The sequence below is a fragment of the Vombatus ursinus genome, unplaced genomic scaffold, assembly GCF_900497805.2.
Source record: "Vombatus ursinus unplaced genomic scaffold, bare-nosed wombat genome assembly UNPS02014813.1, whole genome shotgun sequence".
NCBI lineage: Eukaryota > Metazoa > Chordata > Mammalia > Diprotodontia > Vombatidae > Vombatus > Vombatus ursinus.
In genome coordinates, this window is record NW_020954591.1 from 16,798,656 (window position 1) to 16,920,992 (window position 122,337).

The 122,337-nt window shown below is 37.5% G+C and overlaps 1 protein-coding gene across 3 annotated transcripts; it reads right to left on the bottom strand.

Annotated features, from left to right (window-relative positions):
* Window positions 1-18,436: 18,436 nt before the first annotated feature.
* Window positions 18,437-104,542, bottom strand: TNFRSF19 (TNF receptor superfamily member 19). Of its 3 annotated transcripts, none has more exons than XM_027877555.1 (10): window positions 104,277-104,542; window positions 82,666-82,761; window positions 79,966-80,076; window positions 64,564-64,742; window positions 60,505-60,590; window positions 28,642-28,806; window positions 27,991-28,116; window positions 25,190-25,292; window positions 24,057-24,459; window positions 18,437-18,579 (listed from the first exon to the last, which is right to left on the bottom strand). In XM_027877555.1, the coding sequence occupies exons 2-10, from the start codon at window positions 82,726-82,728 to the stop codon at window positions 18,571-18,573; spliced, it is 1,245 nt and encodes a 414-aa protein (XP_027733356.1). In that variant the 5' UTR covers window positions 82,729-82,761; window positions 104,277-104,542; the 3' UTR covers window positions 18,437-18,570. The 3 variants fall into 3 exon arrangements, with proteins under 3 accessions (XP_027733356.1, XP_027733354.1, XP_027733355.1); XM_027877553.1 differs by having other exon boundaries at window positions 103,969-104,542; XM_027877554.1 differs by lacking the exon at window positions 104,277-104,542 and adding an exon at window positions 92,644-92,745.
* Window positions 104,543-122,337: the final 17,795 nt, after the last annotated feature.

The following is a 122,337-nucleotide window of genomic DNA, read 5'->3' on the forward strand; positions in this document are numbered from 1 at the left end:
ACTACTACTACTACTACTACTACTACTACTACTACTACTACTACTACTACTACTACTACTGCTACTGCTACCTGAAGCCCATGGAGGTAAAATGATTTGTCTCCACTTGCACAGATAGTAGGCATCAGAATGAGATTGAAAGTCATACACGTGGACTTTTCAGTGTTCCCTGAAGGGAATCGCCTAATATCACAATCCCCTTATTCTTGTTATGACCAGATTCTTCTTCTGCTGGCCACTGTGAATGATCATCATCATTGGTGGAGGTTAGTACACAATGGGAAGAATCTCCAGCCTTTTATATAACTCTTGTATTTCAGTGAGCCTTCTCTCTTCTTTTTTTTTGTCATATTCTTCTACCCTCCCATCCCATGATTAGGTTGAGATTAGAATTAATCCTAATTAGGTTAGGATTCTCTTCAGCCTCTTCAGATTTTTTTTCCTCTTAAAGCATTTATTTCATTTTAAAAAACAAAACAAAACTTCAGAATTGTTTGAATGAACTGACCCAAAAACTAGTCCCTAGATTAATGCGATCCCGGAAGGGGTGTCTCTGGTAGAGTGTCCCACAAATGTTACCTTTTTCCTGTGATGTTCAACAACTTTATCAATTCAAAGGAATATCATGGTTGTCATAAAGCTAGAAAGGTGAAGCAATTTGCCGTATGACAAGATGGTTATATGACAAGACCTCAACAGATGAGACTAGTGGTCCAAATCTAATAAAAGGAAACTTAATAGGGATAAATGCAGAGTCCTATGTTGGGTTCAAAAAATCAACCACACAAGTACATGATACAGGACATTGTTCAGTGATCAGCAGAGGACTTTATATTTTATATTATATTCTATATTTAGGCAACAGGCAACCAATGGAATTTATTGAATAGGAAAGTGATATTATCAGATCTACTCTCTAGGAAGATCACTCTGGCAGCTGAGGGAAAACTAGATAGGAATGGGCAGAGATCTGAGTCAGGAAGACCAATTATGAGACTAAGCACTGTAAAACTTACTCCAGGTAAGAGGGGATGAGACTCTGAACTAAGGCGGTGACTCTGTGAGTATTGAGAAATGGTTAGATTCAAGAAATGTTGAGGAGGTAAACAGCAAGACCTGGCAACTGATTGGATATGTGGGGTGAAGAAGAATGAGAGTTGAGGATAAAGCAAAGTTGGGAACATGGGAGATGAAGGATGGTGATAACTTTAACAGAAATGAGGAGGGTTAGAAAGGGGTAAATTTTTTGGGGAAAGATGATGAGTTCTTTTTTGGTCATGTTGTATTTGAGATGTCTATGGGTCAGAAATGTGTCTTATATAAATTTTCTATCTCACTGCATGGCTAGTACATTGATCTATTGTAGCAGGCAATTAATAAATGTTGGTTGAATAAATGATTTCTTAACAAGATGGGGATGCCCAACCCTAGAGATCACACAATCCCAGACTTTGAGAGTTGGAAGTAACCTCCATCCAGCCTATACTAAGGTAATCCTTACTTTAACATATCTGAGTGGTTAACATTGCTTTAACATACAAAGAGATAGTATGGCCTCTGCTGGACTTGATTTTAAAGAGTAAGAACAAAAACTAATTTCATCAGACATGTCAACACTAGTTCCTCACATTGGAGAGGAGTGTGTGTTTTCTGACCTCTTCTTCTCAATCATGCTTGGTCATTATAATTACATGGCATTTAATTCCTTTCATTTTCTTTCTGGTCACATTGTTGTAGTTATTGTATGGATTGTTTTCCTTCTGCTTTCTTCACTCTGCCTCCATTCATATAAATCTTCCCATATTTCTCTGAATTCATCATAATCATCTTTTTTATGCTAAAGTAATATTCAATTACATTCCAAATCATAACTTGTTTATCCATTCCAAAATTGATGGGCATGCAAAGTGACTACTTTTTTTTTTTAGAGGCAATCAAGGTTATGTGACTTGCCCAGGGTCATATAGCTAGTGTGTCTGAGGTTGGATTTGAACTCAGATCCTCTTGGCTACATGGCCGCTGCTCTATTCACTGCACCTCCTAGCTGTCCTCAGAAGTAACTACTTTTCAGAAGACCAACACTTATTGCAAATCCCATGAGGACAAGGGTTATGTTTTATCTGCACTCTCTATTTGCCTCAGTGCCTACATACCATACAGAGGATACTTGTTAAGTCTTTGTTAAATGAATGAATGAATGAATGGCTTTGTGTATGTATATTGTAATAATTTTGTTTGTAAAAAGTCTCATTATTTTACACACATCCCTGGGAGAGTGTTTTTGAGAGATATTTTTTATCATCTCAGCAGACTGAAAATAGCCTAGGACCTGGGCATTTTCTGAATCACTTTCCTTGCTATTCATGACATCACACTTGACTGGCAGTAGAAATTAAGCATGCCCAGGCCCTGCCTTTTCATGCTAATAATAAGGAGGACTGAGGTACTAAGAGCTTCCATTAATTAAACAAATATATGAAGTACTGATTCATCAAATAACAGATATTTATTAAGTGCAGGACACTGGGCTCAGTGCTGAGGATATAGTTAGAACTATGCCTCTGCAATTTAGGGTGGTACAGTTTGGAAGCAGGAGTACTAGACCTAGAGTCAGGAGACTTGGGCTCAAATTCTGCCTCAGATGCCTAATGTTTTGTGTGTGTGTCATTTAAATATGTCAGCCACTGTGCTAATCACTGAGGATTCAAAAGAGGCAAAAAAAATAGTCACTGCCCTGAAGTAGCTTTCCTACAATAGAATATAACATATTTGTATATAGCACTATTCATTAATATAATATTATAAACTATAATGTTGTTATAGAATATTTACTGTATAATAAAATTTATAATATTTTATAATATAAAATCTTATCAATAAATCAATATATAACATAACATAAAATGGTTTCCACTCCTTCCCTAGTAGGCAATGAATCACCATGTTGCCATCAATCAGTAAGCATTTATTAAAAATCTGCTAAGTGCCAAGCAGTGTACCTGTTGCCTTTGTGATATGTATAAGCCAACAGAGTGAGTTCATTTAGTTGGATGGGGACCAGTGAGAAGGGCTGGGAGTTATATACTAACATGGAATTTCAGGATGTGTTTGCTTGAAAGATATAGAGGAAGGAATGTTTTGACTTTCTCACACTGACTTCTTGGAGTCATTGTCTGAGAAGGAGGCCTGCGGAGTCTTAGAATGAGTGAGATGCTCTCTGTGAGGAAAGCGTGGGAACAAGTGAGGCTAAGGAATATTGCAGGGCCCTAGGTTATTGAAAAAAGATGAGAAGGAAGGCAGAAAAAAAAAGAAAGAAAGCAGAAAATTTGGAGAAAATTTTTTATAGAGGACTTTGTCAAATTTATAAGCATATGAGTCATTCCCCAATTAATAAATGTTCAAAGAATATAGATATTCAATTTTTTGATGAAAAAATCAAAGCTATATATAGGCATATGAAAAAATGCTCTAAATCTTTATTGATTAGGGAAATACAAATTAAAACAACTTTAAGATACCATCTCACACCTCTCAGATTAGCTAAAATGATAGAAGGGGAAAATGACAAATGTTGGAGGGGGATGTGGAAAAATTGGAACACTGTTGGTGGAACTGTGAACTGATCCAACTATTTTGGAATGTGATCTGGTATTATGCTCAGAGAGTTATAAAACTGTGTATACCCTTTGACCCAAAAATACGACTATTAGATCTTTTCCCCAAGGTGATCACGCAAAAAGGAAAAAACTCTGTATGTTCCAAAATATTTATAGTAGCTCTCTTTGTAGTGGCAAAGAACTGAAAATTGTGGGAATGCCCATCAATTGGGGAATGGCTGAACAAATTGTGGTATATGATTGTGAAGGAATACGATTGCACTGTAAGAAATAATGAGCTGGTTAATTTTAGAAAAACATGGAGAGACACATGAAATAATGAAGAGTGAAAAGATCAGGACAAAGAGAACATTAGATACAGTAATAGCAATATTGTTTGAAGAATAACTGTGAATAACTAAGCTTTTCTGAGCATTATAAAAATTTTTAAATCAACTACAAAGGACCTAGGAAGGAAGATACTATCCCCCTCCAGAGAAAGAACTGATAAACAGAAGTATGCATAGCATGGTTTTACAGATATATGAGTGTATACACACACACACACACACACACACATACACTTATACACACACACATATATCTGTGTCAAATGGTAGCCTTCTCTAGTACAGAGTGGAGAGGGAGGGAGAGAGTTCAGAACTTAAAGTATAACAAAAAATAAAGTTAATTTAAAAAAAGTATATGGAGGAAGAAGCTTAGGGACTGAAAGACTAAGTAGTGAAATCTGCCTGGAAGCAGCAATATTTTTGGTTAGGTTGTAAAGGAGAAGCTTTGGAGGTATGGCTTGGGCCAGATAGTATCTGAGGCCCTTCCGACTGACACGCTGTGATTCAAATGTCTACAGAGATGTTTGAGATGTTGGAGAGATATGGTAAAAACTTCCAGTAAAAACATCTATCAGTCTGGCTGTGTGTTCTTATATTCACCTTTGACTTTCTCACACTGACTTCTTGGAGTCATTTTCTGGGAAGGAGGCCTGTGGAGGCCTAGAATGAGTGAGATGCTCTCTGTGAGGAAAGCATGGGAACAAGTGAGGCTAAAGGAATATTGCAGGGCCCTAGGTTATTGAAAAAAGGCCGAGTGGTCACCCAGTGACTTTAATCAGTGTAAACAGCTAGTCCACAAAATCTCTTACCTCCTTTGTGCTTCAACACATTGTTTTTCTTCTGAAGGATCCAGATTAGGAGCTCAGCTCTGCAGTCGCTTGGCTCTACTGATTGCAGCCGCTGACAGGACATAAGCCCTGCTTTCCTGAAGGGTGAGACCTGACCTATGTCTTGCTTTGAAGGGGTGGTGCTTCTGTGAGCCTAGGCTGCCTCAGCCAGGGTTGGAGAACCTGTGGCCTCAAGGCCACATGCGGCCCTCTAGGTCCTCAAGTGCAGCTCTTTGACTAAATCCAAACTGAAGCAAGACCCTGGTTCTAATCTATTGGGTTAAAGGCAAGAGGAGAGAGTGCCATAACATCTGTGGTTCTGACTTAGAAGAACGGCTGGGAGGCTGCATGTTGAAGTGGGTTGGGGTAAGTGGCTTGTATCGCTTGACAGGGGGAGGACAAGCATTTGTTTCATGCCTACCACGCTCTATGCTAGGTGCTTTACAAATATTATCTCATTTGATCCTCAAGTGCTTCGTACGGTACCAGGAACATAGTTATTCAGTTTCAGTGGTGTCCAATTCTTTATGACCCCATTTGGGGTTTTCTTGGCAAAGATACTGGAATGGTTTGCCATTTCTTTCTCTAACTCATTTTACAGATGAGAAAGCTGAGACAAAATGGGGTTAAGTGACTAGCGTGGGGTCACACAGCTAGTAATTATCTGAGGCTAAATTTGTACTGAGGTCTTCCTACTTCCAGGCCCAGCACTCTATCCACTGCTATACCCAGCTGCCCCTGGCACATAGTAAGCACTTAATAAATAGTGATTGAAGCTGGTGCTATTATTATCTCCATTTTAGAGTTGAGGAAACTGAGACAGACAGAAGTTAAATGACTTGTTTAGGGTGACATAGCCAGCAAATGTCTGAGGCTGGATTGGACTTAGGTCTTCCTTTCTCTAGGTCCTCTGTTCTATCCACTGTGCCACGTGAGCTATTACTTCGTATACTCCTAGAGTTGGAATGGACCCCAGAGGTCATCTAATCCAAGCCTTCTCTGAGGTGTCAATCCATTCTACAACTCCACTCGTCTTTTTTTTTGGAAACTGTACCTATGATTTCATCAGTAGAGGGAACTCCCAGTGAGGAGATTCCCTTTACCACAGCACTGAGGGCTTAAATGACTTGTCCATGGTCACGCAGCCAGCATGTGTCAGAGGCAGGGCTTAAACTCAGCTCTTCCTGATCTTGAGGCCAGTTAGTTATGCAAGGCTACCTCTCAGCTGGTTTTCATTGCACATTCAAAACAATTTGGAAATATGATAATTTTGTATATTTATCTTTACCTGATGTGTATATATCTTTTTTTCTTTAAAAGAAATCTTATTTTAGAGGAGCAGTTCTATTTAATGGTTACCTGGCTTTGTACCCACAGAGGCGCAATGGATAGAGTGCTGGACCTAGACTCAGGAAGACCCAAGTTCAAATCCAGTCTCAGACATTCACTAGTTGTGTGACCCTGGGCAGATCACTTAAATTCTGTTTGCTTTAGGCTCCTCATCTCTGAAATGGGGATAATAATAATACCTACCCCCCAGGGTTGTTGTAAGGATGGAATGAGATAGTCATTTTAAAGTGCTTAACACAGTGACTGGCCCATAAGTGCCATATAAATGTCATCTATTAGATGTCATTATTATTATCTTTAAAGCTCTTACTAGCTTAACCACTTATATTCTCATTCTCTTCTAACCTATCTTCCCACAAGATGTACAGTGATGGTCCCCCCAGGTTTCATACAAATCAGTGCCTTTTCACTGGCTGCCCCTTCCCCAGGCCTACAATGCTCTCACTCCTTAACTCTGATTCTTAAAATCCTCAGTTTCCTTTAAAGCTTAGTTTAAGTGATGCCTTTTACATGATGTCTTCCCTGATTCATGCCCTGATGCAGGGAAATCCTGGAAACAGATTCTGTCTTGTTTTGGTCTCCCTAAAGCATTGCAAGCACTCAGGCTTGCAATATATGAAAAAAAGGTTTTATTTAAACAGCAAAAATACAGAAAAGGCACATGTGTGAGCACATACAGTCAAGAAAACTCCCACATTCTCTATCAGAAAAGCTCTCTGGGACACTAAAAATTCCACTTCCCTTTCTGTATCTGTATAGTGTAAATGACTCACAGTACCAGCAAAGTGTGTGTATGTGTGTGTGGGGGGTGTTAAAGTTGCTCTGTGGTACACTTGATTACTGTTGTGTTGGTCACCCTTTCTCTACCCTAGTTGCTTGCTGAAGAGGTCTCATTTGAGGCCTTGTCTCCCTGCTTCTTTTTCTAGTGAAGGCTTGGTGTATGCAAGGTGGGAATGAGAGGAGGAGAGGCAGAGCCCATCTTCTTGATCTGGCTGTATCCTACTTCCAAATCCAACCAGTGTGATTGCTCTCCACATTCATCTCTGTTAAGTTTTCAGTACCTCCATTGGACACTTGGTCTTCCAGTGGATGTCATTCCTTGAAGGGACGAAATGGATACACAGGCCTCACTCCATATTTCCCCAAAGCTTGGAACTATGGCATGTAGTCTGAGGGTTCACTTGTGGTTTGTGTTCCCTCTTATATCCAGAAGCATGTGCCCCAGGGTGTACCCTACATCTAAAAGAGAAGGGGCTTACTTGCATCCATGATCCCTACAAAGGAAACCACAGGTTGTTTTATTGTTGTCCTTCATTCTCAAAGAGGACCCAAATGACATCACTATGTTGGGGTCAAGGTACAATGTGTCTGATTGTGGCTAATCAGCCCCATATGAGCTTGGAAGGCTTTACCACAGATCGAATACAAATAGTCCATATGAAGACTGGGAGTGGAGATGTCTCTAACTTTGCACATTTCAAATTTCTTTTGGGCTACTGCAATTCTGTTTCACTCATAAAACATAGCGCCTTCTTTGTTACAAGCATGCCATGCTGGATGTTCCTGTGCCATTGTCTCCCATATCTCACAATCTATTCCAAAGTTCTTCAGAGAGACCTTGAGAATGTCCTTGTATCATTTCTTCTGACCTCCATGTGAGCATTTGTTTTGTGTGAGTTCTCCATAAAATACTGTTTTAGGCAAATGTACATTTGGCATTCAAACAACATGGCAGCCCATTGGAGTTGTGCTCTCTGCTATAGAGTTTGAATGCTTGGCAGTTCACTTTGAGAAAGACCTCAATATCTGCTACCTTAACCTGCAAGGTGATCTTCAGAATCTTCCCAAGACAATTCAAATGGAAGGGATTCAGTTTCCTGGCATGGCACTGATATACTGTCCACATTTCACAGGCATCCAACAATGAAGTCAGTACAATGGCTCTGCAGACCTTCAGTTTGGTAGGCAGTCTAATACTTTTTCTCTTCCACACTTTCCTTCAGAGCCTCCCAAACACTGAGCCAGCTCTGGCAATGCTATCATCAACCTCATCTTTTATGTGTACACCCCTGGAAAGTATACTGCCAAGGTAATTGAACTTATCCATAGCATTCAAAATTTCTCCATTTGCTGTAACCAATTTTCCACATATGGATAGTGTGGTTCTGGCTGGTGGAGAACCTGTATCTTCTTGGTGTTAATTGTTAGGCCAAAATTAGCACAAGCAGCAGAGAATCAATCTATATTTTTTTACATTAAAGGAAAACCATAACTATCTTTCTGAATATTCTAGTCCCAAATTTGCGTAGCACAAAAGAAACAGCTTTCCCTAATCATCAGGTTGTAGATTTAGACCCAGAAGGACCCTTGCAGATCATTGAATTCCAACCTCCTTATTTGACAGATGAGAAAATCAGGGCAAATAAAGGATAAGTAACTTGCTAACAATCATATAGCTAGTATCTCAGGTGGGATTTCTAATTCCAAGTCCAGTGCCCTAACCATTATGCTAAAGCAACAACTCACTTTTCTGAGTAGCTTCAGGCACACAAACTCCTGAACAGTGTGGTAAACCATTTTCCATAATTATCTTCAAACATAACCTTTAATCTAGTCTTTGGACTTGGTCGTTATTGTTTTAACAGTGATAGGATTCCAGTGAAGGATGTAGTTATTTATATCTATCGCTTTCACTTCATGAAAAGTCATGGTGGAAAAAGAGCCCACCTTCCTCATCACCACCAGCAACAACTACTGACCAATAACCACCAACAGGCAGATAAGCACAACAGCCCATGGGAGTAGCAACACACCCCAGGCCACTTGTTTTGGTAGCCCATCCCTTGTAGCCATCATCATTCTCCTGTGGAGAAGGGGCCAGCCATCACTAGCAACTGTCAACCAGCTACCACCCACAGGGCAGGCAAACCAGTCTAACTGAAGCAGCAAAGTAACCTGAGGGAGAGACAGAAGGCAGCATGTGTCAGGCAGATCAAACCATGACCACCACCACCACCTTGACCACCATCTCCCCTTGGACTCTGATGGAGACATCCCCAGAGCCTTGGAAATAGTGATATTTCCAGATGTTTTAACATCAGAAACTGATATGATTTTATCAGTGGAAATGACATTAAAGAAAAGGCAATTCTATCTACTTTGCTGCTGTACCCTAAGGACCATGGGACCTTTCTCTTTGACTTACAGTCGAAACCTTCCAACAATTAGAATTGAGGACCTGGAGAGCAAGGAGTGTCTGACTCTTCTATTTGTACCTCAGCATTTAGTAGTGCTTTGCACATAGTAAGCATTTAATAAATGCTTTATTCCTACCTCCTTTTCAGAGACCTAGAGAAAGTCTTCCAGCACCGTTGGGATCCCTTGAAGGACTGATGGGACAAGAGTCAGAGATGATAAGGAGGTGCAAATGAACGCAGAGGGAGTAGTCACTTCCTTGACATCCCAGATCCGTTGAAGTATCAAAGTATAGTGAGAGGTTTGTACCCAGGACCTCGGATCGCCAGGCATCAGAAAGTGCAGACTTTCTCCTGTCCACCCACACCCACGGTTGGGCTCCTGTCCCGTCTTGTACCATCTCACCATCCAATGAGTTATGTAGCATAGTCCAGCAGAAAGAACATCAGACTTGGAGTCAGATGACCTGGGTTTCAGGCCTGGCTCTGCCACTTACTGTGTGACCTCATGCAAGTCACTTGCTCTCTCTGGACCTCAGTTTCCTCACATGTAAAATGAGGGAGTTGCTTCTGTGGCCATCATGGCCTGAGCCTTCAAGCAATCCAGCAATTTTGAAACTTTAATAAAATAGTCTTGTCAGAGAGCAGCAATATGATGTGTTGGAAGTAGAGAACCAAATGGAGTCTGGAAGTCAAGTCAAGTCAATGAGTATTTATTAAGCACCACCTGTGTGCCAGGCACTGTGCTAATTACTGGGAATACAAAGAAAAGAAAAAAAACAAAAACAGTCAGGAAGTGGGCATGAAGAGGGAGAGAAATCAAGGCATTCGGGGACAACCAGTGAAAATACAGAGAGTTGGGAGATAGTGTCACGTTCAAGGAATAGCAAGGAGGCCAATGTCATTGGATTGTAGAGGACATGGAGGGGAATAAGGCGTAAGAAGACTAGAAAGGCGCCAGGTTATGGAAGACTTTAAAAGCCAAACAGAGGATGTCATATTTGATCCTGGGGGGAATAGGGACCTACTGGGGTTTAGTGAATAGGGGAGTGACATGACAAGGTCAGACCTGTGCTTTAGGAAGATGCCTTTTGATAATTGAGTGGAGAATGGACTGGAGTAGAGAGAGACTTGAGGCAGGGCGGCGAACCAGATGACAACAGTCTAGGAAGGAAGGGATGAGGGCCTGCATCAGGATAGTGGCAGTGTCAGAGGGGAGAAGGGGGAGAGATCAGTCAGTCAATTCAACAAGTATTTATTAAGTTTTTACTATGTGGCAGGAACTATGCTAAGCACTGAGAATACAAATATAAGGAGAAAGGCAGACCCTATCCTTAAGGAGCTTACATTCTAATGGGGGATGTCAAGGAAGCTGACAACAGGAATGGGACAGACAGAGGAGGTGCTCAGCTCGGAGGCCTGGTAGGGAAAGTCCTGTGCGCAGTGTGGAGAGGAATGGGTACAATAGTTTGGTTATTGCAGGATGAGAGGCTGAGATAGAAGAGTTGGGGAGCAGGGGCAGCTAGGTGGATAGAGCACTGGCCCTGAAGTCAGGAGGACCTGAGTTCAAATCCAACCTCAGACCAAACACTTGACATTTACTAGCTGTGTGATCCTGGGCAAGTCAATGAACCCCAATTGCCTTAAAAATAAAGAAGAGTTGGGGAGTACAAGCCTTGCCTTGACCCATAATGGCTGTGGGCCTCTTCACTTGACCTCGTACAATTTTCTTACACTATGAATTGCAGAACAGTGGCTGAGCTACATTGATAGAGGGAGATTCTCCTTTGGAGAGGCCCCTCCCCCAATTAAATCATCATGATTTTCTTTCCTTCACTTCTTCCTTTTCCTTCCATCTCCTCCCCACCTGCCCCCAAATCCTTCTAGATTGAATGGTCTAGGGAGAACTGGAATCAATTTACAATCTTCAGATTCATGAAGTGGTCTCAAATACATGGTAGCATTGACTGAGAGAACCAAAGCTCCTAAATCTGAAGCAGAGAGAGTGCCAAGGCAGCATTTCAGAGCTTTTATTTCATTTACACTATCAACAAAGAACAGAGGCCTAAGAGGAAAATCCCTCTGCTGAGCTCTGCCCAGAGTTAACTTCAATCCCAACCCACCCAACAGAACACAGCCATTCCAGTCCTAAGTAGGGATGACTGGTTAATGCCATGAGAAAGTTTCTTAAGTTCAGAGCTCAGTGCATACACTGACTAATAATTTGATTTCTAAACAGTGTAAGCTGCTTGTGGAGACCACCTGTGTTTCCACAGAAAAACCGTCTACTTGCCTGATTGGTTCTGAAGTGAAGGTTCTCTTAGCTGAGTTTCACCCCTTGGCTTGTTTCCCCTGCCTCAGAAAGCAGGCCAAAATGAAATAAATGTGGATGTCAGGGGCAGTTTAAGAAATGGTTATAGTATAGCCCCTTCAAGATCTTGAATGGAAACTGAGTTCACTGATTGTGGTCCAATTGTGGCTAAATGGGCACCATCAGTGACTTTCCAGCTAATGATGCTATAAACCAAAGACCCTGTTCAGGGCATTTACAGAGCTGTATAATGGGAACCTGTCACCGTATGCTAAATTCCACCAAGACCAGTTAAGAATTAAAGACAATTTGCCTTTTTAAAAGCTCGTAGGCCACCATTTGGTTTCAAGATGTCAGAATGAACCACCATTTGACCTTCGAAGTGTATCTGGGTGTCATTAATATAGAAATCAATCGATCAACAAGTATCTCTTGAGCACCTACTTTAAGAACAATAATAATTGACATGTATTTACTATTTTAAAGTTTGCAGAACGCACTTATGTATTTTATCCAGACTCTGTCGCTTGCAACCTCTATACTTAATCTCTCTAGGCCTCAGTTTCTTCATTTGTAAGAATGATGGTCCTATGATCTCATTTGAGCCTCACATGAACTCTATAATTAGATACTGCAAGTGTTGTTTAACTCTTGCTGTTCAGATGAGGAAAACAAGGCTTGGATGGATTATTAAATGATTTGCCCATGATTATAACTAGGCAGAGGCAGGATTGACCTAAATCTTCCTAACTCCAAGTCCATCACTTTATTTCACCACATGCCTAAGTGCCCAGCACTGTGCCAAGGACATCCAGGGAAAGCCAGTAAGTACTACACATGATTTCTACTCTCAAAGTAATTATCATTTGGTTGGAGAAGATTAAAACATGTGAAATAGTTGGAGAATAATAGAATTTTAAATTCTGTGGTATTGGCCCTCAGTAGAAGGGAGACAGGTCGGAGTATGTTGGGAAAGGTGGAGAGAAGACAAAAACTGGCCTTGAAGGATGGGTAGATTTTAGATACATGGAAGCAAAGCACTAGACACTACTGGTAGGGGAAGGACATTTGGGAGAAGAGAGGCAGACGGTGGGAGCAAAGGGCACAGAGACAAGGAATGAGTGTGTGTGTGTGTGTGTGTGTGTGTGTGTGTGTATGTTGTATGTGTGCATGTTGGGGTTGGAAAACCACCTGACTCTGCCATCCCAGAGTGGTGCTGTAGAAAGAGCAGTCACTATGGAGTTAGAGAACTCAAGGTTCAAATCCCGAACTTGAGAAAATCATTTGAGGCCTTTCACCATCCAATCTGGTTCTGAGCAATCTTCCAGTTTTATTTCCCTTTGCTCACCGTCACATGTGTTACACTTCAGCTGCTTCTTGATCTTGTCCTTCATGTTTCCCTCCTCTTTGCATTTGAATGGGCTCCATCGTCCCCACAATACACTCTGTCTTCCTTTGTTGAAATCCTCTTTCTTTAAGGCCCAGCCCAGGTCCATCTCTCCACTGTGAAGTCTTTCCTCATCCCTCCAACTTAAAGCAATTTCTCCTTTCCTATATTTTTATAGCTCTTCCTTTAGAACTCTCCTTTTCCCTTATCACATTTTATCTTGTTATCATACTTTTTTTGTGTGTATCATATAACCTTTATTCTGCAGGGTGCCACAAATGTGCAGTTGTAAGTTGCTAAAGCTTAAGATTGCACTAAGACTTTTAGGTTACTCTGTATTGTAAGCATCTTGAAGGGAGGGATGATGTTGTTTTACACATTTGTATCCCCAGTGCTTACGTTACTAGCTATGTGACCCTGTTTGCCTCAGTATCCTCATCTGCAAAATGAGCTGGAGAAGGAAATGGCAAACCACTACAGTATCTTTGCCAAAAAATCTCAAAAGGGTCACATAGAGTCAGACACAACTGACATTCCTAGGGTCTAACAATGTAATAGATACTTAATAAATATTTCTTAAATTGATTAGAGAGCGCCCTTATGTAATTGTAATATGTAATGAATGTAATTGTAATGTAATATGTAAATGTAATATAAAATATAATATGTAAATGAATACATAATTGAACCGCAGAGAGAATACAGAATCACAGTTTACATGATTTGTTGACCATAAAAAAAGCATTTGATATGGTAGATAAAAACGCCACCTTAAAGACTCTCCTACAAGGAGTCCCCAGTGCATATATCAAAATCTTAAAGGAATTTTTTAAAGATATAACAACACAGATAACTTTGATGATCTATGATTACTGGTGTTCAATGAGGCATACAGCAAGTAGACATATATACTTGCCAGAGGTATTGGCTGCTGCCATGGAGCAGGTTTAGGGGGTTTCCCCATAGATAGTGAGGTCCTCTAGATATTTCTGTTTTCACATGACACTGTACTGGTTGTATAAAGTCCCAAGAAATTACAAAGCCTCCTAAAGAGGAGAGCAATAAACGCTCAAAAGTATTTGGCTTAACTATCCCTAGTTAGAACCAAATGGATGAATAGTGTCTGTTGTTAAGATTATGATATGAAGTTGTATGGATAACCCATAAAGCTTATCTCTATGAAGAATGAGCTGTGCCCAAAACTGAATAGAAACAGGAGTGTGAATTGGATTTCGGCCAAGAATTTGCAGAGATGTTTTAATGTCCTCAAGCTTCTCTCCAAAAAAGGGCCCATATTTTTAACACTAATATTCTTCTCATGATGATATATGACTGCAAGTCATAATATGCTCCAATTTCTGGAGAGCTAAAGTTGAGGCTCACCCGAAGGGCAGTGGCAACAGACCATGATGAAAGGCAGGAGCCACTGCATGTTGAAAATGAAGAGTCATTAAGAAGTATGGGGTAAAGGATGCCATTGATGGAAGTGGATGATGAGAAGAAAAGATGAAAAGGTCAAATCACAAGAGGGCATGGAAAGCTCACGTGCCCTATTGATAATCACCTGCCATCAAGAGAGCTTGAGGAAGAGCTCCATCACTTTGAGTGGACCCCTTGTGGCATATTTATAGGCAAACATTCCAGGATGGCAAGAACAGAATAGGGAGTACCCAAATTGATGAGATTACAGGTCTGAATAACATCCTTATTCTCCTTAGAGTATGTAGAGGAAGGAAAAAATATTGCATCCAGCTAAAAATGCATGCAAGGTGAAATGTAGAGTAATAGATTTGGAGTCAATGAATTTGGGTTTCAGCGTTGACTCTTACCTCTGTAAGCCTCAGTTTCTTTACCTGCAATATAAAGGGTTTGGACTAGATGACCCCCAGGGTCCCTTTCAGTTCTAAATCTATGACCCTAAGAACCACAAATCTCCCCCTTTTCCAGCTTTAAATCTTATCATTCCATGAAATGACTTCTTCATTGGATACACATATAAGAACAATTTAAGTAACAATTTTATTCACAAATAAAAAAAGCATCACACAACTATTTATACAAGAAAACTATAACTTATGGAATTTAAAAAAATGTCTCATATGCAAAAAAAAGCAATGATGCAAACTAAATTCATTCAAGATGACACCCTCAAAGTGGCAATGGATGTTTTCTACTGGCACAGACCACAGTGCTTGACCTAAACAACATAAACAATAGCAATTCAAAGTAGAAAAATCTATTTTTAAAAAATATGTACAATTTACATTAAGGGAGGAGGGGAAAATCCTGTGCTTTAATTCAGTAATCTCAATAGACACTTCATTCTTTGAATGAATTTCATACATAAGAATGTTCAAGGGTATACTAGTAAATGTTTAACAGCCAGGTCTCCAAAACAAAAAAATAAGTATGCATGACACACTTTAAAATTTAATCTGCATTATCAACATTTTCCCCATCACTTTATTAAGTCTAGACAATCAACAAAACAATAAATCAAGCCCTGAATTGTAGCATTTACTTATTTCCAAGGTGTAAATGCTCACACTGAAAATTGAATAATCGGCTCTTGAGAATTGGTTCAAATTGGCTCCAGCACACCCCCAATGCCATTGAACCAAAATGAGCACACTGACTAAACTCCACCAGGCTACGTGCTTTAAATCATGAATTATCTGAATTTATGGCACACATACCCTGAAAGGTCAATCTGTTGACTGCTATGCAACATTCCAATAATATCTTTAGGAATCTGAAGTGTGCACTGCATTTCTCTAAAATATTAACTAAGCTCAAAGAGTCAGCAGAACATTATCGTTTGCTTCTCCAGCAGGTGGTAATGAAATGGCCTTGCAACCCTCTACTGATCAGAAGTGATGTTTTGAGAGTCAAGGCCAAAATCTCATTCACAATCATTGAGTGTTCTCTTGCAGGTGTCTGTCTTTGACGTTAGTAAGAGTTCTTTACATGATTAAAAAAAATACTGAGATCACACAAGGGTGATTTAAAAAAGCAAACTGTTCCATTGCTCTTTTGTCATAACAAAAGTAGCAGGGTGGAGGGAGAAAAATACTGGATTGGGAGCCAGAAGACCTAGGCTCTTCTCTTGCCTATGTCACTAGCTAGTCATGTGACCTTGGGCAAGTTATTTAAAGTCACTAGGCCACAGTTTCCTCAACTGTAAAATGAGGAGGTTGGATCAAGATGATTTCTAAGGTTATTTCAATCTCTAAATCTCTGAGTAGATGGAAAACAATTGGAATCAATTACATGTATGTATGAGTTACAGTAAATCATGCAAATTGACACTCCTTACTATACTTTCTTGGAGAAATATTCTCTGTTGACCTAAATGCAGTATGACTGGCTTGTGGTGAGATTCTGCCTACATTTTCAAAAGTATTTTTAAAGAATCTGTGGAAATCATCCATGAAAGAGGTTTTCCTGAAAATGATTTTCATAAAGGAAAAAGGTGTTTACATGAGTAAAATGAGCTTAGACTTTTGACCCAATGATGAATTTCATAATACCCCCCACCTGTAGTTCCTTTAACACAAAAAACCAAGTTTCTTCTTATGGCTGTGCTAATAGCATTCCTATTGGTTAGCAAAGTGTCCTGCACGATAATGCATACTGAAGTTTCTTTTTAGTGGGTATGATGTTTTTCTTAATACTGCAACATGCAAGACTGCTCTGATGCAAATATTTGACTTAACTGATAGTAATGTTTATACTTTAAAAAAAATCAATTCTGTTTGTCCATGTGGTAGACATGGAAGATTATAGACTATGAGAAACCATGTAATTTCCTTTTTCAGCTGGAAGGAAGTGAGGTAATAAGATGGGAGAAAAAAACAAGACAAGCTAACAAAGATATACCTCAACCCCACACTGATCGGAGAGAGGCAAGGCTACGTGGAAGAGGACAAATTACATTTTCCACTGTTATCAAACCACAATGTACAAAAATGAGAGGGCAAAATCTGCTTGAAAAGATGGACTTAAACAAGACTGGGGAAAAAAAATGAACATTAGCTTTAAACCTTAAGTACGTAAAAGAACTGGGGGAAAAAAAGGACAATGTTGATGAGATAAAAATCAATGTTTAAAAAGTGCAAATGTGGCTAAGAGTTAACAATTGCAATTGGTTAAAAGACACAGGGCAAACCTGATTATGTTGGCTCTAGTAGCGAGAAAGGGAGCCCTTTTGAAACTTTTCCTAAGCTACAGGAAAAGGAAATGGACTGCCCAAACATACCAGGCACATTTCTTTTTCACCGTGACAGGGCTATTTTTTTTTTTTCTTTCTAGGAAATCACTTCAGAGTATCCAGTGCACAAATCCAGAGGTGATAGGGGATAGAGTGAGTGCCTTTATGACTCTCCTATGCTCCTACAGGCAGTTAGTAATTCTGATGCAGGCAGGGAGAGGCTTCGGTACCATAACATACTGGCACTAGTTAAGGACCCCCTTCTAATGTAACTACATACTACCAGCCTCAAATACTCTTCTGGTTTTAATGTACTGTGGAGTTTTGTCAAAGGCTACTAACAAATTCTACACTCTAATGGTGGATGAATCTGCTATGTTACAGCTTATTAAGCCTTCGATACAAAAGGCACTACTTTAATAAAAGCTTTTTATCCTAGAAATACTGTTTAACTATGACATAGACATTTCTGAGCATTGGAAGCTCAGCCTCAGAAACAGATGTAACAATAAAAAGCTTCCTCATCAATATATACGTTTGTGCATTGTCCATTGTATACAGAGATGATCCACTGCTGGTAAAGTGTGTGCATTGTTACATTTTTTTGGCAGTAATGGTGCTAGATGACACTGAGTCATCCACTCTCTTGTGCACTCTCCATTGTGACCAAGAACATACATTTGTCAGATTCCTGGTTACCACTGGGGATGCAGTCTGTGTATGAGTTCTTTGTGAGAAGCTAACCAGCCTAGGTAGAGATCACCCCAAGCCTTTGGCCTCATTAATAGTCTAACCACCTGGGCTTGGGAGTGTAAACTATCAAAAAAGGACCTTTGCACAAACAGAAGAACTTATTTTTGAGTTCCTTCTACATCAAAACCAAACAATCTAAGCTGATGTCTAGTATGATGCCATTTACTGCGTTTGTTTTTGAAAACAAAATGTGAACGCCACAAATTCCCCTTCTCTTCAGTCTCATGCAGCTGTTTGGTGGAGGAATACAGGTCCTAATTCAATTCTGCTTCCAGTTACATGGATATAATCTCTTTATCTTCAAGCTCAATCCTTTAGTCCTTTCAGTCACACATGTAGCATGGAAACTGCTTATTTGGAAGAGATGCAAAGTATCATGAATCTGCCTTTAGTCTTTTCTCGAGTTATGCCCTGGGGTTTCAGCTCCCAGCTGGTCTGGCTCAGACACAATTGGCTGAAAGACTTGAAACGCAGCCAGTTCAATTCAGCTTTGTCAGAAACCATACAAGGTCCAGACCGGGTTCGGTTCCCCAGTGTTAGCAGAGTGGCATTAGGGTTATGTACACTTCCATTCCTGGTAGAAAAGAGTCCTTTAGGCTTCCTAAAACCATGACAGAAGGAAAAAACAATGTTTGTTAAATGCAAACTAAAGAAAATACAAGGTAGATCACAGACTTAGGAAGAGCAATTTCATTTTCAAATGTCCCTTTTGCTAAAGTTCTGTGCTGGTGTCATGCAGTATGAACAAAAGGACCATTGCTAGTTCTCCGATGTTGTATGATAGAGCTTCAAACAGTAAACAGTAGAGAAGTCTGGGAACGAAGTGAACATTTTCAGAGCTCCTGAAGCACATCTAATACTTGCAAACTCTAACTATTACTTCATACACAGTGAGAGATGGGTGTGGATTTTCTCTCTCCCTCCAAACAAACGACATGAGCCATATTCCATAAACTCATAGACTCTTTAGTCTAATTGTCTGGTTGAGGGGAGGGAAACAATAATAATAATGACATTTATACAGAGCTTTAAGATTTGCAAAGTGCTTTACAAATATCTCATTTTATCTTCACAACAACATTGAGATGGAGGGGCTATTATTATCCCATTTTACAGCTGAGGATACTGAAGTAGGCAGAGATGAAGTGACTTGTCTACGGTCATCTGAGGCAGGATTTGCCCTCGGGGCTCCCAGACTCCAGGGCTAGTGCTCTAACCTAGACTCCTTAACCCACTTCTACTATGGTATCATTCCTGTATGGTAGGCCCTTAAAGTATAAATAGGCTGTATTGGAAGGAGGGAGGGTTATACATTGCTTATTCTACATAGAAATAGAAAGGAGTCCATATACAATGCCTTTGATTGAATTGCTGGAAGATACTGTCATCAATTAAGCAACAGGAGAAAGTTTGCAGATAGCTGGGAAGATGAGACTTTTTTTTTTCCCCAATTGTCTCATGGGAATATGCACAATCAGCCTGTGACAGATTTTCCTAGCCGGAAGGAACCTCTGACCCCCTGAGGGCAGTTTGAGGAATTGGACTTGAGGCAGAAAGAAAGCATTATGTTTGGCACTCTCAAAATAGGACCTTGACTCCCGGAAATCACAAAGCAAGGGTACTTTAGGCCAAAAGGAAGAACATACAAAAAAAATATAATAAGCCGCATTAAATATAGTAAAACCACATTAGTTCAGATACTGCTAATGTAGAATCTAGGGTGATTCAGACAAGACAAAGGCTGAAAAAAATCACCTTTTCTACAATCTATAAAGAGATCTGCTGAGCAAAATTACTGTGAACAAGAATGAAAGGGAAATAGAAATTGGAGTTTTCAAAGTACTGGTGGTTATCCTGAAATAGTTTGTTTTCTTAAGTAATTAAAGTTATTGACAAGGTAGTTATAAGCTGGCTTTATCTGCTTATTAAAGTAAATCCTTAGAGGTATATACTAGCAACACTGGTAGATTAAGTTACCATGTGGATGTGAATTAATAAAAATAATAGTGAGCATTTATATAAGGCTATAAGGTTTGCAACTGTCTGTACAAGTATCATTTCACTGTGTCCCCACAAGAACCCTAGGGAGTAGGTGCTATGGTTATGCCCATTTTACAGATGAGGAAACCGAGAGTGAGAAGGGGAAGTAACTTGCCCAGAGTTACACAACTAGTAAGTGTCTGAGGCAGGATTTGAATTTAGGCCTTCCTGACTCTAGGTCCCGGGCTCCATCTACTCCACTACCTGTGAAAATACTGGGAGGAAAAAGGAAAAGGTGAAATACTGCCTATAATTCTGATTTTTAATTCATACAAATTAATACATCTGATAAGCAAGTCAACAACCCTGATTTTCTCTGAAATTAGCCCAAATCAGTGAGGTTTTACATCGTTAATATTTTCAAAAGATCTACTTTCATTGGTGGGGGGGGGGCACTCCATGCACTGACACAGACTGACCCCCTCCACACTTTATCACATGATTTGCTAGGGCCAAAAGACGAATCTCCTGAAGGTGTTGAGCCTGTAGGCGCTCAGCTGGCCTGCTCCTGAGGGGGCCAATCTGTTAGCAGATGTCTTCCACCCAAGGCCTTTTCTGTTTGGTAAGACTTGCCAAGGCTTGTGCTCCCTCTGCCAATGGCCTTACAGATCTCAGGGTCACCTTTCACTCCTGGTCGAGGCCCCTGGAGGAAGAGCTTAAAGAAGAAAGTTTGCTCTGCAATCAAATTCAGCCTCCAGTAATTTGGATTTTAAAGAACTTCACCTGGGCTTGACTTAAGTATACTAATAAAAAGAAAAAATAATTTGCTAAATATATTAACCACAGTAAGCAAGATTCCAAGGGGTATGCCTAGCTCATTTAAGGGAAGGATGTTTAAGAACTTTACTATATTAATTGACTGCTAAAGGGTACTATTTTTTTTAAATTAATTAATTCGTAGTTTTCAACACTCTCTTCCATATGATTTTGAGTTTTTAATTTTCTCCCCCTCTCCAAGACCGTGTGCAATCTGATACAGGCTCTACATATATATTCATATTAAACATATTTTTAATGGCTACTATTAAATTCAAATGAAGTGTGGGTTTTTCTGGTCATTAAGGCAAACTCATTATGTTTGCCATAATCCCATCTCCATAGATTAGTGAGGTTTGACCTGACCATAATCTTTATTGGTTTCTTCAAAAGCAAATGTATGATTTTCTAAGGCCTCTGAATCAAATCGGAAAAAAAAAATGCAAAAAATGCAGCTCTTCCTTACCGTGCCCTCTGTTGGTACCTTCCTTCCTATTAGCCATCCATGCATCTCCTCAATCATTCAACAAGCATTTACTAGTCGATCAACAAATATTAAGAAGAGGTTTCTATTTGTAAGGCACTACATAAGCAAACCTTAAGGGAACAGATGGGCCTGGAACAATATCCAGAAGACGGACAGACTTAGACCTTCCTGGAGAACAAATATTCTGGCAGACCTTTCTTTACCAGGTAACATGCTGCAATGGCATAGAATGTTAGACTTTGGATTGGGACAACCTGGGTTGGAATCACACCTCAGACACTTGCTAGCTGTATAATCCTTGGACGAGTCACTTAAAAACTCACTGTGACTCAGTTCCCTCATCTATAAAATGAAGGAATTGGACTAGAAGACTTGAGGTCCCTTCTAGCTTTAACTCTATGATCTTAAAATATTTACCAATTATGTGTAAAAGGCTTGTATTAATAATACATGTTACCTGACTCTAGTATAATATTTATACATAAGATATAATGTTATCATTACAATCATGTCTGTTAGTGTTGAAAGTTTTGTCATCTTGTACTAATTCCCAGAAGCAGCTAGGTGGCACAGAGCACTAGATCTGGAGACAGGAAGATGTGAGTTCAAATCCAGCCTCAGAGACTTACTGGCTGTGTGACCCTGGGCAAGCCACTTAACCCTGACTGCTTTGCAAACAAAACAAAACAAAACAAAGAAAAACCCTTAATGATCACAAAGCCACAACAACAATTCTTTCATACCACAACCAGGAAAATAACATGAAAGAAAAATAAGACAAGAAGCTCATACAGGTAGGACTTTTCACTGAAATATTTCTTTTCTGGAACTCATAGAATTAAGTCGAGGTTAGAACATGGAGAATCCCCACAAGTATTGCATGAAAATATTTGATGAAAGGCCACGAAATGGTTGATAACTAATAATTTCATATACTGTCAACCCACTCAATTTAAAAAAAAAAAAAGCTCTGCTTAAGAGTTCTGTTGGTAGCATACACTTGTTCTAATATTCAGTCTCTTCCATAACAACAGTTGATAGCAAAGGGAATAACCAAGACCTGTCAATGGAAGAATCACAGATGGATGGAACTTAGTGCCGGGAGGGACTTTAGACAACATCTAAGTGAAACCCTTTATTGGACAGCTGAAGGAACAGAGGCCCAATGACTTGCTTAATGCCGTACAATCAATTGGTTAAAAAGAAATCACTAATGGAGATTCAACATATTTAAATATATTTTTAGTAACTGAAAATTCAGTCCATGGAAACTGATAGGGATGCAATTAGAATTGTAGGATTTAGAGATGTAGGGGATGTTAAAGACCTTCTATCTATACCAGTCTTCTCATTTTATAGATGAGGGACTTGAGGCTAATGACTTGCCCAAGGTCATACAGATAGTCAACAAAATAGCCAGAATTCAAACATAGGCATTTTGATTTTAAGTCCTCCTGATATTCCAATACAGTATATTTATTATTCAAATTTAATTTTCAGGGTATCATGATTCAGTATAAAAAGCTTGAGAAAATAGTTCTTTAGCCTAATTAACATATGCAAAGGGGTCCTATTTTCTCTCTAAAAAAATGCACGTTAGATAGGATGCTGAGCACCCTTTGTGGTTATTATGTGCTACCCGTCCTCAGTAGCTGGATTCTCTCAAAGCTCACAATTGGTGAATACAGGCAAGGCATTATATGAACAGGCTCAAGTGGTCAGTGGGCATAACTCAGAGAAGGTGGGATGGACTCACTTTCTGACCTCACTCCCTTCTCTGCTTCCCAGCTGGGGCAAGGGCACATGTGTTCTCTTCTACCCACGCGCTGACCATTCACAGACAAAAGTCCATACTCTTTCCCACCCAGTAAAGGAACACACACACACACACACACACACACACACACACACACACACACACACGTGTTATTCTAATTCACAAACTATTTTCATTCAGCAAACATTTATTAAATGCCTTAAAAATTAAAGGCTTTAGATCCAGAAGAGGTGTTAAGGATCATCTAGTTCGGTTTACTTTTTGATATTCGTGCAGGTCCCAAAGTGCTTTATTTATAGTTATCTCATTGGAGTCTCCCAAAAACCCCCATCAAGCATGTCATGGAGCAGTTATCTCCATTTTACAGCAAGGAAGTTAAGGCCCAGAGAGTTAAAGTGACTTGCACAAGGCCACAGAGCTACTCACAAGAGGAGCGGGGACTCAATCTCAAGGGTTCTGGACTTTAGTCCCAAAGTGCTCTGTCCCCATCCTACCTCAAAATACTGGATAACACATTAGCCTCTTAGTACAACCAGAACCCTATTTATGACCAATATAGCATTTTCCAGTTTGAAAGAGAATTTTAGTAATGAAGGGCTGATCACTGAGGTTATGGAATAAGTTATGAATTTTTGTATACAGGAATTTAATATATTCAGAACCCTTCCAGAAGCCAATTCTCATTACTCATTTTTTTTTTTTTGGTGAAGCAATTGGGGTTAAGTGACTTGCCCAGAGTCACACAGCTAGTGAGTGTTATGTCTCTGAGGCTGTATTTGAACTCGGGTCCTCCTGACTCCAGGGCTGGTGCTCTATCCACTGTGCCACCTAGCTGCTCCCCCCTATTATTCATTTTTTAAAAAAAGAAACAGAATATTAAATTTCTCATCAAGTGTACTCTAAGATGTGAGTAAACTCCATTTCCCAATTACCAACCCAGAACCAGTGTTTTCATTTCAAGGTCCATCTACAACATGCAGATGCTAAGTAAACACTGATATTAATCATCTTTTCTTACCTGGAGGGAAGGTTGGTGAACCATATTCATGGTATCCTCATTCTCTTGCTCCAGTTGGTTTCTAAAAGATAAAGTCTCCTGAGTTAGCGATGGGTCTGTCAGTGTGTTTTGTTGAGACCATTCAGTAGTTTCTGCCAAGTTTTCAGGATGAGATGGAAGTGGAGTCACTGGACCAACCAGGTCCTGGCTACTGTTTGAATCCAAAGTGGCTGAGTTTTCGGTTTCCAGGTTGAGTGAATTTCTCTCTCCTCCATTCAGTTCCAAGTAAGATTCAGAGAGAGAGAGTGTGTCACCGCAGATGGGATTCTGCATGAGTGGCCAGGCGTCTGAGAGCTCGCTGCAGGTAGATTGGGAAATGGAACCAAAGAATGTTGGAAGCATTTCCCCCACTGAACTCGCATTCCTGAGAGGGCAACAAAACAAAAGTAAAATTAAATTAAAAAAAGAATATCAGTAAAAACTGAATGGAGAAAACTTATAAAAGACTGATGTCCAGAGACATTAGAGCAACAATTACCAAACTCTTAGAAGAACCTGTATACAGCTCTCTGAATCACAATGTAATACCGCCTGCTATCCTAATTTACTTACCTCACTGATTTAAGCTAAAACAGTTCATTTGCTTTTAAATGGATCAGTCACCCAATCAGTGGAGTAACAAACATCTTTGAAATGCCTACTATGTGCAAGACCCTGTGCTAGGACCTGAGGATACAAAGACAAAAATGAAAAAGTCCCTGCCTTCAAGGTGCTTACATTCTATTGAATATCCATAAAACTATCCAAACCAGATAGTAACCCGAAAAATCCATCTCCAATAAAATCATATTTGCACTTAATTCAAAGTCTTGCATAGGGATTAAGTGTATTCAATCATAAAAGTAGAAATCATAAAAGTACAGCAGAAACAGTACAGGTGGAAGGTAAACTAGAAGAGTGCTGTATTGTAAAGCAGCTATAAGTGGATTTGCCTAATTTGGGGGCATTTCACAGAAAAGTAATCAGATGTCCCACATGACTTCTCTTCTTAAATTCAGTATTTAGAGACAGAGAGGTCTATTTTGGCATTGGTAAGTCAGTCAATTCATTGCTTGTCCTTGGAGATGTGAAATGTCATGAATGTCTAAACTTACCTTTCATGAAAGGTGGTCCCGGAGTGGAGAGCACAGCCCCGAGTGCCATGATCCATGCTACAGGTCTCATCACAGCACAAGGAGGGAATCAAGTGAACTGGTCCTATGAAGCATACAAGGGTTTTTAAAATAGGGTCATGACTAATGTGGAAATATGTTTAATATGATTGTACACGTATAGCCAAATCAGATTGCTTGCTGTCTTGAGGAAAGGGGGAGGGAAGGGAGAGAGAAAAGAATTTGGAGCTCAAAGTCTTATAAAAGTATATGTTGAAAACTAAAATAAATAAATAAAATTTCGAAATGAAATGAAATAAAATAGGGTCATGAGATTCCTTCACGTAACTCCCATTGCAACATCATTCAGTTCAACAATTCGACATGCATTTCTTAGGGCACTGGGGTTACAATAGCAGAACCCACGTAGTCTCTGCCCTCAGGAAGTTTGAAGGGGATTCAACATGGACACAAGAAAGTAAATACAAAGGATATACAGCATAATACAAAACAATTTCAAGGAGTGAGGGCTAATAATGGAGAGCATCAAGAAAGGAAACAACAGATCCTATGTGGTAGAAGATTAGAAGGGAGTGCATTCCAGACGTGGGAACCCCATACACAAAGACATTATCACAAGAGATGAACTGTCATGCATGGAAAATAACCTTGCTCTTCTTTAAAATTTGGTTTTATTTTTTCCAGGTTTTTTTTTCTTCCCCTCCCCACCATCAGTTCAAAATGTAAGTGCATCCTTGAGTCCAGGCAGCAGCCAAACTAGGCTCATCTCCACTCACGAGATGCCACCTCTTATTTCCCAGCCTTTGCACCGGGTGGCTACCATGTTTGAAATATGCTTCCCTTGCCTTTGTCTCTTAGAACTCCTAGCTCCCTTGCAGGAATTGTTTAAGGGCCACTCAATTTTCCAGATTTTTCTTGATTCTCTTGCAATTAATTGAACATGTATTTCCCCAATGAAACATAAATCCCTTGAGGGTTGGGACTGTCTTGCCTTTGCATTGGTATCCACAGCACCTAGCACAAAGCATGATACACAAGCAGGCTCTTAATAAATGCTTCTTGGTTTATTGACTGGCTTGGTTCTCAAAATAGTATTTGTCTTCTTTAAAATAACTTGAACCATTGAGAATCAAATGCAAACTTGTGCACCCTACTAAGGTTGCCACCCCCCAGTTCTTCACCTCATCAGGCCATAAATCAGAGCATTCAGAATAGGCAGGAGTTCTTAAAACTCTTTGGTCCCAAGAGCCCTTTGTACTCTTAAAAATTATTGAGGACCCTCAAAAGAGCTTTTGTTTGTGTGGGCTATATATATATTTACTCTACTAGAAATTAAAATGTCTTAATATTACTATGAAAATAGTTTTGACCTTGGAAACTCCCTTGATAAGAATCTTAGAGATGCTCAAGGGTCCCCAGACTACACTTTGGGAAGTACTGGATAGGAGATAGGGACTTAACCTGAAATTTCATCATTATAGAGAATTTCTAGGTAAAGAAACTTCCCCTATTAATACATGCTGGTACCTTCTCTTCACTTACAGTCTTGGAGAGTTGCCTAGGATGCTAAAAGGTAACATGACTTGCTCAGGGTCTCACAGTGATCATGTTTCAAAGGTGGGACTTGAACCCAGGTTTTCCTGATTTTGAGGCCATCTCTATTCATCTTGCCTTTCTGCCTCTAACTAGAGTGGTCGTCTGCACATATGATGTTGTGGCACTGAAATCATGCCATTCCTGAGTCTACCTGCCATTAATTCATACATTCGGTCATCATATAAAAATATGCTCATTGCTATATCAGACACTACAGAGAATACAAAGATAAACAAAATTCCTAGCTTTGTATGCAGCATACATTTAATAAACTCATTGTCTTGTACTGAAGATAAATGTATTTAATTTCCATTTGTGAGCAAATGCATTATCTTCGTGTGGGAATAAATCAAAATAATTAGTAAAAGTTATTTTCTCACATTTTTAGCTTTATGCATATAATTTTGTTGTGCACAAGTATATTCTATAAACTTTGTTCTCTCATGAACTTCAAACAGATCTTTTAATTCTGTGCTTCACATTCTGAATCCTAGATGGAAACCCATAAAAAGACTTTCCACTTGTACCTCTGATGGGAGCAAAACTCAGTCTTCTGTAAAAACTCAAGACTTTTTAACTCCCAGCCCCTTGGGTTATCCCCTCATCATGTTAATATGATTTTGGAGAACTATATCCTTTCTCTAGGCTCCTTCTGGTTGTCTCACTTGGTATTACTGATAGTTACCGTTGATACGGTGATTAGAACTGTTGGGAGAAAACATTTTTGTATGGACATTTCTAAAAATCATTTGGTTTCTTCAAGGTTTTCTAGGATGAAGTCCCATGTACACAATTCCTGGGTTCAAGGCCAACAGATCTCACACATCAATTTAACTGTCAACAATTGAACTCTCAGAACTACTTTATAGGAAAGGCAGGAAACAAACACTTGTCTAAACAGGCAGGGTGTCAGGTTGTTTAAATGAAAGCTCCATTGACCCCAAGCAATGAAGAGGAACTCGCCCAGACATTCTAGGGTTTTAATGAGGTGACAATTTTCTTTTAACACTTAGAATCAGAACCAAACCATCAGAGAGAAAGGGGGGATAATATGACAATACCATTTTTAACTAGGAGTTAAAGCAGAGCATCTCAATTCCTAGGTATGTGTGCCCAATTCCTTCTGTTCCCACTTCCTTTGGGTTATTCTTATTCCTCCAATATGCTCGTAATGAGGCCTTACTTACCACAAGTCTGTGCTGAATCTTGATGGCATTGACAACAAGTTCTGTGAGGATATTCATTAAGTTGAGGTCTGTCAAAACATGACAACTCTGACCCATTGTACTGGATATCCTGTGATCTCATAGACCCTGTTGGGAAAGAGGGAAGAAGAAGAATGCATCAAGCTAACTCTTTGTTTTTGCACTTTTCTTTATGAAGCATAAATTAACATGAGCATGTGGAAAATTCCAAACTAACCTTTTCTAGTTTTTTTTTTAAGATAAGAGATCTAACATTTTCAATTCCTGGTAGGTTTAATCTTAAAATGAGATCATTAAACATGGAAAACCATTTGTCAAAAAATCTATAAAAGTGGTAGGACTCTCAGGTTACAAAGAATTTCAATGTGCATTTTTATCTAGTGGCATTAAGATGTTTCATACTTGTCAACATTTCTATAAAAGTGCCATTCATTCTGTACCTCCTTCTTCTCCCTGTCCTCGGGCCTCCCTGAGACTAAAAGACTATAGGGTTTATTTTCATTTATCTCCGATTACTTTAACAGTTCACTGGTTCTCATTTTAGGCAGGTTTCCTGTCAAGCCCTTTAATGGCCCTAGTGATAATTCACTTCTCCAGTTTCTTACTTGGAAACAGAAATAGTTAGAGACTTACAGCGCGGCTTCTTCTCCATGAACTGCCTCTTACAGTAGATGACACAAAGGATGAGCAGGGCCAACAGAACAGTGGCCAGTGCGCTACAGATCACAGCCGCCAGAGCTGTGTCTCTTGGACTGGAGGTGGTGGAGGGAATCTTCACAAGGTTTACTTTAGTTGTACCTGAAACAGAGGGGAAAGACTGTCAGAGTTAATGTTATAACAAGTAGAACAAAGCTGCTAACTCTATGGTGAATAATCATACTGCTGATCCTCTGCCCTATGGTCAGACCACATTTGGAACACTGGGTTCAGTTATGGGCACCACATTTGAGGAAGGGCATGGATGAGCTGGGGCACAATCAGATAGAAAGAGACCAAGAACGGCAAATGGCCTCAGGACAATGCCATCTGAGGATTGGTTGAAGGAAATGGAGATGCTTAGCCTGGAGAAGACTTAGGGAAGGGCATAATAATGTGTTGTTGGGAGTCAAAAGATCTCAGTTCTAACCCCAGCTTGTCCTTTGCTATGTGACCTTGAACGAGTCATTTGACTTCTCTAGCCTTTACTTTCTTCATCTGTAAAATTGGTATGCTACATAAGAAAAGTCTTTAAGTTCTCTTCAGCTTTGTAGTTATTGTCCTAATTATAGGAAGGGCTGCCATGTAGAAGGGCCCTCTCTGAAGTATCTTCTAACTCTGAGGGTATGTGATTCTGAAATTAACCCATTGTAAGCAATGTATGAATAAAAACGAAGACTACATATTTCCAAGTGTACGTCATATACAATAAGGTTAAAAAAGAGGAGAAAAATCTCTCCTGTCATATTTTGCAGGTTATGCTGAGAGAAACACACATTTTAAAACTAGGAAAAAATTATTGGATCATTCTTGATTAAATATGGCATCTGAATGATTCAAATATCCTAACTGCTACATTGGTCAATTACAGGTATGCCTCCACTTGCTAAATTTTGGAAAAAAGACTGTCGTAACATAGAATGGTCACCATAATAAAACCCAAGTAAGCAACATTATTAAGTAAAAAAAAAACTGTTTCTAGTTCAACTAAGGAACGTCTATATTCCTCCTTTGCCTCTACCACATTCTATTTTGTATTATGCTTATTTCTGGATGTCATTCCTCTGCCTCATTATGAAAATAGACTGTAAGCTCCTAGAGGATTTACAATGTATTTGACACCAAAACTATCCTGAACATAATTATACATCACTTGCTGAGTGAACTCTGGGTGAGTATGTGAAGGAAGAAAACGGGTATTTAAAAGAAAGAAACAAGTATTTAGAGGAAGGAAACAAGCACCTATTATGTGCTAGTCACTGTGCTAAATGCTTTACAAATATTATCTCATTTAATCCTCACAACAACCTTGGGAGGTAGGTGCTACTGTTATCTTCATTTTAGATACGAGGAAACTGAGGCAGAGATGAAATGACTAGCCCAGAATCTCACAGCTAGAAATTGTCCAAAGCTAAATTTGAACTCAGGTCTTCCTGACTCTAGATCCAGTACTCTATATACTGTACCACCCAGGCTCCTTTAGCAACTGTCACAGTCAATACACTGTAGAGGTGTTTAACAGAATCTCTAAGAATTCCATAACATGGAATTTGCTGTCACTTTCAATTCCTTAATTTAGATACTCTTCCATTCATCTGCAATGGTCAAATCATAGCTTTTTTAAAAGGCTCTGAAAAGGTCACTTACTTTAATGCTTTATAAATTCATCTACTTCAATTTCTTCATTTTCCAACAATATTAATTAATGATGGAAATATATTAGGCTTCTTCACCTTTGAAATGTATTTAAACCAAGAAAGTAAATCTGTTTTTTAAGCTGGGCAAATGCTCTGTTCTTCTCACCCCTGTTATGCAGAGAATCTCAAAATGTTAAAGCTACAAAGAAGACTTAATCTAGCCCTTTCATTTACAGAAGAGAATCCAAGGAGTTAGATGATTTTGCTGGTCAGTTGTTTTAGTTGTGTCTGACTCTTTGTGAATCCATTTGGGGTTTTCTTAGCAAAGATACTAGAGTGGCTTGCCATTTCCTTCTCAAGCTCATTTTACAGATGATGAAACTGAGGCAAACAAGGTTAAGTAACTTGCCCAGGGTCACACAGCTAGTAAATGTCTGAGTCCAGACTTGAATTCAGGTGTCCTGATTGCAGGCCCAGCACTTTATCCAGTATGCCACCTAAAGTCACATCAAGCTAGTAGAAGAGCTGAAACTAGGGCCCAGTCCTCTTGATTCTTGGCCTAGTATTCTGCATAACATTGCGCTAATTCCACAGGTGAAACACAAGAGACAAGGCTATTTCATTAGTTTAAACTTGATAAGATCAATAAATCAACAAGCGCCTACTTGTACCTACAATTAAGCTCCTACTATGTGCCAGGCACTGTACTGAAGGTTGGGGGATACAAATAGAAAGAATGAAAAAAACCCTATTCTCTAGAAGTTTATATTATTATGGAAGAAACAAGTATCAAAGTAAATCTAGATATCAATAGGAGCTGAACTGGTGATTTCATTGGGGAATGTCATAACCTAATCTCCAACATATAGTCTTAGTTGCCTAGAACTCAGAGAGATTGTGACTTACCAACCCAGTGTCAGACAACCAGTATATGTCCAAGCCAGGACTGGACCTCAAGTTTCCCTGGCCCTGAGACCAAGTGTCTATCCACTATACCACACTGTCCCTCGTATGTAAGTATATACAGAATAAATATAAAGGAAATAAATGCAAAGATAATTTGGGAGGAATGGTACTAGTGGTAGGGATTAAGAAAGGCTTCACGAAGAAGGTTGTTTTTGAGTTACATCTTGATGAAACAAAGAGATTCTGTGAATCAGAAGTGAGGAGCAAGTTCATTCTAGGGACAGGAAATGGCCAATTCAAAGCTCTAGAGCTGGGAACTGGAGTGTCACATATGAAGAACCCAAAGAAAATATGAGAGACAGTCAGGTGGCCGGATGGTAGAGTATGGGAGAAGGCTAATGTACAATGAAGTTGAAAAGACAGGTTGGGGCCAGGTTGTGAAGGGTTTTCAAGACCAAACAGAAGAGGTTACATTTTATCCTAGAGGATTTAGGGAGCAGTTGGTGGCAATGGAGTAGGGAAGGCACATGGACAGATACAAATCTTAAAGAAAAATGCTTTGGCCTCAGTGTGCGGGATGGACTGGGGTAGGGAGTAGCTTGGAGCAGGGAGACCCATTGGAAGGTTGTTGCAATAGTCCTGGTGGGAGGTGATAGGACTAAAAGAAGGCAGTAGATGTGAAAAGAAAGAAGGTGTCATATTAGGAATGCTGTAGAGGGAGAAACAGCGAGATTTGGTGTTTAGATATGTGGCATAAAGGACAGTGGGGGTCAAGAAAAATGCCTATTAGACTGGAAGGATAGCCTCGCCTTCGAGTGAAGTAGGAATATTTGGAAGAGGGAAAGGTTTGGGGCAAGGGAGCAGATAATAAGTTATAGTTTGGACATACTGAGCAATTGATAATGTGAGATTGAAGTTCAAATGAAGGGATTGGGGCTGGATACACAGATCTGTGAGTTATCTAAATAGAGATGAAAATTAAGCCCACAGAAGCCAATAGGTAACAAAGAGCCCAAGGAACTTGACATTTTAGAACCTGAATGCTCATTTCCCAAGATCTGATGTCTCTTACTGTAGTAGAAAGGAATTGGATTGACAACAATTCCTAGAATAATTTGGACAAATCTGGCCTGGGTATCCAGTAACCCTGCTAACAAATATTTTAAATAACATTTACTTGCAAGTATGCCTGGTATTTACAGGTGCATTTTATCACTTAAAACCCTGTGGAGATATCATCATCAATAAAAAATCTTATTAAAATGCTTATCTTTGTATGGTGCAAATTAAGCAGGCGTTGTCCCTGACCTCTCAGAGACAGAAATCTATGATGGCTTATGTCAATGTGGACAAATGAATAAAAAGATATGTAGACATGGTGGCTGCTGAACAAACATGGAAAAAGAAATAACAACCAAAGTTTATATACAATTAAATCAAATTATGTTATAGAGTTGAAAGTGAACGAGGAAATGTCCAAGCGACACAAGTGGTGCTGGTAGAGTCCACTGAACTATCATTTCTGTTGAGTGAAAGTAAATTCTACTCCAAGTTAACTAGCTTTAACTAACTATCTTACCAAAGAAAATATAACATCTTAGAAATAGCTGGTTTGGGGGAGGATAATGGGACATTTTTGATATTGTTAGTTGCCAAACTTCAAGTCAGCCATCCTAACTATCAATCAGTTATCAAGTATTTATTAAGTGTCAACAATGTGCCAGGTACTGTGCTGGGCACTGGAGATACAAATACAAAAATGAGATGGTCTCTGGCCCTAAGGAGCTTATATTTTATAGAAGTAGACACAGTATTAACTCTTATGTTAAGATCACTGATCGTCTGTAACGAATTCAGTAAGACTGAAATTAAGTGAAACACAATGGGGAATGGGAATGTTCTAATTGAATTTTCATCTTGAATATTATTAATTGTGGAATGTTAGGGCCAAAAGGGGCCTCAGATATCTAATTCCTTCACATGACAGATGAGAAAAGAGGCAGCGAGGTGGTACAGTGGATAGAATGCTGGGCCTGGAGTCAGGAAGACCCGAGTTCAAATCCAGCTTCAGGCACTCACTAGCTATGTGACCTTGGGCAAGTCACTTAACTTCTGTTTGCCTTAATCCAGTGGAGAAGGAAATGGCAAACCACTCCAGTATTTTTGGAAGAAAACCCCATATGGGGTCATGAAGAGCTATACACAACTGAATGACTGAAAAATAACAGATGAAAAAACTGAGACCTTAGAGAGGTTGTAATTGGCCCAGGGTCCTGGCAAGCTAGCAGTGTTAATTCAAAGGTTACCAGAAAACCCTTTTTTATTTCAACCCTTGTTGGAAATCTAACATTTATAAATCAAATATTTATTAGCTTATTTTCTTTCTCAAGTAGAATTTAATAAATACAATTTGATGCATCTTTCATGATTATTTATGGTATTTTAGGCTCATTTGAAAAATAAGTTTTATTTATGCTTTTTGTTTTTACTTCACAATCATTTTTGGATATACCCCAGACTCACCCACTCATTGAGCCTCCCATCATTACAAACAAAATGAGGTAAGCAAAACCAGTGGCCTCAGAGACCGCATGTGACAGTTATCAGCTAATTATTCTGAACATCAATCCTAACTGTAAAATTCTTTTCACGTGGAGGGTATTCTGAAAACATTGGAGAACACACCCAGAAAATGGTTTCTTGGGATAAATCCTAAGTATCAGCTTGGACTCTTGGCATGCACTGCCCAGGAAGTCAAGTACTGGAATAGTATAGAAAGGAGAGGGCCTGGAGTCAGGAGGAGCTGAGTTCAAATCCAGCCTCAGACACTTACTAGCTGTGTGACCCTGGGCAAGTCGCTTTACCACTGTCTGCCTTATCTGTAAAATGGGGATAACAATAACACCTATTTTCCAAGGTTGTGGTGAAACTCAAATGAGATAATAATTATAAAGCATTTAGCACAGTACCTGGCACATACTAAGCACCATATAAATGCTATCTGTTATTATTATTGTTATTATTAATGGGTTGAAGAGTGAGTATATGCAGAATTCTGATTATATGATAATTTGTGTTAGTTGTGTCCAGTTGGTTTTAATCAGAACCCTTTAGGAAATGGATTTGAGACTGCCTCATATTTACAGCAAAAATCAAGCACTGTTTTCCTCATCTGTGGGTTTTGTTAAGGCTATAGTGAAACTGAGATTTCCAATTCTTTCACCCTAAGTGATACCACCCACGCACCTCTTCTAAGTTCCCTATCAATATTTTACTGGGTATCTTGGATACCTCTAATCATTTCTCTACTACCCCACCTCCAACCCCACTATGTTTTACTAGGGTTCTGATGGTGCTTTGAAGGGGTGAGGTGTGGGAATTTGTACATCCTTTGGAAAGTTTTACCTTTACCACAAATGATAGTAATCTCTTGATTAAGCAATAATTGAAGGCCTTGTGTTGTGCTGAGCACTGTAGCAGGGGATGTGGGGAGATATTTATAAACAATAGATAGAGTTCATGCCCTCACAAATTCATGATCTAATCATTGGAGCAGGTAGAATGAGTGCACAAAAATAAATTGGAAGTAACTGGCAACATACAAGCAATTCCCTGTATGTTCGATTTTTTGCACTTGGTACATGGGATTAAAATGACACAGAAATCCAAATAATAGATATGCCCCTCTGTCCAGCCAACTTCTCCCTTGCCCATTAAAAAAAAAGTCCAGGCATGCCAACCCTATGTTTACTCTCACTCCCTTTCATCCCTGGTTACATATTAAAATAGAATTGGAAAAACGTGACTTGGGGCAAACAAGGCATGTGTGTGCCTAAGATTGAGCTTTGTATGATAATATCATTATAAATGAAGGTCTCCACTTGTTGAAATCTTACCCATTCTTTAAGACCAAAACGCTGCATCCTCCATAAACCTTGAAACACCATATAGATGTGTTAGTTTAAAGGCTAGTCTGATTGCCCAAAGCAGAACTAAGTAATCATAGCATCATAGGATCACAGATGTAGAGCTGAAAGAGATCTTAAGTGATTTTCCAGTTTAATTCCCATATTTTACAAAATTGGAAACTGACACTCTGCCAGGTACCTTTTCCCAGGTCTGGGTGTGTTCTCCAATGTTATGTCATGAATGATACTTTGTTCTTCACTCGTAGCATTGGTAAATTCCCCAGGCTGAGCCCTGTGCCTGGACTGCACACTCTTCTCACCTCCGCCTCTTTGGGCAGTTACTTTTAAAGTTCCACTGGGTCATCACCTGAGCTGGGGCCTTTCCTGATACTCCTTCTTGTTGTTCAATTGTTCAGTCATGCCCTACTCTTCATGGCCCCATGGACCACAGCACGCCAGCCCCTTCAATCCCTCACCGTCTCCCAAAGGCTGTCCAACCTCATGTTTGTTGTTCTATGACAGATCCTCCTTCACCCCGACCCAAATACTTTACCTATATATACATGTTATTTCTCTCCCCCCTCCTCCACAACTCCCAAAGAATTTAAGCTCTTTCAGGCAGACTTCAGAAAAACCTGGGAAGACTTGTATGGACTGATGCTGAGTGAAGCGAGCAGAACCAGGACAACATTGTACACAGAAACAGCCACATTGGGCAATGGATAACTTTGATAGACTTAGCTCTTCTCAGCAATGCAAGGATCTAAGACATCTCCAAAAGATTCGTGATGGAAAATGCTATTCAAATCCAGAGAAAGAACTATGGTGTCTGAATGTAGATTGAAGCATACTATTTGCTTTTTTTTTCCTTCTGTTTTGTTTTGTTTCTTCTTTCTCATGGTTCCTCCTACTGGTTCTAATTCTTCTTTATAACATGTTTAAGGTAAAAATACGTTTAATAGGAATGTATATGTAGCACCTATATCAGATTGCATGCCATCTTGGGAAAGGAGGAGGGGAAGGAGGGAGAGAAGAGTTAAAACTCAAAAGTTTATGGAAGTGAATGTTGAAAACTAAAAATAAAATAATTAATTAAAAAGAAAAAAAAGAAAAAAGAATTTTAGCTCTTTGAAGGAAAGAAAAATTTTATATCTGTCTCCCCAGAACCTAGCCTTGTACCTGGAAAATGGTAGCCATGCCTTATCTTCCCTATTAAGTTCCTTGAAGACAATGACCATGTTTTGTATGTGTTTAAATCCTTCCCCCACTTCAAAACCTAGCACAGTATCTTGCATGTGGAAAGTGATCAATAAATATTTTCTTGGTTATGAAAGGATAACCAATGATTAGCTTTGAGAACAGAAATACAAACAAAATTTACAAATCTTTGAATTTTTCTTTTCTAAAGTTCTTCATCTCTTAAATCTATTTCATATAAGTTGCAATTGATTCTTTGATTTTTAATCTTCTTTCTACATAAAATTATATCTAATGAAAGCTTAAGAAAACTGAAAACTGAATGAACCTATTTTTACTGACATTTTCAAGTAAAAAATATTAATGAACAGCTCTTTGCAATATCCAATGAGACAAAGATACAGTTTTAGAGTGGAAGAAAGTCTTTTGTTAATGCACACTGGTTAAACAGAAATATCTACAATAACACTAAACATATGAAATCCAGATGTGCTACTAAAGAGCTGCCAATAAACAAGAGTTGGATTTTCTCAGTCGATCTGTACCAAGTACACTGACACCGGATAAATGTAAAATGAATGCCTTCCTCATTTACTGCATCTTCTCAAGACTTTGGTTGTAAAATTGTGTTTTGTAGTTTAAGAACTTCTGGAAACTCTTTGCCTAAAATGATTTTTTGAGGGCTAGTCTATCTAAATGTAACCATTTCAGTTACTTCTCCATACATCAACAACAGATGCCTTACTATTAATACCAATGGACTGATAAATAGAAAGGAGTTTTCTGATTTTTTTTAATATAGTAGAAAAAAGTCAATGGTGTATTTTTATGTAGGGATTAGGTAGCAACATTAAACTTTGACACAGAGGGAAGAATTCACTAAATATTTTCTATGGTGACTGCTATTCAGCTTAAAAGGGTAGCTAGGTGGCACAGTGAATGGAGAGTCAGGCCTGGAGTCAGGAAGACCTGAGATCAAATCTGGCCTCTGACACTTACTAGCTGTTTGACCCTGGGCAAGTCACTTAACCCTGTTTGCCTCAGTTTCCTCATCTGTAAAAATTTGCTACAGAAGGAAATGGCAAACCACTCAGTATCGTTGCCAAGAAAACCCCAAATAGGATGACGAAGATGCAGGCACAACTGAAAGGACTGGATGACAAAATTCAGCTTAAAACTAAACAATTTATAACGAATTACAATGATCCCAGTACAACATTGATAAGAGAAGTGAAGCTTAGTATCAGGCACTGGCAAACTGCCCGTCACCACTCATCATTTTAACCAGATTACTTAATATAGGAAAATACTGTTTTTTTTTTCAAATGACTTAAGAATTTAGAAAGATATTAATAGTATTGGGATAAGAGTTATTTTTTTAAAGAAAAAAAAGCAAGTATAGTCAGCACAAAACACATTGGATTTAGTCAGAGGATCTGGGATTCAATCTCAACTCAGTTACTTAGTGTGTAATCTTGAATGTATCTTGTGTAACTTAATCTTTCTATGTTTTAGCTTCCACATTGGTAAAATGGTGATGGGGTTAAGCTGGGGGATGCTGCTGGATTGGACAAAGTACTTTTCAACCCTAAATCTATGATCCTGAGATAATTTCTAGCTCTAATGCCTGTGATCCATTATCATCTTGACCTTATTTTTTTTTAAAATCCAAATAAATTATTTTCCTTTTTATCCTGACATTTGCTGATAGGAGGTAAAGAGTTATCCTACACTGTGGCAAACACTGGAGATATTGTCTCCCAACATCTGTAATAGACAGTCAGTTGCGTGTATGGCCTAGATCCAAAAGTTCATCATGTCAGACCACAGTTTTCAAATATACTCCAAGTGCTGACTTTGAAGCATTAAGTTTCAAGTTAATGCCCTATAGTGTTTTCAGGAGGATTTTTTTTTTAAACATAGACCTTTTTTTCTTTAAAGTGCAGCTATGCAAGCATCTTTTCATTTGTTTAAAAATCTTCCAACACTTGTTTATAAGTACAAGACTTCAGAGCTTGATTTCTTCTTTTCAAGTACACTACTTTGACATAGTTATAATTACTAGCACTTTGATGGTTTAAATTTAAGTGAATCACCTCAGAGCCCGGAGGTAGTCTTCAATTTTCATTATTTTAACACTAAAAGTGAAGATCCAGACAATTACTTCATTATGAGCAGAAACTCCCCAGGGAGTGTGTTTCGATGTCTTTGATTTCCACTTGAACTTGAATTTGCTCATCATTCATTTCCTCTCTTAAAGTCTTTCCCTGATGCTCCATCAGGGCAAGGAGATGACCCTGACTTTTTGAAGATTATGCCAGGAAAGTGTGCAAGCTCTGACAAGTCTAACCGAGGGGCAAAAGGCTTCAAGTCTGGGCTTGGTGACAGATTGTAGGTCTGTTGTCTGAGAGTCTGCCTGGCTCAGAGAGATTCAGCACCAAGTTGGCCACAGGGCAATGAATTTTTTCAACCACAGAAACTTTCAAGGAGCAGCTACCAAGTTATAAAAGTGTTATGATTGTGGTCACTGAAGAGAGCACCCATCTGATGAAACCATAGCTCTTTGAAGTATTAAATTCGCCCTTGTTTTATTATGTCTTACTTAAGGATTGAGCAGCTAGGTGGTGCAGTGGATAGAACACTAAGCACTGATGGGTCAGGAAGACTCATCTTCCTGAATTCAAATCTGAACTCTGACACTTATTAGCTGTGTGACCCTGGGCAAGTCACTTAACCCTGTTTGCCTCAGTTTCCTCGTCTGTAAAAATGAGCTGTAGAAGGAAATAGCAAATCACTCCAGCATCTTTGCCAAGAAAACCCCAAATGGGGTCACGAGTCAGGCACGATTGAAATGATTGAACAACCACTTAAGGATAAACACTAACTCAATAAACTGAAGCAGTATCCTTGGGGGGAAAATATTCACTTAAGATATGATTCACAAAGATTAGTGAAAACACCTCCATTATGTGGCAGGCAACTTCAGGTTATTCACCATATTATAAACTGAACAAATGACTGGATCCTTGAGCCGTCCCCCAAAGTCTGTATCATTAGCGTCTATTGTTCCATTTATCAACTATCCATTTTTTCTGAGGGCAGACCTGATACTGCAGATAGTTTGTGAGGTATAAACTAACTGCCAAATAGGAAGGAGGGAGGATCTTAGAGTGGATTTGGTCCCAACATTCTGTACTTTCTTTCTTAGATGGTGATACCATCATCACCCGCAAGTTTTCCCATTTCCATGCTCAAGAACTAGAAAATTCCTCTGATTCCAACCTTCTATCATTCCATCTTTCTGTTACCCTTGCTATCATCAAACTTTTTCTTCCTTACCAGGACCTCTAATCCCTCCACTCTTCAGTCCTTTCTCAGTCATTATCCCAGTTCTGGCTACACTGGCCTCCCTTTCTAGTCATGATCCCTTAGTGAACCAGTTCAATTCTGCATTCTCCTCGTCAAACCCCATGAGGCCTGCCACAACACCAAGTATGGTCCAAACCAGATTAAAGTAGAATTGGGAAATATTTAACAGAATAAATAAAAACACAATAAAACATAGATAAAATTACGTTTTAAAAACTCAGTCCATCTGCTACCTACAGGGATGGTTGTGTGTGGATGAGTGATTCCCATTTCTATTTGAGTTTGACACCCATGGTTTATACTGAAATTCCTTGTTTCCTCGTACTGTTACCACCCACATCTTACCAAACCCTAACCCTCGATCACTCCTACCATTCGCTTCCTTTACTCCTATTCACATGGTGCTGAAAGGAACTGGAAGAAGTCACACAGCCATGGTGACTGAGTCCACTCCAAATTTATATTATCTAATTTCAACTGGGCCCTCACTACTCTCCAATTGGTTCTCTATCCTGCTCACTACAAGGACATTCTAAACTGTTTCTCAGGCCTTCCACAGAGCCCACTCCTCCATTTTTTCAGCTGAGAACATCTACTCATACCATACCAAGAAAATAGACGTCATTCATTTTGACCTCCCTCTTTTTTCCTTTTTCTCATCTTCCAGCCCCTTGGCATTATTCTTCATGGTCTTCCTTCCTACATTCTCTGTTGAAGGTGGCTCTTCTGTTTACCAAGGCCAACATCTCTATTTGTACCCTTGATCCCATCTCCCAACTTCTCCAACAGATTGCCCTCACTATTATTCCTTCATTTTCTAATTTTCAATCTCTTCCTATCTACTGGTTCCTTCCTTGTCATCTACAAACATATCTAAGTCTCCCTAGCCTTAATAACTCATCATATGCTGTCATTGTTGCTAGCTTTTGTATCTTATCTCTCCTCCCTTCTCTACTAAACTCCTTGAGAAAAAACACCTATAATTAATGTCTCTACTTCTCTCCTTCTCCTCTTCTAAATAGTCTATAATGTCTTTTTACCTCATCATTTAACTTAAAATACTTTCTCTGAGGTTACCAATGATGTTTTAATTGCCATATCTATTTTTTTCTCTATCCTTATGCTTCTTGGACTTTCTGCTGCATTCGACACTATTGTCTACCCTCTCCTTCTGGACATTATCTCCTTTCTCATTTTCAGGACACAGCTCTCTCTTAGTTTCTCTCTCTCTCTCTCTCTCCCTCTCTCTTTTGTTTTTGGTGAGGCAATCGGGGTTAAATGACTTGCCCAGGGTCACACAGCTTGTAAGTGCCAAGCGTCTGAGGCCGGATTTGAACTCAGGTCCTCCTAACTCCAAGGTCAGAGCTCTATCCACTGTGCCACTCTATTCACTCTATCTAGCTGCCCCTTTCTCTTACTTTTTTGACCACTCTTCAGTCTCCTTTGCTAGATCTTCATTCTCATGCAAAAGAACTCTGGCTATCCTCCAAGGCTACATCTTGTCTCTCTTCTCTTTTCCCTCCATATTCTCTTACTTAGGGACCTCATCCATTGCCATGGGTTTAATGATCATATCTATGCAACCGACTCCCAGACATACACATATAATAATATCACTTATGGAGCTCTTTATTGTTTGTAAAACACTACAAATATTATATTCTTTTATCCTCACAACACCTTGAGAAGTACAGATGAGGAAACTGAGGGAGACAGAGGTCACGTGACTTACCCAGGGTCAAAAGTTAGTACATGTCTGAGGCCATATTTGAAATCAAGTTTTCCTGACTCCAGGTCCAGCATTCCATCCACTGCTCCACCTAGATGCCTAGTCTCATATCTAGCCATAGTCTGTCTCCTGAGACCCAGGTCCATATCACAAATAGAACTAGATGTCTTGCAGATACGTCAGACTCAACATAAAGAGCTCATTATCTTTTCCCTCAGAACCCCCTCCTTCTCCAGTCTTCCCTATTATTGTCCAAGGCACTGCTCCTCTTTTAGTCACCCAGATTCACAATGTTAGAATCAGCCTTGACACCCCAATTACAGATCTGGCTTCAGACATTTACTAGCTGTGTGACACGGGGCAAGTTACTTAATCTCGCCTCGTTTCTCTTTTCAGTAAAATGAAGGGGTTGGTCTCAGTGTCCTTCTAGTTCTAAATTTAAGATCTTGAACCTATGAGTAAAATATGTAACATGTAAACAGATGTTAAAATGTAAAATGCAAATGTAATATATAAAGAGATATAATACAGCCAAGGAGGTATCAGGAGGATTTTATAAAGGCCACTTCCAATGTTTTAAAAGGTTCACATTTTGAAGCTGAAATGCTGGATGTTTAAAATAAAACCTTATATTTTATTTCTGAACAACCCTAATTCAACATGCTTTCTAATAAGAATCTTTGGTGTTTTAAAATTTCTAGTAAATTAGGAATGTCTGACAAAATGAATTATTGCAAAAATATATAATTTCTCTCATGAATGACAAGTTATTAATCTTCCCTTTCTATCTGACACATTATCTATGCTGTTAAAAAACCTTAACTAAAGTCAATAGTTTTAACTGACCCATTTTTTCAATGAACAGCACATTGTAAAGTAACGGAGATAAGGCATAATTCAAGTGTGGTAATTGACAAATAATAATAGGATATGTACAGACTGAACACTCCTAAAAATCAATAGTTTAAAGATAAGAATGCTGTAGTGTTACCATTTACATAATAAAAGGTATCATCTGTACTCTACTTTTAATTAATGAAAAGACAGAAGATACTGCTGTTTATTTAATATTAATACACTACCAGAATATAATGGATAAGTTCTAAATGGCATTGACTGCGTGATAAATTCCTTATGTACTGAAAATAAATTAAGATTGAGTTTACATGAAGCTATCAGAACCAAGGAAGTTCTGTCATACAGAATACCAAGTCATACAGATATTTTATCTATATATACCCAGCAACTGATTTTTAAAAATGAAATCGACTCATTCTGCTTTGGTTTTGGTTTATCACAGCCTAAATTGACACACCTTTAATACATAATATTATTTATAATCATTTTTCTCACTTTTTTTTTGAAGGCATGCAGATTTGATTTTCAAAAGTTTGAGATAAAGATATGCCTACACTGGCCCAATAAAGGATTTTTTAAAAAATATCTCTACATGATTACATCCAAACAGTCTGGTTGTCTGGTGATATGAGGCTCACTCCACTATTCTACTACGCAGTTAATTTGGTTGATTTTCAAAAGTGTAGTAAAAATATAGACTTGTCTGGGATATTCCTTCGGTCAGCTAAAATCTTAACAATGGGCATCTAACTACATTGTGATCACAGGGCAGCTTGGGAAACCAAAGGCTTTTGAATGAATGAGCACTGATTATTTGCTATTTAAATTTGGTCATTCATTCCAATGTCTTTATAATCTATCTCCATGTGATCTGACATTAAAGTAGAAACAAACAGGCTAAAAACATTAAGTTTCTTTCCAGAGAAGGTTAAATTCCACTTCTAGACAGATGTGGTCTCTTACTACAATTGCTAGTTTTTATTGACAAAGCATCTCACATACAAAAACTCTAAGGTTTTTACCAACACAATCCCTGTCTTTATATAGCACAGTGTGAGAGTGGCAATGGCATAGCAGAAAGACCAGAGTTTGGGAACCTATGTTTGAGTATGGGGTCAGATGCTTGCTAGTAAACACAAGCCTCAGTTTACTCAACTATAGAATGGGGGTAATAATACTTGCATTACCCACCTTACAGGGTTGTTGGAAGGGAAGTCCTTTGTAAAACACTATATATATGTGAGTTATTATTACTTCATACTTTAAAAGACCCATGACTTTGATGGGGCAGTTATTTCTTCCAGCAATGCAAATCCTAATCCATTCATGCCTGAGTATTCATGAGTTGTTCTGACCAAAAAAACTGATTCCTTGAATTGTTAATCTTTTGGTGATGAGCCTATCATGCGGAGCATATAAGTAGTGGGTAGTATAAAGCCCAGGTTCAAACCTAGGTCTTCTAACTCCAACCCCAAGATTCTTTCCAATACATCACAACTTTTACATATATCCTTTATTTTTAATTTGTGTAATAGTCAAAATGACTTATTCGCTCGAAGTTGCTTTTAAAACAACTTCTAGATAACTAACTACTAGTAGCCACTGATATTTCAAGGAATTTTGCTTTAAGGCCTATATATTTTGCTATATATATTATGCATATATATAACTTCAGATTTTATATGGAACTTTAGATTAGCATCTTTAAAATTCTTATGTGGAAAGAAGAAAAAAGAAAGAAAAAGGTAGAAGACTGGTAGAGGTGATGGATCAGTACATGGCTTATGAATGAAAAGTTCCCAGGACCTAGGGAAAACCTCATCCATCTATGGAGGCAATGTTTTCTACTATGTCTCTACTTTCCCTCTTTCCTTTATTCCTTATGTCATACACTCACAGCCTTTATGATGAAAAAAGGGTGGACCACAGAAGGTTTGTTCTAAATCATTCTGCTAGTTAGTAACACAGCCATGATGAGAACCCAGGACTTCAGGAAAGGTCTTGGAATGGAAAGGGAAATCACCATTTTTTCCACTGCAAGCCTTCACAGAAGCCACTAGCTTCCATACCACACTTAACCAAAAAATCTTAGCTGACCAAAATGGTTTCCCATCTGAGACAGTGCTACCCAGGACTACTTGGCTCCTCACAAAAAGAGAACAGTAGTATGATATAAATAAAAATTTAAAACCATAAAGAAACTGGAAACTATAACTTCAACACAAAGCACTGTAATTGTAACTGTGTGGATTTATTCCTTAAAAAACGAAAACACAGGGGCAGCTAGGTGATGCAGTGGGCAGAGTACTGACCCTGGAGTCAGGAGGACCTGAGTTCAAATGTGACCTCAGACACATGATACTTACTAGCTGTGTGACCCTAGGCAAGTCCCTTAACCCTGATTGCCTCACAAAAAAAATAAAAACAAAAAAACAAAAAACCCCAAACTCTCAAACTAAATCATTATCATTCATTCCTGTCTATAGTTAGGAGTGTTTTAGACTTAAGTGGACAATCAAGTGTGAATTTTAAATACCCTTCTAAAGCAAACCATTGATGATGCTTTGAAAATGTAATAGAATCTAAACTCCATGAGGACAGGAACTGACTCACTTATACATTTATAATCCTGGCACCGAACACAGTGGCTGGTGCATCACAGGCACATAATAAGTGTTTGTTGATTGTTTAATAAGAATAAACATATGGGTGGGAAATGATCTCATTTATTTTGAATCTTGTCTCCTATCCCCAGCAATGGCAAGTGTATGGAGGATGCTTAACAGATGCTAATTGATGGTTTGACATCAATACTCTCCTCACATATTATCTTAAGAAATTAGCTAAGAAAAAAATGGCAAAATAGGAAGAATTTAAAGAAATATGAGAAGACTTGTATGCAAGATGAAGAAAGCAAACCAAAAATTAATATTCATAATATTCATCATGAATAAAAATATACGGCTAAAGTCAATATTGAAAGGCACGTAAACTCTGGTTAAATAGAATGGACAACATTGGCACAGCTTTATTAAGTTAAACCATATGCCTTTCCTTTCTTTTATCAAATCATAAATGACATAGTAAAATATGAGCCTAGTTATCACACGCAATAACTCTTTTATGCTGTTTTGCTTAATGGTTTTAGAGGTCTATACTTTGGTAGGTTTAATGATGAGGTTTTTTTTGGTTTGTGTATTGTGTCAAAACAAAATTTCTCAATTAAAAAAAATTAATAATGGTGTCTCTCTCAAAACTGTCCCTGAAGCCCCATGATTAGGAATGTCTTGTCCCTCCTCAGATCCCTCACTCCTAAACATTCCTCATACTTCATTTTGTATTACAGGCATTTGTGTATCTATATTTAATCTCTCTTACTATATGGTAAGCTCCTTGAGGTTTTGAATCTTGTCCTATTCATTTCTATATTTCGCCCAGCGCTCAGCACAATCTTGTCCATAGTAGGTGGTGTTTAATAAATGGTTTATTCAGATTGAGCTAGCTCTATTGTGGTAAATTTGGTAAGGTTGATTGATTTTCAAGTTTTCTAAGAAATATTAAAAGATATCTTTCTATATATGGTGAGCTCATATAACCATATGGATTTTGCCTTGTTTTCTGGATCCTTGAATTCATAAAAGAAAACCTGGAAGAGATTTTAATGTCTCAGGTTTATCAACAATTTAACAACACTTTTTCTTTTGCTCACAACTTAATATTGAATTGAAATGAGTTGTTTCTCATTAAGAGGGGTTAAAACATTTTTTGATAGAGCCTCAAACATAGTGGGACAGCACACCAGCATTTTTTTTTTAAATTAGATACTTTCAGATTTTGGTCATAGTTGGAAAAGGATAAAGAGTATGGGAATTTTGATACTTTCTTACTTCTCCTCTGACACCATCTTAGCACTCACATACCTCACCCCCCTCCCCAACCATAGCAAATCTAAGGGTTTTAGAATTGACTGGCATCTTGGAGTTTGTAATTGAGAGGGACAGGTATCCCATCTCAGTCTACCTTAAAAATACATTTAAATTAATTCTATTTTGAGAATTTTAATTTTTAGGGGGTTACCACTTGAGATAATGGGATATGCAGGTAAGTGTTATGGGATTAGGATTAGATTTCTAATTTAGTCACTTAGTCACATGCTCATTATTCCCTGTGACTAGTTGACTCTTGAAATTAATCCATAGACTGTTCTGTTCTGATTCTATAAATAAATGTGACAACAGGACATACACAGTACTACAAAAGCGGCTAGATGGCTTAGTGGATAGGTCAGGAAGACCTGAGTTCAAATCTGACCTCAGATACTTAGTAGCCACGTGACCCTGGGCAAGTCACTTAACCTCTGTTTGCCTTAATCCTCTAGAGAGTTTCGTTGACTGATTTCCAGGTCAACTTTCACTTCAATAGACTGGAGACAACCAAAATCAGTTATTTCCAGTGTTACAACAGACTTCTAAGAAATTATATGGGACCTGGAAAATGTGTAAGAATTTAGGAAAAATAAGCTTTCTCTTCTCCATTGCTCATTTTTTTCAACATCAATCCACAAAGATATGCATTTAATATATAAAAGGTCAAAGGATGTGAGCAAGTGGCTGTCAAAGGAAGAAATCCAAACTACCAACAGTTATATTAAAAAATGCTCCAAATCACTAACAATTAGGGAAATGCAAATTAAAACAGATGTGGATTAAAATACCTCATACCAATCAGAATGGGAAAGATTATCAAAAAAGTAAAACTGCGAAAAAACAATATAGGCAGTATATTTCTATTCATTAATTTTGGCCTATAATGTTTTGTACTAAGTACAGTATGCATTACATTTTCAATATGAAAAAAATCAAGTCCTTCTTAATATTCTAATATACAGAGTTTCCAACTTTGACTATTTAAAATATGAAGGGAGAGGAAAGGGGCCCATATGTATAAGAAAGACAGGTCTTTTAAGATTAAGATTAGTTAAGATAGGCCTTTTTATTATAGCAAAGAATGGAAACTAAGGGGATGTCTGTCAAATAGGGAACATCTGAACAAACTGTGTCGTGTTATGGACAGTTTCAGAGAAACCTGAAAAGACTAACATGACCTGCTATGAAGTGAGTAGAACCTAGAGAACAGTTTTATATATTAACAATATCACTGTTAAAAACAACTTTTTAAAGACATAAGAACTATGTCCAATGCAATGATCAACCATGATTCCAAAGGCCTAACGCCACCCACTTCCTTATAGAGACGTGATGGCCTCAAGGTACGTATACTTTTAGGCATGTTCAATTTGGGATTTTTATTTCCTTGACTGTACATATTTGTTACAAGCTTGCTCTTTTTCTTCAAGGAGGGGAGATAAAAGGAAGAGAGGGGAAACACTACAGTTGTCAAAAGAAAGAAAGAAAATGTAAGGAAAGTAAGTGATTGAAGCCATTTAAAAATGCACAAAAGAAAAAAGAAGGGTTAGAGGGAAACACAGATAAGTAGGATGCCTTTGAAATTTATATATTGAAATTATTATATGCTTAAAAGGAAAATAAGTCATACATAAGAGAGATTCATGGTTCTATGTACATGTCTCTTTTTCAGTTCCACTTTGCATATGAAAATGCTCATTTTATTTGGTGCTTATTGAGTTTAGAATTTTATACACACCCATTAACTCACACACATACTTTTCTGCTTCTTTTGCATGTTTCGCCTGCCTAATTTGTGATATCTAGATGGTTCTGTTCTTACGTTATCCCATACCTGCCCTTCATTTGTACTGTTTGGCCCAAGGCTGAATTGGGTGTCTGGCTAAATAATGAATCACTATACTTGATTCCCTACCACACATGGCACATAGGGTTCTTTTTCTTGAAAGAGTGGAAAATAGAACATAGTAATTATCAACTGTCAAGAGCGAGTAGTGGCTATGCCAGATAGCAAGGCTACAGGATAGTCCCTTGCTGAGAATATTGACTATATAATTGACGAAAGATCAACTTTACATAAGCTGTAAACAAAAAACAGGCAGAAAAGGATTTAATGACAATTAGAAAAAAAAGAATTATTCTCTTAATGTTCTAAATGGTCAAAATTGGAAACTGTATGTCAAAATACTAAGGACTTGATTTTCATAAAGTAAATGAAATGAACTCTATGCTTGGTACCTAACATCATTAAATAGAAATATAATGCCTACATGTTTGTTTTTTTTTTCTTCAGTAAGATGAGAACTATAAAAGCATTCTTTTCTAGTTCCAGGGTTATTTCATCTTTTTTCTTGTGGAAGTCTTCACAGGATACATTGCTGATGTTTACTAACTCATGATGCAATGAAGCTTCTAAAATTCGACACCAATAAACTTAAAAAGGCCATTTAACAGAACCCCAGCATTATGGCCTCTTCAACATCTGTGCTGAGGGATGTGTTAGCTCAAAAAATAGTTTTTGTGTATCCACTGGGATCAACAGACAAGACTGCCAGCTGGGAGTTAGAACAAAGATACGGAACTTGGGCTTTTGCCCTTCACATTTCTGCGTCCTGGCTCTCTTTAACCTTTTGAATACCAGAGCCAGCCCTCACAGCTGCAATCTTTTATACTCTTGATGGACAAATGACCTTGCTGATAGTATTCCATAGATGGAATGAGGGTGCTACTATTTCATAGCACAAACTTTAAGATGAAAAGACTTATAACTCTTAGGTTTCCTATTAGATGATTTTTACTTACCTCAGAGAGTAATTGATTAATCTTTTATGACTACTCATAAGATGATAAATCTATAATTATCATTGTCTAACAACTTCTTTCTGAGAAAATAAGGACTGGCATTTAAAGTCATATAGATTTGCTACTTTATACCATATTTTTGGAAGTAGATGAGAGAAAAATTTAAACTCAATTTTCATTCAATTTGTTCTTGTTCAAAATTAATGCTGCCCCTTCAAGAAAGTATTATTTCACTGCTGACTAAATCTCTGGTGACAGCAAGTGCTTTGGGAGGAACCTAATGGAGAAAAAAATCCCGTGAAGTAAAGGCCTAAAGCATATTCTTGATCTGCCCATTGTAAGTCACTTGGCTTTCATTCAGCTATTTTTAGTAAAGTGACCAGTCAGCTCCATGGGGGAAGGGGAAATGGCTGCTCGATTCAATAAAAGACAAACCACCAAAATGAACCAGACAGGTGTTCTAATTTCATTGAGGATTTGGTCAGGTGAGTTAGGAACGCTGACTCAAGTGTGTATAGTAACACATTCAACTCCCCCATTGCATGATCATGAGTTATCTTCAGTTCTGTTCCCTAAGCTCAGGCCACGTACGTCCCTTTCACTTGGACCTTCTTTGATTGGTGTCTGAACATGTCTAAACTAGACTACTTAACCAATTATATCTACTCACTGGTTAAAGACACCAGATCATGCATCAGTTTCCCATTCCATTCAACCATGTACCCAGGCCATTTCCCTACCTGCCTGCCTTGGAGTTTGTAAACATCCTGCTTTCAACTTCTCCAGAACAAAATTCCCTTCCCTGGACACCTCTCTCCATATGTGTTGCTTTCCCCTATGTAAGCTCCTAAGTTAGTGGTTGTCTTTAAAAAAAAAAAAAGTATTTCCCACTCTTAGCTTAGTGCTGGGAACATTGTATGCCCTATTAATGCCTTTAATTTACTTATTCTCATAGGAGGGTTTTTGTTTATTTTAAACATGGAAACAGAGTATAGAGCAGATGGACTAAAGAAGAGAAAATGACTCAATATGCATATCCTATGTTAGCTTAGTACATACAAACTTTGAAAAGTGATGGCTCTTTCCCACCATCTATTTAATTTCACTTGATTCCTCTGGCATAGAAGCTAAAATTTTCCTTGGCTAGCTGAGATATTTTTCAAATTTTCTGGGGCGTATCATAACAAAACAAATTGACGATATGATAAAATCTGTGAAGTAAACTTCTACATGTTGAGTATTTGCTTAAACTGATTGCATCCATATAGAATTAACAAGAATCAGTTACTTCTGAAAGCTGCTTATTAGAGAATCCACAGGCAGTAGAGAGAAGTGTGCTATAACATCTAGGTTTGGAGGCCCAAAGGTTGCATTGGAGTGCTGCCTTTGAGGCTTATTCCTTGTGTGACCTTGGGTAAGTCACTTTATCTCTCTAAGTCTCAGCTTTTATATCTGTGATATGGCGATTAGAATACTTACATACCAACATTTACAAACATTAAAGTATCATATGAAAGAGTTATCATAAAGCATTTTAACAGTTGATATAAAAACCAAGATAATAATGGGAATTCTGCTTTTCAAAGTTTTTGAATATTTTGAACTAATGGTTGACAATATTATTGGGGAAAAAACACATACGGCATGTAGGTAATTCAGTACATTTAAGAGTTACTTTTCAATTCTTAATTTCCATCAAAGGTATCTAAATAGTATCTAGTCCAGGTCTGCATACATAGCAGGCGTTCACTAAAATGCATTTTGGATGAATGAATGAATGAATGAATGAATGGTTGTTATACATCTCAGTCTCAAGCATGAAAAAATAAATATAATTAGACTCATTTGATGGTGGTGGGGATATCAGTATGGAGTTGGAGGAATTTATGACTTTCAATGATTACATGATACTTTAAGTCTCAAAACTACTTGGATTTTGCAAGAAAGCATTTATTGTTGTTTAGTTGTTTCCAGTCATATCTGACTCTCTGTGATCCCATTTTGGGTTTTCTTGGCAAAGATACTGGAGTTGTTTGTCATTTCATTCTCCGGCTCATTTTACAGATGAGGAAACTGAGGGAAACAGGGTGAAGTGACTTGCCCAGGGTCACATAGCAAATAAGTGTCTGAGGCCAGATTTGAACTCAAGAAGATGAGTCTTGCTGATTCCAGGGCTGGAGTTTTATACGCTATGCCACCTAGATGCCAAAGAAATAAATTCATGCCACAGCCTTTCGAATTCTCAAGAAACAGAGTATCCATGGAATATACTATCAAAGACAAAAAGGGGACAAAAAGAGTCCCCAAAGGACTGCATGACTTTAGAGGTTAGCTATGACTTTATGGTCCTGCAGATTTTTCATAAAAACAACCTTTACAAGGTCACTAAACATTAGTTAATGCTGAAGGAAATTACTGTCTCCCTCTTATTCCACTTCTGTAATTCTTTAAGAAAAAATATTTGTCAAGTTTAGTTAATACATTTTTCTCTCTCTGTTGGTCAAGAACACAAATGAAACTCACAATCTAGAAATGTTTCAACAGCATGGATGAATGGTCCCACCTCCTTTAAAGTTGACTGTAAGGAGCCATCCTTTCTTTGGACAGTCTCAAATTATACCTTCCTAGTGTCTTTTCTTTTTTGTTGTTTGGTCAGACAGGTGGTAAGTGTCTGAGGCTGGGTTTGAACTCACAAAGGTGAGTCTTCTTGACTCCAGGCCTAATACTCAAAGTCTGTTCTACCTTACGAATTATTTTCTGTTATTTTCTAGGTAGAATAAGTCAATGGCATTCCATTTCTGATTCCAAGCTTTTTAGTGTGCTTCTCCTACACATTCCTTCTTAAATCCCACCAAGTCATTTCTTCCTTTAAAGTCTACCTCAAGTCCTAAGTCTTTTCACAAGTAAATGAAAGAGGAGGCCAGCCACACCCCCATTTTTAGCACATGTTAATGCAAAGAGACAATCCAAACCAATCCCTCTTCACCTCATCATTTGCCTTAGAATGGGAACCCCTATCTTCTGAAAAACTTGGGAAGACCCCTATGGACTAATGCTGAGTGAAATAAGCAGAACCAGGAGAACATTGTACACAGTAACAGCCACGTGGTGAGATGACTAACTTTGATAGACTTAGCTCTTCTTAGCAATGCAAGGATCTAAGATATCTCCAAAAATCTTATGATGGAAAATGCTATTCACATCCAGAGAAAGACCTATGGAATCTGAATGCAGATAGAAGCATACTATTTGCTCTTTTTTTTTGTTTTGTTTTCTTTTGTTTCCTCTTTCTTGTGGTTCCTCCTATTGGTTCTAATTCTTCTTTACAACATGACTAATGTGAAAATATGTTTAATAGGAATGTATATGTAGAGCCTATATCAGTTTGCATGCCATCTTGGGGAGGGAGGTGGAAGGGAGGGGGAGAAAATTTAAAACTCAAAACCTTATGGAAGTGATTGTTGAAAGCTGAAAATAAATTAATTAAAATTGAAAAAAAAAAAAAGAGTGGAAACCCCTATAGGGCAGAGGTCCTCTCTACAGTTGTTCTGTGTGGTTCCAGGCACAGTGTGGGAGTTCAAATATTTCATTCCCTGGGCTTTTTGCTGGGCTGTAAGAGAAAGAATAATCTTTAGAAGGCTTCTCTTTCAACTCAGAATAGGATTCTTCTTGCCATTACAGGGTCTCCACTTGCATTGTTTGCCTACTTTATCACTGTTTGTATTTATTTATCATAACTGTTTAAAACAGGTGAATGTAATTCATCCTTCAACAAAAACAGGCCAATTGGACTTCATTTTCTTTTTTTCCAAACTTACCCTACTTCTCAATATAAAATATTTTAAATTCTGGGATGGCCTTTAATAAGCTACAACCTGTTTCTTCAGAAGTAAATATTTAAACCGGGTCACTGCTCTAAATGTCTCCAAGAGACAGAAGATAAAAGGCAGCAGAGTTAGATTTATAGCTAACCAGGTAATAATCAACTGTTGTTGGGTCTCAGAGGTCCTGATCAAAGTTTCAAAGCTTCCCTATGAGCAAAGGAAGTTCATGCCCTCCTGCTAATGCTCCCAGGCAAACAAACACTTTCCAAAGCATCCCCCAGATACAAAGGATAATGTCAGTTTACTGAGTTGAGACATTTAAACTTTTCCTTTTTACCTGTAACAGTCAAATAGAGTTAATGGCCTGCAAATATTTATACTATTTCATACTGGAAGCAAAGAAGAGCAGTCCAAAGAATGTGATGTAACTCTTTTCATTCTTTGAAATTTTTACAGGTTTCCCCAGTAGTGATGGGCAGTAATGCTAAGTAAGGGATCACGTTTGGAAATGTAAATGATTGCAGACATTGGTAATTTAATTTAGAGTGTCCTTTCCTTCAAAGAGGTGGAAGAGCTGAACACAGAACATTAAAAATCTATAATTACATTTGAGATATCAATAACAGTACATATCTTACAGGGAGGTTGTGAGGATCGAAGGAGATAATACATATAAAGCTTTTGCAAATCTTAAAGCACTACATAAATACAATTATTCATATAATCATAATAATTACTATTATAGTGTAGAGGAACTAGATTCAAAAGACCTAAATTCAAATCCAACCTCAGACACTTGCTAGCTGTGCTTATTAGTTGTATGACCCTGAGCAAGTCACTTAAACTCTGTCTGCCTCAGTTTCCTCATCTGTAAGATGTGGATAATAATAGCACCTACTCTTCAGGGTTGTTATAAGGATAAAATGAGATATTTGTAAAGCATTTTGCAAACCATAAAGGGCTATATAAATGCTAGGTGTTAGCAGTAGCAGCAGCACAGCAACATGGTGAAATAGATAAAGTACTGGGCCTGGAAGCAGGGAGATTCATTTTCCTGAGTTCAAATCCAGCCTCAGACACATACTAACTGTATGATCCTGGGCAAATCACTTAACCTGTTTGCCTCAGTTTCCTCAAGTGTAAAAAGACCTGGAGAAGGAAGTGACAAGTCACTCCAGTATCTTTGCCAAGAAAACCCCAAATGGGGTGGCGAAGAAGTCTGAAATAACTGGAAATTATTGTTGTTGTTATATCAAGCAGCATGATCTCCTTTTCCAGTTATCCTCAGGCTAGATAGAACATCAAAAAAACATGAGACTAGTTTTCAAGAAATGTTGATTCTAGGCTTCTAGACTCCCTAAGTGCACTGTCCCCTGATCTCTTTATGCCATACTCTCAATATATTTTTTTAATATCAGTAAAAAGATGGATGCACTCATTTTAAAAAGCACTTTTGGTCAACAGGTTTGTCATTTGCCCTACACTGATGGTGGTCCTCAAGGCAATCTACCCCATGATGGGTGCCTGAGAGAGAGCATATTCGCACCAAGCACCCTAAGCACCATGGATACCAGAATACATGGGACTGATTCAGTGCTTGTGGCTAGACATGAGTGCACTTTTTATATAACACTAGCAGGTAAGATTCATTTAATCAGACAGAATCCTTCACCAGACTGAAGGTGCAACCTTTAGTACAAAGTCAGTTACAAGGCATATACCAAACAGGTTGGTTTTCTTTGCAGTAGACTGAAACTCACTTATCCCATATTAGGTGCTTTGTAAACCTTAAGGCAATCAGTTATTATTATTGTTAATTACATAAGTGTCAGTTGCTATTTTTCTTATTTAACATATGCATAGTTAGGAGAACCATAATTTGCTGTATTATTATGAGTTATTATTTATTAAATGTTACTGAAACACACTATCTTAAATTAGTCTTGCCTTAACATACGCCTAACTCTCTTTAATTTTCAAAGAGTGTTTACTTTTTAATTGATTGCTTTTGTTCCTTATTTGGAATGAAGAACATTACTGTCAAATTCCCTCCTAAGATTATTATAGCCTCCTGCTAAGGTTATTCATTCTTTGGTGCAAAGAATTGCTGTTTTCTGAAGTATTTGTTTAAAAGCTAGCATCTCTTCTACCTCCCACACATATGCTTTATCTTATTTCTTATCGATTTAGGATCACATGACTTGTTTTACAAAAGCCCCAAGAGAAAAGCAAACATCTAAATTAAATACACTTAAATAATGTCTGACTGTGAGAGATAAAGTTTTGAATATTTCAGAGCCTATTTTGTTTCACCACAGTTTGTTTATGTGCCTAGAAAAAATGATACAAAAACTTCAACAACAACCAGAACAAATAGGGATGTTTTTATCAAACCCATCCTAATGACTGTTCACATCATACAGAGATTTAGGTTTACAAATATTTGTCCTTCTGTTTCCTTCTCAATTCTCTTAATGGAACTATATTTATTTTTACAATAGTTAATACTCATCAAAGAGAGGCCACATGGAAGAATGCATGAAAGTCTAGTCTTGGAAGATCTGGATTCTAATCTTGTAACTGACGCATATTAGATATCTGACAGCAAGTCACTCAATCTCTCATTACCCCCAGGTAATTCTCTAACACTAGAAGCTGACAGCTCATCTACATGAGCAAAGGTAATTTCCACTCTGGGAATCTCCTGTTCTGAATGGAATTCACAGGTCCAGACCATTCAGTCCTCCAACTCTTCTCCCACCCTCACCTTCCCCCCCCCCAAAAAAAATTCCTATTAGTATAAGTGAAGCCCTTCATGGACACATGATAATGATATATAGACCTACCATTTACAAGAAATGGGCTTTGGACTGTTTACCCTAGGATTTGTACTGACAATAGATTTATCCACATTCTCTTGCCTGGTTCCCTTATGAGAATCAACATTTGATCTTTAAGACAACTTCCTAAGGCAATTAGGAAATGACAAGTCTAAGTAGGAATCACAGGAAATTTGGGAGATGTGATATTACTCTACAAGACATTCTATTCTCTTGTGAATGCCTCATCTTAAAGAGGCACTTGATACCACTCACAAAGAGACAATTCAAAATCTGTATCAAATACCAAACTCTGAAATAAGCATAGGTCTTAGAATCAGAAGACCTGGGCTGAAGTTTTGGTCATGCCTCTTAATAGCACAGTTATTAAAACACAAAGGAAATATATTAAATAAATAAATTAAATGAATTAAAATATAAAGAGGCAGCTAGAATGCACATTGGATAGAGCACTGGCCCTGGACTCAGGAGGACCTGAGTTCAAATACGGTCTCAGACACTTGACATTTACTAGCTGTGTGACCCTGGGCAAGTCACTTAACCCCAATTGTCTCACAAAAAAATAATAAAATAAAAAAATATAAAGGAAAACTATGCAACAGGCAAATTCCTTGGTACTTGGAGATTTATATATTAATAATGATAGTTAACTTTATATAGCTCCTTAAGGTTAGCAAAGAGCTTCAAAATACATTATCTTGTTTAATCCTCGTAACAGCTCTAAGAAGTTGGCTTCATCAGTATTATCTCTACTTTACAGATGAGGAAACTGAGAGGCACAGAGAGATTAAGTAGAGTGCTTAAAGTCACACAGGTAAGTGGCATAGGCAGATTCAAAGTCAAGTCTCTCAATTCCAAGGCCAGTGATGTTTACACAGCTTCTGTGTACATAAAATTAATATGATAGCTAAGAAGAGCCAGCGGGTGGGTTAGGGGAGCCATTGAAGAGGTCACTCTCAGTGGGTGAATGTCAAAGCATAAAGTAAAAAATGATCATTCAAGCTATGCCACATCATTTCCCCCAAAAGCTCTCTACATTTTATTGGCAGAGATTATCCTTGGTTTAGATACAGAATTATTCCTCAGACTAAGCCAAAGATAGCATATTTTTCTATGTGGAGATAGGGACTACTTCTTCTCCAGGACCATGAAATCTGCTAAATCTATTACCTTAGTGGGGTGAACTTTTTCTTTGAAAGATCAATAACTAAGTAAATTGTGTCAATTTTGATTCTGCCAAATAAATTATTCTTTACTACATAAAGAGTTCTAAGTATAAGTCATTTAGGAACCATTATGAATTACCTTCATTTTAATTTTCAATGTTATGAATCAGAAAAGGCCTTTTCAGATTAATCTTGACTTGCATTCTACAGGGATCTAAGATGTCAGTATTTGGGATACTGCTATCATTCCCTTTTATAAAGGGACATGTCATTTTCAGATAAAGGTCTTGTTACACTTTTTCCCTTTCCTTTCTTTTCTTTTCTCTCCCGTCCCCTCTCCTCTTCTCCTCTCCTCTTCCTTTTCTTTTCTTTTCTCTCCTCCTCTCTCCCTCCATTCTTCTCTCTTCCTCTTTCACCACAACCTCCTGTCTCTTCCAACTCGGACTGTGCTTTGCCCATCTTTTATCAGCCTTTTATCAATCTATGCTTCCAAGGACTCACCGTATTAGTGCTAGAATTAATGCAGACACCCAATTGGCTTTAACCCTACTGCAGCTCTCAAGTTCAAGGGATGCACTACCTTCAGCCTCCCCAAGAGCAGGAACTACAGATATGCGCCAATATACACAGCAATATTTTACTTTTTCAAATGCTGTATCTGTCTATATATATATATATATATACATGTAATCTCCATATATATCTTCATATATGTATGTGTTTGTATATGTACACACAGAACGAGTATTATACATTACATATCTCATACAATACAGCTATGGAGATAGACCACAAATCTCTTCAAGCTTCTGATATTTATTCATGCTTAGCTAGAATTCTGATAGCAGAAATTTCCCTAGCCTGAGACTCCTTGACTAGAAAACATTAAATTTAAATTAAATTAATGGAAAAAAAAATCACCTTTTTTCCAGTTGCAACCTAGATGTTTTCTATGTAGCTAATAAGTAATAGCCACATGCAGCAGGCATAGATTACACTTCATTTTTTTTTATCTCTTTCCACTAATAAACTTTCTCATAGGGGTCATACCTTATATTTCATTCTGTATTAGATCAGAGTCAATTTGGACTCTGATAGAATATTTGGGAGATGTGTTATTGCTCTCCAATACATTCTGTTCTCTTGCTAATTACACATCATAAAGAGGCACTTTGATGTCAATTACATAGAGACTACTGAAAATCTATATCAAACACCAAATTCTAAAGTAAACAGTGGTCTTAGAATCAGAAGACCTGTTTAAGTCCTGGCCATGAAACTTACTAGCTACATGACTTTTGGAAAATCACTTCTTTGGACCCTACTTTCCTCCACTGTATTATGAATAGGGTAGTGCTAGATATGTTCTAAGAACTCTTCCAGCTCTGACATTTCTTTTTTTGCGGGGGGGCAAGCCAGTCAGGGTTAAGTGAGTTGCCCAGGGCCACACAGCTAGTAAGTGTTATGTGAGGCCAGATTTGAACTCAAGTCCTCCTGACTCCACGGCCAGTGCTCTTTCCGCTGCGCCACCTAGCTGCCCCTATCTCTGACATTCTTAAGCCTGTAAATACTAGGGGAAAAGATAATTGCAATATATTTTCCAGAAGAAGATGAATTAGGTGGCCTGATTTTCTTTGGGTATGAGACTGTATTTTATAAAAACAAGGGCAAATATGAAGAACTATGAAAGCTAGAAATTGTTCTCCTGTGGTTAGCTTTTTCATCATAATAAATAAGAGCACACAAGGTGCCATTTTTCCTTTGTACAAGTAATACCAAAAAAATTTAAAAGGCTGCATTTTGCAAAATACTCCCCAAAAAAATGAAAAATGGCATGTGGCTTCATCTATTAAATGTTACATTGCTTTTTTTTATTTTTTTAGGCAATTGGGGTTAAGTGACTTGCCCAGGGTCACACAGCTAGTAAGTGTCAAGTGTTTGGTTGGAGGCCACATTTGAACTCAGGTCCTCCTGACTCCAGGGCTGGTGCTCTATCCACTGCGCCACCTAGCTGCCCCTACATTGCTTTTTAATTGAATGAATAAATTTAATTAGATGAAATATTCATTTTATAAAAATCAGGAACCATGTCCTATGACATAAAAGAGGCATTATAATAGAGTGAGAATTATGGTAATCAAGAACATCTGGGATCATATCACAGCTCTGATAATTCTTAGTTTTATGACTGAGTCTCAGTTTTCTCATCTGCAAAATGGATATGACAGACACACATACTGCCTATACCTCACATGTAATTAAAAAGAAAGTGTTAGGCAGTCTTTTAAGGGCTAGATAAATGTAAGGGTTTTAAAAAATATTATTATAAAAGAGTACACTAATACAGAACTTTAAAATCAATGGACATATTATCCAATTGTTCTATTCCTATCTGGAAGTGAATTAGCAAAACATGAGTGGAATAAACCTTTTCTTTTGATTCTCTCGAATTCTTCCCTTTGACCAGGGCCAATGATTAGAATTCTTTTCCAGTTGCTAGTGACCTTCTTCCCAACTGCCAACAATAGAACACTTTTTGCTCCTTTTTGTTCTGGGCCCACACCAAAGACCTTTCAAGGCATGTAGAAGTCAATATGCACTCTTCAAGCATACTGGTAAGCCTATTTGGTGGCTTTCTCCCTGTCCCATTCCCGGTCCTGTCTTCTTTAGAGGATAGAGAGTTTTCTAAGAAATTATATCAAAATAGCCCTTATTCTGTTATAAATTGTGATTAGTTCACCGAATGAGAAATGACTGATAAGAATAAAACAAAATATAAAATATGAACAAAATACAAATATGTAGAAGTAGTTGTGATTGTATCAGTGTGGGGAACTCTCAGTGTGGAGAGTCTCTTCCCAAATATAGGATCTCTCTTCAACAACAGATCATAATCTATCTATAATTTAACAGAGTTCTAGGATGTTGCTTACAATGCACAGAGTACACAATGCACAATCCACAAAGTGACTTCTCCAGAATTATACATAAAGTATAAGAGACAGAATCTGAACTCAAGTCTTTTTAACTCCAGGCTTACTACACCATACTGCCTCTCTTGAATGAAATGTAATAGAAAAATACCTTTTTAAAAAAATTTTTATATTTAATTTATGGAATAAAACAAGCATTTCCATAGTATAATAAAAAAGATAATTACATATTACTGCAAGTCTATTATGTACAACTTGATATTCCTTGTAAATATATAATAAAGTTATCATATAAATTTCTTTTTTTTTCTTTTTTTCTTTCCTCCCCCCTTCCACCCTGCCTTAGAGATGGCTACCATTAGACACAGCATATGTATGGAAAGGTATTCTATATATACTTCTATTTATCAGTTCTTTTTCTGGATATAGATAGCATCTTTCTTCATATGCCCTTTATTTTTAATTTGTGCATTTATATATTAATAGTAAAATATTGATAATTTTCTTTGAGATCCTTATGAATCGAGGTTTTGTTCCCTAAAACACTAACAAATGAGTATTAATATCCTGGTAAGGAACTTGATAAAAGTTCATGGCCCCTACTCAGCTTCACAGTGAGAAAAATTTACTTCATTTCTCAACTAATGAAAGCAAGTAAGAAAGTCAAGGAGAGCTCCAGTCCTATTTTAAGCAAAGTTCACTCACAGTGAGGCTCATATGGGGGTGGTGGATCTCCACAAGGTACACACTCCATGTCTTGAAAGCCGACAAGCTTTGTCTTCCTGTAAAATCTAGAAAAGGAAGGAGAATTAATTTTTATTGTCTCTTTATCCTAAGCTAATAGATATAACAACAGATTTCTGCTAGAAAATTTTGGAAGCTTTTATTACTATTACTTCTATTACTATTTCAAATGAAAAGTAACTTAAACATTAAAACACAATTCTATCTCAGGTATCATACCATCAAGAAAACATAGTTCTGACCACATTGTAGGGTTTCAATAAGGTTTGCTGAGCATGCTTATACAGACTCCATATGTTCTAAACCAATCCCAAATAGAAAAGAAAAAAAATAAAGCTGATGGCTCTTTGCCTCTCAACTGTAATTCATATCAAGTCTATTATGAAGGAAACTTTTGTAATATTCAGAATTTAGGTGTTATTTTCCATAGCATCAATTGGAATGAAATCAGAAGCACTATCTGATAAATTTGGACAATGTACCAAAATATGGCTACTTGAATAAAGGTTAAAGTTTGGGCCTAAACTGGGTAAATAGCTTATCTCTATTGATGACTGTCATTTTTCACTATGAAAATCTGGCCAGTGTTTTACTCCTCCTTTTGCTTTTTTTGGGGGGGTTGTGGTGGTGGTGGTGGTATCATGAAAGTCATTTCCTGTGCCTCAACTTTACTGTCTAAAAAATGAGATTAAGGCATATCACCCACTGATGCAGTAAAGTGAAAATGTTTTTGTAAAAAACTTTGAAAAAGCTTTGGATAAAAGCCACTATGTAAGTGCTACCTACCTAATGCATTAATGCTGGTTTGAAAAGAACATAATTTTAAAAATAATAATGTAATTAAACCATGAAGCTACAGCTAAGCACTTCACTGAAGCAAAAACCTGTAGTTTAAGTAGGGAGAAGAATGAGCTGGGGAGTTCTGTATATCTTCATTGTCCTCTTTTTCTCAGGCTATTCAATTTGGTTCGCTCCCCCTTCTACTTTTCCTCAGCCTATCTGTCACATCTGTTCCATAATTTCTTAAAAACACCTCTCAGCTATTCAATAACTCAACCCTCTCATCTGAAAAGCTTCCTCTTCCCCTCAGCATGAGTCACCATATTCTCTACCTAGAGTTTCATATTACACATCTGCACTAAATTCTACCTCAAGTTTTAAAATGATTAAGAGTAAGACCCTACATCTACATTTTAAAAAAGATACTCTTGGCCATGCACTTGAGGAGATTATCCTTAAATTCAGTTACTTTTTAAGGAGGTTGAATTTTTCCACAATCCTTCAATGAGTATTTAAATAACAATGTAAATAATAGAAAGGAATAGACAGTTGGCAAGAGTCTGCATTGAGGAATAAAGATCCCAAATGGGGAGTAATCCAGAAATCATATCGCATGAGGAATAGGAATTGTAAAGAAAGAGGGTGTCTATGAACTAGAGAATGACTGGTATATGGAATTATGGATATATGAAGGTAATGGAATACTACAGTACTATGTTACAGTCCTATGTAAAATGATGAAGGGTAAGATTTTGAAGAAACCTGGGAAGACTTATATGAGCTGATTCAGAGTAAACAGAACTATGAGAATACTTTATATAGTCACAACACTGTGAAAACAAAAGACTGAAAAACTGAAGAACTCTGATCAATGCAATGATCAACCACAATTCCAGAGGACTGATGGATGAAGAATGATACCCACTTAAGGACAGAGGTGATAGATTAAATATATGGAATGACTCACATAATCTTAAACAAGGCCAATATGGAAATTTGTTTTGCTTGATTATGCATTTGTTACAAGGAGTTTTTTTTCCCCCTTCCTTTTTTTCAGTTGGATGGGAGGTGGGAGGAAGAGAAAATAAATGCTTAATTGAAAAAAAAATTAGTTTTCAAATTGGGGAAAGAACCAGAGGCATTTAATCTAGAAAATGTGGAACAGAGGGAGGCCATGATAGTCATCTTCAAATATCTGAAAGGAAATAACACAGAATCTGTATTAAACTTGTTCTGTGTATCTCTAGAGAGGAGAGTATAGATAGGCAAACTGTTGAAAAACTAACAAATATAGAAGACCAAAAATGGAATGAATTGCCTCAAGAGGTGGTGGTTCCCCCTCATTAGAGGTTCAAGCAAGGTCTGGATGACTACTTTTCCTTCCTTCTTTCTTTCTTCCTTCCTTTCTTTCTTTATGAGGCAATGGGGGTTAAGAGATTTGCCCAGGGTCACACAACTAGTAAGTATCAAGTGTCTGAGGTTGGATTTGAACTCAGGTCCTCCTGACACCAAGGCCAGAGTTCTATCCACTGCGCCACCTAGCTTCCCCCATGGATGACCACTTTTCAGAGACATTCAGAGCCATATTTCTATTCAGGTATAGAATGAACCATGTTACTTCTGAGATCCCTTCTGACTCACAGAATTAGTTTAAAGTTGATGTTATAACTGTATTATTGTCCAGATACATTAGAAAGAACATGGGGCTGGGAGTTTAGGAGATGTCAGTCTTCGTCCTGTCTTGTTACACTGTCTCTGTCTGTTGTTTTGGTCATTTTACCCCTCTAGGCTTGAGTTCCTTATATGTAAAATGAAAAGGTTAGATTAAATTCACTCCAGTTCTAATATTCACATCTATGAGTCAGACTGAATTCATTCATTTACAAGTCATATGCACCATGTCATAACTTCCAGTTTCTGAGCTTTTGATATTAGTAAAAATGCAAACATTAGGATAAATGCAAACAAAGTCAGGTCATAAAGCTTTGGACCTTGCCTTCAAATTGAACTCCACACAATTAAGTTCAAATCAAAAGTTGATTAAGTGCCTACTATATGCAAGGCACTGTTCTAGGTACTGGGGACACAAGACAAAAATGACATAGATTATGTCCTCATAAGGTGCTTATTGGTAGGGAAAGGGAGTGTGTGTGTGGTAGAATACAACATGTACCTGAATTAAAAGAAATTCAAGAAAATTATCAAAAGAAAGTTAACCAATTAAGAAAAAAGATACAAAATCTTTAGGAATAAAATAACTCCTTGAAACCTACAAATGGGCAAGGGGAATTGAATGATGTTATAGGACTCCAGGAAATACAAATTTCAATATGAGGCCTGGTAGGATGAGAAAGGGCCTCATCCAGGAGGCGGCACCTGAGTAGTGCTTTTGAGGAAGCTAAGGATTCTATGAAGTAAGGGTGAGGAGCAAGTTCATTCTGGACATAGAGCACAATGTGCAATGATTTAGCTATTAAAGCACAGAAGGACTAAATGACAAAACAGTGGAAGGACAAATCCAGCAAATTAAACCAACAACTACTGATTGAGGGGCAGTGGATACAGCACCAGCTCTTGATTCAGGAGGACCTGAGTTCAAATCCAGCCTCAGACACATAACACTTACTAGCTGCGTGACCTTGGGCAAGTCACTTAACCCCATTGCCTAGCCCCCCAAAAATAAAAAATACTGATTGAGAACCTCATATGTGCAAGGCACTGTTGGGGACTCAAAGAAGAAGACATTGACCCTACACTCAAGGAATCTATAATCTAATTCACAGGGCCATATTTAGAGCTGGAAAGGAACTTAGCTACCCAATCCAATGCCCTCAGAGTTTTATAGATGAAAAAACTGAGACCCAGAGAGGTAAAGTAACTTGCCCAAGGTCATAGATCCTCCTGTTCCCAATCTAGCACTGTTTACACAATATTGTAATGACACAAAGACAGGACAAATAATTTAAGAGTTAATATTAGTGTGTTAATTTAATAATTAATATGTTAAATAATCTAAGAGTTTAATTAATATAATATAATAAATAACTTGAGGTTTATAATTATATATTAATTTAATAATTTACATAATAAATGACAAGTTGATATTAGCGTATTAATTTAACAGTTAATATAATCTTAAATAATTTAAGAGTTAATATTGGTAAATATAAAATTGAGATTTTTTTAAAAGGGAGAAATAGTTTTTTTAGAACAATGAAAGAACAGAAAAATTTAACTCACCCTGGTAAGCAGTCCCCACAAACAGCATCATTGGTGACAGAACAGTTAGCCTTCTGAAATCGGTTCACTAATGCACAATCCAGACAGGGTTTGCATTTCTGAAAGCCCCAGTCCTCCTTGAATCTGTGCGGCCTGCATGTCATGCACTGTGCATCCTCCCCATAACCAAAGCCACATTCCTGTGGGGATTAACAAGCAATAGAAAGCTATTCAGACATTGCAAGCGTGAATAAGGAGGGACTGCTGGGATAAAATGAAGACCTAGTATAATAATTACTGAGAGTAGGCCTTCCTAGATACAAAAGCAGTTCTTTCAGCAAGTTCAAATGTGTCTTCCACTGCTAATAATCTCTCTTACTTCTATAAGTATACTTAGTCATCCACTTTATTCAAGAAACCACTGAGTATTTGAATAATAAAGAGCCGCAAGGACTCCCACTGGTACATTATTACTAGCTTATGGTAGAATTATTGAGCTTTCTTGTTTTCTAATTAAACCAGTCATGTGAATGTTCAGATTCTAAAGTGAATGGACTATTCAGTAATTCATTGGTAAAGACATAAAAACAAGTACTTTGATATTAGGGTTCATATATTGAGTGAAGAAAGATAATGGCCTGTAAAATTTCACATGAAATTTGCATGGTTATGAAAATAGCCACATGTACAGTTAACTAATGACTGAAAAAATGTTACTTAAGTTTTTATTACCTAATTACATTTGGCCACTTAATAAGTTCAAATTTTATTTAATAAGGTATTCACATACTTCTTAAAATCACCCAAACTATGCAATTCATGATGAAAATGTATTATAACTAGCTTCTTAAAACTTCTGAGTTGGATGCCAAAAAAAGTGTTTTATTTGTGCTACATATTAAAATCTTAAGAGGTCCAAGGGCTGCTAGTTGGACCATGCTGAGAATGTGGCCATAGATATGTGGCCTATCTAAGGGGGGGCGGGGAGTGGGGTTGGGCTTTCATTTAAACTCTCAAGACCTTAGATCCTTTATCCGCAAAATAAAGGAGGTGGGGCAGATGTCTACAATCCCTTGGAGTTTGAGAATTCTATGATTCTGTGTCACATATTTACCTTTTCACTAATTTTATACGATTTGATATTTTCTAACATCTTCTAAATCAAGTTACCTAAAATGAATGAATTTTAAAGTATCCATTAAGTGCTTACTACATGCCAAGCATTGTGCTCAACTATGGGAATACCAATACAAAGGCAAAGCCGGTCCCTGTTCTCAAGGAACTGACATTTTTATGGGGGAGACAACACATAGCTAGGAATAGTGGCCAGGAAAGGATAACTCCATTTGGAAAGTCATAGCAGTGGCTATCAAACTTTTTCGTTTCAGGATTCCTTTATATTAAGGACCCCAAAGAACTTTTGCTTATGTGGGTTATAATCTATCGATATTAACCATGTTAGAAATTAAAACTGACATTTTAAAATATTTAATTTCATTGAAAATAACAGTAACAAGCCCATTACATGGAACACAAATAATAGATTTTTATGAAAAAAATAACCATTTTCAAAAACAAAAAAGTTTAGTGAGAAGAGTGGCATTTTTAAAAACTTATTTTTGCAGTCTTCTCTAACGTCTGGCTTATTGTTAGATAGCTGGATTCTCGTTTCTGTTTCTGCATTCAATCTGTTGCAACATTTTGTTTTGGTTAAAGTATGTGAAGAAAACCCAGCCTCACACAGATACATAGTTGCAAAGGGAGAATTTTTTTGTTTGTTTGTTTTTAGGCAATTGGGATTAAGTGACTTGCCCAGGGTCACACAGCTAGGAAGTGTCAAGTGTTTGGTCTGAGGCTGGATTTGAACTCAGGTCCTCCTGACTTCAGGGCCGGTGCTCTATCTACTGCACCACCTAGCTGCCCCGAAAGGGAGAATTTTAATAGGCAAATAATGTATTAGTATTGGTATGAAAACAGTTTTGATCTTGCAGACCCCTTGAAAGGGTCTTGGGGGCTCCCTGGGTCAATAATTTGAGAACTATTGAATTATAGAGATGGTAAGCAGAGTCACAGAGGAATAGACTAACACCCCCTTAAAAGGAGAAAGCCATCTAGACTAAGCACTTCCGCTTCTCTCACTTTCTACTTATTCCTCCACAATCTGGCTTCAGACTTCATCATTCAATTAAAATTGACCTCTCCAAAGTGACTGATACGGATTTTTCCCTACTCTAATCCATCTTCCACTCAGCTACGAAAGTCATTTTTTCAACACTCAGCTCAAATTCTACCTTCTATGGGAAGCTTATCCTAGTCCACCTGGCTTCCGTACCTTCCTCTCTGAGATGATTTTCCAATTACTGTCTATATGTCTTCTATCTTCTTAGTTATCTCCATATTTGTCTCCCTATCAGAATATGAGCTCACTGAGGGGCAGGGACTGTCTATGTCTTTGTATCCTAATCACTTAGCAGAATATTTGGCGCATAGTAACTGCTTGGTAAATACTTGTTGACAATGGCAGAGTTGAGTTGATCACAGTCGCTGAAGAAGAAAGCATAGGGAGTGAGGTGGGGGGTTGGGGCAAGGAAATGGCGGCTGGAGCCAAGTGTAGAAGTAGCGGACAATTGAGGCAACTACCAGTCAGGAGTTCAGGGAATAACGGCGTGTGGCGTGACTCTGAGTAAGGCCGTTACCCTTTCTGTTCCCCAAACAACGCCGAGTCTATAAATTTTGAAGCAAGTGTCAATTGGCAATGGGGAAGGGAGTTTCCTCACTGGGAACTTCCTGTACTAAATAAAATCATAGTTCCGGTAAAAAACTACTACCAACAAAAAAGAGTAAACAGTAGGCCAAAATGGAGCACATTTGGACATGATGCATATTTTACACTTGGTTTCATTTAGAGGAAGATTATTTCAATCTAATTTTTATGGGAACCAGGATGAGACTCTTTCAAGATAGATAACAGCTGAATTTCTTCTTTTCCTTAGATTTTTCACATCTCCCTCCTTTCGTAAGTCTCTCCAAATGCCTATTTACCACTCTACCACTGCTTCTATTTTTTTGAGTTCTCATGTCTGCTTTTTATAGTTTCTCTATGTCTACCCTCCCCACCGGCCAGCCAGGATTCAGATCTTACTGCTTCCTTATACTCTTCACTAAAAATCTCTCATGCACTTCTAATCTGCCATGTAGGTGTTAGAAAATTACATACCCACATTTTCAGTCTATGCTTAACCACACTCGATGAACTCCTTTTTAGCTTAATTCGACAAGAACTTATTAAATACCTACTATGTGCTCAGCACTGTACTAGGTGCTGGGAATATATTGAGATTTAAAAACACACACACACACACATATGAAACAGTTTCTGCCCTCAAGGAGCTTACATTCTATGAGAGGAGAAAACATGTATATAAAAAGTAGATATAAAATATAAGGTAAAAGTACACAGCAGAGAACAAAAGAAAACTTACAAGGAAGCAAACAAAAGATGGACAGCTCTCAGCACAATGCAAAGTATTTATTATATAGGCTCTCTTGAAATGGAAATTTCAAATGGAATGGAAATTTATGGTTGTATATTTTGAATCCTCTCTTATGTTCTGTGCACATGGCAAAGCTTTTTTTTCTTATTTTGTATTTAAGTTTTAATATTTAAGTTTATGTTTCTTTTTTCTTATTATGTATTTAAGTTTTAGTCTTTAAGTCTAAAATAAAATTTTTTTTTAAAAAACAAAAAAGAGACATTTCTACTAAAAAAAATAAAATATAAGGTGAACACACATGGTAAATTACAAGGAGGCCTTAGAAACTAGGAGAGACCAGGAAAGGCTTCATGTAGAGGCTGTTGCTTGAATAGGGGTTTGAAAGAAACAAGGGACTCTAAGAGACAGAGATGTTTTCCAGGCATGGAGGACAGACATCACAAAGGCACAGAGACCAGAGCTCAGGTGTCATGTGTGATAAGTAGCAGGATAGTCAATACACTTTCCATTGGTACCTGTTCTGAAACTTCCAGCTGAAGGTAAAGTTAGTATTTATAGTAAATAACCTTTGAATGAGGGCCTAAGGGATTCTCCTAAAAACAAAAATCTAAGACTTTTAGTACTTACATGTTCTGACCTCTACTTTAGTATCTTTAGCAGCCTTCTTGCTCATTTTTAGATCATCAGTTGAATTCCACATTGTTGAGGTAAATAACGATATAACTTTTGGAGAACTGAGGTGTTAATCATCTATGCCATCTTTAGCTGGTTACTTTTGCTAATTAAACATTGGAGAAATAATGTTTGTAATTTTGACGAGTTTAAAACTGGCCAAATTTTTAAAAAATTAAACAATTTCTAGATTTCTGGACCATGAATGTCTCACATTGGACTTTCACTATCTGAATATTAATCTTAATATTTCAGACAAAGCTTAGTTTGCCTGTTTGTTGCTGTTAGTGGATTTATTTTTCAGAGGCTAGGACTAGGGTTGTTTGTACCCACTAATTTTCAGGGAGTATTTAAAAAAATTTCAAGAAGATGACACTGGAAGTCCATTGTAATTTAAAGTACCACCACAACCACTACCATCACCACCACCACTACCACTTTAAAAACCGTAATCCAGCTGGCAGATCATAAAATTCTGGGAACTCTATGTAGCGCCTGTTCAAACCAATCCCATAAATCTTGAAAAGACTAGAATTTCAGAGAAGTTGTTTCCAATTACCCAAAGAAGTAAATTATAGTGTGTAGGATATGATTGTTTGGGGCACAACAAAGAAAACTTATCAAAGCATTTAAAACTTATAGACTTGGTCTGTCACATTTCTGATGCGTCATAAACATCAGAGTCACTGTAATTACTTTAGATGCCTCTAGTAAAGTAAACAGCATATAAATATTAAATTGCTTACGATATAAAACTTTAAAACACTCCAATGTCTTCTTTGATATAGTCTCATTAAATTAGGGAAAACTATTGGTTAAAGGTGCTTTAAAATTCTTCACAGTAGGTCAAAAAGTAGCTAGGAGAAGTAAAATATGTAGGGAAACAAGATTTTAAAAATAGAGTACAAAAAGAAAAAAAAAAGAATGCAGTGTGTTCTACCCTTTAGACCAAAGGGGCTCATTCTAAATAGCATATCCGTAACTTTTCCATATAAAATTAACAGATAAGTAAGTGCAACTCTTGGAAATGGTTTCTTTCAAAATGTCATGATCTCCTTGAATGACCTCTCCCTTTTGGATTTCAGGTCACCATTTTGATGTTAGACTTCCAAAGTTAGTAAAACTTTTAAGCAGAGAGTCTAATCTAAAATTGTCTGGTATGAGACTCTGATTACATGATACCAAATCATGTATTTGTCTTTTACTAAATTGACTAATTATTATTCTGAATTAGAAAAACAGTAGGTTTTCTTAGTGGCACATCAATTGTTCTGAAGAGTCTGAGTTTCTGGCCTGCTTCTGGGAAGCTGGGCTCATGGCAGGAGCTCAATATTCTTGGTAAAAGTGCTTTTTTACCAGCCCACTGCTGGCTTTTCTGTAAAATAATTTTATATTGGCAGAGATGGAAGGCTGAATATGATGCAGGGTTAGAGATGCAGGCTCTTAGTCATCTTATTCAGTTAGGCTTTCTATATATACACTTTCTCCTTCCCATCCTTTTCTTAGTTTCTTTCAAGACTCAGCTTAAATTCAACAGGTCTTCCCCATCCTTCTCTTCTGAGATCATGTGTGTGCATGTGTGTCTCTATCCATCCATCCATCTATCTATCTCTCTCTCTCTCTATCTATCTATCTCTCTATCTATCTATCTATCGCAGCTAGGTGATATAGTGGATAGAGTGCCAGCCCTGGAGTCTGGAAGACCTCAGTTCAAGTCTGGCCTCAGATACTTCCCAGCTGTGTGACCCTGGGCAAGTCACTTAACCCTGTTTGCCTTAGTGTCCTCATCTATAAAATGAGCTGGAGAAGGAAATGGCAAACCATTCCAGTATCTTTGCCAAGAAAACCCTAACTGGGGTCACAAAGATCAGACACAACTGAAATGACTCAACAACATATCTATCTATAGTAGACATAGTTATTTACATGTTTTCTACTCTGTTAGAATGTGACCTCATTGAAGACAAAACCAGTGTTTTTATCTTTCTCTGTATCGATATCACCTCTCAGGGTTCCTGGCATGTAGTACATGCTTATTAAATGCTTTTTGACTAATTCCTTATGAACAGCTTTCCTCTGACCTTGATATAGATTTAAGAGCTGGTGGTATCCAACTGCCTCCTTATATTCTCAACCCCGTAACCCTACCCAACCCTTGTAAGTCACAGCTGGTGATGTCTCACATTGGACCTTCACTATCTGAATATTAATCTTAATATTTCAGACAAAGCTTAGTTTGCCTTTTTGTTGCCTGTTCGTGGATTTATTTTTCAGAGGCTAGGACTAGGGTTGTTTGTACCCACTAATTTTCAGGGAGTATTTAACAAAATTTCAAGAAGATGTGAAATCACTCATCGTAAACCAGTCACAATCACCCTTTTGTATTTTCTCCCTCTTCATATATAGCAAATGCTAATACATAGTAATAATAATTTAGAGCTGGAAGGGAGCTTGCAGGCCATCTACTCCAACACTCTTAGGTCACAGGTGAGGAAAATGAGGCCCCAAGAGGGTAAGTAATTTGCTCAAGGTCATACCGGTAGCAAAAGTCAGCAGCTGAATTAAGATCCTATGATCCTAAGTTCAGTGCTCTTTCCACTGCAACAAGAGATGTGCCTTTCACCTTTCACTGTAGGTAAAGCCTCAGACTACGTGAAAGATGCCCTCACCAAGAAGCAATAGTTCGTGGCCTAGAATTTCAGGACCAGCAAGTGGTCTAAACTAGTCTTTATTTATGCATGTCCTGAAGTAAGGTTTGTTCACAAAATTAAAAAAAAAATTCCGATGTTAAATGATCAATTTCATATTTGAACCTGACAAGAGTTATTTGTGGATGGATTTTAGAACATCAAAATGAAAATCATAAATTAGATTCATGTCAGTGCTATTTAGAAATTGGCCTTCTTCCTTCCTTTTAATAAAACAGCCCAAGGAGTTTTTTCCAGCTTCCAGTTTGTAATATTCTGGAGTTTCTTGTTGTTGTTGTCGTTTTATTGTTGCTACTGTTGTTTTTAGAAAAATTAAAAGCTAGAGCTTGTTAGTATTTGCCAAATATCATTCGGCCCTATCAAGTATAATTAAGCCTAAGTAAAATGAACAACACTTTAATTAAATGGTGGGAATAAATAGCTTTTATGCCTACAAATTACATTAACATTTTTCTTGCATCTCTTCCCATGAACTAAAGCTACCTTCAAGAGAAGTAAACCGAAAAAGCATGGAGATAGACATCCACCTCTGTGGGAGAAGGAATGTTGTTGTTTATAAGAGTTGATTTTTCACATTAACAAAAGTCATCCCAATAATTGGTTAGAAAAGCTTACTATGAAAACAGTGCCAAAGACTCAAAGCCCAACTGTTTGCAGTGGTTCATGCAAAAACGAGTTTCCTGATTTACGGCTGGGAGAAGCACACTGCTGGCACTTAAGACTTGCTGAAGAGGCACAGTCATGGCTGGACAAATTCTAGACAGTGAAAATTAAAAGTCTAATGTGGTTACTTTAAAAAAACAATATCATACTCTCCCACAAATCCCAAAGTTTTGTTTATTTTCTTGAATTGAAAGGAAGTCATTGCAATGGCTTCCTCAAATATATGTGCTGTTTATGGAACAATTTATACATCTTTTCATATTCTTAATCTTTAGATAAACAGAATCATCAGATCTACTTTTACCAAAAAGAAAAAAAAATCTTAATTATTGGTTCTATAAATTATTATAGATTATAAGGCAGCTAGGTGCCATGGTGGATAGAGTGCTGGGCCTGGAGTCAGGCAGACTCCTCTTCCTGAGTTCAAATCTGGCCTTAGACATTTACTAGCTGTGTGACCCTGCACAAGTCACTTACCCCTGTTTGCCTCAGTTTCCTCATCTGCAAAATGAGCTAGAGAAGGAAATGGCAAACCCCTCCAGTATCCTTGCCAAGAAAACCTCACATAAGGTCACAAAGAGTCGGACATGACTGAAAAACAACTCACACTACAAATAGGTGGAGAAACACTGGCCTAATATGGAATACATTAGTTAAGCTAGACTTCACTGAGCCAAAAATCTGTAATATATTTTTCTTGTAACAATGGCAAATTAACTTGGCTTATTAAAATGGTGTGGTTTGATTATCACTTTTAGAAAGCACTGCCAATTTTTTTAGAATCTAGAAACTAGACAGATTCCAGTGAACTGACTTCTTAGAAAAACCTGGTCTCTGTAAGAGGCAGCATAGTACAGTTAGTCAGTCAATAAGCATTTATTAAGCACTGACTGTGTTCTAGACCCTGTGCTAAGCTCAGAGGATACAAAGAAAGGCAAAGAAAATGGAACCTGGAGTGAAAAAAACTGGGTTCTAATCCCAGCTCTGACACCAACTAACTGGATAACTCTAGACAAGCCTCTTCATTTATCTAAGTCTCAGTTTTGTCTGTAAAATGGGGATAATGCCGGCAGGAAAAAAAATTGTTATTGTGAAGAAAGTGCTCTGTAAACCTTCAAGTGCTGTTTAAGTGAATTATAGTCTTTAAATAGGAAGAATTTAACTATATAATTATTGTGATCTGGAAGTCCTTTTCTCGTAGAATATTGATTCTGAATTGTCACTGAGCTAGTTTCTTGAGAAAAGGTCTTTAGCAAGACGCATCATCAGAACCAGAAGCAACCCACTAACCTTAAAGATCTACTGAGACGCAGCTAGGTGGCGCAGTGGATAGACCTCTGGCCTTAGAGTCAGGAAGACCAGAGCTCAAATTCAGCCTCAGACACTTGACACTTATTAGGTGTGTGACCCTGGGCAAATCACTTAACCCCGATTGCCTCACCAAGAAGAGAAAAAAAATCTACTGAAATCACATCATCGAAAGGTAGAGTATGGAGGCATACAGTGGTTGCAAAACTTTGGATTTCTTCCAGCTCTTCATCATCAACCTGCGTGGTCTAGGGATAGAGCAAGGGTTTTTAACCTGAGTTTTGTAAGCTTGGTTGTTGTGGGGGTTTTTTTTTTAACCGTTTATCAACATAATTGTTTTCTTTGTAATCCTATGTATTCTTATTTTATGCTTTCAAAAAAATACTCTGTATTTTGTCAAAAGCTTTTTCTGCATCTATGGAGATGATCATGTGGTTTCTGTTAGTTTTGGTGTTGATATGATAGATTATGCTGATAGTTTTCCTTATATTGAACCAGCCCTGCATTCCTGGTATAAATCCTACCTGGTCATAGTGTATTATTTGTGTGATAAGTTGCTGTAATCTATTTGCTAATACTTTGTTTAAAATTTTTGCATCTATATTCATTAGAGTAATTGGTCTATAATTTTCTTTCTCTGTTTTGACTCTTCCTGGTTTAGGTATCAGCACCATATTTGTATCATAAGAAGAATTTGGTAAGATTCCTTCTTTACCTATTTTACCAAATAGTTTATATAGTATTGGAATTAGTTGTTCTTTAAATGTTTGATAGAATTCACATGTAAATCCATCTGGCCCTGGAGATTTTTTCCTAGGGAGTTCATCAATGACTTGTCCAATTTATTTTTCTGACATGGGGTTATTTAAGTATTTTACTTCATCTTCTGTTAATCTGGGCAATTTATATTTTTGTAAATATATATCCATTTCACTAAGATTGTCAAATTTGTTGGCATATAGTTGGGCAAAATAATTCCTAATTGTTGTTTTAATTTCCTATTCCTTGGTGATAGTTTCACCCTTTTCATTCTTGATACCAGTAATTTGGTTTTCTTCTTTCTTTTTTAAAATTAGATTAAACCAAAGGTTTATCTATTTTATTGTTAAAAAAAATATTCTGAAAAGGTGTCTAAAAGCTTCACCGGACTGCCAAAGGGGTTAAAGACACAAAAAAGGTTAGAAACCCCAGGTCTAGGAGTATTTTAAGAGGTAGAGACTATAGCAAGAGGTAGTAAAGAAAAATAAGATAAAATTAGAAAATTCCAGAAGAGGGAAGAAATCATTTGCCAGAAGCAAAATGCTTAAGAAGTAAGTCATCCAGAGCTTAACATGTTTCTCAAAGAAATAACTATTTGGCAAAACAAGAAGACCTCCAACCAATTTTGGGAGAACTTCAAGGTTTGCTAAATGATAAGAGATACCTTTTGAACTTGTACAACTGTGCAAGCTGGGATAAACATTCCTCAAAGTACTTTTTTCATAATTTAAAAAACTGTATTAGAAGTAGTAGAGATTAATGATTTAAATAAGCAAAAAAAGTAATTTTGGAATCAGGAAATGCTGTTGAGGCTTCTTGCTACCTAGTAATTGAAAGGAAATGAGAAGAGGTATGGGAAAAATCACTGACCATGAAGGGTAGTGGGATACCAAAGCTCCCACTTCCTCCAGAGAAGGATGGTATACCAGTAGCATTTAAAACAAAACCAAACCAAAAAAAACCTGCTACTGAGAACCCTAAAGGCAGAGACCCAAGAGTAAGAATTTAATCCTAGACACCTTGAAGAAAAATAAAGACTTGAAAAACTTTCAAAGAAAATAATAATTAAGAGTAATAAAACCACAGACAGAAATTTTAAGTATACCTAGATCTCACCTGCAACATGTTTATGACCTATCTTTAAGTGATAGGCATAAACTCTGAATTAAAAAATAATCAAAGTATAACTAATTGAAAGAAGAAAAGCTGATGTTACTATAGATAGAGAAACAGGGTTAGGACAAGAAAACGAGGCAAAGAAAAGAGCTTATTCTGTAAGCTTTCCACGTTGTCTGAAATGTGCTGTCTTTTTCATGTCAAAGTAGCTTTAGTTGTGGGACTTCAGTAATTGGATCCAGGACTTCCACTCTCCCATAAATTACTTAAAGATGCCTCTGTTTACTGTACTTTTTAGATTCAAAACACTTAGCCTAACCATAATCTTGAGCTTCAATCGAAAAGTTAAAAGAGTTTTCTCTTTTTGTACTTCATGAAAAGGAAATACGAAGACCTCTCTTATAACTACGTATTTAGTTTTCTAAGTAAAAATCTCCTTTAGAATGTTATCCATGGAGTCATTTTTTTTAATCATAAATTTAAGAGATGTTATAAAACTGCTAAGCAAATAAGGCTTATTTTTTAGTAAGAGGACTTACCCTTTTATACGTAAAGCCTGAAAGTAATAATTAACCAAATTAAATAGAACTGACCTTTTAAATGTTTTCACCTACATAAAAAAACTTATACTTTACTTTTCTTTCATAGGGAAGTCATGTACAGCGGTTAAAATCCTAATATGAGGAACACAGAAGAAAAATGAACAAATTTATTCTTTATAATTAAGATTTCTCTTCCTTAGAGTAATTAAGAAAAATCTTCTACCTTGATTTTAGCCAACTAGCAAATAAAAATGTATTTTGCATTTTCTCAACTGTCTTTGAATTTCACAAGCTTTTCATTTAACATCAGGAAGCTGGGCTCACTCACCATATTAATTTATTAAGAACAGAAACCAAGATAGAAAGTTAAATAATTACTTTTTGAAGAGCAGTATGAAATAAAAATAATTTATGTATTCATGAATTACTTCAGCTTTGGCCTTTAACCTTAACATATATATTTTTCAATTGCTTAATATCAATGATGAAGCACATGGAGTATAACATTGATGACAAAACCCATGGAGACTCTTGAAAGAGACACTTCTCTATGAAGTATATGATGTTATATCCTAAGGAATACATATGATAATATGGAATATACTTGTACATTCCAATGAAACCTAAGACTTGAAGTTATTTAAAGTTATTACTGTTGTGACAAAACATGGAAAAACCAAACCTTCCTCACCTAATTTATCTTATTGCTTCCAAACATAGAAAATGTTAATAAATATTCTACATCTCTCTCTCTCTCTCTTTCTCTCTCTGTCTCCCTCTCTCTCTCTGTGTCTCTCTCTCTCTGTCTCTCTGTCTCTGTCTCTCTCTCCCTCCCTCTCGTTCCATGGGTTGATGTGGCTGAAGAACTCATCACCTAGTGGCCAGCCTATGGTTAAAAGCCTCTCTACACCTACTTATTCTGGTTCTTGGAAAGAAGCTAGAGTCTGTGACCTAGATCAGACTCAAAGATTCTCCAGCCAGCATGGTAGAGCCAGTTAGGGCTTATACTCTGTGGGTACAACCTTTAAGAACCCAGGATCACTTCTTTGCCATAATGAGGCATTGAAGTAGAACTTTTATCTAGAAATATGATATTACAAAAGTCCCAAGATTTGTAATGATTTCCCTTTCTGCAATTTCTACTCTAAAAATATTACACAACACAGCTTGCTTGCTGTTTAAATGAGCTTTCATTTTAAATAAAGGGAAACATTTAGCATGGATAAGTATGAGATTTAACAAAATGCAGAATTGTAATTTCTCAAAAGTGATTATTTATTCAATATGAAAACTCAGATCTAATACAAAGTTACTGGGATTTCAAAATTTCATTGTGCTTCTTTAGAAGCCTTTTGTCAGGGCAGCTAGGTGGCACAGTGGATAGAGCACTGGCCCTGGAGTCAGGAGGACCTGAGTTCAAATCCATCCTCAGACATATAATACTCACTAGCTGTGTGACTCTGGGCAAGTTACTTAACCCCAATTGCCCTCACCAAAAATAAATAAATAAAATAAATCAAACAAATAAAAAGAAGTCTTGTGTCAAAGTTTTCTAGAAATGTTCAGAAGTAAAAGTTAGTGAACTTAATTCAGATTGTAAAGGTGGACTTTGAATTGTTTAGGTTTTATTTCTGTTAGCTGTTTCTAATATCTTAGATACAAAATTTTTATCAGACATATTTGACACAAAAGATTTCTGTCACAGTCAACCACTTCCCTTCTTATCCTAAGTACATTGTGTTTGTGCAAAACCTTTCCAGTTTTATATAATCAAAAATATCTATTTCATTTTTTGTAATTGCCTAAATTTCTCATTTAGTTAAAGAATTCATCCTCTATCAATCAGTCAAGCATTTATTAACTGTCTACTATGTGCCAGGCACTATACTAAGCACTAGAGGTACAAAGACAGGCAAAAGACAGTCTCTGCTCTTGAGGAGCTCACAATCTATTGGAAGAGAAAACATGAAAACCATTATGTACAAACAAGCTATACGTAGGATAAATAGGAAATAATCAAAAGGTACGTAACAATCTACTTTTCTTTTAATTTTTTATGATTTAATCTTTAAAATTTAGACCATGTATTCATTTTAAATTTATTGTGGAATATGGAATAACATTTTGGTTTAAACCTGATTTTTGCCAAATTGCTTTCCAGTTTTCCCAGCAGCTCTTATGAAATAAGGAGTTCTATTCTAGGTAATTTATGTGTTTTAGGGGGTTTTTTTGAACCCTACTTTATTGAGTTGAATTATTTCTAATTCTTTTTTGTCTATCCTGTTCTAGTGACTTACATTTTTATTTTTTAACCATTACCAAATAGAACTGATGACTGAGTTTGAGGTTTAGAGGACTAGAAGTGGTATTCTCTCCTCATTTTTGCTTTTCTTCATTATTTTCCTTGATATTCTAGATCTTTTGCTTCTCCAAATGAATTTTGTTACTATTTTATCTAATTCCACTAAGTACCCCTTTGGTAAGTTTGACTGGCATAGCTAAGTTTGTAAATACATTGGTCATATTGTTATTATTATTCAGCACAGCAATAAGCACTGAATATAGATAAGCACTTAATACCGTATAAGCTGTTATTTATTACTTTTAGAAACATTTTGTAGTTGAATCTATACAGTTATTTGATGTGCTCTGGTAGAATGACTCCCAAATATTTTGTGTATTTTAAATATATTTTTGTATTTTTACAAAATACTTCTATATTTTTTAGCCAGAATTTATGAAAATCTGATCCCCAGGAAGGAATGTTTTCTTGAGGAAGAACTTAAGTAATTGGATTCTCAAGTCTTCTCTCCCTATCTGGTAAAAAACAAGGCAACTTTTTGATCAAATTTATTCCACAAACTAAGTGTGTCTACACTTCACATACAAACCACTTTACATACAACAGCAAAAAGTATATCTGAACACGTATTTTTGACAATAGAAGTTGAAAATTATCTGTTGAAATGCTGCTAGATTTCACACAGAGTTCAAAGAACAGATAATTCAAAACCAAATGTAAAACACAGGATATTTAAATCACTCTACTTATTTAACACACCAATTCCAAAGAAGCTGCCTCCCATGAAACTACTAGTTCAATGCAGAATTCTTTGTTTCCTGCTGTTGGTAGATCATTGATCAAAAATCTATGAATGACAAAACCAGCCTTTGAACAATGTCAAGCCTGTGGGTAGAAAGCACTTCTCTTTGGAGGAGCCAGACATGGTCACTTTAAACAAAGGGAAAACTCTATTGTTTCTGCCTTTTTGAACAAGAAGACTTTGATGCTTTCTACCACTCAAGAAGATACATCAATGACTTAAAAGCTCCCCAACTAGCAAGTCAGACTCTCAAAGTGTCAAAGAAAAGAAACTAGGCCCTACCTTTCTTAAGATGCATCCAGGAGAATAGAGAACCAAAATTCTTTGCTGGCATAGATTTTCCCTAAGTATTGTTGCATCTCAAAATTGTCAAAAAGCCTCATTTGCAAAATGCTTTTGATTCAATTTTAATAAAAAATAATGACAGCAAATATATTTATTTTAAATGATACTATAAAACAGCTTAGGTGAGTTCAGTTGACTTTTTTTTATTTTAAATAAAAAGATGTTTACCCCCATCCAGTTTGGATGGGAAGTAGTCCTGAAGGACTTCTTCAGTTCCATCAATATAATAATCATTTACAATGTGTAGCTCATTGTTGAACCCTGTAGCTCACTCGAAATATTTATTTTCATCTCTACTATCATCAGAAACATTCACCTCAGGAAAAAGCTAACAATTATGTCACTGAATACATGTCAATATTTATCTTTATTTATTTTGAGTTTATTTTAAAGGTTGTGTTTTATAGTATATCAATAAAATGATGTTACCTAAAAACATTACTTTGTAGTCTCTTCTAACTTTTGTTTGATTGAAGGGCCCATTTTTCAATGAAAATTGAACTAAAAAAAATTTTCCTCTAAAACTCATATCTTGTGTATGCTTAATGCACACAGATTGGAAATAAATAATTACTATTCCTTAAGACTGCGAAGTAGGATAAAATGATCACATTAATACAAATTTCCAGAAGATTTGCATTTTGGGGAAAGAAAACTTACCAACAGTAAAAAACATTTAACTATCACTCTATCATATATCTAATAGATGTACCTTAGACAGCTCCATTCCTGGGCCACATTGTTTGCAGGGGATACAGTTTCCAGAGCGATCCCTAAATTCTTGTTGTCTGCAATCTCCTGTTTCAGACATTATTCTATGTGGCTAAAAGAAAAAAAAATACACACAAAATTCAAAGTGAATTGTTCACTAAGATCCATCACACTAAAGTACCTTGAGCTCTTTGGAACAGAAAGTTAAAAAAAAAATTCAAGGTATTGTTCTAATAAAGCTGTCTGAAAAAACTACTGTTACACCCAGAAATGCTAATTGAGAAAGAAGTAAAGCTCATTTTCACTTTTTGAAAAGAGGACAATTTAGGATGGGCTGAATAAGTCAATGAACCTAATTCTTCAGGGTACTTGAAGGACCATTCTTTCCCTTTAACACAGAGGAAGGAAAACTTTCTCTCCTAGGAACCAAGTTTATTTAGCTCCAGGGCAGAATTGCTACTTTCCCTCAGACAATTTTCTGACAATTTGGGTGAAAAGTGATATATGATGCCCTTAAGGGCCCTTGCTGTAGCCTGAGGAGAATGTCTGGAGCCTAGGAAATGTCTAGGAAAGGAATGGGCATGCAGAGAGAGCTATTCTCCCGGCTCCGGCTCCGGCTCCCGGGTTTCAGCATTCTTCTGCTTAGTAAACGTCCAGGTTAAGATCTCTCTATTCTCTGATCTGCAAGTAAGAGGATACATTTGCAAATATAATGAATTTGAATGGCCAGTTACACAGCATTTTGCAATGACTCATTAGAAATTTCCAAGTAGATTCAATGTGACTGCCATTAGCTTTGCAGGAGCAAATTCAGTCCTTTCCAAGTGTACAAGTGTACATTTTACTGAGACCCCATGAAAAAATAATATATACTCACTCTTATTGGTTTGGGTACAGACTTTGGAAAATAATTTCTGAGAATTACTCGATTAAAAATTGAAATTTGTAAAGTGTTTTAAGTTTGCAAAGTGCTTTATCCATATGATCCCATTTAAATCTCACAATAACCCTTTGAGGCAGGTGTGATTAATATGCTCTTTCCAAAAGTGAGGAAACTGAGGTTAAGAAAAGGTTAAGTGACTTGCCCAGGGTCCCACAGCTAGTAAGTGTCTGAGACAAGATTAAGAGCTCAGGTCTTTCTGACACCAAACCCAGCATTATCCACTACTCCATCCTGTTCTAGTTGGCAGAAAAATGATTGGTTTTGAAATATTTTGAGTTCTTCAGAAGATATTACATAAATATGAAATTATATTCTCATCATTATTGAGTCCTCTTAACATTTTATTGAGATAAACAATATGTTTGGGGAGGGGAAGTCTTAAAATTAAGAAACTTTCAGTCAAGGCAATGACGTTTCTATGCTGTTTTCCAAAAGAGGTCTCTGTTAGCTCTAAACCTGAATGATCAAAAATTACTTAATCCAAATTTGAAGGACTCAGAGAAAACCAGGACAACAGAGTACTCAGTTATGATATAAATTAACATATTAATCATTCCCTCAATGTCAATAATTATTTTTAAATTTTTGTATTCCTTCTCTAACCCCCTCATCCCCAACAAGCCAAATTATATTTAATATAGAGAACATTTCTTCAAATTTCCTTTTAATACAGAATCATGGAAATTTGAAAATGGCAAGGGCTGTCTATGTTGACTGGTTTGGTACAATGCCTTACTACAGTGCTATGTAGAGAAAGGCACTTAATAAATGCTTTTAGGCAGAGGCCTCATGGCAGGGTGGGAACACCACTGGATTGGAAGTCATGTGACCTGAGTTCATCTCCTGACTTTGCTACTTAAAACCTCTGCAATCTTGGGCAAATCGCTTTCCAGACCTCAGTGTTCTCTCTGGTAAAATAAGCTGGTTGGCCAAGATCACCTTCACCATCTCTTCCAGGTCTCAATCTGTGGTCCTGTAACAGATGGGCTGTGATTTTGTCTAAGCCCAGAGTGAGATAGAAACATCTAAACTTAGATGAAAAAGGCTATGTCTCAAAGATATTCAGAAAAAACAATTCCACACAGCCTCCCTTTTAAACTGCGTACATTTAACAGCTTTACACAAGTTTTCCATATGTCTACCTGAATTTCTCATTGTAGCCTAACATCCTTTCTTCATACTCTGTTCTCTATGGAGAACAGTTGCTATCCTCTGCATAATAACCCTTCATATATTCAAAGATCATTATTAAGCTTTGCTTTATTATGTCTCCAGATGAAATAAATTTCAGTTCCTTTTAACTTCCCTCATAGGGCCTATTTTCCAACACTTTTAATCATCTTAATAGTTCTCCTTTGAACCTTTTCCAAGTTTTCCACAAACCTTATAAGCCGTGCAGTCCGGAACTGGAAATAATACTCTAGTCAGGAAGGGTCTGACTCGTGCTGAGTATGGCACATTTCTATGAGCCACAAGATAATTTATCATTGTCATGGGGCTAGAAATGTTGTTACTCCATTTATTTGATTTCCTCTATGTTTCAAAGAAAAGAATTTAAATAATGCCTTCCAAAGTCAAGATTGGACATTTCTGTCCATTTCTGATTCATTAATATGTAGTATGGAAGTTAAAAAAAATATTTGAAAGAAAGACAAAGGAGTCTGAGACAATTATAGAAATCCTCTAGCCCACATTCTATTAATTATATTTCTTTCCTCGCATTCAAATGAAAAAGTAGAATGACAAGGATTTACTTACCAAATGTGCTAGTAAAAATGCTATGGTGAATAATAGTTCTTTTGGCGATCTTTTAGGTTCCATCTCTTTTGATGAATTATATTTCCAATGTGAAAACTAAAATCGAAGAAAATAAAGAAAATACATTTAAAATTTTAAACATGAATGGATTTACTTTGAATTGCCATTTGAAATCCAACAATGTACTAATATGATTGTTATTCATTATTTAAAAGGGATCATTTTTAAAAATCAACATGGACAAATGACCAAAGTTTATTTTTAAAACACAGGAGTGAAAAATTAAGGCTTTAATCTGCCTATGAATTTTATTTAAAACTCCAACTGGCTTTAACATCCTTCGTTTTCCATTTTCTATTTGAAATCACTATTGAGTTGAGTATAGTGCACTCAGTAGACAATCACAGCTCAAACAAGGACAATGAAAACTACTACTGACTTCAAAGGCAATTCATTCCCCATGCAAGGATGAACTTAGGCTATGCCTCTGGGATGTCAGAACAATCAGTTAATGAAGTCAGTGGAGTCAAACAACCAGTCAATTCACTAGTGAAAAAAAGACAGTCAAACAACTTGTTTGACTTGTCCATTTGGACACAAGAGTCAATGAGGTAAATCTGTATATTTGGCATTTGTGAGATCTGATGCACACAAGCAGTATGTGAATTAAGTATAAATGAAAATTAAGGGAAAATAAGAATCATAGGATAATTGGATTTAGAGCTAGAAGGGACCTGAGAAATGATCAGCTCAACCTTTTCATTTTACAGAAGCAGAAATAAAGGGACACAGAAGGTTAAATCATTAAGCCATTTTTAAAAATTGGTAAACTGAGTGTTCCCACAGACAACTTGAAGTTGAGACATTGATCTGGGTAATTCAGGAAAAGAAAACTCAGTCAAATTTTAAAAAAGAATGAAGGATTTTTTTCTCTGTCCTAGAAGGCTTAGAAGACTATAATTTAAAAAGCCAATCAAGCTGTTTTCTTCTCATCTACACAGTGGCAAAGGAAGAAGAGATCTCCTGAAGAAAAAAGTAATTGTTTAATGGGTAGCTCCGAGGTGTCTATCCAGTTGCATTATTGAAAAGTAAGTTGAGAAAGTCCAGGGTTTCTTTGAAGCAGAGGTTTTTAAAATAAATACATCCACAACAGATGATCTTGTGTGTTCCAAAAAAAGAACAAAGTCCACAGTTTCCTTCCAACTACCTTAAGCAAAACATCCTCTCTAGTTCTCTCCCTCCCCAAACAAAGCAAGTTACACCAGCATATATAAAAAAAAAACAAACCAAAAAAAATACAACCCAATCTTTTAGAGTTGTTTAGTTAGCCAGGGGACACCAACAAGGCAGCACAAATTCAGAGAAAAAGGCAAAATCAAATTGGCTGTCTTAACAAGTGAAATGGATGTACATGTATAACCTACATTAGGGAGGGAGGGAGAAAAATTTGGAACTCAAAATCTTATAAAAGTGAATGTTGAAAGCTATCTTTACATGTAATTGCAAAAAAATAAAATATATTAAGTGGGGGAAAAACAAGTCAAATAGAGTGGGAAAACCATTGTGGGATTACTTAGTTAACAGGTATTTTTTGATCAGAAGTTGAAATAAATTTATTTAAAATAATCTAGTGCTTCACATAAGAGGCTTTTAGTAATTGTGTACAGAAATGTATAGACTATTATCTTTGCATCCAGCACTTAAATCTATATAACTTAAATTAATGCTATGATTGCTTAATCAACTAGTTCCCTTAAATTGTGAATGCACAGGTATAAGAAGAAACAAAACCAAATCACAAAGCCTTACAACTCTCCTACATGATTATTTACATTTCTTTAGAATACAGGATAACAGGATTATAGACTTAGAGATGAAAGGGACCTTGGAGGTCTTAACTGAGGCCCAAAAAGGTTGACTTGTCCAAGGTCACACAAGTAGGATAGCAGATCCAGGATTTGAACTCAGGTCCTCTGACTCCAAGCCTAGGGTTCCTTCCATTAACCAACATTGTTAAAAAGTACCAACAACAGTTAATGAAATAATGGATTTTAACAATTAAAAAATATTTGTCATTCTAATTCTGAAAAATTCTTCTAAGAATAAAAATCTTAAATTTGTATATAAAAGTCCTAACATCAAAGGGCTGAGTTTCATAGAATGAGAGAAAAGAATTGATAAAGGTAATCAGTGAGACAGTTAGTTCAGCATCCACTTTGTATAGAGTACACTGGGTTATGTGGGGAGTTGACAGCATCCGTGGGAGAAAAAATTAAATACTAACAATCAAGAACATTTATATCCAGTTAAAAAAAATCTGACTTTGGTCCTTCAGTCTTTGAAAGCTAATGGGGGTAACAAAACACACACACACACACACACACACACACACACACACACACACACCCATTTCTCACTCAATGAAATGATAGACTAATGGATCCACAAACAGATGATGCCTTATTTTAGATGAGATTTTTCTATAACAGGACAAAATAATTTTTAAATACCAGTCTCATAAGAGACATCCTCTCTTATTTCATTAACACATGCCAAATTGGACCAAAATAGAGAGTTTAATGAAGAATTCAAAACTAGCTGTCTCATGTCTAACATTTTAAGGGGATAGGCATTTCTTCCAAGAAAGAAAATCTTCCAGTAATAACACTGGAAAAAACAAAACAGAACAGAACAAAACAAAAAACAAAAACCCTATCCTATTGTTCTCGGATCCTTTTACTAGCTATACTACTCACTATGTAACCCTGGGTAAATCACTTAGCATCTCTATACCTCAGTTCCTCTCCTTTAAAGAGAAGGGAGACAGTCCTACTTATCATCCCTAATTCACTAGATTGTAGTGAGGATCAACAGAGATAATTCGTGTCAAAGTATTCTGAAAATTGTAAAGTGCTCTACAAATGTAAGGTATCATTATGATTAGCACCATTTGGCAGGCAATCAGATAGTTTCTACTCCCAAAGGTATAGGGATCAGAATAGAATCTTAAAGGTGAGGTGCTCACCTAAGACTCTAAGAATGAATTTTGGTGAAAGGACATGGGATCAAGTGGGCTCTGCCACTTAACTAATTGTGGGAGCTTGGATGAGTCACTCTGCTTCCTTGTTCCTCAGTTTCCTCATATTTATAAAACAAAGGGGTTGGATTGGATTTTCTATACTGTCCTTTCTTGGATGAGATAGGTTTATTAAAGGGGCATTTTAACAAATTTCATGTACCTAAAAGGAGTAATTAAGTTTTCATAAAATAGTCCAAAATCAAGGGACATTTTGCAAGTAATTCAGCTATGATGAAGTGTCAGGAGTATGAACGTGAATTTCCTGGAATAAAATGAAATGCCATATGAATTTCTTTGGCATTTAAAACAGGGGGAAAACTGGGCAAAAAAGTCAAGTATTTTAAGTAATAATATTAAAAGTTAAAAATGAAGCAAAAAATTACATTTCAGTTACTGAAATGCCATTTAGCTGCTAGACATCTCTTTCTCAAAGACTTTTAAAAATAATTTTTTATACTGTTCAATTGATGACATCAAATGTGAAGTTATAAAGAATGTCAGGCTCAAGAATGATTGTGATTATGTAGAATTGGGCAGCTGGTTAGAAGTTCAGGTGTGTGGGTGTACCTTGCTAATATGCATTCATCCTGTATGATGTCCCCACTATCCATTTAGATTCTTTTGTGGGGAGGGCCTTTACTGGGTGGTGCAGTGGATAGGTGGTGCACCGAGTTTGGAATTAGCAAGACTCATCTTCATGAGAGCAAATCCTGCCTCAGACACTAGTTGTATGACCCTAGGCAAGTTATTTAACCCTATTTGTCTCAGTTTCCTCATCTGTAAAATGGACTGGAGAAGGAAATAGCAAACCACTCCTGTATCTTTGGCAAGAAAACCCCCAAAAGAGTACGACAAGACCAAAATGACTCAACAACAATAATAACCTTTGTGTGGAACCGGTATCATTGATATGAGGGAGAGCGGGTGGGCTCATCTTAACAAGTCAATCATATTCAAGGAACATGGGCAGGTGGAACTGGATGTGGCAATGACTAGTAGGTGTCACACATGCTGCAATTCCTTGAAACCCTGTGCATTTATTATTCCTTTATGACTAAGGAACAGAGGCAGCAGTGAATACAGCTGGTCACTGAAAAAACCTTCTCCTTCCTGAAGCAGATCCTTCTGACAAATGCTTTGTTGCTGCTGCTATGTACGCGTCTGCTATTGTACTAAGCAACCACATCAAAAAGAGGCCTGTTGAGCATAAATAGAAGACTTGATTTACATAAGCCAGAATATAATCATACTAACAGCTATCATTTATATGGTACTTTACATATATTATCTTATTCAATCCTCACAACAACCTTGGGAGGTGGTTGCTAATACTATACCCATTTTGAAATGAGGAAACTGAGGTGGACAGAGGGTTTAAGACTCAGGGGTTTTTTATGACCTTAAATACTCTGGAGTCATTTACCCAGGATCATAGGGCAGCTAGTAGGCTCAGTGGATAGGCCTGGAGTCAGGAAAACATCTTCCTGAATTCAAATCTGGCCTCAGACACTTACTAGCTGTGTGACCTTAGGCAAGTCACTGTTTACCTCAGTTTCCTCATCTGTAAAATGAACTGGAAAAGGAAATGGCAAACCATTCTAATATCTTTGCCAAGAAAATATCAAATGGGGTCAGGAAGAGTTGGACACAACTGAAACAATTCATCAACAACAAATAGAGTTGGAATGCCTATGAGGCAGGATTTGAACTCAGGTCTTCCTGCCTTCTGGAAGTGCTGTCTGCACTGTGTCACCTAGTTACCTATTAAATAAGTCATCCAGGCTGCCCATCTTGATAGGTTGGGTTGATATTGCATTTATTTCCCCTTTCCATAGCTTCTAAATGGGAAAAGCCCAAGACATTTTTTAAAAGGTACATCTCCAAGTCCCTTATCTAAATATACAAATACCTTAATGCCATGGTAGCCACTCAAGATATGATAAAGGGACTTAATACATGTTTATTGTCTGATTCCCAACTCATGTGTGAAGAACTAAACTATTCAAAAGAGAGCAAGGGTCTTGATGGTTAACATTTAAGTTTATTTTTTTATTTTGACAACACTCTTTCCCTCATTTTCCTTTGATTCCATATTTCCAAAAATGAACTGTATATATAATCTTGCCAAGGACCCAAAATGTGCATCTTAAATGAGTATTTCAAATAGCCTGGATAATTTTCAGAACAAGTCATTTACTTGCTTTATTTTCCATCCTTTCTATGAAAACCACTTGATTTATTAGCCACTAGATGTAGCCCATGTTAGAAGTAACTGTTTTCATGTAATAATCATATATTAACTTTATATAATGAAGCCATGTTCATCCCTTACATTTTTTCCAATATGCAATAACCTGAAATATTTTTTTAAATCAACTTTAATGTAAACTGGCATGCTCACAATTTATAAAAACCAGGGTTGAGGTAAAGCCAGGGCTATAAATGCAGCCTTTAGTATTTTAATACCTAGACTGTAATCATAAATGGATTAAAAACAAATGTCAGTCTTGAACGTCAAGTGATGCAAAATGGATCATAAATATAGGGTACTCCTATCTTCAGGAGGGATTACAACCACCAGCATCTCCTATGGTCTATACTCTCATATTTTAGCTTTCAATTTCACTCTATTCAGCTATAAAATGTCCTTGTGGCATTGTGTAACTGGCAAATCTGTGTGCAGCCTAGGAGCTCTTATAGAGTTGTGCTGTATTACACATATTGATGTTGGCCTAGAGATGGAAATGATTTTCCTTTTTGCAATCATGAAATATTTTCTACAAGCTTTAAAATTTTCGGCTGCCAAATGCAATATCTTCAAACACCCAAAGTTCAAAAACGTTAAGACGTAATGTCAAGCTCCAAAAATCATGCCAATTTGGAAAAAAAAATCAAATCAGTACAAGGTTTTTCATAGACTCTCCTCCCTATAACCCTATCCCCAAATGATGAATGAGTTTCACAGGTCAATGGATGGATATCATTTTTACACTATAAGACATACCTATGCATTCAAAATTGTTGCCCAATGATGATGTGGTCACTAAAATATCATAAGAATTTTTGAACCTGCCTTCTAGACCTATACATCCCTAACAATTTGAATGTGAAAGGGGCCTTAAAAGACCACATTTCCCTTCTTTTGGAGGAAATTGTACTCCTGAGTCCTCCAAATATTGCTGTCTAAACTATTCTTTTAAAATATAACCTGAGGAGATGACAATATCTTATTTCATAACCCGGTGCAGACTTCTTTTCTCTAGGCTAAATACTCACCATTCCTTTAACACCTAGACAAGCTGATTGAGGAACCCTTTAATAATACTCACTCAGACTGTTGAGTGTTCATGCCACTTTGTTTCATATAAGTGCTGGGGTTTTTTAACTCAGGTAGAAGAAATCTTTTTAAAAGGCTATATAGACCCACAGGCATACCTTTAAGGCTCACAGAACATAATATGATTCCATTCAATTATCCTAAATTTTATTGTCAGCATCTCCCAAAAGAAAACAGGCTGTGAATGAAGTGTCACGGAAAAAAAAATATATTGCATAAACTGCCTGTTATTGATTTTTGTCTTCAGCTTTGAAGTTTATTTTTAAGTCTCTAACTATTTAATAATAAATTGCCATTGGGTAAATTTTTTTCAACTGGTTTTATAATGCAGGCCAATGCAGTGGGAAAACTGCTGGATTTGGAATCACAGCTCAGCTTCCTTTCTGTCACTTACTGCCTGTGTAACCTTGGGATAGTTGGGTGGCGTAGTGGATAGAGTGCACAGCCTGGAGTCAGGAAGACTCATCTTCCTGAGTTCAAATCTGGCCTCGGATACTTCCTAGCTGTGTGATCCTGGGCAAGTCATTTAACCCTGTTTGCCTCAGTTTCCTCAACTATAAAATGAACTGCAGAAGGAAATGGCAAACCACTCCAATATCTTTGCCAAGAAAACCCCAAATGGGGTCACAAAAAGTCAGACACAACTGAACAACAACAACAACTGTGGGTTTTTCACTTCCATTTTCTGGCCCTCAGTTTCCCCACCTGTAAAAAGGATTTGGACCAGATAACCTCTAAAATTCTTTCCAGCTCTAAGTTGATGATCCTATAATTGTCTTGTGGAATCAAGAGGCAATCAATTCATTGACTTGATATGTACACTTATTCTAAGTAGGCATACTTATTTAAAATGCATTAAATGAAAACAAATGAATTTTTTGCTACAATTTTGAATGTTTTTCTTTAAATATTTGTTCATTAGGTTTAGAATCAGCTAAGTTTTTTTCAAACATTAAAAAGGCTGTTTGTTATTAGATGATGAGGAGAATAGGTTCACTCCTTTAAAAAAATTTGAAAACAAGGAGTCAAATTCTATTTTAACCCTAAATCTACCTCTGACTCTATTCATGAGTATGAATAGAACTTTTTACTTTTGATTAAAAGTTTACTTAGTAAGCTCTAAGTTCATTAAGTAGAATTGTAAGAGATAAGTAACATTCATCTAGTATGGGCAGTATACGGCAATTACAGATTCCACAGTCTATGTAAACTATAGATCATAATCATCTGAAGTGTATCTATCTCTTTCTTTTTAAAGTCTCATAGATTTGTAGCCCTAGACAAATGAAAGCCATGGTCCTAATGCAATTCCCTTGTATAAGGGACCTTACCAGGTTAAAAAAGTAAAGACAAATTTTCATGTTCTAAAATTCAGATTCATGTACAAAACTAATTTTAAATTTCTATAAAACCTACTATATGGCCCTTTAATTAAAGGAATAAATTACTTCTATGGTTATCCAGAAACATACAAACAATAAATCATCTAGCACTTAGTATGGAAAGAAAATATAATATAAACTCAAGTTATGTACTCTATGCAAACAAAATAGTAAACAAGATATTTTCATTAAAGGATGAGTAAATAGCTATAAGAAACAGACCACTGTTGCATACATAGTAATAATTTCATGTCATCCTTAAAGGCTAAGAAAAATATTTTAGAAAGAAGTTTAAAAAGACAAATTTCACATTAAAATGGAATTTGGGTCAATGAAAAAAAATTGTTTTTAGCATAAATAGGTGAACAGAATGCCAAGAATGGCCTTGTAATGTTCTCATATTCTGCATTAATGGTGAATGGTTAAAGTCATGCCACATATGTCTTTCTGGAATTAATTCAACAATGAACTGTGACATTAAGCAACCAAATATTTTCCTCTTCTGTCTCATAACATGCTCATTATTTTCTAATCTATATCTCCCACTTATACATTCATTTTATTTTTTTTTAATGAGTTCTTTGCACCAAGTTACTGATGGACAGCTTGGAGAAGGATGACAGCTTTTGATAGTAAGACTCAATTACTGTCAATTGCCAAATCTAAATTCTACCTGTAAACTGGTCAGTAAGTGACATGTGAAACCTCACCTACTTGAGAAGCATATAGAAATAAAGTAGAAGCAAAATGTCTAAGGTAGATAATTACCTACACAACATAAAAGATGCTGAAGAAATCCTTCCCTAATGCAAAATAATCTGCCTTGCAAAAAAAGTATCTGATTGTGGAATAACTACATTAAAATAAATTCTTCAGTTTATGCACATCCTGTTTAACAATAACATTTGCTGTCAATATAGTGGAATCTTAATCAAGTAAGACTGTTACAAGAAAAAAAGAATACATTTCAGCTAGTCAATATACATTTATTAAGTGCCTACTGTGTCCTGTCACTGTCCTAAGGTGAGGATGTGTGAACTTACACAGACCTACTGCAATTAACAAAAACTGTATTCTATCTGGAGTTTTTGTTTACAAAACTGACGTTTTTGTTCATGCAAAAAAAAGTGATCCCATTAAAGATTTCTTACATGCTAAATACAGACACGATAAAAAGTGCCCCATAATCAAGGCAGTCCACTCATTTCAACTCACTCAAACTTTTATTACCAAGGTCATAATTAACTCATGTTATATTTATCTCCACAGAACATCAACGGCAAATGTAAAAGGACTTGCAGGTTGTGAGGATCAAACCTTTTCCCCTTTAAACAGGAAAGAAAGGGCAACCATAAATCTGTTAAGCTCTCTCTACTACTTTTTTTTTCTTCCACATTAAAGGCCTTCATAAATGTCAACCTTCAAGAGAAAGGATAGCATATGTTTATATAACATTTATGAGGCTTTTGAAAGCCCCTTCTACCTCGCTCCCCCGCTACAATTCTTTTCTGTAATTGCAGAGACTAAACTTGTTAATATGAGAGGCTGCTTCCAGCTGTTAAAATCAGTAAGCAGCTCAGCAATCCTCAATCCTGGATGCCCATAGGAACAAGCACCCTGGCAGCTCTCGCGTGCAGTTATTTGGGGTTATTTCCGAGGTGACCACTAGCACAGCAGAGACCACGCGTTTGGAAACAGACTAGGCAATATTCTCAACTTTTCTCTGCCTCTTACCCAAATCTTGGAGCATTCAAAAGGTCCTTGGGATAAGCCCATGCTTTTAGAGTTGAAGTAACCTTCCCTTCCAGAACAGAATAAATAAGGTTTTCCCACTTCTCTCTGGCTCTTAGGTGCTTATTTGCCTTGCCGGAGTTGGAATCCCTCAGTTTTCCTCCTTCCCTGAAAGACCCAGCGATCCCTCGGCCTTCCTCCTTTCCCAAAGCGCCCTACCATCTAGTGCGCGCTCTACGTCTCTCCAAAGCCAGCCACACTCACACCTTCGGCTGCACTGGATGCGCTCCCACCCCAGGCGATCATCGGGCAGCGCCCGCCCCTCACAGGCAAGGCCACCCCTCTCCTCCAGCCCCTGCACAGTGGAGTCGCCCGAGGGCGAACATAGCACAGCGCAGGGCAGAGCTGGGCAGCAGCCTAAACGAGGCACTCATCCTGGGGCAGCTCACCTTCTCCAGTCCCTCGGAGGCCCCTCCGGGAGAGCACTCCTAACCTGGCTCCCTCCTTCCTCTCCGAAGCCCGCCAGGGTCAAGTCCCACGCAGCTCCGCGCCAGGTTGAGCTGCTCTGGGCTAGAGGGCAGCGGGGCTCGGCGATGAAAGGGGCGGCTGGTCCTGGGGGCTTGGCGCTGGCAGCCGCTGCTCGAGGCTGTAGCCGCTGCACAGCGCCCTCCCGTAGCCTGGGCAACAGCAGCCGCCACTGCCACCGCCTCCGCCCCCTCAGTCCTTCCAGGCAGGCTCCCTCTGCGCAACCCCGCCCTCCTCTCCTGTACTCTGCTGCCTACTCCTCCTCTCCTTTTCAGGCCCAGCCCTCTTCTCCTTCTTCAGAGCCAGCTTGGCTTCTCCAGAGACCAAGTATTCACTGTAGGGGCGCTAGTACCACTCTGCAGCACCCACCTCCCTGCCCTTACAGCCTCATCTGTGCCCCGCACCTGAGCTGATGTCCTACCTTGCTCCATCCTCACTGACCGTTATCGGGGGCACCAGCAGCAGCTCACCACCATGGCAACCCTGAGGGCAGGTGAACCTCATGCCCTCCTTCGTCAGGGTCTGAGGAAGGGACAGCAATAACTTCCCTTCTAGGACTTTGGAGAGGCACTGGAGTTGGCAACCAAAGGAAGGAGATAGTATCAGCAACCTGACATGGGCTTGTTGTGTTCTTTTTACGGTGGGAAGAGGGGGACAAAGGTTGTAGTGGGTGAGGGGAAAGAAGGGAACAAGCATTTATTAAGCACTTATTATGGGCCAGGCACTGTGCTAAGCCCTTTACAAACATCTCATTTGATCCTCACAATAATCCCGGGAACTAGGTGAACCTCAGGAACCTCATTATCTAGTTGAGGAAACTGAGGCAAACAGAGGGTAAGTGACTTGCCCAGGGTCACACAGCTGGGAAGAGTCTGAGGGTGTTTTTGAACTCAGGTGTTGCTGACTCCAGATCAGGCTCTATCCAACTTCGGCCACCTTACCGCCTCTAGGTAGAAGGCTTCTCTTCTGCTCTTGGCATTTTCCCCATTTAATTAAACAAAAATGTATTAAGTATGGTGTATAGAGAACTGCTAGACAGTTAAAGAGATAAAGAGGTAAGTAATAGTGCCTGCCCTCATGAAACTCATGATCTAGTTGAGGATAAGACACAAAAACAAATAAGTATAGTTAAAAGGGCTCTTTCCCCAATGTCTAGGCTACTTCTGAAAAAACTCAGGTTTTCCTTTGCCAGGTTTCAGATCTCACTATCCGGTGGGTCCTATCCTAGTAGCAAGAGCCCAAGTATTGCATTTGGATATCCTTGGTTGAGGAAAGTCTCTTGGCACAGTGGGTCAGAGAGATCATTGTTACCTGCCCTGTTTATTAAAAAATATTTTTGAACATCTATTATAAATGCAATGCACTGTGCTAGTGCCTGGGTGTGATCCAAAGACATGTAGGACTAGCATCTAGTCTAGTAAGTAGCTTCGTGGTGCAGTGGATAGAATGCTGAGCCTGGAATCAGGAAGACTCATCTTGCTGTGTTCAAATTTGACCTTAGATACTTCCTAGCTGTGTGACCCTGGGGAAGTCACTTAACTCTGGTTGCCTTCCTTTCTTCATCTGTAAAATGAACTGGAGAAAGAAATGAGAATGGCATACCACTTCAGTGTCTTTGACAAGAAAACCCCAAATGGGGTCAAGAAGAGTTAGAAATGGCTGAATAACAAGACTAGTGTCAGTGGTTCTTAAGATGGGGCATATGAACTTGGTGATTTTTTTTATAACTATTTTAATATACTGAGTTTCCTTTGTAGTCATATGCATTTTATTTTATGTATTTAAAAATATTATTCTGAGAAGGTTTCACCAAAGTCCCAAAGGAATCTAACACACATGTAAAAACCCTTCTAGCTCCTTGCATTTTGTTGTGTGCTAGTTAAAGCTCTCTAGATACTTTTTAGGCTTTTGAAGTCAAAAGGCCATACCTTATACTTCTTTACTTATGAAGCACATGACTCAGCAAACCTGGCACCTTCTTCCTTCTCATCTCTGTCTCCTGGCATCCTTTGAGTCCTAGAAAAATCCCACCTTCTCCAGGAAGCCTTTTCCAGTCCTCCTTAGTTCTACTGCCTTCCCTCTCTAGGTTATTTACAATTTATTTTAGTCTATGGGGCTTGTTTGTACATAGTTGTTTGAATGTTGTCTCCTCTATTAGACTATGAATTCCTTGAGGACATGGACTGTCTTTTACCTTTCTTTGTATCCCTGGTGCTTAGCACAGTGCCAGGTGCATAGTAGGCACTTAATAAATGTTTACTAACTGTCCAAATATTTGTTGAATCACTGGCTGGTTGACTGAAGATGATGGCTTACTACTACCATACATGGAAACAGTGAGAATTCAGAAGAGCCTTTCATAATGAAATGGCTTAAAAAGTCCCTTTCTGCTCTGGATCCATGATCTTATGATATAGATAGACGACTCAAAAGCCAGCTAGTCCAACGCCCTCATTTTACAAGTGAGGAAACTGGGCTGAGAAGCTAAGCAATTTTTCCAATACAACACTGATAGCAAGTATCAAAAGGGAGATTTGAATTCATATCCTCTGACTCCAGAGTCACTGCTCTCTCCATTGTACCACACTGCTTCTCCTACATTTATAGCTTACTAAACAATTTTAAATACGTACTCATAGCTCAGAGCTATAGCTTCCTATTATGGAGGACCTGAGTTTAACCTTGGAGATTTTTCAATAAGTATAATCAGTTTGCCTCTGCCCCTTGGGGCTCAGAGAACATCTGAATTTGGCTAATTTCTCTTTCAAACTCCATACTAAACAAGGAATAAAACATACAACACATTTATTAATTCAATCATGAAAACAAAAAGGACTTGTACTGAGTCCATAGACAGCCCCTTTAGTGTGTTCCATGTTCTTGAGGGACCTACATCATGGCTCTAGTCTTATGGTGACACCCTATGGTTAATCTATCCCCACTCTACCCCCCAAAGCGAAGAAAGAAGCCTCCCAGACCTTCACAGTCTACATCACTCACAATCAGTTAAGGACATTATCTAAATTTGTTCTTCCACTTTGTGTCTGTGTGCCTCATTGTTCCAGCCCCTTCTGTGATCCTTGCCTGGGTGATCTTTCTTCCTTGTTTCAGTTCAGTTCTAGCCCCTGTTGTGAACCAGAAACTGTTCTGTTTAATAAAAAAAAATCTTTATTACTCTGCTGCTGCCAACTTGTGTTCCTATAGCAAATGATTTTGTCCAAGAACTCCTCACTTTTCCATTGCTTCTGCCTCCACCACGTCCATTTGCCACCTTACATTGCTGCTTCCACCTTTGCCAAGAGTTTCCCTTTCCTTTGGAAAATGTTACAGCCAGGGCCAGTATGCCTTTGGTTTAGTTAAGACATCTCCATCCCCTTTGTTAGTCAGACTTACAGCTGCACCCTTTTTGTACACATAAAAGTCCCTCAGGTAGCTATGAAGATCTTCATTCTGAACCTTCACTCTTAGGTAAATTGAGTAAATTCCACTCAACTTTTCCCAACCTCAGAGTACAAGAAATGTGCCCCAATATGATCAGCACCTTTCCAGAAAAAATTGAATCTCTTTGAGGTTGGTCTGAGCACGGTCTTTATTTACTTTTCCAATTCCCATCATCTCTCAGTCCCCCAACTCCCAAGCCACGCACATTATCCAGAGACTTGAAGAAGCCTGAATAGAGCACCAGGAACCTAAAAGGTGAAGGGGGCAAAGCTGGCAGCCATTGCCGTCAAGCTTGCCCCCATGGCAAAGGCCCACTTCCTCATTACTCATGACCTCATTTGATCCTTTCAACAACAACCTTGTAAGAGAGGAGAGACATTGTTGCCTCCAGTTTACAGATGAGAAAACTGAGTTTCAGGGTGGGCAGGTAACTTGAGCAAAGTTATAATAATTGGCCAAGCCTGGCCTAGATGCTAGGTCTTCTGACTCTGTCCTTTCTACTCTATTCACTCTCCATTTTGATCAGAGTAGTTATATGGCCAAATACATGCATAGAGAGTGTTAGCCCAGCATAAGTGTGAAGGACAGATTAAGGAAAGAAATAAGAATTTATTAAGTGCCTAATCTGTGCCAGGCACTGTGCAAAGAGCTTTACAAATGTTATCAAATTTAATCTTCAAAACAACCCTGACAGGTAGGTGCTATTATTATACCTATTTTACACATGAGGAAACTGAGGCAGATAGAGGGAAAATGACTTGCCCAGAATCATGTCATTTACTAAGTATCTGAGGCCATTATTTAATTCAGGTTTTTCAGACTCCAGCTCCAGCTCTCTAACCACTGCACTATCTAGCTGATAGGAAACAAGTGGAGGCAAGCCTACCTGGAAGAAGGTGATTGCAGTACTACAGGTGGGAGGTAATGAGGATCAGTACTAAGTGTGGTAGCAATGGGAATAGAGAAGGGACAAATGCAAGGGATATAGCTCAAGTTGGATTAAAAATAAATGAATAGGAGAAGTATGAGTCAAAGACAGCCCCAAGCTTGTAAACATGAGAGATTGGATGGATTAATGGTAATGCCACTGGTGAAGTCAGAAGGAGGTACCACTTTGAAGGAGAAAATAATAAGGTTGGTTTTTGGACATAGAGAAGTTAAGGTGTGTTGGTGATAGAATCAAGGTAGAAAAGTTCTGTAGGCAGCTGTAAGTGCAGATGTGAAACTCAGGAAGATGAAATTGGGGAATCATCTGCATAGAGGTGATAGCTGAAACATGAGAGCAAGTGAAACTGCCAACAGAAAGAAAAAATAAGGATAGAACTTTGGGGAACACCCAACTTAAGAATGAGGAGGCAGCAAAGGAGATGAGATCGCCAGAGGATTAGGAGGGGAAGCAGAAGAGAGTATGCAGAAAGAGAGAATCATCAAGAGTTAAAAAATACTGCAAAGAAGTCATGGAGGAAGAATCTGGGGAGGACAGAGAGAATGCCATTGGATTTGATTATAAGGGGGAAGTTTTGTTAATTGTGGGTGCAGAAGCCATATGGAAAAGGGGTGAAGAAAGAATGGGTAGTGAGGGAACAGACACATGGGTATAGAAAATATGTGTATTTTCAAGAACTTTGTAGTGGAGGAGAGAAGAGATTCTGGATGGTAACTGAATAAGGTAAAAATGTCAAGGAAAGGCCCTTTTAGGACAGGGAAACCTGACCTTGTCTGTAGTCATGTGCTTTGCCCCATCCAGTCTGCTATCCTCCCTGTTCCAAACCATAAACAGACCATGATCATTTTTGCATCTGTGCCTTTTGGTTCATAGTTTCCCCTACGTGAAATAAATCTTGATCCTGCCTCCTTCATGACTCCTCTCTGATTTTTCAGTTCTCATTGATATCTCTGAATTCCATTGTATTTATAATTATAAACACAGTTTAACAATTAATCTCTGTTTCAAATGTGCTCATTTTGTCTCTTCCTAAAAGACTGGAAGTTCCTTGAGGGCAGATCATGTCTCATATATAGTACCATCAAGTACAATACCAAGTACATATAAATAGATGTTGAGTCAACACATATTTGTTGTTCAATCTTTTCAGTAGTCTGACTCCTCATTCTATTTGGGGTTTTCTTGGCATTTCCTTTTTCAGTTCTTTTTTACAGATGAGGAAACCAAGGCAAACAGGGTTAAGTGACTTGCCCAGAGTCAGGCAGATAGGAAGTATCTGAGGCCGGATTTGACCTCAGGAAGATGAGTCTTCCTGACTCTAGGCCTGGCACTCTATTTACTGTGCCACCTAGCTGCCCCAACACTTATTATGTAATTGAATTTAAGGTAGTTCATAACATGAAGTTAAAATTTCTACATTATTAGGAACTCATCTTCTAAGTCATAGAACTCATAAAATACCTTCAAAGAAAAGGGCATTTTTGTGCTACATACAGATAACTGGCCTTATATAATTTTGAAATGCCATGTTGTTTGTGACAATACTTCTTTATCAAATTATCTTGCACATTGTATCTACATATAGTTATTATTTAAATATTGTTTTATTTATGTACACACACACACACATACACACACACACACATATATATCATATAGATGATTTACCTAATCCATTCATTCATTCAACAAACTACTAAATACACTATGCCACAGTGGATAGAGTCCCAGGCCTGGAGTCAGGATAATCTGAGTTCAACTTTGGCCTTGGACACTTACTAGCTGTCTAACCCTGGGCAAGTCACTTAACCCTGTTTGCCTCAGTTTCCTCAGCTGTAAAATGTGCATAATAATAACACCTAATGGGCACAGTGGTTTTGAGGACCAAATGAGATAATAATTGTCTGGAACATAGTCATTGCTATGTAAATGTTATTATTATTATTATTATTATTAATATGCACCTATTATGTGCCAGGAACTTTGCTAAGTGCTATGAATACAAAGGTAAAAATAAAATAGTATCTACCCTAAAGCAGCTTACATTCTAAAGGAAGCAATACATCTTCTTATAAATAAATGCAAAATGTATACAGAGTAAATTCAAAGTAATGAGGAAGGAGCCTAGCAAGTGGGAAAAAATAGGAAAGGCTTTCTAGAGGAGGTGGATAGAGATTCAAAGAGGCAAAAATGAAGGAGAATGTTCCATGCACAGAATCTGGAGATGGAATGTTGTCAAGCACTAGTGACTAGGACAGTTGGCTGGAATATAGATAGAGTGCATGAGAAGAAATAATATATAATAAGCCTGGAAAGGTAGACTGGAGAAATACTGCGACTTTAATCGATGCACTGGAGGTCAGATATATAGCCAGGTAGACATAGACATATGTGCGCATGCACCTACATGTATAGGTACACATGTACATGCATGTACACACATAAACATATAGCAGATAGGGAGGCTGCTTGGACATCATACTTTGCATATATAATGTCTGCTAAATGAAATGATGCAAATAAATGTGTCATAATTTAGAGTATAGTGCTGAGAACCTTTTGTTGTAGTTGTTGTTGTTGTCTGGTCATTTCAGTTGTGTCTAACCTTTCATGACCCCATTTGGGTCATGACCCCATTTTTCTTGGCAAAGATACTAGAGTGGTTTGCCATTTCCTTTGCCAGCTCATTTTTACAAATGAGGAAACTGAGGTAAACAGAGTAACATGACTTGGCCAGGGTCACACAGCTAATAAGTGCCTGAGGGCAGATTTGAACTCAGGAAAATGAGTCCTCCTGACTTTAGGCCTAGCATTCTATCCATGTAACACCTAGCTACTGAGAAGCTACCTCCTTTAAAAAAAAAAATCTTTGCCCCAAGCATTCCTGGATGGTTAAACTCATGTACCTTTTATATGAAAAAAAGGAGATTCAAACTCAGTCTATTCTACTCTTTCCATGGTAGAGAAGTTAGAATTTTGAAAAAGATAGGTTGGGGTAGTCTTTGGTTCAGAGGTTAGAAAAACTTCATTCGTTTCCTCCCTTTTTCTCATTCTTCTCTCTTCTTGCTTCTCTTTTTCTAATCCCTATCTATTTAGAGGAAGGAGTATGAGGTAGCAGCAGAAGTCTGTGCTATGAATGTGAACAGAGATTGTCCTCTCTGGAAGTTTCAACTTCCTTTCAACTCTGATAAAACCAGTTTCTCCATGTTTCACTTTAGGTTGAATGAATTCTTTCAAAATCTTTTCTTTCCCTTCCTCCATCAGAATGCCCCAGGTATGAACTTTATGCTTTTATATCTTTGTGGATGCCTGTGGCATCTTCATGCCATCTTGGGAGATCTTTCTTTTCTTACTTAGAAGGGAAACAGTCAGGCCAACCGAGTGGCTGACCAAGGTATAGTTAGTTCTACCTTGAAAAAGAGGACAAGTAGATAGATGTTTAAACTCTATAACTCTGTGATATTTGTTGGACCTCACCTGTGTCCTATACCTGCTCTTCAATTTATAGAGTTGCTGGAGGGCACTGAGAGATTGTCAAGAAGCAGGTTTGTACATGAACAGGAACTTGGACCCTTGGCCTTCCTGCATCCTTGAGGCCAGTTCTCTGCCCACTATACTACACTGTCTCTGGATTGTGTGATAACTGGCAGAATTATAGTACCCATAATTATCTGTTCAAATATAATGCACATGTATTATAGGAGAAGATTGTTAGAAGAGAAGATCTGAACCATGCTAAGTTTTGAAAATAAACTTGTTACCACTTTTTAGTACCTTTGATAAAAAAATAATTTATTGTCAGTCTGGAATTTTTCTTGAGTTCTATGTGATTCTTTGTAATAATCAAATACCACTTGTGGATGATGGCTGTTTTACCTAGAAAATGTTGTATATAGGTCTTACGCATTAGAGTTGGTAAGCAAATTACCCACATTACTTTAATTGGCACTGGCAAATATCTTAAAACATTCTTTATCTGGAATATTTGTTTTTTCTGCTTAGGCAATTTGTTTTCAAGAAAGAAAAAAGCAGAAAAGGCTACTGAAAAGCATTCCCAGTAATGTGGAAAGTGATTTTAAAAAATTATAAGTGCTTCCATATATGGAACAGATAATGAGATTTGTCCACAGTAGTTTCACAATGATATCAATGGGAGTTTTAGCCAAAGCTTTAAGTTAGTGTTAGTGTCTGGGGAGCTCACTAGAAATATTTATGAGTACTCCAAATTCTCCTTAAATTCTCCAGAAAGTTGGCTAAATACAACTTCTCATTAGTGGCATTTAGAAAATTCACAAAAACTATTTTAAATGTGGTGATAAATCACCATAATGATAATATTTTTAGAAGGCATACTTTTGCTTTCCTTGCTAATCCTACTAACTTGGTGTATCTGATACTCTCTGGTAGGAATGTAGAAACCAATTCATGTGGTAGAGATGCAAATAAGGGATAGCCGAGAAGTCATTTGGAGTTACCGTGTTGATAGACAAAAGTGCTTGACATAGTTGTCTCTGTAGCAGAAAATGCACACCAGAGGAAGTTGCTATCTTTATATCTCAGAGACTAACATTGTTCCCCAGTCGGCTACACAATACACTTGTCAGAACAGTTGTTAGATAGTTATGCTACTCACTATGCTATCTGGTACATTCACCCCCACCATCACCACAACACACAGCCAGGGCAATCTTTGAGTAGTTATTAATCATGGTGGAACTTTTGGAATTGAGAATTGCTAGCTCATTGACATGGAAACCTATAATTACAGCTCTAGCCAATTGTTCTTTTTAAACATTGTGACTTGTTTAATTTCTCAGCCTGAGGCTGTGTCTATACAAAGTCAGCAGTTATTTATTTAATTTAATTAATTCAGGTAAAATGGAGTGGGGAGGGGGAGACCTGAATTGCCTGCTCTGGACCTCTGGCCTGAATTAACCACATATTTGGCAACTTTTTTTTTCATTTTGTTCTGTGTAGACAGCTCGAGTTTGTTATAATAAGATTAACAAAAGGATAAATCACTATATGAAACTTAATTAAAAGGGGGAAAATGACCGAGACAATCCTGAGGGCCAGTGCAAAGTATATCTACAGGCTGCTTTCTCAATTGTCCCTTCATAGCCCTTTCTTTGAGTTTTCTTTGCACCCTGGTACAGTAAGCCTGGAGTAGTCTGAAGTACATTAAATAAACTACATAAAAATAAAAAGTGATGCCCTGGGAGGTCATGGTCATAATTTGTTGCATTGTTAGGAGAATAAAAATTTAAATATCTCTCCCAGCACCAGCAAAAGCAACAGTTAAGACTGGAAGATTAAATTCTTACTGACAGCCCTTTAAAACACAGTCAGCTTGGCATGGTCTTAAATAACCTCCACTGACAACTATCGAAGTAGGAAAATCAGACCTACAGTGCTAATTGCCCTCCTCCTAATATCAGGCAGCTGCTTTACAAAGGAATGCAAATTAATTGGTTTGGGGAAATTAATAATAGATGAAATCAGGCCTCATTAGGCCATACTTATTTCATCAGAATGTCAGAGTAAATGGTAACTGGCCCTACCACCATTTAACATGATCTTGGTTTCTTTTAGCCAACACAAAATAGAGTATTGTTATGTTAACTGAATATTCTGCCCAAATAAAACAAGGAGTGGGATGGGGGAGATGTTTTTAATGAATCAATGTGAAAAACACTGATCTCTCCATCGTTTCATAGTGCCTTTTTTGTGATTATGTTCAAAATGAAAAGATTTCAAATATTTTGGTACTTAGTGAACTGATAAAGGTACTTGAGACTGTCTTGTTTTGTTAATAATTAACTTTCTCTTTTCAAATTCAGTTCATCTGCGTGGGTTAGATCTGTGCTTTGCCACAGTGTGTACCTTAACTGAACTTGAAGTGAAACTCAAACTTACATTTTATGTGAAATCCTGAGTTCAGATAATTTTCATAAACACAAGTGGCAGATTTTAACTGGCAGCAGCTATCACTGTGCACTTGAATGCTAACTTGGTAATCAGTGTAAAACATTTTTGAGTCTTCTTTTGAACGGGCCTTGATCTGTCAAAAGGGCACATAATATCTGCACAGGGCTTCCAACCAAGTTTAGGACAACTTGGCTTCACTTAAAAAAGAAAAAAATGATATTTAGTTTTACACATCAAAAGCTTGAATAATTAATTTTTTTCAAAGATTCTCAGGAGGACATACAGTTGTAGTGTTTATATACGTATAAATATTCAGTTAAACATATACTATATATGTTGTATATATATATTAAAGTACACTTGAACAAAATACACAGTTTATGCAAGAGATTTAATTTGCTCTTTTTTATAAGAAGGAAGTAATTTGTTTTAGGTAAACTTCCCCTGCCTTTAAAAAAAACCAGACATTGCGATTTATAAACAAAAAACTAAAACGAACAAAAATCTTTAAATCAACATACTTAATCTACATTTATCTATATATTTAAAACTACATCTACTCCTTGTGTGAGGTATTCTTTCTGCTACTTCTGCTGCATGCTCAAGTTGTCACAGCCATTTACTCTGGCTAGCTGAACTTGTCTCTTCTGCTTGCTTGCAACTAAATTTTTCACAACAAATTGTGCAAATATACCACTGCAAACAATGCTTGCTGCATAGATCAACTATTACATTTCCTCTGACATTCATAGTTAGAAGGGTGGAGTTGCATTCGACAGGCAGATTCTGGCTTGAAAGGGTTAAACTTTTTTGCTCCTAACACACACACACACACACACACACACACACACACACACACACACACACACACACGATAATAGTAATAATAAATACTACTAATAAAAAGCCTGCAACAAGATATAAAATGTAGTACCTGCAACGTGCTGAAATCTCTCCAGTCTCCGCCCTTTCAGTAATTTAGTTTCACACTGGCACCACTTCTGTACCAAATGCTTCTTCCTCCCCCAAAAATGTGTGTCAGCACAAGCCCGGACGAAACTCCAAATCCAGGAAAATAAAATTAACCGTGCAGATCAAAGGCAGACGAGCACGGAGACCAAATGCCTGTAATCTGATCAGTGATCAGATGCCATTGCATCAAAGGCAGTGCTAAGTTGTTTTGGGTTTTTTTCTTTTTAAATATATGTTAAAAAGAAAATTCTCTTTTCAGCAGGTAGTTACCTCCCCGCCTTCTGGTCCTTAAGTGGCTTTGTTAAGTGTTGCTCACTTTGGCTTCTCCCCTCGTTTCTGGGCCGGGAGAATGAGGAGGATTCCTCCCTGGCTCCCTCGAGTTGAGTGGCTGGATCTGTAGCTTTTTCAGTTCCCAAGCTGTGTTGTGGATTGTGTGTTGGGAGTTTTTCCTAGTGCCAGCGGGTTGTGCTTTATCCCTTTCATCTAGGCGAACTGCAGATCCCATGACATCATTCAACGCTGTGGGACTGGTAGGAGAGCTATAATTCAGACTGTGGGGGAATACTGCGAGAGAGAGAGAGACAGAGAGAGAGAGAGAGAGAGAGAGAGAGAGAGAGAGAGAGAGAGAGAGAGAGGAACAAGGGTTTGCAAGATTTCTAATCAGGTTAGTCCATTGTAACCAGCACAGGGCTCATTTCAAAGTTCCTGTTATCTGCTTCCTAGGGAAAAGGGAGAGAGAATACAGCCAAAGCTTTTTTGTATGATGAGCTCCCTGATAAGTGCCAAATAAGAGCATTTAAGACCTTATCTTTGACAAAAATCACCATTCCCACAAAGACTAGGGTATCCAACGTTCAGAACAATTTAATATAGCTGCCAAGCAATTATGAAACATGCCTCCAAATCGCCAGATGGACTGAGTGAATGGCAGCAATAGCAACCCAACTGAATGAGAAAGAGATCTCTAAGAATTCAAGCAAATTATCCTCTTTTTGAAAATCAGAATGGAAGAAACCCATTATCAATTAGAGAATGGCATTCCAAAATTAAAATGGGGCAGTCTGAAGAAGTAATTAAATCAGCAGACAACAGTCTCTTGAATTCTGTTCTCAGATCTGTCACCACCAACTCACTGGGTGACCTTTGGCTTGGACTCAAGCTTGTCTTTGCCTTAGTTTCTGATTTTGTAAATTAAATCTAGTAATATCTCCTTAGGCTCAGTGTTATTAGGCTTAATTCATTAATACTTGTTAAGTATTTTAGGATTTTCACATGATATGTAAAGAGAGAGTACTTTCATGTTCAATGATGGTCCAAAAACATGTTTTAATTGGTCTTTCTGGGGCAATGTTGCAGCCACACATAGGTAAAAAATAAAGTTGTTGAGTCATGTTGGACTCTTCTTGGCAAAGGTACTGGAGTGGTTTGCCATTACTTTCTGCAGATCACTTTGCAGATGAGGAAAGGAAGGTAAATGGGGTTAAGTGACTTGCCCAGGGTCACACAGCTAGTTAAGTGTCTGAGGCTGCTGTCCCACCTAGCTGCCCATTATTTAATGCATTTTATTTAAATGCAATTTATTTAATGCTTTAAAGTTTGCAAAGCACTTTGCAAATATTTCATTTTTTCCTTACGACTGCTCTAAGTGGTAGATGCTATAATTATTCCCAGTTTTATAGATGAGGAAACTGAGGCAGGCAGAGTGTTAAATGACTTGCCCAGACACAGCTAAAAATAGTCTGAGGCAGGATTTGAGCACAAATTTTCTGAGGACTGGTCTTTCTATCTACTGCACCACCTAGCTGGACAGTTCTCCTAAACTGCACCTAGAATTTTATAATCAGAGACCTTCAATACCATACTTTAGTCCAATTCTTCACTGCCAATCTTGAATGAGTATATAAAATTGCACATTAAATTTTTCCCCTTTTGTTTATTTCTTATAATCTATGAACAAAAACTCATGATGGCCTAATTTGACTTCTTTTTGTGGTCAAATATGAAGTAAGATAATGTGGTATTGCAGAGAATCTAATTTTTATATGGCCATGTTTTCTTTTATAACACAGTACCAGGCCACAGCAAATTGTGGTTCCAAGATCATAGGGTCATAGATTGAGAGTTGTAAGGGACCCGACAGGTCATCTAGTTCAACTCTCTTATTTGACCAGTGAGGAATTGGAGAGCAAGAGAGGTGACTTGTCTGAGGTCTCTCTCTCTCTCTTTTTTAATCATGGAAGGAAGGGAAATTATTTTGGTTTGCAAAAGAAAAAAATTCCAACTTTAAAAAATTCATTAATGATTTTTGTGCAAAACTGAAAGGGAAAAGCAGAATTTGATTCTTTCCTCTTTGACAGCAAGAACTGTCTTTTGCCTTTCCTAGCATCTTCAGGGTTTGCCACAGTGCTTGGCACATAGTAAGTGCTGAATAAGTGTTTATTGACTGACTGCCTTTCCTCCCTCATAGACTAGCTTTTTTCTTCATAGAATCTAGAAATGAAACAGATCTAGGTAAATCTTCTCTTTTACAAATGAGGAAACTGAGGTCCAGACAAGTAAGGTGACTTGCCTAATGTCACACGGGTGATAAGCAGTAGAACTGGAATTCAAACTCAGGTCAACTGTCCCTAAACACTCTTACTTCTCCTTACAAGGCGCCCCTTTCATTGTGTGATACTTTTAGAAGATGGAGTTTTCAACAAGACAATGTTCCAAATTTGCATAGCTTTAAATGAAATTCTTTTCTTTTTTTAATTGCTGATATACTTGATTTTTACAGCGATGCCATTTCCAAATCTATCACTCCTCCTCTCTTCCCTGGATAGCCATCCCTTATAAGGACAAAAAAAAAAAACAAATTTAAAGAGAGAAAAAAACCATTTCAGAAGAACTAACCCTGATTCTTCACCTCTATAAAAAAGGGAAGGAGGTACATTTTCTTTTCGAATTTTCAAGACTATGTTTGAGCAATATGATAAAAAAGAGGTGAGTTTCTTTGTTGTTGTTATTGTTTCCCTTTTTGCTATCGTAGTCACTGTGTATGTTGTTTTCCTGGTTCTACTTGCTTCATTTTGTAATTGGTTCATACACATCTTCCCATACTTTTCTGTGTTTTTCATTGTTTTCTTATGGAGCAGTAACATTTTTTAATAAATGGGCATCTACTTTGTTTCCAATTCATTGCTTCTACCCAAAAAAAGAGTAATGTTATAAGTATTTCGGTGCATGCAAAATCTTTCTTTCATCTTCTGAGGCTGTGTGTCTACAAGTAGATGAACTCAGGATTCCTGAGGTTCCACCAAGAACATTTAGCACCCTCAGAGCAGTCTTTTGCAAACAGGGACCCAAATGAAACCTAGACATAGGATGCTCCATCTGTACACACACACACACACACACTCACACATACACGCACACACACACAAACAGTAAAAAGGAGATAGAAGTATTTCAAGATATAGTGAGAAGCCCAGTATTATCTGTAATGTAAGAATTTATTTTCAAAGCAATTTGAAAAGCTAGCTAGCCTTTCCATGTATTCTTGGAGTCACTTTTCATGTATGATGATGGTTTGATGGCTAAATCCACCTGCCATTGGTGACCTAATGCACCTTGCAACCAGTGACAAACGTTTGCAAGATATTGGTAAAGTTTAGATCTATAACCTGTTGGCACAAAATTGAGTGAAATTAAGTCTATTTTACATATGCAGGGATTGAGTTTATGCTGGTCTCATCAGTACCACAGTCCAAGTCAACTGAGCACACCCATTGTTGGGATGCTGCTGGTCTCATTGTTATTTTTGATTGATGCATTGCAGTAAAGACCTGCATAAAAACTTGCCCCAAAGTACCTTAGATAAGCTAAATTCTGTTGGATAGTATAGTGACAGGAACAACTTAAATACAGAGTATAAAAAAGTTCTCTCCTTTAAAAATTGAGATAAAGTCTCAAATTGATTGTTTTTAATTCTCCTTTGTCATATAAAATTAACTTCTTTTTCTCCCTTCAGTAAGTTGTGCTTTGGTTGCTGTGCCTCCACTTTCTGTGCTAATTTCTCTTCAGTATCTGGAACACACTTCTGCCACTTCTATACTTTAATATGTTATAGGTCATGTGAATTATGATGACAATGAATTATTGGTTCAGGTTGTACAAGTTGTTTTGGTATTGAGTTTCATTGTTCATTAAGCTCACTGTGTCAACACGTGAATAATATGAGGTTCTATTTTCTCTTTACTAAGGATGTTTTATGGATTCCATGACAAAATACTTGTGTAATAGGAGACTGCCACATGCACAAAGTACATCGTGTCAGCTGATGCAATTTCCCCACGGGGAAGAAGCTGGAGAGCTTGCTTCAAAGGGAGTTATATGTATGCTGAAGTACCTTGGAAAGATAGTGGAGCATGTGGAGATATTCTGTAACTGACTTTGGTTGGAGAACCCTGCAGTGAATATGAAGCTCTTTGATCGGCTGTGGAGACATTCAAAAAGGCCTGAGTCAATCTTGGCTTGGTGTCTTTGACATTTTGTTTGGCTCCTCCATCTTAGTGGATATTTTTGATTCCTTCACTCATGGCATTCAGTGAAGGATGATGCTGTAAGGGAAGAGGCCTCAGGATTTCTCCTTCTGAGGCCAATTAGCCTTGTGAATATAGGCTTGGGTTCTTGGTTGGCCTCAGAATTTGTTCTTTTCCATTTTAGGTGAAAGGAGAATCAGTTATGCAAGCATTTCCACTTTGATGTCCCAAGGATCAGGGGAGTAACTTTGCAACCCAGCATAGTGGTAGCTGATACAAAGACTCTGGCGATGCCATATTTTGATGTGAACTCAGTGGGACCAATGTTATACAGAAACTGATCACTTCCCCCCCCCCAAATCATCGAGAGATGAAGACAGTATGCTTGAGGTAATAGGAAGAAATATTTATACTTCTGTTATTGCTATATCTCCAAAGTAAATTTTCCTTTATAAAGACTAATTTAAAAAGACTGATTGATATTAATGTGTTAAATGGAGCTGGGGTGCTACCTATGGGCACCTAATAGTCAGTAGAACATAGCCAATGGGGGCTAAAGCCAATGGAAGTAAAGATACCACAAAACCCTCTGTGTACCCTAGAATCCCAAAAGGGACTTATAGCTTGCCTGGCTACATAGGGAAGAGGATAGTCATATCAGAGAGAACTTGCTATACTTGCAGTAGTTATTTTTAAACTTGCTACACTGTTCAAACATTTTCTATGAGATTAGAAGGACATTAGAGTGACTATCAGAATTTTATTAGGGAAGTCAAACTTGCATATACAATTCATAGGATCATAGATTTGGAACTGAAAGGAGACTTAAAGGCCTTCTAGAGAGACCAAACTCTCAACTTAGAGATAAGGAAACTGAGAAACAAAGAGGCTAGGTGCCTTGGAGACCTAAAGTCCTATCACTTTGCACTAACAACAATGAAATTTTACTTACTAAACAACTCAATGAGAAGCAGATTTTGAAGAATATATACATGATAAGCTTTCCAAAATTCCTAAATTTCCAGAAAATATTAATTTTTTATCTCCAACTTTTATGAACTTTGTGACCTTTGACAAGTCAAATGGGAATAACACTACATGAATCCAAAAATCAAGTTCTACCTGCCAAGTTAGAAGGAGCCTCAAGGTTATTTAGTCTAACCATATACAAATCATGAATTCTAATCATAATACCTAATTGGTTGTTATACCAAATTAGGCTTTGTAAAATGTCTTGTAAAAGAAATTTATATCTATATATAGTATGCTATACACATGTGTGTATATGCATACATGTATATGTATATTATGCATACATTACATATGGTATAATATACATCTACAGATATGTATATGTGTATTGTATATTGACGTATATACACATACATGCACTGTACGTATGTTTGTGAATTTAACCACTTGGGTAAGCTACTACTGAGTTACTTGACCCATTTAAATGATGACTACCAGCCTGCTCACAGGCACTTTGGGGGGTTATTCCACATTTACCAAAGTAATTATTTGTTCTACCCAATATAGGGAACTCTCTAAGAAGTTCCTACCTCTAACCCTCAACTCTTCTGTAAATGTGGGTGGCAACTCCTCTCATTAATTGAGGATGTTATCAATGTAGATTCATCCAATTAAATTCTTGGTTTGAGCCTCCACCAATGAAGGAAACAGCCCTCCACCCTTTGTGCTTTGTTTCAATGGACCTGAATCTTGTGAACTTGATATAACGGTGATCACACAATCATGGTTTGGCTAGATATAGTTCTTTCCTCATGACTGAAGGAGTAAAGGAAAAATAATAAAAACAAATATGTACTGACATCACCACTATACCTATGGCAACTGTGGGGCTAGCCAGCATTTAAGTCATTTATAGCACAACCCCAATGCAAGAATTCTTGGACATAACTCATATTTGGAGACCAAGCTACTCCTCATCAGTCACTCACATTGGGAAGCTAGAAAGTGTCCCCACTGCTGACATAGTCAAATGTACTCTGCTGTTCCCCCCACCCCCATCTGATTTTCTCATTCAAAGCCTCCTGAAAGTCCCTGCATATCAGGGTTACTTAGGAGCTAGAACTGCTTCCCCACGTCCCTGCTTCTCAGTCACATGCAGCAACATCCAGTTTTACCTTCCCACTCTTTCTCTCAGTGTTCCAGTCTCATGGGCTACACTGTACGGGACTTTGATTGATCCTTTGATGTGTGTTTATTAATAGTGCAGGCCATGCTTGCTAGACCACCATAGTTGCCATTCCCTTTGTCTAAGTTTCCCCTGTAGCTGTTGCTGTCTCATGTAATTTCTATTCTCAGGTTATTTTAATTTTTTTTTTTTTTTGCAATTGACCCAAAACACAGGGCCTATGACACATCAGATGGGGCAGAGTTAGATCTTTTTCTTAGTTCTAATTGGAGTTTATTCATAGGATTATTTATTCCCCTTTTCAAGGAATAGTTCAGGAGCCCATCTCTTGATTAAGGACATCTGATTATGAGGAAAGTAGAGTTAAACTTTTCTTGCCCCATGCCTTGAAACTACCCAGGATTTTTGCAACTGGAAAAACACACACTGTTCTTTAAACCGCTTATGGCAGTTGGGTGCCACAGTGGATGGAGCATGAGACTTGGAGGCAGAACAAATGTGGATTCAGACATGAGGTCTGCGACCTTGGGCAAGTCACTTAGCCTCTGCTTTGGTTTGGTCATCTGTAAAATGAGGATAGTAATAACCCTTACCTCCCTGGGTTGTTGTGAGGATGCAATAATATTTGTAAAGCACTTTGCAGACCTTTAAGCACAATATAAATGCTAACTATTATTATTATTCACTGGAGCATCCTCAGAGCAATGGGTGGAAGGAACACAGTCACATTTAGGTTTGAAACAAGGAAAAGCATCCTGATAATTAATAAGGTGGAAGAAACAGTCCAGAATTAATGGACCAGGGTTCAAATTTCCCCTCTGACACTATCTATATGACCTTGGGTAAGTCACAATCTCTCTGACCTCTCTGGTTCTCCATTACACAGTACTAGATAGCTTCTTGGAACAACTTGGGACAACTTCTTGAGAAGACTCGTCTTCCTGAGTTCAAATCTGGCCTCAGACACTTACTAGCTGTGTGACCTTGCACAAGTCACTTAACTCTGCCTTAATTTCCTCATCCATAAAATGAGCTGAAGAAGGAAATAGCAAACCACTCCAATATCTTTGCCAAGAAAACCTCAAATGGGGTCATGAAGAGTGGGACATAACTGAAGTGACTCAACAACAACAACAACAACAACTTCTTCCATCTCTTCCATCTTTAGCTCTTGAATCCTGTGAAAAGTAGAATGGGCTGCCTTAAGATGTTGTAGATTTCACCTCCTTAGAGGTATTCCAGCAAAGGTAGATGAATATTGTATATTGGAGAGGGGGTTCCTGTTCAGGTACATGTAGGACTAAATCTCTGGGGCACCTTTCCCATTTTCAGATTGTAGCTCAGCACTTGTCTTTTTCTGCTCCTGCTTTCAGCAAGGCAGGAAACAGAGACTCCTGCTAGTTTTCACATGCTTCCAGTTCCTTTGTAAGTAGATTATTTGAAACACCACATTTTCCCATGGAAAAGTTTTTCAAATGGTTGTTAGAATCTCAGGCCAACCCACAAAAAAAACAATAAAAAAAAACTCCCACCCAAAAATCCATTTCACCCAAATGTGCCAGAAGTGTATTACTATTTGTCCTAACAGTATTAAAGACCTTAAACAACATGTTCTTACTGACTAGAAACTGAATGTGACAATACTAACCAAAATGATTTGTGGAATGGAAAACAAGACCAAAAAAAAGGAATACCCAATTAATCACATTCATGAACTGTGAGCACATGGAGAACCTTCTGGAGAAACCTATTAATGTATATTGGAAATATTTTTACTTTATTAGAAAGTTAAATCTTAAGTACCTAATTCTGAGCTACTTTGAGAAGTACTGACCTTAATTAAAATTATTTAAAGATGAAATAAAGTGTTTAATTGGGGTAGCATGAAGTATATTGTTGATGTACAGTAAATAGTGAACAGAGATAAAACAGGGAAGACATTTGGGAAAGATACAATTATAAAAAAAATCACAGAAAAATTGTTCTAACTACAACTACTCCTCAAAAAAAGGGGTGGTTGGATATGTGGTTGATCATTTGTGATCAGCTCTTCATGAATAAATTAAAGAGACAATTGCTGAAAATAACTTTCTGATCATGTGGTAAAGTAGAAAAAGGATTAGATTTGAAACTAGATTATGATAATCAAGTCACTTAACATCTCAGAGCATCAGTTTCCTCACCTGTAAAATGAGACAATAATCATACATGCATTACTTACTCCCACTGTGTTGTTGTGAAGATCTAACGAGGCAGTACATGTAAAAGAATTTTGTGCCACATATATCTATGTTTACCATGATTATTGTTGCTTTTTCTTCATTCTTATCTAGTTTGATGGTGTTCAGATAGGAAATAGTCCTGAGACAGATTATTATTCTGTTGTTATTTTTATTTACGATTAATGTTCTGTGGATTGTTGCACAGGTAGATAAAATGACTTTTTTTCCCAATTGAATAAGGCTATAAATTCACCTTCTGTAGGCTTACTGAAAGTGTCCTTTGGAGAGCTGCAACAGCAGACAGGATGATGGGGATGATATGTACTTCATCTTGCTCCCAGATGGTTTTGATTTCTTCTGATTGGTCTTTATATTATGAAAGTTTTTCATTCCAAGCAGCTTGAAGATTATGAGTACTTGGAATGGTAACATCTATTAAAAATGTTCTTAAATTTTTACGGAGCAGTGTTATCTATGGCCAGTTGTGGGCAACAGCTTTTATATGATAGTGCTGTGGTTTTAGTACAGTTTTATTTTCATGGATATTTTGAGGTCTCTGTAAGGATGGGGCCCAATTAAATGAATCAGTCTAATACCCCAACCCATTTAAAGTAAGTGATACAATGACATACCCTGATACATTCATCAGTCAGGAACAAGTCTCAATCAATCAATCAATCAATCAATCAATAACTTTAGATTTGGCATGAAAAGTACTTAGATAAATTGGTATGATGTTGACAGAAACAATGTCCAGATTGGTTGAAGAAAACTTGGTCATGTCCTGTGGGTCATATAAAAGATAAATACTAGTTTATAACAATAATTATTTGAACTTTTGATGGGGGAGAGATATTTGAACAAGAGAAGAGAGAGCATGAGGAGGCAAGCACCTCAGCTTTGGCCAGAACCTTGGTCTCCATCTCCCTGCTCCTTGGCTAGGGGAGAACCTTGTAAGATGTGAAAGGTTTGGAGAACTTGAGACTGCTCATTGACATCCATCTAACTCTCCTTTTCCAGGATAGCAGTGACTGGAGGAAATGGCAGCATCAGGAGCCCAGAATGGATGATGTGATGTGAGAAGGCAGATTTGTGGCATCACGAGAAGCCTATAGCAAAGAAGCTAGACCACACCAAAGGGGAACATCTTGAGTACACCATAGAGGGGAGAACAGGATTTTTAACAATCAAGAACAGCAAGCTGCCCTTTTACTCCATGTGCTCTCTAAACTTGAGCACACTTCTTTCTAGACTCTATCTGTACTGTGGGAGAGTGGCTCACACACTTTTGGGGATAATGTTTTGTATTAATTGTTCTTACTACACCACCTTAGTAGGTGCCACTTTATAAAAGCTAATTGAATCTGGATAACTAAATAAAATTAACCAGTAATCATGGTGGGGAGCATGGGAGTTGGGGATCCCCTGTGGGGATGTAGCACAGCTACCTTCTGGGCACCCACTTGGCCTACCTTACCTGAATGGTAAGTTTCTAGTGTACAATTCTAGCTTCCCATTTGTTTCTCACTAGGTATTTGATAGATGCTAAATTTTTGCCACCTGCAATGATATATTGTACAGTTTCTACCTTTTTTTTGTATCATCAGTATTGATCCATATGTTCTATAATTTCTGGTAACATGATCTTAAATCATTATCATAAACCCTTCTAGTTCCGTAAACAAATTTGCATAGCCTAGTTATTTGTCCAACACTTTTTTGTTGATACATTTTTGATTGAGTTCATGTGGCTATTACCCATTGAGAGCTTATTGATTCCACTAATAATAAGAGCTAACATTTTAAAGTTTACAAAGCACTTTATATATATTATACCATTTGATGCTTACAGCAAGCCCTGTGAGGTAGATGCTATTAGAGGTTAAGTGACCTGCTCATGGTCATACATCTAATGAATATCTGAGGGAAGATTTGAGCTTGGGTCTTCCTGACACCATGTCCAGTGCTCTATCCACCACACCACCTAGCTTTCACTCTATGATATTAGCTATTTCATAGGCTTCTTCTGTAGATAAACCCATTTCAGTTACATTCAACAAATCTAATGGCACAAACCTATTGTTGGCCTTTATTATTGTTATGTGAAGTGGTGTTTGTTTATTCCAGAAGAAGGTTTGTAAGTTTTTAACCTGTTTATCGTGTTTTCTGAAAACATCTTCCTGTAAACTTGTTCAAGGATTCTTGATCCCTAATTGTTCAGTTCCTGATGTCACATGAATTTAATTTAGATCATTGAAGAACTTAGTTACTGCAGCAGGAGACAGAGAATTGAGAAAACTGACATAAGATACCATATTATAAAAAAATTTGTCTTTATTTATTTATTTATAGCAATATAGACTCTTCTTGCTCCATCATTGTTAACTCTTTGCGACCCCATTTGGGATTTTCTTGGCAAAGATACTGAAGTGGTTTTCCCTTTCTTTCTCCAGCTCATTTTTTAGATGAGGTAACTGAGGCAAATAGGGTTAAGTGACTTGCCCAGTGTCACATAGCTAGTAAGTGTCTGAGGTTGGCTTTGAACTCAGTTCTTCCTGAACTGAGCACCGGGCCCAGTGCTCTACTCAATGTGCCACCTCGTTGCCCTAATATAGAATATAAGAATATTTTCCAAAGCATTTTGAGTTGAAAATAAATTTTATTTTCAAGTTGTTACTAGAAGTATAAGCACTGCTTTTATGTTAAGAAGCAGTGTAGTATGGTGGAAAGAGAGCAAGACTTTGAGTCAGGAAGCTCTAAGTGCAAATTCTTCCTCTGACATTATTAGCTTTATGGCTAACTCACTTAACCACTCTGAGTCTCAGTTTCCTCATCTGTAAAATGGGGATAATGATAATGAATTTTAGTACTTACCTCACAGAGTTATTATGAAATTCAAATAAAATAATCAGTGAGCATTTATTAAGCCCCTACTTTGTGCTAGGCACCAGGGACACAAAGACAAAAATGAAAGTCTGGACTCTCAAGGAGCTTACATTCTATCAAGAGAAACTATATGTACATGTATTGAACTGGCACAATGGATAGATTACTGGCCTGGAGTTAGGAAGACCTGAGTTCAAATCTGACCTCAGACACTTACTAGCTTTGTGACCCTGGGCAAGTCACTCAACCCTGTTTGCCTCAGTTTCCTCATCTGTAAAAATGACCTGGAGGAGGAAATGTTAAAACACTCAAGTATCTTTGTCAAGAAAACACCAAATGGGGTAAAAAAAAGTCAAACATGACTGAAACAATTGAACAGTGCAAGATACATGAACAATAAAGGTAATTGAGAAAAGGGAACTAATAGCTGGAGGGGGTAAGGAAATGTCTCATGAAGAAAATGTTGCCTTAACTGAACTTTGAAGGAAACGCAGCATTATAAGAAATAAGTTGAGAAGGAAGTGCATTCCCATCATTGTCAGGCACAGGTGACAGTTTGTACGAAAGCATAAACATGGAAGATGGAGTGTCATGTGTGAGGAACAGCAGGTAGGCCCTTTTGAGTAGACTGTGGATTTGTGAAGGGGATTAATGTATTATTTGGTTGGAAAGGTAGGATGGAGTCAGGCTATGAAGGGTTTTAAATGCAAGCAGAAGCATTTGTGTGTGACTGCAAAGCACTTTGCAATCCTCAAGATTTCTACAAATACAGCTATTGTAACATATATGTTTTTATAAATATAAAATTATAACTATAATTGTATCTCAATATAGGATTAACATTAGTATTAAAATTGACAAAGATTATAATATATGCAAAATATAAAATTATTATAATTTATACTGGTGATTATAAATTATTGAGTGTATAAATTGCACATAAATATACAAAATAGAAATATACATTTCCTGAAAATGTAAAATGTGCATTGGTTTTGAGCAACTCATTAATATTTCCAATAATGAATTTGAGATTTGTGATCAAAGAAATATTGATGTTTTGCTACTTAATTGTAACAATATAAAAATATAGTTTTTATTTTCTATGGATTAAATGCTGTTTGCTATGACATCTTGAGGGGAATGGAATATTATGATAATATCAGCCCAATGCTTTTTTCTCTTTATTTGGTTATGCATGTGTATGTGTTTTTCCTGGGGAGACTGGGACAATTTTATTTGTTTTGACTTTTTCTTTCATTTTTGGCCAGTAGGACAACAGTATTTTGAGGACAGCTCCTTTTTTTTTTTTCTGGAGCTTTGCTAGGTTTCTTTCTTGCCTTGACAAATAAGCATTTCTCCTTCCAATTTGGCCCTACATTCACTTTTGTTTCCTGTGGAAGTTCAAAAGTATACAAAATTGTAAATGTTAAATCACTTACTTTCATGTGAGGCTCAAAAATCCTTTCTCTGTGATGGTGAAATTTAGTGATGATATGCTCTGAAACTTTCATCACTATTGCATATGAAAAGGGAGGGCTCAATTTTTTTTTATCAGAGAAGAAAAGGACTATATAAGTCAGCTGGAAATTCATGACTTTCTCAGAACTCCATGATTCCAGTCCAGAGAACATTTTAAAAAAAAGGAAAATACTATATTACCTTAGTTCTAAAGTGGTTATTGTTGTTGTTTTACCTTGGTTTTTGAAGAGGACCAGTAATATCATGGTGTAATGTCTTGATTTGCACATGAATTTAAATGAGGCAGAGTTGGGCAAACTTTTCAACCTCACTCTTTCTTCCAGAGTCATTGAAGTCTAGTGGCAAGACAAAAGTCAGGATGACTGGTGATAGTCTGGGATGCAGTGGATGACCTTGGCATCTTTGACGTCTGACCAAACTCTAAGTGCGCCACAGAACCTGCTTCAGCTGTCTTCATGGCCATTGGAACAAATTGTTCTCATCTGCCCATTCTACCTGGCCGGGTGGGAGGGAGGTCTTCATATGCTTGGGGTAGACATCCCCTTGACTCACTGACAGGTTTGAGGTCTTTCAGTTACCTTCAGTCTGGTTTAGCCCATCTGCCAAAATGGTTTTACCGGGGTGTGGCTGCTGTGCATGCTACACTTCTTGGAGACACAGGTGAGAATTAGGTGATAGGTGGATACCAAAGGGGCACAAGCAGCCCTGAAAAGGGCTCAGCAGCCCTCACACCAGAGGGGCTAGTCCTCCCTGAACACCACATTCACAGTTCTAACGTATTTGATAAAAAGGATAGTATATCTATAGATAGTTCCCTAAATCTAGCATGGTACATTAATTTCACAGAACCATAGAATTGCATGATTAGAAAGATTATCATGTTTATTTCCCTTGATTAGGCATCCATTTGATCTGTCAGAATCCAGAAAGGAATCCATATGAATGATCTAAGTCAAATGAGGAGCTCTCTCATTTTTAGAGAACTCCAGAGAAGGTTTATAGCCTTTCTGAATACCATATTCTCCTATTTGACATGAACTCTTCTTTGACCTAACTAGTATTCTAAGAGCTGCAGCTTATGCCCATTTCCTCTTGTTCTGACTTCAGTGGAGATGGAGACCATCTGATGACCATCATCTGTAGAGTTTTGTTTATGGACATAAAAAGCATTGCATCTCAAACTCCTACCCAGTACATTAATTCTTTTTACAACCCAAGTGAGAAATGAAGCATTGCAAATTACATGACATTCCAGTTCTAATCTGCTAACAAATAACTTCCACCCATTGGTTCTGCCTGTTACTTGTCTGTATGTGAGGGGGTGGGGTAATTGACCAATCAAAGCCTAGTCCTGAGAATATTCACAGCAGACTCTCCATAAGTAGGGTCTGGAGAGCTTACTTCTGGAAGTATGTGATAATGTACAGTGGAGGGACCTCCCTGAATGAGAGCAAGTGTTTCCTGTCAGCTTACTCCTCGGTGAAGCAAAGCCATTTAATTGATTTGCTAAGCCAGACTGAGTATGCACATTAAAAGTTTCTAATTAGCTAAATGGCTTTCTTTTCTGGTGGGGATCAAGGCAACAGCCTCAGTAAGCCTTCAGGTAGGGAGAGAGGCAGCTACTACACCCACCCATGCTGACATATGTCTGGAATGACTTTGTGATCTTTGAAAGATCAGAAGAGAGCTAGGTGAGGAGATAGCAGCTCTAAGGAGCATCCTTGGAATAATGATAGAATCTTGCTAAGTGATTGCTTTGAAGACAACACTTATTTGGATATACACATTTTGGAATGTTGGTTTAAAAAGCAAATCTCATTACCAAATCATCTTCCTTATTGAGTCATTTAAAGTCTATGAGAAAAAGAAAAATGGCGATTGAGTAAGGGTTGTGATCCATAATAGTAAATAAAGTGAAAGACTTACTACTGAAACGGAAACACTTTTTACTTTGTGGATCCAGGATCAAACACTGCTTTGTGTCTTTGTTTTAGAGATTGTTCAAGCCAAAATTTTGAGGCTTTGTTATATTAAGTAGCAATGTGGGGAAGAATCAAAGGATAGAAAATCCAATGCAAATACGAATTGGTGTATGTATTTTAAAGGTAGAGATGCCTTGCATAACATCAAGGTATTGAAAAAGTGGCAAGGGCTGTTGAGCAACCTAACAAAGCAGAAAAACCTTCATGTTTGAAGCCAGCAAAATGCTCCATGACTGGATCTCTCATGTCTGTTTGCTACAGGGAGGTTTTTAAAGAGAGCGAGAAGGGAACAAAACAGACATCTATGGATCAGATCCTCGAAAAGCCATCAGATGTTTCTCTCTCCTTAAAAGATATCCCCAAATGTCTACAGCTCCTGAAAGAAACCCTCCTGAATTTTACAACCTTGCTGAAAGCTTGAGAGTTGTAGCAGCGAAAATTGGCAGGAGTTATAAAAAGTCACAAAGGACTTTCTATGACATACATATATGTCTACATACATACATGTATATTTTATGTGATTAGCTAGCTATAGATCAATTAAATAGTTGCCTCATTTAATTGATTTGGTTGTGTTTAGACAACTTTATACTATTTCTGTGTTATTATATTTATATAAATGTACTCTATTCTTCACATATTTGGATATATAAAATCCTTTTTCAGGAATAACCAATTATACAATTGCTTTTATGGTGAAATCTGATTCAACTCCCACAATTTTTACTTAAAGCATCAATATATAGAACAAACTGGCTGTTTGTACATGGAAGAATGCCTAATAAGTGTTCAGTCTACTTTACAAAGTAATGAGTTCTCTGTCATTGCATGTATACTAGCAGAGTTAGGAATTTTGTGGAAAAGATTCACATATCCAGAGGAATTTAAGAATAAATTACTTCAAGATCACAGAATCAGAAGGGCAGCTAGGTGGTCCAGTGGACAGACCACTGACCCTGGAGTCAGGAGGACCTGAGTTCAAATCTGGCCACAGACACTTGACACTTGCTAGCTATGTGACCTTGGGCAAGTCACTTAACCCCAATTGCAGAATCAGTCACTGGAAGGGATCTTAGAGGCCCAGTCTAACCCCAAAAGGAATGACAATAATAATAATAAGTAATATTAATATAGTGCTTTAAGGTTAGCAAAACAAACCTTTATATATACAAATCTTACTGTAATTTTAAGCTTTAAAAGCTTAAAGATACCGACTTTTGGAACACTCTGTATTGTGTATATGTAACATTCCCCCAAATTTCCAGCCTCTTCTACCATTTACTTAAGAATGCAATGAAGAATAAAATATTTTCATAGGCAACCCATTCCTCTTTGGGAGAGCTCTAACTGTTAGAAAGTATTTCCTGATATTAAGTTGAAATTAACTTCTCTGTATCTTCCAGTCACTGTTCCTTGTTCTGCCCCTGGGGCCAAGCTGACCAAGTCTAATCCCTCTTTCACATGATGGCCCTTCAAGTATTTGAATTGGTATCCTTGTTCTATTCAAATCTTTCTATTCTTCAGGCTGTCTCCACTTTGTAATAATAAATCACAGGATTTGGAGATAAAAGAAACCTTGGAGGTCATCCAGTCCAACCTTTTTATTTAAAAAATGAGGAAACCAAGACAATTCTTTCAATGAATCCTGGTCTTCAGCAATATAGTCTCCAGTCCTCTTAACATCCTGATACCCCTCCAAGTCAACAATGTCTTGCCTAAAATACAGTTCCTAGAACTGAACACAACATTCCAGATATAGTCTGACCAGGTTAGGGTACAGTAAGGGCATTACCTGCCTTATTCTGAGTCTATTAATGCAGCTTAAGACCAAATAAATTTTTGGGCTTTTTTTTGGCTGCCCTGTAACATGCCCTTTTCACATGATCTCTAAGGCTCCTTCCACTTGAAGATTGAATAAGTCTATGTAGATGTTTCTAAAAAAGTCTAACGAATGATTATATTACAGGAAAACTATCCTTTGGTTTGTTACTGAAACTGCTATTTGTAGAACTTGGCTTTGTTTATGACAGTCTTTAGATTCATGTTTTTCCCCCTATGGCTTTGCTTAAATAAATCTGATTTATTTTGCATAATAGCAGGTAAAAAAAGACAGACTCTATATCTGGGCATGGGAAAATGTATATGGGGATCTTCTGCTGCTCTGTCTTTTGTAAGTATCTGTGCAAAAAGCCAAAAGATAGATTGAAATTTGGCAAGATCTATGTTTTATAGAGTTTGAAAGAAGATAGGTTTGATTTATTTTTTGGAGGTATTGCTATATGACATATTGCAGATCTGCAGGATGAAGAAATCCCATCTGAGTTGGGAGAGTTTCAGATGGAATTATGCTGTGTAGTAGAGTTCCTAGGAGGGCTCCTGTTGGAAGGATAACCTCCTTTTTAAAACTCCTCTATGACATCCCAAGTGACCATCTCCAAGATGAAAAAAAAAAAAAAGAAAGACAAAAATAGAGGCATTCAGGTGGTTTTAAAATGAGGAAATTAGTAACTGGGCACACAAAATGTGCAGCTTAGCCATTCCTGTCTGTGAAAACTTCCCTTACTATTTTTGTTGCTGGCATACACAGTCCAGAGGAAATAGATAATAGATAAAGGCTTCTGCCAAGCCTTTTCTCCCCTTTCTCCTTCTTATTTATTTAACCTTATGTTTCATATCTTCGATGCTACCCATGTGTGCTGTTTAATACATGAAGTATGTTGCTGCTGTCTTATCTAACAATTGCATCTATATGCAAAGTTTTATATAATCAAAGACACTAACAATGAGTTCTTTTATTTTGCTTTCTGAGGACAGCTTTGTGCTCTGGTGGAAAGACTGAAAAAAAAAAGAGGCTGTCTCCCAATGAGGTCCCTAAGAAAAAGATCTTTTATGTTGGAATTAGAATGGGATATTACACTAATTCCTCTTTAAAGATCTGGCTTAAAGAAAGAAGCCTGGTGCAGTTATCTTCTAGAATCTTGCTCTTCCTTCCTTCCTTCCTTCCTTCCTTCCTTCCTTCCTTCCTTCCTTCCTTTCTTTCTTTCTTTCTTTCTTTCTTTCTTTCTTTCTTTCTTTCTT

Excerpts from the sequence above, each read along its gene's own strand:
- TNFRSF19 (XM_027877555.1), bottom strand. The coding sequence starts at position 82,728 with ATGGAACCTAAAAGATCGCCAAAAGAACTATTATTCACCATAGCATTT. Across the intron at positions 64,743-79,965 it reads CAGGAATGGAGCTGTCTAAG|GAATGTGGCTTTGGTTATGG; the intron begins GTACATCTATTA and ends TAATCCCCACAG. Across the intron at positions 28,807-60,504 it reads ACCCCCATATGAGCCTCACT|GTACAACTAAAGTAAACCTT; the intron begins GTGAGTGAACTT and ends CCTCTGTTTCAG.